Below are 144,179 nucleotides of genomic sequence, written 5' to 3'. Positions count from 1 at the left end.
TCCAAATGTAATTATGCCATAATCAATTAAAAATGAATTAATAAGTGATGCAGAATGATTAGGGAGTTGATGTTCGGATGATAGAAACATAGAATATAGGTGCAGTAGTAGGCCATTCGGCCCTTCGAGGACGCACCACTATTCAGTATGATCATGGCTAATCATCCAACTCAGAACCCTGTACCTGCTTTCTCTCCGTACCCCCGGTCCCTTTAGCCACAAGGGCTATATATAACTCCTTCTTAAATATAGGCAATGAACTGGCCTCAACTGTTTCCTGTGGGAGAGAACTCCACAGATTCACCACTCTCTGTGTGAAGAAGATTTTCCTCATCTCGGTCCCAAAATGCTTCCCCTTTATCCTTAAACTGTGACCCCTCGTTCTGGACTTCTCCTACATCGGGAACAATCTTCCTGCATCTAGCCTGTCCGATCCCTTTAGAATTTTACACGTTTCAATAAGATTCCCCCTCAATCTTCTAAATTCCAGTGAGTATAAGCCCAGTCTTTCCTCATATGAAAGTCCCGCCATCCCAGGAATCAATCTGATGAACCTTCTTTGTACTCCCTCTATGGCAAGAATGTCTTCCTCAGATTAAGGGGACCAAAACTGCACAAAATACTCCAGATGTGTTCTCACCAAGGCAACTGCAGGAGAACCTTCCTGCTCCTGTACTTGAATCCTCATGCTATGAATGCCAACATACCATTTGCCTTTTTCATCGCCTGCTGTACCTGCATGCCCACTTTCAATGACTGGTGTACAATGACACCCAGGTCTCATTGCACCTCCCCTTTTACTAATTGTCCACAATTTAGATAATAATCTGTTTTCCTGCTCTTGCCACCAAAGTGGAGAAACTCACATTTATCCACATTAAATTGCATCTGCCATGAATCTTCCCACTCACCAAACCTATCCAAGTCACCCTGCATCCTCCTCACAGCTAACACTGCCAACCAGCTTCATGTCATCTGCAAACTTGGAGATGCTGCATTTAATTCCCTTGTCTAAATCATTGATAAATATTGTAAACAACTGGGGTCTCAGCACTGAGCCTTGCAGTACCCCACTAGTCACTGCCTGCCATTCTGAAATGTTCCCATTTATTCCCACTCTTTGCTTCCTGTCTGCCAAACAATTCTCTATCTACTTCAATACCATACCCCCAACACCGTGTGCTTTAAGTTTGCACACTAATCTCCTGCATGAGACCTTGTCAAAAGCCTTTTGAAAATCCAAATATACCACATCCACTGGTTCTCCCCTATCCATTCTACTGATACATCCTCAAAAAATTCTGAAAGAGTTGTCAGACATGATTTTCCTTTCACAAATCCATGCTGACTTTGTCCGATGATTTCACCGCTTTCCAAATGTGCTGTTATCACATCTTTGATAACTGATTAGCATTTTCCCTACCACCGACGTCAGGCTAACCGGTCTATAATTCCCCGGTTTCTCTCTCCCTCCTTTTTTAAAAAGTGGGGTTACATCAGCCACCCTTCAATTCTCAGGAATTAATCCAGAATCTAAAGAGTTTTGAAAAATTATCACTTCCCTACTAACATGTATTTTCCTCAGTTCCTCCATCTCACTAGACCCTCGGTCCCTTACTATTTCCGGAAGATTATTTATGTCCTCCTTCGTGAAGACAGAACCGAAGTAGTTATTCAATTGGTCTGCCATATTCCCCATGATCAATTCACCTGTTTCTGACTGTAAGGGACCTACATTTGTCTTAACCAATCATTTTCTTTAAAAGGCTATAAAAGCTTTTACAGTCAGTTTTTATGTTCCCTGCCAGCTTTCTCTCATAATCTTTTTTCCCTTTCCTAATTAATCCCATTGTCCTCCTCTGCTGGACTCTGAATTTCTCTCAGTCCTCAGGTGTGCCACATTTTCTGGCTAATTTGTATGTTTCTTCTTTGGAATTGATACTTGTCAGAAACGAGCCACGCTCCCGAATAATGGCTTCAAGGCAAATTCAAGGAAACAAAGTTTATTAACAGTTCTGCAGAGCTGGGCCCCTTCAGAGAAGGGAACCCTGAACCTTACAGGGCAGCAGGTTTTATCCTTCTTCCTTACCACCCCTCCTCCCTGACTCGGGAGGTACATAGTCTTATCCCATTCCATATTTGGAGTTGTTTTTTTACACGTTTCTGTAAAACAATAGTCCATATCTCAGGACTTCAATGATTCCACAAACAGTTAATTTTGTCAAGGCTTCTGCATTCATAATTAGATCACACTTGTTTACAGACTTTAACCCAGACATAATTAAATCACAGTTGTCCTTTGACTTTAACCCGGACCTGTCAGAAACGCACATCTTAATTTTGAATCTTACAATACTATCCCTAATTTCCCTTGTCAGCCACGGGTGCACTACCTTCCCTGGTTTATTCTTTTGCCAACTGGGATTAACACTTGTTGTAGTTCATCCATGCGATCTTTAAATGCTTGCGATTGCATATCCACCGTCAACCCTTTAAGTATCATTTGCCAGTCTATCTTAGCTAATTCCTGTCTCATACCTTCAAAGTTACCCTTCTTTAAGTTCAGAACCTTTGTTTCTGAATTAACTACGTCACTCTCCATCTTAATGAAGAATTCCACTATATTATGGTCACTCTTACCCAAGGGGCCTCGCACGACAAGATTGCTAACTAACCCTTCCTCATCGCTCAATAATACTCAGTCTAGAATGGCTTGCTCTCTAGTTGGTTCCTCAACATTTTGGTTCAGAAAACCATCTCACGTACATTCCAAGAAATCCTCTTCCTCAGCACGCTTACCAATTTGGTGCAGCCAATCTATATGTAGATTGAACTCACCCATTATAACTGTTATTCCTTTATTGCACGTATTTCTAATTTCCTGTTTAATGCCATCCCAAACCTCACTACTACTGTTAGGGGGCATGAACACAACTCCCACCAGCGTTTTCTACCCCTTAGTGTTATGCAGCTCTACCCATATTGATTCCACATCCTCCAGGCTAATGTCCTTTCTTTCTATTGTGTTAATCCCCTCTCTAACCAGCAACACTACCCCACCTCCTTTTCTTTCCTATCTATCCCTCCTGAATATTGAATATCCCTGGATGTTGAACTCCCATCCTTGGTCACCCGGGAGCCATGTCTCTTTGATCCCAACTATATCATATTCATTAATAACTATCTGCACATTCAATTCATTCACCTTGTTACAAATGCTCCATGCATTGACCCACAAAGCCTTCAGCCTTGTATTTAAACACTCTTAGCCCTTATACAATTATGTTGAAAACTGGCCCTTTTTGATTTTTGCCCTGGATTTGCCTGCCTGCCACTTTTACTTTTCACCTTACTACTTTTTGCTTCTACCCTCAGAAGTGTGAGGCTTTGGAAGGTGAAATCTCCAAGGCAGAGTACAAAGTAAATGGTAGGATACTTGGTAGTGTGGAGGAGCAGAGGGGTCTGGGGGTACATGTCCACAGATCTCTGAAAGTTGCCTCATAGGTAGATAGGGTAGTTAAGAAAGCTTATGGGGTGTTAGCTTTCATATGTTGAGGGATAGAGTTTAAGAGTCGCAAGGTAATGATGCAGCTCTATAAAACTCTGGTTAGGCCACACTTGTGTCCAGTTCTGGTTGCCTCACTATAGGAAGGATGTGGAAACATTGGAAAGGGTACAGAGGAGATTTACCAGGATGCTGCCTGGTTTAGTCAGCATGTGTTATGATGAGAGATTAAGGGAGCTAGGACTTTACTCTCTGGAGAGGAGGATGAAAGGAGACATGATAGAGGTATAAAAAATATTAAGAGGCATAGATGGAGTGGACAGCCAGCACCTCTTCCCCAGGGCACCACTGCTCAATACAAGAGGACGTAGCTTTAAGGTAAGGGGTGGGAAGTTCAAGGGGGATATTAGAGGAAGGTTTTTTTACTCAGAGAGTGGTTGGTGTGTGGAATGCACTGCCTGAGTCTGTGGTGGAGGCAGATATAGTGAAATTCAAAAGGCTACTAGACAGGTATATGGAGAAATTTAAGGTGGCGGGGGGGGGGGGGGGATATATGGGAGGCAGGGTTTAAGGATTGGCACAACATTGTAGGCTGAAGGGCCTGTACTGTACTGTGCTGTACTATTCTATGTTCTAAAATCAGCTGCTTCATCAGCTGTCAAAGCAGAATTGGCTTTCTAAGCCTTCCCCTGAATTACACTTTGTAAGAGAATATGCCAACCCTCTCTTGGCCACTTTAAACTCTGAGCAAACTTCTCAAAATGCTGAAAGTATTTATCAACCTCTGCCTCGTCAAATGGAGGTACCAATTTAACTTCTTGACTGGCCTCAATTTATCACCAGAGTCCAACGCTAGACCCCTTTGCTGCAATCTCTATCTTTTCCAGCTCAAACAGCCTCTGTCTTTCTGCTTCCTCCCTCTGTTTTTCTGCCTCTCTAGCCTCAAACTGCCTCTGCCTTTCCGCAGCCTCCATCTTTAATTTTTCTCACTTGTACTGGAGCTCAAGCTCACTAGGTTTACTTTCAGGAAACTCCTCCAACTCCTCCACTTTAAACACACCCTCAGATACATAATGTTCAGCTATTATCCTCTGCATCTGTGCCCTCCTCATTGTCAATTTCCCCTTAGCAAGTTTTAACCTTCTGGCAGTATTCAACAACTCAATCCTTCTGGCATCTTCTGATGCCTCAGAGGTTGGCGCTTCCTGACATCTATCAACATCCATGGCTGCTGATTTTCCACACACAAATAAATCAAATGGAATTTCCCAAATGAAATCGATAATTAATCAATACACCCCCAAATCTGTTCATATTCCGGACACAGGCCCCAATTTTATTCTGAATTGTAATGCTTTAGAAACGAACCAGCAGCAATGGAGTCTGTTTCTGATGTTAAAACTATCTTTAATAGAATCTACTTATAATATAGTAACTTAAGGAAGATAAACAAAAGTTAACAGTGTCATGTGTAAATATAACTCCCAAACTATTGAGCTCGGGGTCTTGAGATGGTAAAGTATGAAAGTTCAGTTCATCCACAGAATAGGTGATGAGAGAGATATTTGTAATCCAGGGTAAATGTCGAGAGAAGGCAATTATGTTGAATTCCACAGGTTCCATGGTGGTAAAATGAGAGAACAGTCACTGTAGATTTTATCTGTCGTCATTTCAAATTCACATACGAATTATCACCGAAAGTGACTTGTCACAAGAGGTATCGTCAAGTGAATTACCACACCACACCCAGGCAAGGGTTAACACATCAGTGGTCTTCACAGGATACCCCAAATCAGATCCACTCCTACGGATCAAACAAGGTAACAACCACACATTCGATGTACGCTGAATCGATAATTAACCCACCCTTCTGGGCATAGGAAAACTCCAAACAGTGACCCTTGGCCACTAGTTCCCTGGTTTCGATCCTTCCATTTTTCCTCCTTCATGTCCGTCTGACTCTGAGAGTCTGTGTCCTCGGTTAAAAATAAACAGTCTGCGAGCGATGTAAATAAGCTGCAAGTCAGACTGATTCACCTTCTTAATCTCTCTCTCTGTCTCTTAAAATGACAGTCCACAGCAAACAAAACCTATAGGGATTCATAACAATGGCCACTCCCCATTGTGAACTGACTGGTGTGCCGGTAGTTGGGATGACTGAGTGAATCCCTTCCCACATTCTCAGCAGATGAATGGCTTCTCCCCAGTGTGAACTCGCTGATGTCTCTGTAGGTTGGAAGAGCGGGTGAATCTCCTCCCACATTCTGAGCAAGTGAATGGCCTCTCCCCAGTGTGAACTCACTGATGACTCTGTAGGCTGAATAACTCAGTGAATCCTTTCCCACATTCTGAGCAGGTGAATGGCCTCTCCCCAGTGTGAACTCGCTGATGTCTCTGTAGGCTGAATAACTCAGTGAATCCTTTCCCACATTCTGAGCAGGTGAATGGCCTCTCCCCAGTGTGAACTCGCTGATGACTCTGTAGGTGGCTTAACTGAGTGAATCCCTTCCCACATTCTGAGCAGGTGAATGGCCACTCCCCAGTGTGAACTCGCTGATGACTCTGTAGGTGGGTTAACTGAGTGAATCCCTTCCCACAGACTGAGCAGGTGAATGGCCTCTCCCCAGTGTGAACTCGCTGATGTACCAGTAGGGTGGATAACTCAGTGAATCTCTTCCCACAGATCGAGCAGATGAACGGCTTCTCCCCAGTGTGAACTCGCTGGTGTTTCCACAGGGTGGAAGAGTGAGTGAATCTCTTCTCACAGACTGAGCAGGTGAATGGCCGCTCCCTGGTGTGAACTCGCTGGTGAGCCATTAGGTCAGATGACAGAGTGAATCCTTTCCCAGAAATTCAGCAGATGACCAGCCTCTGCCCGGTGTGGTGTGAACTGACTGCTGTGTCCACAGGTGGGAAGACCGACTGAACCCCTTCTCACACACAGAACAGATGAATGGCCTTGCCGAGTGTGAACTTGCTGATGTACCTTCAATTGTGATAACCGAGTGAATCCATTCCCACTGTTTGGGCAGGTGAATGGCCTTTCTCCTGTGTAAAATGACGGGTGTGCCAGTTCGTCAAATGACCGAGTGAATCCCTCCCCACAGTCTGAGTAGGAAGGAAGATCGATTGAATCACTTGCTCCACTTCTTAAATATCTAGACAGAAACAGCAAAACTCGCGTGCCGAGTTTGAGATTCCTGGAGACAAATTCCTTCTCATTTTTAACCTGTAAAAAGATTTTCAAAATCCATCAATGGGTTTAGGACAACATTTCAGATGAGATTACTTGAGTTGCCAAGGTTTGATCTGGTATCACACTGTTACAGTGATGTACAACCGAACTTGGACAGAGAAATCATCTTCTGACTGGGCAGAGTGCTGGTATCCGGAATGACCATCAATTCCCTGATGCTCTTCCTGTCTCCATAAGAATGGGGCATTTCTGCCATCTCCAATTTGTTCCTTGGCTCAGTTTGACTCCCTCCATTGGTATTATTCCCTTCTCTTGCTGAGCTGCATGGGTGCCTGGCCCCACAGTAACTGAAACAGTCTCACGCAAATAGTCTTTCTTGACGTGCAGCTGGGATTTTCTTTTATGTATTATTAACTTAAAGTGCCACAGTTTTAACGGCATATAAAAAATTCCTGCTGAGATGAATGGTTGGTCTGCACAGCTGTTAAAAGAGCTTAGTGTGAATTTTTGTAATATTTCAGGTTCTTCTAGAAATGTACAACACAGAAACAGACTAAAATAATAGATAGGGATGGGGGTAAGGGTGGGGGGGCAGGGGTATCAATGGAGGTCAGTGAATTGGACATTCATGCCGGCAGGAAGGAGGCTACCTTGGCGGGAGATAAGGTATTGCTCCATCGACCTGCGTGTGGCCTCATCTTGACGGTAGAGGAGGCCATGGACAGACATATCAGAGTGGGAGTGGTCTGTGGAATTGAAGTGTGTGGCCACAGGGAGATCCCGCCACTGCTGGAGGACCGAGCGCCAGTGTTCCGCGAAACGGTCTCCCAGTTTGCGGCGGGTCTTCCGAATGTATAAATGGCCACATCGGGAGAACCGGATACAGTATATCACCCCAGATGACTCGCAGGTGAAGTGGTGCCTCACCTGAAAGGACTGTCTGGGGCCTTGGACTTCATTAACTTCGTCTCCAACTTTCACCCCACCCTCAAATTTACCTGGTCTATTTCCGACACCTCCCTCCCCTTTCGAAATCTTTCTGTTTCTATCTGTGGAGACACCCTATCCACCGACGTCTACTACAAACCAACTAACTCCCACAGCTACCTAGACTATTTCTCCTCCCACCCTGTCTCCTGCAAAAATGCTATCCCTTTCTCTCAATTCCTCCGCCTCCGTCGCATCTGCTCTCAGGATGAGGCCTTTCATTCTAGGACAAAGGAGATGTCTTCCTTTTTTAAAGAAAGGGGCTTCCCTTCATTCACTATCAACTCTGCCCTCCATCGCGTCTCCCGTATTTCATGCACCTCTGCACTCACCCCATCCCCCTGCCAGCCCACCAGGGATAGAGTCCCCTGGTCCTCACCCATCACCCTACCAGCCTACAGATCCAACGTATAATCCTCCACAACTTCCGCCACCTCCTACGTGATCCCACCACCAACCACATTTTCACCTTCCCCCCTCTCTCGGCTTTCCGCAGGGATTGCTCCCTACGCGACTCCCTTGTCCATTCATCTCCCCCATCCCTCCCCACAGACCTCCCTCCGGGCACTGATCCCTGCAAACGGAAGAAGTGCTACACCTGCCCCCACACTTCTTCCCTCACCACCATCCCGGTGCTCCCAATGTGGCCATTTATACATTGGGGAGACCCGCCGCAGACTGGGAGACCGTTTCGCGGAACACAGGCGCTCGGTCCTCCAGCAGTGGCGGATCTCCCTGTGGCCACACACCTTCTACCTGCCGGCATGAACATCCAAATCACTGACCGCCGTTGATACCCCTGCCCCCACCCTTACCCCCATCCCTATCTATTATTTTAGTCTGGTTCTCTTTCTCTCTCTTTTCCCCCCTCACTATAATCTCTCCCCCCAGCCCTACCTTTCTTTCTCTTTTATTTCCCATAATTCTCCACCTTCCCCCAGCCCATTTCCCTCCAGCCTATCACTTCCAAGCTCTCTACTTCATCCCTCCCTCCACTTCTTATCCCGCACCAACCATCCCACGTTACTTCACTCCTGATGAAGGGTTTCGGCCCGAAATGTCATTATTACCTCCTCCCATATATGCTGTCTGGCCTGCTGAGTTCTGCCAGCATTTTGTGTTTTTTTTATTTATTTCCAGCATCTGCAGATTCACTCACGTTGAACACAGAAACAGGCTATTTGGGCCATCTGGTTTGTGCTGAACTATTTAAACTACCCACTCCCACACCTCTACCATCCAGGTACCAACACAAACCTCTTAAATGTTGAAATTGAGCTCGCATGCACCACTTGTGCTGGCTGCTCATTCCACACCCGGATGACCGTCTGTGTGAAGAAGTTTCCCCTCATGTTCCCCTTAACATTTCACCTTTCACCCTTAACCCATGGCCTCTGGTTGTCGTTCCACCCAAACTCAGTGGAGAAAGCCAGCTTGCGTTTACACTATAGATGCCCCTCTATCACAATCAAATCTCACCTCAATCTGTAACATTCCAAGGAATAAAGTTCCTGTTCAATCTTTCCTTATAACCCAAGTCCTCCAGGCACACAATACTTCAAATTAGGCCTCACCAATGGCTTCTCCCCAGTGTGAACTCACAGATGACTCTGGAGGTTGGATGACTGAATGAATCCCTTCCCAAAGACTGAGCAGGTGAATGGCCTCTCCCCAGTGTGAACTCGCTGATGTCTCTGTAGGTGGGATGACTGAGTGAATCCCTTCCCACAGACTGAGCAGGTGAACGGCCTCTCCCCAGTGTGAACTTGCTGGTGACTCTGTAGGTGGGATGACTGAGTGAATCCCTTCCCACATTCTGAGCAGGTGAACGGCTTCTCTCCAGTGTGAACTCGCTGATGTACCAGTAGGGTAGATGACACAGTGAATCCCTTCCCACATTCTGAGCAGGTGAACGGCTTCTCCCCAGTGTGAACTCGCTGATGACTCTGTAGGTGGGATGACCGAGTGAATCTCTTCCCACAGACTGAGCAGGTGAACGGTTTCTCCCCAGTGTGAACTCGCAGATGACTCTGTAGGTAGGATGACCGAGTGAATCCTTTCCCACAGACTGAGCAGGTGAATGGCTTCTCCCCAGTGTGAACTCGCTGATGTCTCAGTAGGTGGGATGAATGAGTGAATCTCTTTCCACATTCTGAGCAGGTGAACGGCTTCTCTCCAGTGTGAACTAGCTGATGTATCAGTAGGGTAGATGACACAGTGAATCCTTTCCCACAGACTGAGCAGGTGAATGGCCGCTCCCCAGTGTGAACTCGCTGATGATTCTGTAGGTGGTATGACCGAGTGAATCCTTTCCCACAGACTGAGCAGGTGAATGACTTCTCCCCAGTGTGAACTCGCTGATGTCTCAGTAGGTGGGATGAATAAGTGAATCTCTTTCCACATTCTGAGCAGGTGAACGGCTTCTCCCCAGTGTGAAGTCGCTGATGTACCAGTACGGTAGATGACAGAGTGAATCCCTTCCCACAGACTGAGCAGGTGAACGGCTTCTCTCCAGTGTGAACTCGCTGATGTACCAGTAGGTTGGATGACTGAGTGAATCCCTTCCCACAGACTGAGCAGGTGAACGGCTTCTCCCCAGAGTGAACTCGCTGATGACTCTGTAGGGTAGATGACAGAGTGAATCCTTTCCCACAGACTGAGCAGGTGAATGGCTTCTCTCCAGTGTGAACTCGCTGATGTACCAGTAGGTTGGATGACTGAGTGAATCTCTTCCCACAGACTGAGCAGGTGAACGGCTTCTCCCCAGTGTGAATTCGCTGATGACTCTGTAGGTGGGATGACTGAGTGAATCCCTTCCCACAGACTGAGCAGGTGAATGGCTTCTCCCCAGTGTGAACTCGCTGGTGAGCCATTAGGTCAGATGACTGAGTGAATCCTTTCCCAGAAATTCAACAGATGACCAGCCTCTGCCCGGTATGGTGTGAACTGACTGGTGTGTCCACAGGTGGGAAGACCGACTGAACCCCTTCTCACACACAGAACAGATGAATGGCCTTGCCCAGTGTGAACTTGCTGATGTACCTTCAATTGTGATAACTGAGTGAATCCATTCCCACTGTTTGAGCAGGTGAAAGGCCTTTCTCCTGTGTAAATTACAGGCATGCCAGTTGGTCAAATGACCGAGTGAATCCCTCCCCACTGTCTGAGCAGGAAGGGTGGTCAATTGGATCCCTTGCTCCACTTCTTAAATATCTAGACAGAGACAACAAAACTGCTGTGCCGTGTTTGAGCTTCCTGGAGACGAATTCCTTCTCATTTTTAACCTGTAAAAAGATTTACAAAATCCATCAATGGGTGTAGGACAACATTTCAGATGAGATTACTTGAGTTGCCAAGGTTTGATCTGGTATCACACTGTTACAGTGAGGTTCAACGAAAGTTGGACAGAGAAATCATCTCCTGACTGGGCAGAGTGCTGGTATCTGGAATGACCATCAATTCCCTGATGCTCTTCCTGTCTCTATAAGAATGGGGCATTTCTGCCATCTCCAATCTGTGCCTTGGCTCAGTCTGACTCTCTCCATTGGTATTACTCCCTGTTCCTGCTGAGCTGCATGGGTGCCTGGCCACACAGTAAGTGAAACACTCTCACGCAAATAGTCTTTCTTGACGTGCAGCTGGGATCTTCTTTTATGTATTATTAACTTAAAGTGCCACAGTTGTAACGCCATATAAAAAATTCCTGCTGAAATGACTGGTTGGTTCGCACAGCTGTCAAAATGGGATAGAGTGAATTCTTGTATTATTTCAGGTTCTTGTCACGATCAAAGAAAATTTCAACACAGAAACAGGCCCTTTGGGCCATTTGATTTGTACCGAACTATTTAAATTGCCCACTCCCACACCTCTACCATCCGGGTACCTACACAAACCTCTTAAATGTTGAAATCGAGCTCGCATGCACCACTTGAGCTGGCTGCTCATTCCACACCCGGATGACTGTCTGTGTGAAGAAGTTTCCCCTCATGTTCCGCTAACATTTCACCTTTCACCCTTAACCCATGGCCTCTGGTTGTCGTCCCACCCAATCTTCGTGGAAAAAGCCAGCTTGCATTAACACTATCTGTGCCTCTCTATCACAATCAAATCACCCCTCAATCTTCTACACTCTAAGGAATAAAGTGCTGATTTGTTCAATCTTTCTTTCTAACCCAACTCCTCCAAACCTGGCAAAATCCTTGTGAATTTTCTCTGAACTCTCTGAACTTCTTTTACAGCTTTCCTGTAGGCAGGTGACCAAAACTGCACAGAATTCTCCAAATTAGGCCTCACCAATGTCTTCTACAAGTCAACATAACATCCATATATTGTCAGTATATGGTTCATGAAGGCCAATGAACTAAAATCTTTCCTTCCGTCACTATCTAACTGTGATACCACTTTCAGTGAATTAAGAACTTGTATTCTCAGGTCCCTTTCTTCCACAACACTCCTAAGTGCCCGACCAGTCACTGTGAAAGACCTCCCTTGGTAGGTCATACCAAAGTGCAACAACTCACACGTGTCTGCATTAAATTCCATTTTCCATTTTTCAAACCATTCTCCCAGTGGGTCCAGATCGCACTGCAAGCCATGATAGTCTTCCTCACTGTCCACTACACCACCAGTCTTGGTGTCACCCACAAATTTGCTGATCCAGTTAACCACACTAACATCCAGATTACTGATATAGATGACAAACAACAACAGATCCAGCACTGATCCCTGTGGCAACCACTAGTCACAGGCTTCCAGTCAGAGAGGCAACCATCTGCTACCACGCTCTGGCTTCTCCCAAAGACAGTGTCTCATCCGATATACTGTCTCATCTTGAATGCTGAGTGACTGAACCTTCTTGACCAAACTCCCTTATGAGACTTTGTCAAGTGCCTTGCTAAAGTACATGTAGACAACATCCACTGCCTTGCCTTCATCCACTTCCCTGATAACTTCCTGGAGAGACTCTATAAGATTGGCGAGAGCCATGCTGTCTATCCTTTATCAGTCCACACCTATCCAAATACTTACAGTATATATCGGGTTCCTGCACACACATTCCAATAACTTTCCCAGTACTGATGTCAAGCCCACAAACATATAATTTCCTAGTTCATTTTTACAGCCTTTCTAGAACAGCAGAACAACGTTGTCTGTCCTCCAATCCTCCAGTACCTCACCTGTCACTAAGGATGATTTAAATATCTGTGCTAAGGCTCCAATAATTTCTGCACTTGTCTTCTGCAGGGTCCTAGTGAACAACTTGTCAGGCCCTGGGGATTGATCCACATTAATTTGCCTCAAGACAGTAAACCCCTCCACCTCTGTAATCCATTACACTCCCCAATGCCATTAGGCTTTACAATTCAACCGCCAGGGCTTAAGAACTTTTCAAAAGCTATTATTAATGCTTTTTGAGAGAGTGATTTAGATGCATATCATATTTTTACTGAGTTAAGTATTGTATGTAATTAGTTTTGCTACAACAAGTGTATGGGACATTGGAAAAAAAAATGTTGAATTTCCCCATGGGGATGAATAAAGTATCTATCTATCTATCTATCTGTACAGGGTCCATGAAGTTGATGTGGCTTTGCCTCACTTCTACAGACTCTGTGTTCATCTCTTGAGTAAATACGGATGCAAAAAAAATCTCCACAATCTATGTTATCCCTTCATATGGATTACCATTCTGATCTTCCAGAGAATTATTTTTTTCCCTTGCAATCTTTTTGCTCTTAACATGTCTGCAGAATCCCTGAGGATTCTCCTTCACCTTGTCTGCTGGGGCAACCTCATGCCTTCTTTTATTTCTTTCATAAGTGTTCACTTGAATTTCCTGTATTTCATAAGTACCTCATTTGTTCCTATCTGCCTGTACCTGGTATGCACCTCCTTTTTATTGATCTGGGAGAGGAAAGCCAAAGGGGTGATAGATCTGCATGATGGGAGGTTGGGGTAAGGAGGGTTAAACTAAAGTTGCAGGGGGAATGGGAGCCTGAATAACAGAACAGAGAGTGGAGAGGTTGTGGAGACAGATGTTGTTCAGGCCTCAGACAAAGTCAGGAATGAAAAAGTTGAGCATGGTGCAGTGAATATGCTGAGCCCTGTATATTTCAATACAAAGTGCAGTGTAGGAAAGGTGGATGCGTTCAGGACATGGATCAACACCTGGAATCAACACTAGGATCTGGCAACTGTGGATTGGGACAGGCTGCTTTATGGCAAAGGTGTGCTTGGTAAATGGGAGGCCTTCAAAGCAAAATTTTGAAAGTAGTAAGCGGGTATGTCAGAATAAAAGGTAAAGATAGAAACTGTAGGGAAACTTGGATTGCCAGAGATATTGAGACCCTGGTAAAGCACAAAATGGAATTGCATAACAGGGATAGGCAGTCAGTTTCTTATGGATATCAGAAATGCAAGAGAACACATAAGAAATAAATCAGGATGGCTAAAAGATGGCATGAGGTCGCTGTCACAGAAAAGGTGAAGGATAATCCTCAGGGATTCTAGTGATAGATTAAGAGCAAAAGGATTGCAAGGCACAAAGTTGGTCCTCTGGAAGACCAGAATGGTAATCCACGTGTGGAAACAAAGCAGATGGTGGAGATCTTAAATATTTTTCCATCTCTATTTACTCAGGAGATGGACAAAGGGTCTATGGGAGTGTGGAAAAGCGGCATTAACCATTTCAACCCTGGGGAAAAAAAAACACTCCTCTGGCCACTCACACGCTCAATACCCCTCATCATTTTATACACCAAAAAATGTCTCTAAATATAAACAATTATACATTGCACAATGTACTTTCCACGATTCAGTACATTTACACGGACAGGTGTGTAAAAAGGGCCCAACAAATATCGGGGACAAACTGGCCTAATTCACCAGAACCACAAACTGTTCCTGCTGCTACCATCCAGGAAACGGTATCACAGCAAAAGGACCCACAGGCCTCGGGACATCATCTTCCACCAGGCCATCAGATTGAATAATTCATGCTGATACAGTGGCATTTCAATGTTATATTGACTGTCCTATGTGGAAACTATCTATTATAAATTACTATAAATTACACATTGCACATTTAGATGATGTAAGGTAAATATTTCTACTCCTCATGTTTATGAAATATGTATTTAATAAAGACAATTCAATTCACCCTCTCCACTATCTGTTCTGTCATTCTGGCTCCCATTCCCCCTACAACTTATTTTAACCACATCACCCCCTCCCCTGCTCACTACCACTAGCAAGCCTTACCACTAGGATATTCGTCCCCTCTTGTTCTGTTCCAAGATGTGCACAGTGAATTTTATATAGAGAGGTTTTCATTTTAACATCTAGCAAATCACTCTCAATAGGAACTTTGATCTCCTCTGGGTTTGATCGAGTTCATCTGCACTCTCACACAACCTATGGAGCAGGCCTGTAACAGAAATGGAGAATTTTCTCACCAAAGCTTTTTCACATTGCCCATATGTGGTTTTCTTGCTAAATTACACTTTAAAAAGTCAGATTTCCAAATATTACTCCACTTCTTCCCACTTGCAAATTCTCCAGCAACTTTTGCATCACCCAAATGCAAACAGGCATCACTAGTTTCTGTATTCTACATAAATATTCCCCTTGAACCCTCCGCCAATGACTGACGGTGGTGAACTCAGTGAATGCAATGCCAATGAATATGAAGGGAAGGGCAGTTCTCTGTCTCACTGGAGTCTGGCACATTTGTGATGCAAAAGCTACTTGTTGCCCAGGGCAAAGGTGTTTGATATCATTACGTACCCAGCGAGAATGGGACAAAACATGTCCTCACCGGTAGAAAAGTCCAGAGCAAGAGGAGGTAGAGGAAGCAACAAACACAAAATACTGGAGGAGCTCAGCAGGCCAGGCAGCATCTATGGAAAAGAGTACTAATGCCGATTTTCTCAACTGCTGATGTAAAAGATTTTGTTCCCTTTCTCCGAGTTCCTAATCCTTGCATTTAGATAGCTGGAGCTCAGCTCTGTCTGAGAGATCCATCGGTTCCCATTCCCTCATCAGCCGGAAGCACCCCGGGGCCCGTGTACGGATAGTGGGGCTGAGAGAGAGGTAAGAGGGCAGGACTGTCCCGGGATTGCTGGCCACGGTGTCCGAAATTCAAAGGAATTATCCCGAAGTCGGTGTTTAAGATAAAAACACAGAGAATCGCTCTTACCTGCAACCGACATTTTGAAAATCTTCTGTGTACTGCGCGCATGCGTGATACCTGGGGACGTCCTCAGCCTGACGTATGCGCATTTCATCGGCGCTTCAGCACCGGCGAAATTCGTAACGCATGGCCCTATGGGTAATCACGGTGCCATTAAACATTTCTGCAAGCACCGGTTCAATGTCCATACCTCATTTTTTTTAATCATGTGTATAGAAAAATCTGCAGCTGTTTTAACGCAGAAAGCGGCTCCCATAAGCAATATACTCGATATCAACGTGTATCTAATGCCAAAGTAAAATGCAGATATAAAACACTGGAGATTCTGCAGTTGCTGGAAATACAGAGACGCACACACACAAAACGCTGGAGGAACTCTGCAATTCAGAGAGCAACTAAACAGCGGAGTGCACAGGCTAAGCATGCTGAAGGGGCTCTGTCTAAACGTTTTCTATTTATTCCTCTCCAAAATTTCTGCCTGATCTGTTTATTTCCACCTGTGTTTTGCAGAAATTAACCACCTTCTTTTCGATCAACCAGTTTCCAAATGCTTTTAATCTTTCACTTTTGACCACATCCTGCTGGTCTACACAGGTTGCTATCGATGCAATGCTCCTCAGACAGGATGAAGAGATCACTACTCCCCAATGCCATTCGGCTTTACAATTCAACCGCCAGGAGTAGGATATGTTAAAGTGCGGGGATTAGGACTGAGCTTCAGTTACCATTCAATGTATTTAAATAGTTAAGTATTGTATGTAATTAGCTTTGCTACAATAAGTGTATGGGACATTGGAAAAAATGTTGAATTTCCCCATGTGGATGAATAAAGTATCTATCTATCTATCTATCTATCTATCTATCTATCTATCTATCTATCTATCTATCTATCTATCTATCTATCTATCTATCTTATTCTTCCTCCTGCTCTGAACCCCATCTCTCTCTGGAACCCCTGACTCAGGCTGGCAAATCTTCGGTTTCTGACTCTGCACCATCGAAGATTCACTCGCTAGTCTGCTGTCAGACTTTAGAGGTGCATTGTGTTACGAGACCGCAGGGCCGTTCACTGTGAGTGTCGCTTTAAGTGCCTGAGTGAGGCGGGGCTGTGACGTCAGACACAAGCTGCGGCAGCCTGAGGGAGCGGGAGCGGGAGAGGGAGAGGGAGACAAGCTGTTGGAACTTCAGCGTGTGACTGCTATAGGCTGCAACTCTTCCATGCCCAAAAGGTTGGGTTGATCTGATCATCGGCACGCAGTGCACAACGGATGTGTGACTGTCACTTCGTATCATCCATATGTGTGGATTTGCTGGAGTATCCTGTGATATCACTTTTGTTGGCCCTTACCTGGAATCGGGGTGTTCTGTGGTAACCACTTGAAGACGATATTCCTGTGACTGTCACCTGGTAATATTTCTAAGTGGATTTCGGAACTAATCGACGGATAAGATCTTCGGCGACTGTTATTTCGTTTACCCAGCGTGGAATGTGTGTGGAATTCTTCGTAATTGCCTTCTCTCTACTTGTTCGTGTGGATTTACAAATCTCTCCTCTCACTCACTTATTCCGTGGATTACTGAACTTTTCCACTTTACCATCTGAAGACTTTAAGCATTGTTTCCCAGGCTTGATAGTTTGGGAGCTATATATACGCATTACACTGTTAACTTCTGTTTATTTCCTTTAATCTTTTATATTTGGAGTAGATACTGTTACGTACCCCGTGACGGGTCAAAGAACCAGCAGAAATAGAAAACACCCTGGAGTCTGGTATTGCTATAAACTAATGCTATTTATTAGTAACTACGCGATACAGCAATATAAATGCAGATATATCAAACAGGTTAGCAATGATTGTGTGTGTGTGTGTGTGTGTGTGTGTGTGTGTGTGTGTGTGTGTGTGTGTGTGTGTGTGTGTGTGTGTGCGTGCCTGCGTGTGTGAGTGTGTGTGTGTGTGTGTGTGTGTGTGTGTGTGTGTGTGTGTGTGTGTGTGTGTGTGTGGAAATAGGAAAGCCAAGCTTCTTCACGCCTCGGGGTGAATGGATGCCGTCTTACGGTGATGAGTGAAGTTCAGTTCAGTTCGTGGGATTGAGTCGAGTAGTGATGGAGAGAGAGAGAGAGGGAGAGTTTTGAGTCTTCAGGTAAGCTGACGCCGTCGATAGTCCCATCGTCCTCCGAAATCCTTTGGAAGTAACCGACTGTGACCACTACAAACGGGACCGTTCTTCTGTGGTGGAGTTATTAACCCAGGCGAGGGATGGGCACACGAATAACTCCCCACCGGTCACAGCCTTTTCACACTGCGAGAGCCACTGATCGATGCTCCTGATCGATCTTCCAAAACCCATCTTTTTCTGTGGACACAACAAAGCTCATTCAGTGTCCAAAACCATGTGTCTGGAGGTCTATCAGCGGACCTCCTACTTATCTCACCGTGCTGAGCCCCAGCTGTCCATCAAACAGTTCCTCCCTTCTCTCTCTGTAAGAACACAGAAGCTGACAGTGTCCTTGTAAAAGTGTAAACAAGCTTGCAGAGAAACCATAACTCTCTCTCTCTCTCTCTCTCTCTCTCTCTCTCTCTCTCTCTCTCCCCCTCCCCCCCACCTCTCCCTCTCTCCAACAAGGTGTTCGGTGTTGAACAACAACTCCCTCTCTCTTTTCAAAAACACACTTCAAAGGGGTAATTCAGGACCCCGTTACAATACGAATGAAGATAGCGGTTTTAACATCGAAACCAGACTCCGTTAGTGATCTATTGCTGCTGGTCCGTAACAATTGCAACAACCCAGCTGTCTGAGGCACAATCCTTTATAATTGGTGAAAATGACCCAAAACGTTGAAAAGAGCAGGGAAGAAGGAGTTTAACCAAATTCGTCCAGAGCCCTGAAGAACGTCACAACCACAGAGAGCTCATCGTCTTATTCAACCTGGAGAAAATCATGCAGGAAATTCATGCAGGTGTATAAGATGATGAGAGGCATTGGTCGTGTGGATAGTCAGAGGGTTTTTCCCCAGGGCTGAAACGGCTAACACGAGGGGGAATAGGTTTAAGCTGCTTGGAAGTAGGCACAGAGGAGATGTCAGAGCTAAGATTTTATAAGCAAAGAGTGGTGTGTGTGTGTGGAATGCACCGCCAGCGACGGTGGTAGAGGCGGATACAATAGGGTCTTTTAAGAGACTCTTAGATAGGTACATGGAGCTTAGGAAAATAGGTGGGTATGCGGTAGGGTAATTCTAAGCAGTTTCTAGAGTAAGTTACATGGTCGGTACAACATTGTGGGCCAAAGCATCGGTAATATGTTGTAGATTTCTGTGATTCTATGAAATTCAAGAGAAATCTCCTATCCGACGGAGTGCTGACTAGTTGCAACCTGTCATCTCAGGGAGGGGGAGAGGGGAACGGCAGGGGTAGATTTTCATATACTGATATGGAACAGAAACATGGGCAGGAACCAGCTGGGCCGAGCGGCCTCTCAAGCGAGACACGGGATTTGATACAAACTGATTTATCTTTCACAGATCCACAATATTAAACACCAGTCCAGTTTAAGGCTAACATCAGCAGAACAGACTCCTCCAATGCTCAGTGACCAGGGTTCAGTCCTGGGTGCGATGAGCAGCCGCAAGAACTGCAGAATCTGGCAGTAACCGTCCCTCATGAACCTGCAGCTGCCTTCAGTCACCGTGATGGTTAAACATTTAACACAGAGCTGATTTGAACTTCCTCCCTGATGTGAAGTTGCTGGTGTTGCAGCAGCTGGGATGATTGAGTAAAACTCTTTGCTCACTCCGGACAGAAATGTGGCCTCTATTTATTGTGAACTCACCGGAGCATCACAAGGTGGGTTAACTGAATGAGTCTCTTCACACACACGGAGCAGGTGAACGGCCGCTTCCCAGTGCGAAGCTGTTGGTGTATCTGCGATGGCCGACTGAATCCCTTCCAAAATGAGAGCCAGTGAATAAAGTCCCACTGCTAGAACGTCAGGGCGATGTATCCAATCAGGTCACGGACATGGACACGTGCTCGGGCTCTCCCTGTTGCGAGTGGGGCGCTGTCTTCTCCAACATCTCCGCCTCCACATGAAAGGATCGGCGGCATTCAAGCGCTGGTGAACTGACAGATACAGTGGAACTAACGTGCTGTTGTGTTTGTGATTCCCATACACAAATCCTTTGACTTTCCTACACTGCTAAACGTTTACAAAGCAAGTCAGTAGGTGAAGGACAACAATTCAACTGAAATAATTTCAGTCTCCATGGTGCCTTCTGATTAAAACACTGTAACATCTCAAAACAATTTAGAGGAACAAGATTTCATCTTCTAACTGGCCGCAGTTCCGGCATCAGGCACAATATCAAACTCTCTGCTTCCCTCTCTGTGTCAAAATGGATCATTCCTCCCAAGTCTGTGACTTGGCTCAGTTTGTCTGTCTCCTTCGCATTCTGAGCATGCGCCACACACCTACTGAGATCACATTTTATTTACACGGCTGTGACTAGAGACTTTCTGATTATTATGTCCCTCCCGGCATTTGACGGTGGTAAACTCAGAGTCAACAATGGTATTGAAGCTCAGGAGTAGGTGATTAGGCTTTTTCGTTGGAGATCGATAAACTGCCGGTAGTGTGTGTCTGGATGAGTGGGTTGTTTTCAGACTGGAAGGAGGTAGCGTTTGGAGTACCCCAGAGATCAGTCCCTGACCACAGTTGTTCACAGTTTAATGTCCTGGCGGAGGCAGCGAGATGTGAGATGTCCCAGTCTGCTGGTGACGCAGAAAGAGTGGAGTTGGGGGAGGGGAGGCTATTCACATGCAATTTCGTAGCTTTGCAATCAGTACATAGTGCACTGTGGGGCTGCAGTGGCGGGTTCCAATCTGCTAATTAGATTTGCTGACGACACTACATTGATCCGCCGGATCCCAAATAATAACGAGGCAGCGTACAGAGAAGAAGTCATCACCCCGACACTGTTGTGTCAAGAAAACAACCTCTCCCTCATTGTGACAAAAACAAAGGAGCTGGTTGTGGATTACAGGAGGAATGGAGACAGGGACCAAATTCAACATTTCCAAGACTGTTATTGACACAAAATGCACATTTTAATATTGATCATGACACAATGTATTTTATATATCGTTATTAACATAAAACATATGTATAGATTGTTACTGACAGAGAATCGTACAATTTGTGTTCCGTGTGTTATCTGAATGTACTTGCCTGTGATGCTGCCACAAGTCAGTGTTTCTCTGTACCTGTACGTTCCCGTACTTGTGCACTTGGCAATAAATTCAACAGGACCTGAGAAATCTCACTGAGATTTGATTAGTGATGATCATCTTGGCAGCTCGGTAGGTCGAATGTATGAGACAGTACACTGTTAAATGCAAAACCCTGAACAGTGTCGATGATCAGAGGGATCTTAGACTCCAAGTTCATCGCTCCCTGAGAGAGACTGCACAGATTGATCGGGTGGTTAAGAAGGCAAATGGCATGGTTGTCTTTATTAGTTGAAGCATTGAGTTCAAAAGTCGGGAAGTTGTGTTGCGGCTGTTACGAGCCTGCGGTCGTACTGTGACTGTTTCTTTAAGAGCGCCGGCGTGAGGAGGCGGGGCTATGACGTCAGTCACAGACTGACAGCGCTGACGGTGGACTGAACCTTAAGAGAGAGAGAGAGCGATCTGCAGACAGCCAGTCAGCCAGTCTAAAGAGAGAGAGAGGCTGGAAACGCTGATCGCTTCAGTTAGTCGCAGCTGAGGCTTGGAACTCTCCTATGCCCACAAGAGTGGGTTGATCATCGGGACACGGAACCACAACGAATGAGTGTGGCTGCCACTTCGTATAATCCATAGGAGTGGATTTTGGAATATCTTGTGTTAACCCTTGCCTGGGTATGTTGTGCAGTAACCCCTGGAAGACGGTATTCCTGTGACAGGTCAATTTCGCTGTTAACTCGTATGTGGACGGATTCAACGGATAAGAACTTCGTCGACATTATTTTGATGTAACGGCCTTTTCTCTACGTTTCACCCTGGATTACAAATATCTCTCTCCCATCATTTATTCCGTGGATTACTGAACTTTCCTACTTTACTATCTCAAGATTCTGAGCTTTGTTCCCTCAGGCTCGATAGTCTGGGAGCAATATTTACACATATATACACTTAACACTGCTAACTTTCCTTTATTTCGTTAAGTTACTATGTTATAAGTAGAGACCAATAAAGAGAGTGGTATTAACATCAAAACCAGACTCCAGTGTGAACTCTATTGCTGCTGGTTCGTTTCTAAAACGTTACGGTTCGTAACACAGCTTTATAAAACTAGTTAGACCACATCTGGAGTGTTTCATACAGTTCTGGTCGCCCCATTCTCGGAAGGATGTCGGGGCTTTGGAGAGGGCGGGGAAGAGGTTTACCAGGAGGCAAGAGCTATAACGAGAGGTTGGACGAACACAAAGTACACTGCTGATGCTGTGGTCAAATCAACACGTACACACACGCTGGAGGAAGTCAGGACTGACTAAGGGTCTCGGCCCGAAACGTTGACTGCTCGTTTCGACGGATGCTGCCCGTCCTGGTTGGACAAACTTGTGTTGTTTTCTCCAGAGCGGCGCAGGCTGGGGTGAGACTGGATGGACGTTTAGACCGAGTGGACAGACGATATATTTTTCCTGGGGGTTGAAATGTCTAATACATTTAAGGTGAGAGGAGATCTGAGCGGCAAGTTTGCTTCTTTCCACAGAGTGGTGGGTAACTGGACATCTGTCTGGGGGTCACATGATGCAGTTTACCCCCCCCCCCCTATTAAACCGCAGGAGGGCAACATTGCGCATCCGTTTCTGAGGCCCCGCCCTCTTGGTGACGTACCACACACTTCGCGCATGCTCACTGTCTCCGGGTATGTGGTGTTTTCCCTAACGCTCAGTGCTGAAGTCTGCGGGATCGAGAAAGGCTTCGCGTCTCCTATCTCGGGGAGCTGGGGATCCGGATTACTGTCTCCAGGCTGAAGATATCACTTTTCTATTTGTGAGTATTGATACCGATCCCGAGCGGGGAGATCCGATGTTGGCCGTGAGCCCCGAACTGAGGGCCAGTTACTCATTTATTTTCCAGTTAAATGGGCTCGGCAAAAATGTGCCGACTTCACTTAATCTGCATTGAACGATTCAAACCAGGAGTCCAGGCTGTCTATTTCCGCAGGGTTGAAATGGGAGACCCACGAACAGGTCACGTAAGGCTGTGTGCCGGAGATCTCCCCCGCCCTCCGCTTTGTGACGCAAGATCACGTGGCGTGTTGATAACAAGGTTGACATGAATAATATCAGGAACGATCGGCTTTATGTATGAGGAGCATTTGATGGCTCCGGACCTGTGCTCGATGGAGTTCAGAGGGACGGTGGGGGGATGTGGGGCGGATGTATGGTTAGGTAAGCCTACCGAATGCTGAAAAGCCTGGAAACAGTGGACATGGAGAGGTGTTTCTATTAAACGGAGAGTCTGTGATCTAACAGCATGGTCTCAGAATACAAATGCTTCCTGTTAAAATTCAGTTGAGAAAAATCTTTTGGCCAAAAGGTGTCTGAAGTGTGGAATTTGTTGCCGCAGAGTTTGGTTGAGGCTGCCGTTTGGATATATTTATGACGGAGATTAATATATTCAAGATTGCTAAGTAGCTACAGGGTTACAGGAGGAAGGCAGGAATATGGTGTCGGAATAAAAATCAACCATGGTTGAATGGTGGAGCAGATCAGATGGATTGAATCATCTGATTCTGTTGCTTATGTCTTACCATGACTGAATGATGGCTCCTTCTTATCCCGTATCGTTTTGTGACGTGTGTGGGACAATAAACGATTGTCCATTGAGATCATTACTGTATATTTGCCTTCAATATTTAAATTTCAGTGAGTTTTGTTCTTAATAACATTAAGCAGAAATGTTTGGTTCTCTTTTTTGTTGTTAATTTGCGTCATTATCTTTCAATTTAAAGTTAGACCTGCAGTGAGAGATTTATTGGAAGAAAAACCCCAACTGGAAGCAAACCACGAGTGAAGACGAGGGAACAGCAACAAGTGAACCAACCCGTGGATTGTGAGCATCAACTGGAGAGAACCCAACTGGCTTGGAGATTCCAGTGATTCAGTCAGGAGAAAGTTTGGTGAGTCTCATTTACTGTTCTTTAGACATTACATACCTGTACAAAGGAAGGTAGGAAATAGCTGGGGTGAGACTGAACATGCCCAGAAGAACCAGTTATGCCTCTGTCAGACCCAGTTGCAATCACTCCAGGTCTGGTAATGTGCATCCAGCAGCCCAGCCCTTTGAAACCACTCCCATTATGTGGAAGTCGAATCCGGATAAAGTCACTGAGAGACTGTATAAGTACAAACTCTTTATTCCAAGCATCGGGCTTACTCAGTTAGTCGCTCAAAAAGGAACAGTTGATGACTGTTTCCGCCCAATCCACTAACTGACTAACAATTCCCCTTACACCACAGATATATCCGTCCAGATACTCCCCACACAAGACAGGCTGGAGCCAAAGTTATTTACTACATGACAAGCTGGAGCCCCTAAAGACAGATTACAAAACAGTCATAATGGCTTACACACACAGAACAGACCGAAGCTATCCTATCTCTGGATGTGAATGCGCAAGGAGATAAGCATCTTGAAACCCTAGCTAGCTACCCGCAAGAAGAAATATGGCTCAGCATGGCTTAGAACATCTGTTGATTATCAGCAGTTTCTTTCAGAAAAACAGGCTGCTATTTTTTAACAAAGTGTTAACCCTTTTACACATTTTATCATTCCCTCCTTTTGATCATTACATGATCAACAAAGCAGTAATTTTTTGCAGGGAAAGCAAACGAGTACTACATTGACTTAACAGTGGGGAAAAAACAGCGTACAACAGTATTTATAACAATGATATGGACAATTATTAGGCCATAATGCAATATCCTGCTCCATGTATTACTGAACTGACCTACAAAGACCACCATTTTAACCCTTCAGTGAACCGGTGTAAATCCTGCCTTACTTTCTAGATGCTGTCAATCTCCTAGGCAGTGTGCTTGGAGAGGGATGTAATGTTAGTAGATTCATCAGGGATATAGGTGCAGCATTCTGTGTCAATAATACCACAGGTTCCCCCTTTCTCAGCTAGGATAAAATCTAAAGCCATACAATTCTGCATGACTGTTTGCCAGATTGCAATCATTTCAGTAGATATTTCTGTTACTTGGGCCTGTGTTTCTGTCAGGGCCCCTGCAGTATTGTGCCCAGCTCCTCAAGTGCTGTAGGTAACTTGGTTATCTCTCATGAATTCCTGGCTACTCCATAGGAGAGAAAAGCGATTATCCAAAAGCACTCAATCTGTTATTCCTCTCCGCTGCTGGGCACCTTGCAAGTAAGACCAGGATGCATGTTTCCCAGTGTAGGAAGTTCCATTTGATGGGAACTTGAGATACCATCCCTCAAAACACTGACAGTCACAGTCATCTCTGACTGGACCACAGTTACTCACCTCACTTCCCCGAGTGTCATTTGAGAAAGCCCAGGCTGAGAGTTCCTCACGCTGGTTGAGCGGGATTACTGACATTGGAATCATAGTTTTATCATGCTGTGGAATTGCAGCACAAACCCAGCAGGCCCCTAGTTCTGCCTGTTTGGCATAGGTGTGACAGAGAGACAGAAAGGTGTTAACATGGGGGCCCACGGATGTTGTTTGAGCAATAAGACAAAACACAAAGACCACTATCAACGAATACATTTTCCTTAAGTCCAAGAGAGCCCTTCTACTCAGTTCCTTCTGTAACACATTTTCAGTCTGTTCAATGTATCCATCGAGATTGCCCCTTCGGTTTCACAGCTGTGAGAGTGGTCAGTAACACCTGATATGTTCCTCTCCACTGAGGTCAGAGTTTCCCTCAATCCCAGTTCTGGATTAGGACAAAATTCCCATGTTTTGTGGTGGGATAGTCACTCCTCTCTGTGGGGTAGTTCTCTTCCTTGTAAGCCTGTCGTACCTGTGAATGTAATGCTTGGAAATTTTTGGTTAGTTGGCATACATATTTCCCAATCTCTTCCCTTCGGGTATGCATATCCAATTTTGCTGGTAGACTTTCTGGGAGCAATGGTACACAAGGTCTTAGTCCCCAGGGTGTCTTCATGGGCCGTCCAGAAATGATTTCAGCTGGTGACAACCCTGTTTTCCCCTGTGGGGTAACCCTCATGTGGAATCAGGCCAATGGTCGGACCTTCAACCAAGTGAGTCCAGTCTCCACTGTTAGTCTGGCCAGTTTACTCTTCAGAATGCCATTGACTCTTTCCACTCTGCCAGCGGCCCGTGGGTGGTGTACACAATGGAATTGTTGCTTGATAGCTAGTTTGTTACGTACCCCTTTGTTTACTTTCACCACAAAGTGTGGGCCATTGTGAGAGCTCAGCTTCTTTGGCAGGCCGTACATGGGAAATATTTCCCATAATAATAACTTCACAACAGACATAGCAGTATTATTTGTAGTTGCAATAGCTTCAATCCATCTACTAAACACATCGATAATAACTAAGCAGTATCTATAGCAATGTACTCTAGGCAATTCAATAAAATCAACTTGTAGACACAAAAAGGGTCCACCTGGCAAGGAGTCTTACCCGATGTGCAGGGTACAGGTTACCAACTACTCCCTCCTTTCCCAGGTGTGTTAAATCATGTATATGATTGACCAATATTGGTAAAAACTGTGTAGGAACACAAACCTGTCCCGGTGGATAATCCAAAAAGCTAGGTTGGGTTCTTTCTGGCACCCCATCTGGGACCACAATTTGCGCTCCTCCTCAGAGACGTCCCCCTGAAAAGTACGTACCTCCCTCATGTCTGGCAAACCTGTTCTGCATAAGTCACGGAGGGTTGCTTGACGGGAACCCGAGGGGACTACAACTACTGAGGATTGTGATGCACTTTTTGCTGTCTCATCCACTAAAGCATTGCATTTAGTGACTCAGTCGACATGTGGGTGTGGGCTACTCATTTAATAATAGCCAAAACTCGATGAGGCTGTAGAGCGCTGTGTAGGTTGTTTACAAAGGTGGCATTACTAATGGGGTGGCCAGAAGAAGTCAGGAATCCCCATGTTCCCAGAGAGCCCTGTAGTCATGTACAATTCCAAATGCATAACTGGAGTCTGTGTAAATGTTCCCACTTTAGTCTGTTGCTGGGATACAGGCACGAGTCAGAGCAAACAGCTCAGCCTTCTGGGCGGAGACAGCTGCTTCAAAAGAGGCCTGTTCAATTACTTCACTGTCCGTCACTATCGCATAGTCAGAATGTCGTTTTCCTGATGGATCCACAAAAGAGCTTCCATCCTCAAGAAACGTTACCTCGGGCTAGAGTGGGTATTGCGGAATGGATGGGAGAGTCTGTCCTCCTTTCATGGTGATCTGGATGGGGGGCAGTTGGTGCAGTCAACTTCATTGCCTGAAATTGAGCAGAGATTGTGTGCAATGTCTTGGGTTCAGTCAATATTAAAAGAGAGTCTTACCAGATGTCCTGTCTTCACCTCAAAGTCCTTCCAGTATCGGAGTTGGCCCACGGCCAAGTCTTGCCAGTCTCCCTCGGTGCTGGAGGCTTGTTTCCTCAGGGTGTAGGCAATGAACTCTAGGCTCTTTGACTTGAACCCAGGGCAAACCCTAATGATGGTATGGGGAGCCACCAGTCCTGTCTGTCACCAAAGGAAATCCGGAACTTCGGCCAGTAATGCACTGCCCTCTTTTCCTTAATCTTGTCCAATCACCATGACTGGGAACTTCTCTCGCTCGAGGGGTGCATAATATTGGCTTTCCTCAATGAGCACCCCGTAGGGTCATAGCACAGAGTCACATGAGGGTTGGCTGCTGGCGGAAGGGGTTCAAAAGTGGTGGAGTCCACATTAAGTGCCCACCACTGGGGATTCGGAAACTGGGGAAGCTGTCGGTTGTTCACTAGTCCCAGGGTGATGCCCTTATCTGTGTCTCCATTCCTCCTGTCCTCCACAATCAACTCCTTTGTTTTTGTGATAATGAGGGAGAGTTTGTTTTCTTGATACCAGTCAGATATTGTTCAGACCTCAGACAGAGTCAGCAATCAAATGGTTGAGCATGGTGCGATGAATGTGCTGAGCTGTGTATATCACAATGCAAGAAGCATCGTAGGAAAGCCAGATGAGCTCAGGAAAGGGAATTATGATGTTGTAGCCATTATAGGGGCTTGGTTGCAGCCAACAGTCTGAGGGATTTAGAGGAACAAATTTGCAGAGCGGTCACGGACCATGCCAAGAAACAAAGGTTGAGATTATTCAGTAAGCGATTTTAACTTTCCATATATTGACTGGGACTCCCATACTGTAAAAGGACTAGATGGGGCAGAGTTTGTCAAATGTGCCCTTAATTGGTACGTAAAATTCCCGATGTAGAAGTGTGCAATAAGCTGTTAGGCAATGTTCAGGGCTGGTGACAGAAATTAGTGATCATAATGCCATGAAATTCAAAATAAAGATGAAAAAAGAGAGGTCTGGACCACGGGTTGAGATTCTATATTGGAGAAAGGTCAATTTTGATGGTTTCAGAAAGGATCTGACAAGTGTGGATTGGGACAGGCTGTTTTCTGACAAAGGAGTACTTTGTAAGTGGGAGGCCTTCAGAAGTGAAATTTTGAGGGTGTAGAGTTTATATGTGCCTAACAATGTAAAAGTTGAAACGTAACTGGTGCAAGGAATCTTGGCTTTCTGGAGATATTGAAGCCCCGGATATTTTGTTCCTTTAAATGCCTCAGACTTTTGGGTGCTACCAAGACTCATTAATCATCATCCATGCCCTGAGCTCATCTGAACATTTTCTTTCATCGTCTTCTGTTGGTTTCTAGCTTCCCAATAGCTTTTGCTCTTTTGTTTGCCCTCTCTTTGGCTTTTATGTTGGCTTTAGCTTCTCAATTCAACCATGGTTGTGTCCTCCCGCCTTTCCAATGCTTTCACTTCTTTGGGATGTGTCGATCACTCAGCTCCCGAATTGCTCCCAGAAACTCCAGCCATTGCTGCTCCGTTGTCACTCCAACCTTTTCCCTTCCAAACAAGTTTGTCCAGCTTCTCTGTCATAGAATCATGGAGATGTTCAATATGGAAACAGGCTGTTTGGCCCATCTAGTCAATGCCAAAAAAAAACATTTAAGCTGTCTATTGCAAATACCTGCACCGAGACCATCGCCCTCCATACACCTCCCATCCAGGCTTCCATCAAAACCTCTTTGAAATGGTGAAACAGAGCTCATATTCACCACTTGTGCTGACATGTCATTCCACACTCTCACGACCATTTCAGTAAAGAGCTTTTCCAAATGTTCCCATTAAATTTTCATCTTCCCCACTTACCCATGACCTCTGGTTGTCATCCCACCCAACCTCAGTGGAAAAAGCTGCTTGCATTTACCCTATCTATACCCTCATAATCTTGTATACTTCTAACAATTTCCCAAAGCTATGTATAATTTCCTTGTTTATGTTTAGAGCCTTTTTTAGGTGTATAGGATGATGAGGGGCATTGATCATGTGGATATCCAGAGGTTTATTCCCAGGGCTGAAATGGCTAACATGAGGGGGCATAGTTTTATGGTGCTTGGAAATAGATACTGAGGGGATGTCAGGGGTAAGAATTTTACCCAGAGAGTGGTGGGTGCATGGAATGCACTGCAGGCTATTTGTGTGAGAGTATTTCAGTTACTGTGGGGCCAGGAGCCCGTGCTGCTCAGTGGGAAGAGGGACCAATACCAATGGCGAGAGTCAAACTGAGCCAGGTCACAGATTGGAGATGGCAGAGATGCCCCATTCTTATAGAGACAGGAAGAGCATCAGAGAGTTTGATGGTCATTCCAGATACCAGCACTGTGCCCAGTTAGATGATTTCTCTCTCCAACTTGGGATGAACTTCAAGGTAAGAGTGTGTTGCCAGATCACACCTTGACAACTCAAGTGATCTCATATGAAAAGTTGCCCTACACATATTGATGGATTTTGTAAATCTTTTTACAGGCTAAAAACAAGGAATTTATCTACGGGAATCTCGAGCACAACACGCCAATTTTGCTGTCTCTGTCCAGATATTTAATAAGTGGAGCAAGGGATTCACGATCATCCTTCCTGCTCAGACTGTGGGGAGGGATTCACTTGGTCATCTGACCCACTGGCACAGCAGTCATTTTACACAGGGGAGAGGCCGTTCATCTGCTGTGACTGTGAGAATGGATTCAGTGGGTCTTCTCAACTGAATGTACATCAGCAAGTTCACACTGGACAAGGCCATTCACCTGTTCTGTGGGTGAGAAGGGATTCAGTTGTCTTCCCACCTGTGGACACACCAGTCAGTTCATACTGGGCAGAGGCTGGTCATCTGCTGAAGTTGTGGGGCAGGATTCACTTGGTCTTCTGACCTAATGGCTCACCAGCAAGTTCACACTGGGCAGAGGCCATTCACCTGTTCGGAATGTGGGAAGGGATTCACCTACTCATCCCAACTGAAGATACATCAGCGAGTTCACACTGGAGAGAGGCCATTCACCTGCTCAGACTGTGGGAAGGGATTCACACAATTAGCTGGCCTACAAGCACACCAGTCAGTTCACACTGGGGAGAGGCCGTTCACTTGCTCAGACTGTGGGAAGGGATTCACTTCGTCATCTCAACTGAAGGTACATCAGCGAGTTCACACTGGGGAGAGGCCGTTCAACTGCTCAGACTGTGGGAAGGGATTCACAGAGTTAGCCAACCTACAAGCACACCAGTCAGTTCACACTGGGGAGAGGCCGTTCACTTGCTCAGACTGTGGGAAGGGATTCACTTCATCATCTAAACTGAAGGTACATCAGCGAGTTCACACTGGGGAGAGGCCGTTCAACTGCTCAGACTGTGGGAAGGGATTCACACAGTTAGCTAACCTACGAGAACACCAGTCATTTCACACTGGAGAGTGTCCATTCACCTGCTCAGAATGTGGGAAGCGGTTCATTCGGTCATCTCAACTGAAGGTACACCGGTCAGTTCACTCTGGGGAGAGGCCATTCACCTGCTCAGACTGTGGGAAGGGATTCACTTTGTCATCTCAACTGAAGGTACATCAGCGAGTTCACACCGGAGAGAGGCCATTCACCTGCTCAGACTGTGGGAAGGGATTCACACAGTTCTCTGGCCTGCAAGCACACCAGTCAGTTCACACTGGGGAGAGGCCGTTCAACTGCTCAGTCTGTGGGAAGGGATTCACACAGTTATCTAGCCTGCAAGCACACCAGTCAGTTCACTCTGGCAAGAGGCCGTTCACCTGCTCAGACTGTGGGAAGGGATTCACTCTGTCATCTTGCCTACTGACACACCAGTCAGTTCACACTGGAGAGTGGCCATTCACCTGCTCGGAGTGTGAGAAGGGATTCACTCGGTCATCTCAACTGAAGGTACATCAGCGAGTTCACACTGGGGAGAGGCCATTCACCTGCTCGGACTGTGGGAAGGGATTCACTTCGTCATCTCAACTGAAGGTACATCAGCGAGTTCACACTGGGGAGAGGCCGTTCATCTGCTCAGACTGTGGGAAGGGATTCACACAGTTAGCTACCCTACAAGCACACCATTTAGTTCACACTGGGGAGAGGCCGTTCAACTGCTCAGACTGTGGGAAGGGATTCACTCGGTCATCTCAACTGAAGGTACATCAGCGAGTTCACACTGGGGAGCGGCCGTTCACCTGCTCATACTGTGGGAAGGGATTCACACAGTTAGCTGGCCTACAAGCACACCAGTCAGTTCACACTGGGGAGAGGCCGTTCACCTGCACATTCTGTGGGAAGGGATTCACTCAATCATCTCAATTGAAGGTACATGAGCGAATTCACACAGGGGAGAGGCCATTCACCTGCTCAGACTGTGGGAAGGGATTCACGCGGTCATCTCGCCTACTGACACACCAGTCAGTTCACACTGGGGAGAGGCCGTTCTCCTCCTGTTAATGTGGGAATGTATTCACTCAGTCATCTAACCTTATGTAACTCTCACTCCGGCTAGCAGCTTAATTTAGGGGGTGATAGCCCCCTGGCTCGGCCAAATGTGGGTGGATGCTGTGCCGTGTCCCCTGTTACAAATCAGTACCACAAAATAACAAACAGTACACAATATGTGATTGATAATTCTTACTTTGACTACAGGGTTAGTGAAGTAAAAAAAAACAGGGCCCACTCTCCCCATTTGTGGCTTCTCATCTCTCCCCAGAAAAAGCCCATGAAATTCTCCCATCCAGACTCACAGGAAAGAACATTTCAGTCATTGGATAGCCCAGCACTCCAAAACCCTGTTATCTCTAGTTGTAACCTCGACATTGCTGCTACAGAGAAACCACTACCTCAGCAGTGAAACATTACAGAGAGGCCATTACATTAGCAGTGAAACCTTACAGTGTGTTACACTTACGACACACTACCGGGTTCACACTGGGGAGAAAGTTTCAATAAGCTGCATGCTGGATATTTGTCCATCACCGTTGCTGAATGCAATTTCGAGAGTGATTGTCGGTGCTGAACTCTGCAATTATTGCTGCTGCTCACCAGGCATGGGAGGAGTTTCTTCTGCTGCATATTCACCTTTAATGGGACTAGATCTGTGACAACTGAATCAGCTCTATTTTAATCACTGTCTGCGGTACTTAGTGAATTTATAACACACCTAGTATACAGTAGAGAGTCAACTCAGGCTGGCTGAACCCTGCCAGTGATTCTGTTACACAACAGATCTTTCAAATCCTCCCCTGTTGTTCACCTTTCACTCTCCCTGGGATGAGGTCCAAACAGTCACCACTCTGTGGGCGAAGAGGTTTCCCTTGAATTTTCTGCAGACTGAAGAAGTGGAGCTGACTGCACATTGTCTGAGATGTTCTTCGCCCCTCAAATCTCTGGGCTGAGGAAGAATGACATTGGTAGTTAACCTCCTCAATCATGACTCATGTCCACATTATGGGTCACTTTCCCCACTTCTAAAGTGTTGTTAGCGAACATCACTGTCCTCTAAAGACTGAAAGCAGAGTGGGAAACCATCAATTGGATTTTCAACGAAGCTGGTTCAGAAACCAGAGGCGAGTCTGCACAGAGCAGAGTTTGGGGCTCTAAACGATGGTCGAGGTAAGAACGTATGATGAGGAGAAGGGATTCAGCAGCAGGGCATGGCAACGAATGACATTTGGAAGCAGATTGACGGAGAAAGTAACTAGGTTATCTGACTGATGACACAAACACTACCTGTGGTGAGGTGCTCCACTGGTTGAGGAACACGTGTGTTGGGAATGGTTTTATCTATTGGGGGAGATGCTCCTGCTTGTTTATCCTGTAATATAACCAGATGGATTGACCTATCTGAAATAATGTATTGATGATCACATAATTTGTAAGATTTTGACTCTAAAACTGGATCAGGCTTGAATTTATGGTGCCTTCATGAGGTGATGGAGGGCATTCGTGAGTTTGTGTTTTAAAGCAAGATTTTGGTGAATAATATTTGCCACTTGATTGTACCTTTGTAAGTAATCAGATTGAGTTAAACTGCTGCAGGATCCTGGAAAGTGTTGGATTTTGTCTGGTTTCACTTGGCCTTTTCTGCACTTACTGCCTTGTTTGTTTGTATTTCAAGTATTCTGATTTTTTTTTTCTTTTGTTAACTACTTTGTCCTGTATTTGGACGCTAATTGGCAGACGAAATAATTTGGTTATCTGACTGACAAACAATGCCTGTGGTGGAGGCACATGTGTGTGCTGAGAATGGTTATACCTATTGAGGGAGTTATTCCTGCTTGTTTATCCTGTAATATTATATCCAAATGGTTATTTGAGATGATCCTATCTGAAATAATGTATTGATTATCATATAAATTGTGAGATTATGTCCTTAACTGAATCAGGCTTGAATTTATGGTGCCTTAATGAAGTTACCGTGGACATTCATCCGTTTGTATTTTAAAGCAAGATTTTGGTGAATGATATTTGCCACTTGATTGTACCTGCGTAAGTAATCAGATTGAGTTAAACTGCCGCAGGATCCTGGAATGTGTTGGACTGTGACTGGTTTCTCTTGGCCTTTTCTGCACTTACTGCCTTGTTTGTTTGTATTTCATGAAGTTTCGATTTGTTTTACTTTTGTTACCCACCTCATCCTGTATTTCCGCAAGGAACTCCTCTGTTTTTGGGGAGAGGTCTCCAACTCTCAGTTAGGTGCTCGATGCTTCCTTGTCACCATCTCGTCAGCTCAGATCATTGGGATGTCTCCCATGGAGGGTCATACTCATTTCACTGGTTAATGTTTTCTTCCAGAGTGATGATTTATTTTTCTGAGCCAGCTTCTCATTTAAGTTTTCTGGTCTGTATTTCTCATCATAATTGCATATACACACATGGTGTCAGTTCAGTTCCTCCGCCATATCCTTATCTCCATTTACAATTTCTCCAGCATCATTTTCTTTCGGTCCTATAGCTACTCTCACCTGTCTTTTACTCTTTATATACTTGAAAAAGCTTTTAGTATCCTTTTTGATATTATTTGCTATCATTCTTTCATAGTTCTTCTTTTCTCTATTAATGACCTTCATACTTTACTTTTGTAAGTTTTTAAAAAACTTCCCAATCCTGTCTTCACACTAATTTTTGCTTCCTTGTATGCCCTCTGCTTTGCTTTTACTTTGGCTTTGACTTCTCTTGTCAGCCACGGTTACATCCTTTATCCATTGGAAAACTTCTTTTTCTTTGGAATATATCTGTCTTGCACTTTCCTCACTTCTCGCATAAACTCCAGCCACTGCTGCTCTGCCGTCCTTCCTGCTAGTGTCCCTTTCCAGTCAACCTTGGCCAGTTCCTCTCTCATGCCACTGTAATTTCCTTTACTCCACTGAAATACCGACACATCTGATTTCGGCTTCTCTTTCTCAAATTTCACAGTGAACTCAATGCCTCCTAAGGGTTCCTTCACTTCCATCTCTCTAATTACCTCTGGTTCATTACACAATACCCAATCCAGTACAGACAATCCCCTAGTGGGCTCAACAACAAGCTGTTCTAAAAAGCCATCTCATAGACATTCTACAAATTCTCTCTCTTGAGATCCAGTGCCGACCTGATTTTCCCAATCCACTCTTCCAGTAGCGATCTGATTTTCCCAATGATTTTCCTTGATTTTGACCCCTTGTCAAAATTTCTGCTACTGTGAATAGATCAGCGAGTAAAAGACGACCTGATTTCCAAAAGGCATAAAGTTAGAGATGACACATTTCTTTAATATTTAAGGAAGATTACATTTTTATTTCAATCTATTACAGTTTGAAAATAACAAAAAAAGGAAAAGGGCCAGAAGCAAATGTCTGGGTGCCCTACATGTTCAGTAGCACCCCCTTTGGCAAGTATCACAGCTTGTAGACACTTTTTGTAGCCAGCCAAGAGTCTTTCAGTTCCTGTTTGGGCAAATTTCTGGGTTCAGACATTAGTAGCAATGTACTTACTGTGGAAATTACAAATCACAATATTATTAGAATCACAGAGCCAAGCAGCAATGAAACAGGCCTATCAGCCCTTCTAGTCAATGCCGACCTGTTTTTGTTGTTACTGACCATTTCCAGCTACCTGCACCAGAGCCCCCATACACCTCCCATCCAAGTCCTCACCCAAATTCCTCTTTAGTGTCTAAACCAAACCCACATCGTCCACTTCCACTGGCAGCTCATTCCACCCTCTCACCAACCTCCCAGTGAAGAATTCCCCTTCAGATTCCCTGAAAATAATTCACTTTCACCCTGAACTTTTGTCCAATGGTAGGGTGAGAGGGAGGATGGGGCAGAGAGGGAAGACAGTAAAGGGAGGGGTGGTCGAGTGTGGAGAGGGAAACAGAGCAGAGAGATTATACATAATATTTTTGAGAAAAACTAATTGTTTGAACTTGCTGCAAACCTACTCTCCATATCCTGTATATTCTTAACCAGATTATTGATCGAGATGTCAAGTAGCAATGGTTGATGTTCAAAGTAAATTTTATTATCAGAGTACAGAAATTTTATATAGTCACATACCACATAAAACCCTGACATAGTTTTTCCTACAGGAACACTTAGCAAATCTTTAGAATAATAACAGGATCAATGAAAGATCAAGTAGAGCACAGAATTCAACCAACTGTGCAAATGCAAATATATTTAAATATCAATGAATAATGAGAGCAATGGGGTGTAACCCTGGGGAACCTCACTAGGCCCAGGCCTCGAATCCAATAAACAGCCTCCCACCATCACTCTCTGCTTCCTACCATCAAGACAACTGTGCATCCAGTGAGCCAGCTCTCCCTGGATCCCTTGTGATCTGACTTTCCACAGCAACTTACCATGTGAACCTTATCAAAGGCCTCACTGATGCCCATATCGGCCCCGATCCTGGGACAGAGGTGTCACCGATCAGAGGGCATAGATTTAAGCAGAGGATGAAGAGGGTTAGAGGGATCTGAGGAGGAGATTTGTCACTCAGAGGGTAGTTGAAACCTGGAACACACTGCCCGAGGTGGTGGTGGAGGCTGGTCCCTTCACAACATTTACGAAGAGGATGAGCATTGAAACTGCCGAGATACAGTCGGCTATGAACCAAGTGCTGATAAATGGGACCAGTGTAGACAGTGAGTGGATGGTCAGAACAGGTATGGCCGGCCAAAGGCCTGTTTCTGTGCTGTGTGATCCACCACTTCGGACATGCTAAATTAACGATGGTGGCACCGCAAGGCATTGATTTCAAAACTCCACACCCTTCTCCAACCTGAAGTAAACCCCTTTGTCACCACTGGGAATATTTGTTTCTGTCAAGGTAACATACAAATTGATCACTTTTGCTAAACAACTGGCAATTGATGGTTTCTGTGTCTTCTTCCATTAATGTTGCTGCCTTACAGCAAAACTAACCCTCTCACTGTGTCAGAATCAGTGATTAAATCAGACCCCAAACACTGTGCTTTCACCCCTGCACGTTATAACTGGAACCATCTCACTGAGGGTCTGATGGAGACATGGGATCACATCTGCCCTGCTTCTGACATTTCAAATACCCTCAGAATGGTTTTCTGATTCAGTCTGAAGGTTATGGTACATTCAGCTCGTCGTCAGACCTGACAAACTATGTCTTCCCGCAGCTGGTTCCACCTGTTGGTGTGTCCTCTTTCCTCTACCTCCAGGGAAGCTGCATCTCCACACAAACTCCTCACTGGAGACGACTGTCTGTACCCGTGACACAGGAAATCACATCACTGTCACTCTCCTGATACCGTGTCTGGCCTGCTCACCCCCGGGTCTGCTCCCTCAACAAGCTTCTTCCTCAGTCACCATCTGTGAGATTATAAAAAAATACAATTACTGTAGAACGATCTGTCAGGCAGCTCCTGTACCCCTCCACCTCTGACCATGCTTCGCTGGTTAAAACTCTCTCTCCCTTTGTAAACACCGGATGTCCCACTAGATCCGAACCATCAGTGCAACCCCGTGTCCTCCTCTGATGCAAAGGTCACTGACCTCCCCCCCACATCCCTTCCCAATCTGCAGTCGCAGCCCATGGGCTCCCAGACTCTGGGGCTTTGTAACAAACACAATGTTAACAGCAAGATGACACAGTAATTAATATGAACAGAGAATTGCTGTTTCCTGGAAGGACTCGCCAACTGGCTCATCCAATTGCCCAGATTCTCCCTAGTTAACAACTTATTTTGTCCCGGGACCTCTCTTCCCCGGGTTACGGAACGTCCGATCACCACTCTGCTCCCACATCTCTCATCCGCTCACTCACCCCACACCTATACATCCACCTATCAGCTCTATCCACACAAACAGACAGATCCCCTTCGTTCCAAGCATCCTTCCGGCTCGGAGAAGCACAACCTACCGATCCCACAGGGTTCGGGCGCAAAGCTAAAACCGGGTTTGCAGAACTGGAGAGCCCGGAGCTTCCAGCCGTCTGGCCGAGCTCGATCCCAGGCCTTTCCCTCTGCAGTCGGCCCCGATTTACACAACCCCGGGATCAGCCCTTTACTCACCGCTGCCCGAATAGGAGAAACGCCGCGCCTGCGTTTAGCAGGAGGTACTCCGAAGCAAGACCGGTGGACAGAGGTCTGCACAGCCCCACCAGTGGACGGAGGCCAGAGGGACAACGGAGAGGGAAATCACAAACACGACGAAGTCCGCAGATGCTGGAAATTCAGAGCAACACAAACAAAATGCTGGCGGAACTCAGCAGGCCGGGCAGCATCTATCGTAAAGAGTCAACAGTCGACGTTTCCAGTTGAACCCTCCTTCAGGAAATATCTGAATAAAATCGGGGCGGGCGAGGAAATGTCTCGCTGGAAGGTGATAGGTGAAGCCAGGTAGGTGGGAAAGCTCCAGAGCAGAAGAAAATAGAGTCTAATAGGAGAGGAGAGTGGAGAATAGGAGAAAGGGATGGAGCAGCGGACCCAGAGAGAAGTGATAACCAGGTGAGAGGACGTGAAAAGTCAGAGAGGGAGGGAGGGGTGTGAGGGAAATTTGTTCACCGGAAGGAGAAATCTATATTCATGCCATCAGGTTCGAAGGCGGGGGGGGGGGGGGTACCTAGACGGAACATAAGGTTCTGATCTTGGACACTGACGGTGGCCTCATCTTGGCACAAGATGGGCTGACACGTCGGAACGGGAATGGGAATGGGAATTGAAATGTTTGGACACCGGGAAGTCCCGCTCGGAGTGGATAGTTCAAAGGTTAATTTATTATCAAAGCAGGTATTCATAAAGAACGCTGAGTTTTTTTTTTCTCCAGAGAACCACGAAACAAAGAAAGAGCATGAAAGTCGATCAGAGAGAAAAAAAATGAAACACCCACCCCAACCCCCCGCATAAAAAAAGAACGGCATCCCGATCATCAACCCCCAAAACCCACCCCTCCGCACAAAAGGAAGAAAAATATCCACACCCGGTAAAAAAACACCCCTAGTCCGCACAACTGCGGAGGAGCCGGTGTCACCAGTGCGGAGGCGGCCGCATCGGGAGCAGCGGACACAACGGGCGACCCGGAAGTTTCACAGGTGAAGTGTCACCTCACCTGGAAGGATGTTTGGACAACGGAGAGAGTTCGGCCGTCCGGCCCTTTCACTGTGACACCCCGCACTCCACATCAAATCCGTCCAAACGAATCTGGGCGAACTTTAATGACCAATAAATATAATTCCTCTCAGCGATCAGCTGTCTGAGTGATTCCCTGACTCTGAGAGGAAGGGGTATCTATGGTCCACACTGTCAGGGTGTTGAGTTTACCAGGAGACAAAGACTGCAGGGACGAGAGGTTTTCTGTTGATTAATACACTGTGTGTGGACCCCACTGGCAATTCTGGTGTTGTGACCCGAATCGAGACAAACACCACGCTGCCCACTCCACCAACAACACGGCACAGCCGGACACAAAACAGGGGACCTTACATCCCACAACACTGGATTCCGTGATTAATGTTGTTGTCCCACCGAAATCATAAGAAACTTCCATTTACGTGGTTTTTTTTTTTGTGTTACTAAGGTTTATTTTATCCCATTTGATGAATGGAGGAGGATACAGTCCAGTGTGGACACTAAAATACGTAATAATTCTCTTTGTAGTCTCAATAATCCTCCGTACAAAATACAATGTTAACTTACCATGGATGTAAAAATAGCCGATGGCTACGGGAAAGAGTGCCTCAATAATATACTTACTTAAACCAATGACAGCTTCCACAGTGACTAGTGATAGTTGCACAAAGTAAACTGCTGAGCTGCTGCTTATTAGTGGAATTTATTCACAATTAGTAAAAGTGAAGGCAGCGTCTTCATCAGCACCACGGAGAGTGATACAGGAAAAGGCACTGTGATGATCTTTGCAGAGTGGAGCACATTGAACTTCCAGGTGACACAGGAGAATTCAGCTTCGCTGAAAAATATGGTGGCACTGTATAAGACTACTCCTGATCTCCAGCAGGGATAATTCCTTCTGTCAGAAATAAAATCAACTGTCTCTTCCTCCCAATCATCCAGCTCATCAGTGTCAACAGCTCCACGGGGCTCTAAACGTTGGAGGAGTTGGAGGAGCAAGAGGAAGGTTTCAGTGATCCCGAAGGCTTCGTGGATGATGCTATCTCCGACGAGGAATTGCGGGGTGATGTTTTAAACGATCAACCTCTAGAAGCTGATGGAATAGATTCTGTTATTGTTGTGGATAATGTACCACAAGTTGGACCAGATCGGCTAGAGAAACGTCGAAATGTTATCCAGAAGATCTTTTCAAAGTTTGGGGATATTACAAATGAATTTTACTCAGAAACAGTTCACCAGCTTTTGCTGTGGATGCGGTAAAAATAAATGCAAATTGATGCAAATTAGACAAACAGCATACCTTTCGTGTCAATTTCTTCACAGACTTTGATAAGCACATGGATATTAGTGATGATTGGGGAATTCCAGAGAAACAGCCTTTCAAAGATTTTGGGAATCTTCGATACTGGATAGAGGATCCAGACTGCAGAGATCAATGCAGTATTATCTATGAATCCGGAGAGAGAACAGCTATCTTGTGGAATGATATAAAATAACCAGTCATCATTGAAGAGCGTGCACGCTGGGCAGAAAAGCAACATTTCATTTACGTGTTTTTAAATAGGAGTGCTCCCCCACAAGTGACGTCACACAGGCTCACTCACGCGCTTGGCGTCACACATGGGCTCCCCACACCGGGATCTGTCCTCACGTGCGCGGTGTCTTACGTCACCCACGCGCTGGTGAGCTCCAGCATTATCGGTTTAACGGCTGAACTACTATTCGCGTGACCAGCCCTTCCCCCACCGCCGACTGCCCACGCTGCAGGAGCTGCCCTATTGCCAATGGTGCGCAGGAATGTTAGTCACTGGTTACACCCAATAGAGGAGGCGGACCAGCGGAGAGGGCGTTATCCCGGCTGAGTTCGTCTCCCGCTGTGGAGCCGAACTCCCGTCAGAGCGGAAAAAAATCCCAAATAAATTAACTGTTTTTTCATTTATTTCCATTTCCCTCCGAGGGAAGCTGGGGCGTTTGTGAAGCGTCTCCTGAGGCCGGAGGCTGATGTATCGCTGAGAGGTAGGAGGAGACCGCTCGGCCCGTCGGTTTGATGCCGGTTCCCCGGGGAGGGAGAGGCAAGATTTTATTGAAAGGATGAAGATGGTGTGAGAGGGGGCGGACAGGATGCTTGTCCCGGTGGGGACAGGAGGGGCTCATCTGTGGAAATGTATGAGCCCACGGGGTTGTCAAGCAGAGGGATTCACCACATTGGGGGCAAACACCGGCAGACTGTTGCCCTGCAAGCGGGGCCAATGGTCCGGGCAAAGTGACAATTATTTGTGTTTTATTGAGATTGTACCTGGAATATGGTGTAAAATCCCGCTCCCCATACTAACACGGGTTACACAGACCAAAGGACAAACTGCCGGAGGAACTCAGTTGGTCAGGCAGCATCTGTGGAAACATTTCGGGCCGAGACCCTTCCTCTGGACAGAGAGTGGACAGGAAATAGTAAGAGAGAAGAGGTGAGGGTTGGAGATGGGGCAAGAGCTGGGGAATGAGAAGTGGATCCAGGTGAGGGGGAGGTGGGAAGGTGGAAATATCGACAGGGGTGGGAGGTGAGTAGTTAGGGCAACACGGGGCTGCAGAAGATGGAAATTAATTCCATAGAGGATTGACAAAGATGTTAGAGAGTATTTGTTATAGAGAGTGCAATGAAGATTCACCAGACTGATCCCTGGAGTGGTGAGATCATCATATGAAGAAAGATCAAATGTGATAACTCTTTCATTTGGAGAATCGAGGACTGAGAGGTGAACACATTGAAATGCACAACATCATTACCGGTTGAACCAGGGATTTCAGTCTCTGAAAAAGGGGGTGGACTGTCCGGGACTGAGATGAGGGGAAATGTCTCCACTCCGAGGGTGGTGAATGTTCAGAATCCGGCAGATGTGTGGAGACCGAAGTGATCGAGGAAATGAGGATCATGCAGAAACATGTGGATGAGATGGGAGAGCATCCGCCATCTTGCTGATGGTTAGAGGGGCTGAATGGCCACCTCCTGCTGTTTCAGTGTTCCTGTCCGGTGATCCCGGAGGAATGTGAAGAGGAATGAGTGTTTATAATCATAGACTGATTTAAATGAAACCTGCACATTTCCTGTGTGGGTCTGAAATGTGTGTCGGGATGGGATGGGAATCGAAACTCTAACGCTGTGACCTGGGGATGGAGGGAAAAGGATTGAGGAAGATATGGAGGGAAAAACTAAATACGTATCTGTTGTAAATAGGGAAATAATTAAATAATGTGAGAAATGCGGCGGTGGGTACGGCAGTATATGAAGGGCGAGGAACAGTCACCGGATCACGTGGGACCCTTCAGCGTCATGTGATCCCGTTTACCTCAGATCGGCAGCAACAACTGCGGGTTTGATTCCGAGGCCCCGCCCACCGCTGTTCATCAACAAGCACATTGCGCATGCTCACAGTCCCGGGAAAGGCAGTGTTTTTTTCGTTCCGTGTGGAAGCGGGTTGATAGAGGGATCGGGATCGGGATCGGGAGGGAGTTCTCGCCCCCTTGGACGGGGAGCCGGAGACGGATTATTCTCGGCGGGTCAACACCAACAATTTTCCTTCGGTGAGTATTGAAGCCTGTCCCGAGCGGGGAGTTCTGACGTTGGATAGTGAGTTAACTTTCCCGAACTCAAACAAAGAAAATCTGCAGATGCTGGAAATGCGAGCAACGCGCACAAAATGCTGGAGGAACTCAGCAGGCCGGGCAGAATCCAGGAAAAGAATACAGTCGACATTAGCGGCCGAAACCCTTCGGCAGGACTGGAGAATAAAAGGTAGGGGTGGGGAGGGAGAGAGAAACACAAGGTGATCGGTGAAACCTGAAGGGGGAGGGGATGAACTTTCCCGAACTGGCGGCCTCGCCTCGCTTCCTTCACAGAATCTGCCGGGGTCGGTCCGGGTTGTGAGACCTTCACACCGAACCGTCTGAGATGAGCCGCCGCTCAGCCCCTGTTGTTCTGGTCCTATTAGCAGGATGAAGTGAAACATGTTTCCATATTGTTACTGACAGAGAATTGTACAATTTGTGTCCCGTGTGTTAACGGAATGTACTTGCCTGTGATGCTGCCACAAGTCAGTGTTTCTCTGTCCCTCTACCTTCCCGTACTTGTGCACTTGGCAATAAATTCAACAGGACCTGAGAAATCTCAGTGAGATTTGATTAGTGATGATCATCTTGGCAGCTCGGTAGGTCGAATGTATGAGACAGTACACTGTTAAATGCAAAACCCTGAACAGTGTCGATGATCAGAGGGATCTTAGACTCGAAGTTCATCGCTCCCTGAAAGAGACTGCACAGATTGATCGGGTGGTTAAGAAGACAAATGACGTGGTTGTCTTTATTAGTCGAGACATTTTCAAAAGTCGGGAATTTATGTTGGAGTTTTATAAAACTAGATGACCACATCTGGAGTGTTTCATACAGTTCTGGTCGCTCCCATTCTCGGAAGGATATCAGGGCTTTGGAGAGGGCGCAGAAGAGGTTTACCAGGACACTGCCCGGATTAGAGGGCATGAGCTATAACGAGAGGCTGGACAAACTTGTGTTGTTTTCTCCAGAGCGGCGCAGGCTGGGGTGAGACTGGATGGACGTTTATACGACTACGAGAGGGATAGAGTGGATAGACGATATATTTTTCCCAGGGTTGAAATATTTTAGATAAGAGGCCATCCATTTGAGGTGAGAGGGGGTAGGTTAATGGAGATATGAGGGGCGTTTATGTTCTTCCTCACCGAGTCTGCTGGGTCGGTCGCTGGACTTTGCTCCCTGGGGCGACCCTCCGCTCTGACGCAGTAATCACCCTGCGCATGCTCACAGCCCCCGGATGGGGGGTGGTTTATTTTTATCCCGTTCGTTGCTGAAGCGGATCGTCTGGGGGATCGGGAGTGGCAGGGTGAGGGTCCCCGCCCCCTCCCCCCCCCCCGGGGGAGAAATCAGATTCCCATCGGTGAGTACTGAGGCCAGTGTCGAGTCGGCAGCTCTGATGTTGGGCAGAGAGTCTCGTTAACTTCCCGAACTGTCGGCCATTTACTCATTTTCCATCTATCTGCGCTCCTCAAAGACAGACACACTTCACTGATCTCTCCCTGCGAACCAACAACCCAGGCGGTCAATCTCCCAACAATTAAAATGGCAAATCAGCCTCAGGGCAAAGGGGCGCCTGTTTAAAACAGAGATGCGGAGAAATTTCTGTAGCCAAAGTGTGGTGAATGTGTGGAATTAGCAGAGGGAGCCGTGGGGTCCGGTTGGGGGTATTTACTAGGTTCTTGAGTGGTTACGATGAGAAAGTCGTGGAGTGGGGCTGAGGAGGGGGAAAAGGGTCACCCTGATTGAACGCCGGAGCAGAGTCGATGGGCCAAACGGCCTAATTCTGCTCCTATGTCCTATGGAGCCGGTTTATTGTCGGGGAGACGCGCCCACCGATCACGGTATCCTGTTTTCCGCTCGTATTCTGCCGCAGATTTGCAGGAGGCGGGTTTTTCCCGAGGCCCCGTCCCCCGGCTCTGTCGATGTGAAAGTCGCATTGCGCATACTCACAGTCGGCGGAATGCAGTGATTTTTGGCCGGAAGAGTCCAGTCACCGTTTTGTGCTGTGACGTGGATTTGTTGGAGAAATCTAATATTGGCCAATGAGTCCCGTTAACTTCCCGAACTGTCGATTTCGCCTCGCTTCCTGGAACTTCTCAAAAACTTTTTTCACTTCAGATAAGCCGCTTTTAAGACTGTGATATGTGTCTTCTCCCTAATGGGGGTGGGTGAGAAAGGAGAATGTCCCAGGTTGTGGGGATCTTTGATTTTACCGAGGGAGTGGGAAGTCCAGAAGGAGTTCACGTAGGGAAGACTGGTTTCTGTGATGAGCTGATCTGTGTCCGTAACTCTGCAGTTTCTTGCAGCCATGGGCAAAGCAGTCGCCATACCAATGCGTGGGGTATCCGGATGGGAAACTTTTTATGATGCATTGATAAAATTTGGTGATGGGCAAAGCGCATATTCCAAAGTTCTTATGGTTTGTTCTAGCTTTGTTATTTTCAGATCTTTTATACAGTAGTATTGTGGTGAACATTTGGTCCATAATGACAGATGAGGCAGCTCATTAAACTCAATAACAGTTTTATCGTGATAAACATAAAATAGACCGGCCAGCACGACCCCGAGAGTGAACCCAACCAGTCTCATACAGACGGGAGGCGACCATCAGACACCCTGGTTACAGTTAGTGTGACCCAGAAATACACAAGCAAGTAACTGTATAATCCAAGCTAAAAGGTAACAATAAATGAACTGGAACATCCCATCGTAATCCCACAAAAGCATTTTAACACAAGAACAATAAACAGTTCTGCTCATTAGAAATGTAGGGTCCTCCTCCTGAGGACCATCAGTGATTGTCCTTGATCCCTTCTCCCAGCTGATCCCATCTACTCATTCCCCGCCCACTTTGTTCAATCTCTGTCCAGTCTGTATCCCACCACCTCAATAATATATATCAACCATCTTGTTCAACCTCTGTTCAGTCTGTGTCCCACCACCTCAATGATATATATCAACCAATTTGTTTAACCTCTGTCCAGCCTGTATCCCACCACCTCAATGATAGATATCAACCATCTTGTTCAACCTCTGTCCAGCCTGTATCCCACCACCTCAATGATATGTATCAACCATCTTGTTCAACCTCTGTCCAGTCTGTATCCCATCACCTCAATGATATATATCAACCATCTTGTTCAACCTCTGTCCAGCCTGTATCCCACCACCTCAATGATAGATATCAACCATCTTGTTCAACCTCTGTCCAGCCTGTATCCCACCACCTCAATGATAGATATCAACCATCTTGTTCAACCTCTGTCCAGCCTGTATCCCACCACCTCAATGATGTATATCAACCATCTTGTTCAACCTCTGTCCAGTCTCTGCTGCCTGGGTAATGGTAGTGGCAGATACATTGGGACTTTTAAGAGATATTTAGATCAGCACACAAATGTGAGGAAAATGGAAGGATATGGACATTGTTCTGGCAGATGGGATCAATTTAGTTGGCCACTTCATTAACTGAATAGACTGAGCACTGTGCTGTACTGTTCTATGTTCTGTGTCTCTTGTTGAGAGGTTTTGGGATGATGGAGGCAAAAGGAGTGAGTGGGAACAACAGGTCACTGGAGTTCAGTGTGGGAAATGTGAGATCACCCACTTCTGTAGGAGAAACTGAAATCCTGAGTGTGTTAAAATGGAGAGTTTAAGTGCAGTGGGTAGAGAGGGAGGTGAAAGGTACATTGTATTTATTGTAAGAGTTATTGGGTGTAAGAGTGAAATGACATTAACAATTACTTGCGTTTTGTTGAGATTGTACCTGGAATATGGTGTAAAATCCTGCTCCCCATACTAACATGGGTTATATGTTGAAGAAACATATGCTGTTGAAGAAAGGCGGAAAAAAAATAAACCAGCATACTATAGACCAGTGCTTCTGACATCAGTATTAGAAGCACTACATATGTAAGTATTTGAAAAGACAAGACTGACTTGGAACAGTCAGCATGGCTTTGTTTGCTCTTGGCAACACACAGAATTTTTTTTTGATGAGGTTATGGGGTATGTTACCAGGAACGTAGATAAAGGCAATGAAGCGAATGTTGTTTACATGGTCTTTTGCAAGCATTTAACAATCCCGCGTGGGAGGTTGGTCAAGAAAATTCATTTGGATCACGTTCAACGTAAGGAAGTAAATTGGAGTGGACAATGGCATTTTGGGAGAAGGTGGACTGTGATGGTAGATGATTGTCTCCATTAATCGGGTCTTATGACCAGTGGAGAGCCGCAGAAATGTAGTTGGGTCCGTTGCTGTTTGTCATCTATATCAATGATTGGGATGGTAATGTTTTTAACTTGATAGGCACATTTACATGTGACACCAAGGTTAGGTGTGTAGTTGACAGAGAGGCAAATTATCTATCATAGGTTACAGGGATCTGGAACAGCTGGAAATACTGACCTGAAAATGGCAGATGGAATTTAATGCAGGCAAGTGCGAAGTGTTGTGCTATGGTAGGTCTTACACAGTAAACAGTAGAGCACTAACGTTGCGGTGGAACAAAAGGATCTGGGAATAGAGGTCCATAATTCATTGAAAGCAGCGCCCCAGGTAGATAGGGTGGTTAATAAATGCTTTTGGCATAGTGACCTTCATCAATTAAATTATTGACTGCAGGAGATGGGATTTATTTTGAAGTTGTATAAGACGTCGGTGAGTCTGAATTTGGAGTATTGTGTGTAGTTTTGGTCACCTACCCACAGGAAAGATGTAAGTAAGTTTGAAAGAGTACCGGGAAAAATTTCAAGAATGTTTCCGGAGGACCTGGGTGATAAGGAAAGGATGAATAGTTACGGACTTTAATCCTTGAAATGCTAAAAATTGAGAGGAAACTTGATAGAGCAGTACAACATGAAGATGGGTGGAGATAGGTAAATGCAAGCAGGCCTTTTCCACTGAAGTCAGGTGGAACGACAACCAGAGATCATGCATTGTGGGTGAAAGATGAACAGTTTTAGGGGGACATGAGTGGATAAGTCTTCAATCAGAGGGTTGAGAGAATGTTGAATGAGCTGCCAACAGAACATAAGAGATAGGAGCAGGAGTAGGCCAATCGGCCCCTCAAGCCTGCTCCGCCATTCAACAAGATCATGGCTGATCCAATCTTAACTGTAGTTTTCACCGAATCCCACAAGGCAACAGTGCCAACCAACAGGGCACCATGCTGCCCATTTTATTTTATTATTCATCCCGCCCAAACCCATGTGATCACCCGGGGGAAAAAAACCGAGTTGCCAATTGAGGAGAAAAAATCTGGAAAATTCCTCTCCGACCCATCCAGGCTATCAAAAATTGGTCCAGGAGATCACATGGCTGATCTAAACCTAGCCTCATGTCCACTTACCTGCTTGCTCACCGTATCCCCTAATGCCATTTTTATCCAGGAAAATGTCTATCTCCGTTTTGAATTTATTGAGTGTAGTAGCTTCCACAGCTCTCTGGGGCAGTAAATTCCACAGCCCCACTACCCCACTAGAAGTGGTACATGCGAGCATGATTTTGCCTTTGAAAATATGGATGGGTGAATATGGCTACTGTGCAGGTGGGTGGGAACAAGTGGTTCAAATGACTGAGACAAAGCGCCTGTACTGTGTTCTGTTTTGATATGACTATCTAACTATGACTCTGACTGCTTGATCACAGACAAAGGTTTGATTGAGTAAAAATCCAAAATTAATATCAGACTTGAATGATTCACACCTTAATTCCCCAAGAATATTCAACAGCGTGGATATGTTTTGATATGATGTCAAACTGCCCACACACTCCCAGTCGCGGATCTTTCGTAACCAGGGAAAGACAAAATGCTGGAGTAACGCAGCAGGTCCGGGCAGTGTGTATGGAACTGAATACAAAGGGAGCGTTTCGGGCCGAGACCCTTCAGAGGAACTGGAAAGGAAGAGGGAAGAGGCAATACCATTGATTGATTTGGATTGTGCAGGTTGCTTTTCTGTGAGACTCGGAGCTCAGGGTTTGTGTTTAAGCAGCTGCCTGCACATTCCTCAGAACAGGGAGCGGCATTTCTGCTGAAACTGGTTCGACATTTCACTCTCAATCCTGTAAACAAAGTCACTTCAGTATTCTATTTAACTATTTCTGCATATGCAAATATGCTAAGCTGTTAATAGTTTGCAATGAACCTGTAGCATGTCGTAAATGACACTGCTGATGGGTTCGAACCAGCTGTGTTACCAATTACAGCTGTGAGTTTGCAGTTTTTAATTATTTTTACTTCAGACTCACATTATCTGCAGTTATTTTTAAACTTTTTTTCCCAATACCTTTTTTTAAAAAATGGATCCATGACATTCCCAACTGTGACATTCCTTAATATAAAGACATTACACAGTGTATGAAACATGCATCTTTCTCAGTCAAAGTTGCCAATAACCCTTGAAATATTGTTGATGTAAGGGTAAAGGTGAGGGGTGGAATGAGGTTGAGCAGGGAGAAGGGAAACGGTCAGGGCGAGGGTCTGCAAGGTGGACAGAGAGCAGCTAAGATGAGGGTGAGTCAGTGGAGTAGGTAGATGGGGGGTAGACCTTGGGACAGAATGGGTAGACAGCGGGAGGAGATATAATTAGAGAGAAAGGGACAGAGAGGGCGGAGGGTGAGAGAGTGTGTGAGTGAGGGGTTTGAAAGATGGGTAGAAAGGGGAGAGAGATCTGGAGAGACGGGGAGTGAGAGGTGGGAAGGGAAAGAAGAGTGAGAAAGGGTAAGAGGGAGTAGAAGGTACAGGGTGAGAGAGGGAGGGACTGTGAGAAAGGGAGTGAGGGAGATAGTGAGAAGAGTAGGGTGTTGGTGGAATGGGAGAGAAAGGTGGAGAGGTTGATGGACAGTGGAGTGAGTAATATGTAGAGAGGATGAGGGAGTAGAGCGGAAATGGTAGTGTGAGTGGGGTTTCGGGAGTGGAGGATGGAGATGAGGAAGGAGAGGTGTGGATGAGGGGGCGAGGAGGATGGGTGAGCGAGAGCAGCTGCAAGCAAGCAGGGGTGAGTGACGAGTGAGATAGGCCATGAGGAGGGACGGAGCTGGATGTTCAGTGAGGAGCGAGGGGTGACTGAGTTGTCGTGGCAGGTATATTTAAATTATACTTGCTGACATGTGAGGTAATGGAGGGTTGGAGGATAGCTAACGTTGTTCTGTTTAAGAAATGCTGAAAAATTAAACCAGAAAACTATAGGCCAGTGATTCTTCATACTTAATACTTTATTGTCACTGTTACGAACCCCGTAACTGGGTTACTTAACAGCAAAGACAGACGCGTCCGTTGAAGCCTGATGGTACTATTTTTAACAGTATTTATTAGTAAAAATACACATAAATAATATCAATGCAAATATACAGGTAATATACGTCGTCAATACTAAACCTAAAAGTGCGGGTACAATAATAATAAGAAATAAGCTCTATCATTGTCTAGGGGATAATGCATTGTCCGATGGAAATATAAAGTTCGTTTCAGTTCACACAGGCTCCATTGTTTGTTTGTCGCTGTGTTGCAATTGTTGGAGAGAGAGAGAGAGATAGAAGAATGGGAACAGTTACCGCTATTGTTTTTGCCAACCTTCCTTTATGATTTCGATCCGTCAGTGTCTCGTTGTTGTGGCTGTTCTCCTTTAGCTAAACCGTTCTTCCGTGATGAGCCCGCCACCCAGGCAAGGGAGGACGCACACGAGCTCTCACCGGCTTTCGCTATAAAACGCTGTCACTGGATTTCTAGCATTTCTCCTGGTGCGTCTGAGGGGTGTTCCCCAGACCCTCTTATCCTCACTCACGGGGTCTCAGATGTCAATCAGGTTGGGATGATGCAATCCCTCAACCAGACCATTCTGGTTGTCCCTGAGGGGTTTCAATGAATAGTACAGTACTCAATACACCATTCCTTCTCCAAGACACAATAGCAGTAATCAGTGGTTCCATTCCGCTTTTGTTAGGAGACATTCCAACTTGTTGTGTATTCTGCGTTGTCTATAACAACTGCCTTTGCTGTGATCCTGCGTCTTTCTCTCTCTCATTTCTGACATGCTGTGTATCTCTCATTTCCTGGATCTGAGATCCGAAATAATAGCGATCTTGCGATTCTCAAAAAGAAGGGGGGGGGGGGCGACTTTGCTCCCTTCATTCGTAACATCACCAAACAATTAATACTAGAGCGTACAATCGTTACAGCGATATTTGATTCTGTGCTTCGCACTCCCTAAAGTACAAATCGAATTAAGTATAATAAAAATTGAAATTATAAATCATAATTAGAAAATAGAAAAGGGAAAGTAAGGTAGTGCAAGTTAGGTTCGGTTATTTGGAAGGTACGGCCCAGATCCGGGTCAGGATCCATTCAACAGATTCTGACACCAGTAGTGTGAATGGTATTGAAAGCACCACATTATATAACTATTTGAAAAGACAGGACTGATTTGGCATGATCAGCATGACTTCCTCTGTGCTCGGCAATGACAGAATTTTTTTCGATGAGGTTAGGGGGAATGTTACTAGGGAAGTAAGTAAAGTCAATGCAGTGGATGTTGGCAACATGAACTTTTGCAAGGCATTTAACTATCCCGTGTGGGGGTTTGGTAAAGAAAATTCATTTGCTCCAAGTTCAATGTAAGGAAGTAAATTAGAGTAGACAGTGGTGTTTTGGATGAAGGCCGACAGTGATGATAGATGGTTGTCTCCCTGATTGGGGGTTTATGACCGGTGGAGGGCCACAGAAATGGTAGTTGGGCCGTTGCTGTTTGTCATCTATGATAACGTGTTTAACTTGATAAGCGCATTTGCATATGTCAGCAATATCAGGGGTGTAGTTGGCAGAGAGGCAGGTTACAGTGGGATCTGGCGCAGCTGCAAATTCTGAGCTGAAAATGGCAGATGGAATTTAATGTACCGTAGATTCCGGATTTTAAGCCGCTACTTTTTTCCCACATTTTGAACAGCTTTGAACTTTGCGGCCTTTAAAACGGAGCGGCTAATACATGATTTTTTCCATGCCGCCTCATAAACATTTTGCCTCATAACAGTAGACCAATAAAATTGATGAGTAGTTCACAGAGGTCCAATGAAATTGTACCATAAATCAAGCGCACTTTCACAATTAAATTATTGTAAATCAGTCATTTGTACTCACCCTCATCAACATGGAAAACACTCGAAGAAAAGCATTGTGCTGCCTTTATGGCAGTTATTTAGTTTATAATATTTTCGCTTAGTAATTCATTTTCTAGTTAAAGTTAGAAGAGTTTTAACTATATTTGTTTTCTGTACTACATCGCGGGATGCTATGACGTCACACCCGGTTTCGCCGCGTCTTGTGGGAAAAATGCCGTTTGCGATAAACGGAAAGGAGGGGGGGAGCGCATTACGCGAGCGGTATTGGATCTGAGCGAACGCTGCTTTTAAATGCCGTTTGCGATAAACAGGAAGGAGGGGGCGAGCGGCATTACGCGAGCGGCGTTAGATCTGAGCGAACGCTGCTTTTAAGTTAAAGGCGATCAATAACTTTTCCTGGTAGGCTGCAGTATATATATTTTTTACCAGTCGTTAGGAGATATTGGAATGTTGTTCAGTAAAGAAGTATACGCAACGTATATTTAAAAGTAGCCGCGTTACGGGCACGGTTCGAAAAAAAGCATTTGCAATATGTATTTGTTTTTGTTACCATATGGATTTAATTAAAAGTTAAAAAATCCTCACGTGTAATATCTTTCTGTGTAAATATCTCATATTACAACGTGGGACACCTGCGGCCAAAAATCCGATGCGGCCTTTACAAGTAAAAAATTGATTTTATTTCTAAAATTAGAGCCAGCGGCTTTTAATCAGGTGCGCTCTGTAGTCCGGAATCTACGGTAGACAAGTGCAAAGTGTTGCACTATGTAGGTCTTACACAGTAAACGATTGTGCACTAAAGAGTGCAGTGGAATAAAGGGATCTGGGCATACAGGTCCATAATTCATTGAAAGTAGCGCCACAGGTAGATTGGGTCATAAAAAAGAGCCTTTTCCAGATTGCCTGTGTAAATTAATGTACTGAATCCTGGAGATGGGATGTTGTTTTGAGGTTGTAAAAGACATTGTTGAGTTCGAATTTGGAGTATTGACTGCAGTTTTGGTCATCTATCTATAGAAGACAAGTAAATAAATTTGAAAGAGTACTGGGAAAATGTTTTTCTGTGAGATTCTGAGCTTAGGGTCTGATGTAAGCAGCTGTCTGGCCCTGCATATTCCACAGAACTACAGGCAGTTCTTCTTAAAGCATAACTTTAGGCCATTCTGCTAAAACCATATCCAACTCTCATTCGGGTGTTAAAACATTCACATTATTAGTCTGTTTGACTATTTCTGCTGCAGGGAGGGTCAATGAATGTGAAAACTGATATAAAGAACACTACCGATGATTTCAAAACCACAACATTACCAATTACAGTTGATGCTCTGCTTGCTGCGAGTTTCTGGAATTTTATAATTTTTTCCTTCAGACTCACATTGTCTATATTTGTTTCTAAAACATTCTTTTCATGATTCCTTAAAAAATCAGTCTGTGACAGTCACCGGACCATGAGACACAGGAGCAGAATTCAGCCTATCGATTCAGCTCCGACATTCCATCATGACTGATCCCCGATCCCACTCAACCCCGTACATCTGCCTTCTCACCATATCCTTTGATGTTCTGAATGATCAGGAGACAATCAACTTTTGCCTTAAATACACCCACGGATTGTCCTCCACTACAGTCTGTGACAGATTCACTACTCTCTGGCTAAAACAAATCCTTCTTTAATCTTTTCTAAACGGTCGCCCCTCAATTTTAAGGCTGCAACCCCCAGATTTGGATACCTTCACCACAGGGCACATCCGCTCCACATTCGCCACAGCCAGTCCTTCTAACAGTCAGTAGGTGTCAATGAGATTCCCCAGCATTTTTCTAAATTCCAGTCAGTACAGGCCCAAAGCTGCCACATGCTCCTCATATGTGAACCCCTTCATTGCTGGAATCATCCTCATGAACCTCCTGTGGTCACTCAACAATGACAACACATGCTTTCTGAGATATTGGGCCCAAAGCTGTTGATGACACTTGAAATATGGCCTGATTAACATCTCATAAAGACTCAAAATTTTCTCCTTGCTTTTATATTCTATTCCCCTTGAAATAAATGACAACATTGCACTTGCCTTCTTTATCACAGACTCAACCTATAAATTAACCTTCCAGGAGTCAGACCCGAGTACACCTGATTCCCTCTGCACCTCTGATGTTTGAACATTCTCCCATGCAGATGACAGTCTACATTATTAGACAGGGATAGACAGGCGGTAGCTGGGCAGGAAAAAGAAGGAGAGATGGAGAGGGATGAAGGCATGAGAGAGCGGGGAAGGGTGTGGGGAAAGAGGAAGGAGAGTTGAGCATGGGATGAGTGGAGCACGGGAGGGGGAAGCAGAGAGCTCGGGGTAGGTGGGGAAGGAGAGGGTGGGAGGTAAAGTGGACAGGGGTGGGAGAAGAGCGCAGCGGTGAAGGGGGCAAGTGGGAGGACAGCGCGGGAAGGATAGTGAGTGTTTTGTAATGAGCGACAGACACTATATAACCGAATAACCTCGGGTGTAGCGGCTCAGACTGACATCTCTGTGTATGGTGAGCACACCGCTCACCCAGCATCTTACTGAACTCCGTCCGGTTTCAAAATCACAGTAAGTGTTGTCTCCGATTCTTCAGAACCAGGGAGCGTTTACAGTGGGGTTTGGCTTTTGTCGGGCTCAGGAGGGAAGTCAGTGGGAGAAGGGAACGCTGAAATCTTCAAATTATCAAATTAATTATTGACCAAATGGATTAAAAGAAACAATTACCTTCAACTACAAACATTCTCCACTTGGTTTCTCCTGAGACGCTGTAGAAAAACCTTTCTGCAGTGATATGCGAAATATCCCCACGGGGCAGTGAAAGAGTCTCTCTCCCTCTTCTCCCCCCCCCCCCCCCCCCCCGAGACACACTCACTCACATACACAGGAAAAACTATTGAGAATACAGAGCTACTGTAAGATATTGGCATTCGGAACATCGTCGTGGACTATGCCACAGATCGATTCATTTAATTAAATAGCAAATATATATATATTAAAACTACATATATTGGGTGTTTGAAGTAAAATGAACTACTGGAAACTCTCAACGTCTAATAGCAATTGTAATAAGTAGACATTCAGATTGCAGACTCTGGTGAACTTTCTTTTCTATATCATTGGTGTTTTAATGTTTTTTCCTTTTACAGAAATATTTAAATTCAGTGTTAAATTAGATTTGTTCACAGTTGAAGGTGAGCGCGAAATGTTGAAGTAGTTTGTTCGTTTTCAGCAGAGAAGCCGCTCCCTGCTCCGAGGAATGTCTGCGTGTCAGAATTTGCCCTGCAGACAGGCAGCAGCTTGCACACAGAAAATTGCACTGTGAGTCTCACAGAGCAGCAACATCGGCCCCTCCCCAATAGTTACTAAATGACCCTCGTCTGATGGTCTGGTGTAAAGTTAGAAGGAAACGACTTGAAAATATACCCACAGGGAGACTGAACATTCTTAGTGAATTAAGGTGAATTCAGCTTCTGTTCTTTATTTCTGATCTTTACTTCCAGTTCACACGTTACCCGTGTTTTGGATCAGTGATCAAGAAGTTACTTGCAAACAAGAGAACATTTGCAGATGCTGGAGCAACACACACAAAATGTTGCAGAAACTCAGCAGGCCAGACAGCATCTAGGGAAAGAGTGAACAGATGACATTTTGGGCTGAAACCCTTCGGCAAGACTCCTTTCCCAGATGCTGCCTGGCCTGCTGACCTCTTCCGGCATTTTGTGTGTATTAGAAGAAGTTATTTGCACTATTTTGTCTCTTCTGGCGGTCGTGGTATTTGTGTTCTTGCATTATCCTGTCTGCAAGGTTGAGATTCTCCACAATTCATGTCAAGGTTAAAAACAGTTCCTGAATCAGGGGTTACAATTCCAAAGCAAGTGTGCAAAAAGATGTTTAGTCGTTTTTCTCGTGACTGTGTTTATTGTTGGTGTTTCGAGCTGATTTCCTCAACGTCCTTTAAAAGAAAAAGACGTTGATTCTGTTCCAGGTCTCGATACATAACAAACAGTGGGGGTGGGGTGACCAGTTACAGAAAGCGATAGGCGGCATTTCGGAGCGAACACCGTGATTTCACAGGCTCGATGGGCTGAGTGGCCAATTTCTGCCTGGTCTGTGAACAAGAAAAGCTCTGACTACAGAGTTACTGTAAACTAAGTTAATAAGTACGGACCACGGCAAATAACCTACTGTTGAACAAAAAACAACTATTGCAGTAATTAAATCATCCAGAACGTTGACCGAGATGATAAGCAACAATGAACCTAGCACCGAACCCCACTGCACCCCACGAGTCACTGGTCTCCAGTCAGAGAGTCAAACCATCTTCCACCACTTACTGGCTTCTCCCGCAAAACCAATGTCCAAACCAATTTACCACCTCATTCTGAATGCCAAACCTTCTTGTCTAATCTCCCAGGTGGGGACTCTGCCAAATGTCTTGCTACATTGTACTGAACTATATATTTTTAATTCAGTAAATTAACTGTTCTCTCTCCCAGAGCAGTAAGTGTCACGTTGTTCTAGTTTGATAACTGACCGACAACATTCTTGCACAGCAGACTTTCACTGCTCTGGGGAGAAACTAACCATGAAAGTTATGGGGGAGACTTTGCAGAGCTCTGCTGTTGCCCAAAGCCCAGTGTCTGAGTCCAGGACCTGATGACCCCGGGGCTGCTGCAGGACCGTCCACACTGCAAGTGTCCTCTCAGGGCAGTGGGAATGAGTCTGTTTCAAAAAGCCTCGGGTATCCCTGTGAACACAGCCCCAAATCGGCAATGCTCAGAGTCTGGCTCTCTGGAAAGTGATATGAGAAAGATGGTTTCCCATCACTGACAAGTGGAGCAGTGGCATTTCTGCCCCACGACGGCTGTGATTGAGACCCAGGGATGAGGATGTGATCCGTCTGTCTGCACAGTTTGTTATTGGGAAACAGAGAAGAACACAGGAAGTGGATCTTCAGCCTGATAGGCCCAATCGGGATTAATCCCCGTAGAGTCATCAGGAGGATGTGTCATATCACAGGCATACGTAGTGAATGTTGTTGGCTTTGTGGCAGCAGTACAATGCAATATATAATAGTAGAGAAAAAACTGTATTACAATAAGTATCTGTTACTGAAAGTTAAATAAGTATTGCAACAATGAATTCAGTGAAGTAGGTTCATGGGTTCCATGTCAATTCAGAAATCGGATGGCAGCGGAAAGGAAGCGGTTCCTGACTTATTGAGTGTGTGTCCTCAATCTCCTGTACCACCTTCCTGGTGATACCAATGAGAAGAGGGCATCTCCTTGGTGAAGCAGATCCCTAATGACTGATGCCGCCGTTTTGAGGCATCGCTCCATGACGATGGCTTGGATGCTACGTTGGCTACTGCCCATGATGGAGCTGACTGAATTGACAACTTTCCTCAGAGTATTTCGATCCTGTGCAGTAGCTTCACCACTTCCCCTATCCTGCCATATCAAGTGATGTGCAGCCAGTTAGAACAGTTTTTACGGTACATCTGTATCAATCTGTGAGTCTTTGGTCACATACCAAATCTCGTCAAACTCCTGATGAAATATAACGGCTGCCATGCATTCTTGGTAACTGCATCGATATGCTGGGCCCTGGATAGATCCTCAGAGATGCTGACACACAGGAACATGAAGTTGCTCACTCTTTCCACTGCTGACTGATCAATGACGATTGGTGTGTGTGTGTGACCTCATCTTACCCGTTCATAAGTCCACAATTAGACCATTGGTCTTACCGATGATGAGTGCAAGTTTGTTGCTGTAACACAACTCATCCAGGTGATATATCTCGCTCCTGTTTGCCTTCTCTTCACCACCTGAAAATCTGCCAACAGTAGCCGTGTCGCTGGTGATGTGCAGGCGTTATATCCAATCCGCACCAATTGTGGTTTTCCGGTGAGGAAATCAAGGATCCAGTTGCAGAGGGAGGTAGAAAGGCCAGCGGTTTGAGCCTTTTGATCAGAACTGTAGGAATAATTGCATTACACGCTGAGCTATGGTCAAGAAACAGCATTCTGATGTAAGTATTCGTATTGTCAAGGTAATCCAAAGCCGCGTGAGGAGCCGATGAGATTGCATTGTGAGCTATTGTGGATACAGGTAAATTACAGTGGGCCCAGGTCCTTGCTGAGAGAAAAGCTAATTCTAGCCATCGCAAACCCCTCAATCATTTCATCACAGTAACTGTTATTGCGATGGACGATAGTCATTAATGCAACTCACACTGCTCTTCTTGGGCACTGGTATAATTGTTAGCCTTTTAAGGGATGTGGAAACTTCCAACTGCAGCAAAAATGACCCCATCTCTGAAGCATTCTCAGAATACAACTCGTGTTTTTCTGGGGTGGCTGAAATCCCTCATAACTCTGTGTGACGACTGCACCCACCACTTCCTCACTCTCCCAAAATCGATGGAAACACAAACATTTTCCCACAATGCCCCAGGATTAGTCTCAGTAAGGGTCTCTATCAATGCCATCAGCATTCCAAGATGGGGTGCAGAATGGTGCACCGTCATGCTATTCAAAGACCCAAGTGGGGCTCGGTCTCAGACACCAGTCATGCCATCAGTATCCCAGGATAGGGCACAGAATGGGACCCCAGTAATCAGATTCATTATCTCAGGGATGAGGTTATGTGGGGGGAAATCCCGTTTGGCTGTGTTATGAGGTCGGTGGAGCTGGACTGTTTACTCCTGTGCCTGTTGCAGCCTGTCTGTTTAATGTTGATTTGATAAATATCTCAGCAGTTGACTCTGGATCTGCAGACATGCTCGGACACGCTGCTGCACTGTCGTTTTATATCAATGCAGAATGACGGTGATAATTGCGGACAGTTTAACTCATTGGTGTTAATTTGTTAATGACGGTGGATTTAAAGTCTGGAAGAAAATGTCAAAGTCGAATGGGTCAAGGACAGTGGAGTCACACAGATCAATTGTCTTTGCTCCTGCCATGTGCTTGGAGATGGAAGCTGCCATTTTGTGGAACTGTTTTACATCCTCCATTTTGTGAGACAAAGTTGTTGTGCTTTTTGTGTTTTAAAACAGACACAGTGGGTTTTACTAAAACCAGGTCATTTACTAAACTAGAGATCCTTTCCAAAGAAGTTCTTTGATATAATATAACATGCAGTTTTGTGAATGCTGGGGATGGTGCCTGCCTGATGTGGTTCTAGCCGATTACTGAAGAGAACGCATTAGGGTTCTCTTCCTAGTCATCCTCCTCCTCTTGATGAATGTATTGAATGCCATAGGATTCACCTTAATCTGACTTGCCAAGAATTTTTCATGACACCTCTTGCCTTTCGCAATTCCCTTTTTTAGTTATTTTCTGGTCTCTTTGTACTCCTCATGAGTTTTCTTTGATCCTAACTTCTGAAGCTTTACATACGTTTCCATTTCCTTCTTGACCAAATTTATCACCTCCCTGGCCATCTAACGTCCTCGTGTCTTTTCATCCGTCCTTTCTTTTAAGGAACTTTTGGTAAATATCAAAAGTTGAATGATTCACACAGTAATTCCCCAAGAATAGTCCCACAGCGTTTTGATGTCATTGTAAACTGCCACAGCCACTTTCCTCAGAAATGCTGTAATCAAATGGAACCGGTTCGACAAATCACTCTCATTCGGGTTTGAACAAAGTCACTTTAGTATTGTATTTAACCATTTCTGCTGCAGTGTAGTGATAGAGCCTTTGACATGACATAAAGAACATGACTTCGGGTCTCAAACCCATTACATTACCGGTTTCATTTGCTGCCTTGTTTGCTGTGAGTTTACAAAATTTTATTTTTACCTCAACTCTCATCATCTGCAGTTGTGTTTTTTCCATGATTCCTTCAAATAAACCAGTTCATGCCATTCCCAAATGTCACAATATTTAAATTAAAGAATATTACCCCAGGGTATGGAACCCACTAAACTTTTAACTGCTGTTGATGTCAGGGTGAGTGACTGAGGGTAAGGAGGGGAGTGTTGGGGTGAGCAGGGTCAGGGCAAGGGCAGGGTGAGTGTGTGGAAGGTGGAGAGGGGGAAGTAGAGGAAGTAGAGAGAGTGGGGAGCGTGGGAGTGAGAGATGGGGAATGAGGGGAGAGGGCAAGAGTGAGGGAAGGGAGAGGGCCAGAGAAAGGGGGAGTAAGAGAGTGATACATGGGGAGGGAAAGAAGGGGGAGAGGGACAAAGGGGGAGTGAGAAGAGGAAAAGCAGGGTGAGAGAGGTCTAGAAAGAGGAGAGGGGGACAGATGGGGAGAGGGTCAGAGAGAGAAAGAAGGGGCAGAGAGAGGGAGGAATAAAGGGGGGAAAGTGTGGGGAGTGTGACTGAGAGGCTGAGAGAGAGGGAGTGAGAGGGTAATGGGAGGCATAGAGAGACGGGAATGGAATAGGAGAGAGGGTGAAGGAAAAGAGGCAGAGAAAGAGAGGAGCCAGAGCGCCGAAGGATAAATGGTGGGGAGAGTGAGGGAGTGACAGGGAGTAGGAGGGGAAGGTAGAATAAATAGTGTCGAGGAGGGGTTGAGTGAGTGGGATGTCGGAGGGGTGTGCAGGAGGCGGCGAGGAATGGGTGAGCAAGAGGGGCAAGTAGGTTAGCAAGGAGAGAGGGATAAGAGATGGGTGGTGAGGAGGGAGGGGTGGGATGTACAGTGAGGAAGGAAGAGTGACCGAGTTGGGTGGTGAAGAATGATGGGCGAGTGAAAATGACATCAGTGGCAGAGCAGTGAGGGAAATAGGATTGAGGCAGAAGGAATAAAGGTGTGGGGTAGGAGGGTGAGGACTGGGGTGATGATGAGAAAGGAGTGTGAGGTTGACGGGTAGCGAATAGTTGGTGCTAGTTGGGAAGAGTGAGGGAGAGGGATAGAGAAGTGAGCAGGGTGAAGAGTGGTGGTGAGGAGGCAAGGATGAGTGAGGGAGGCCAGAATTATTGGACAAAATATTTATTCATCCACAATGACAGGATGTTCGTCATGGCTGATCACAAGTCACTGAACAACTCCACCATGAGGTTGTTGTTCCCGGTCTTGATATTCCACAGCAGGGGTGTTTACCACACATGTTTCCCGGTCTCCAATTCCACACGAGAATTTCTCTGCAAACAATTCCCGGTCTTTGGATCGTATTGCCCACCATTCCCAATCGCCATACCCCACACCGGCTGCTTTACTGCGAATGATTCCTCTTCTCCCTTTCCCACACTGGGAGTTTTACTGTGCACGGTTCCCGGTCTCCCTGTCGAACTGTTACTACGACGTGACCTTTTGACCTAACCTCCACCCCTCCCATCCATGTACCTATCCAAGTATCTCAAACAGATGTTGTTAAGACCTCAGACAAAGTCAGGAATCGAAGGTTAACCATGTTGTGATTAATATTCTGAGCTGCGTATATTTCAATGGAACAAGTATTGAAGGAAAGGCAGATGAGCTCAGGTCATGGATCAACACATGGCATTATGATACTGTCACCGTTATTGAGGCTGGCTTGCAGAGAACTGGCAGCTCAATATTCTGGTGTTCTGTTGCTTTAAATACAACAGAGCGTGAGGGATTAAAGGGGTAGGGATGGTTTCACTACTCAGGAAAACTGTCACAGCAGTGTGCAATAAGGACAGATGGGAGAACTCATCCAGTGAGGCTTTATGGGTAGACTGGAGAAATTAATTAGTACACTGAAGTCCTAAAGACTCAAATGTGATACTTGATCTCCTATTAGTGACTGAGACAGAACAGACGTAACAGATGTCTGTGTGGGAAACTGTTTGCATCTGGTGATCACAATACCATCAGATTCAAAGGAAGTATGGAGAACGACAGCTCTGCTCCGTGGTATTGAGGCTCTGCTATAGAAGAAAAAAATAGATGTATAACAGGTGTAGGCAGGTAGGGGAAAAAATCAGGTACTTATGAATTCGAGGAAATCAGGCTTTGGCGAGAACAGGCAGAGGCGAGCTTTGAACGGGGCACAACTGCGCAAGTGAGTGAAAGTCGGCCTGTGAGGCAGCGGGAGAATTTAAATAGCGAGCAGAGGCTGAGTACGAGCTTCACTCCAGGTGAGGTAAGGCCGGGTAAGCTCCTTTAATTAATCTAATTAGCTTAGGAGTAGGTAATGGAGACAGCAGTTAGGGCAGTTGAGTGCTCTGTTTGCAGTATGTTGGAAGTTAGGGCGAGCACAGCTGTCCCTGATGACTACACCTGTAAAAGGTGCATCCAGCTGCAGCTCCTGACAAACCGTGTTAGGGAACTGGAACTGGAGCTGGATGAACTTCGGATCATTCGGGAGACAGAGGCAGAAATAGAGAGGGGTTTCAGGGCGATAGTCACACGTAGGAGTCAGGAGACAGGTAGTTGGGTGACTGTCAGGAGAGGGAAGGGGAATAGACAGGAAGAGCAGAGCACCCCTGTGGCTGTTCCCATCAACAATAAATATATGATTTTGGATACTGTGGGGATGACCTACCAGGGACAAGTTGCAGTGGTTGTGTCTCTGGCGACGAGACTGGACCCTCAGCTCAGAAGGGAAGGAGGGAAAAGAGGAGAGCAGTAAGTGATAGAGGATTCGATAGTTAAGGGGACAGATAGTAGGTTCTGTAGAAGAGATCGAGAATTCCGGATGGTCTGTTGCCTCCTTGGTGCCAGGGTCCGCGTTATCTGGGATTGAGTTCTCATTATTCTCAAGAGGGAGGGTGAGCAGCCGGATGTCGTGGTCCATGTAAGGACTCATGACGTGGGTAGGAAGAGTGAGGAGGTCCTGAAAGGTGAGTTTAGGGAGCTACGTGCCAAGTTAAAGGACAGGACCTCCAGGATAGCGATCTCAGGCTTGCTACCAGTGCCCACCTGCAGGTGGGTTCAGAAATAGTAAGATAGTGCAGATCAACACATGGCTGAAGACATGGTACAGGAGGGAGAGCTTCAGATTTATAGATAATTGGGCAGTTTTCCAGGGAAGGTGGGACCTTGTCCGGCGGGACTGTTTACAGGTGAACTGGAGGGGGGACAAATATTCTTTTAGGCAGGTTTGCTAGAGAGGCTCCAGTGAATTCAAACTAGATATTAGGCAGGAGGGGAACCAGAGTGTAGAAACAGATGTATGGCAGAAGGAAGAAAAAGAAGACAGTAAAGTTCTGTGTACTGTTAGAGATAAACAGAGAGGAAGAGGTGGAGAATTTCTTAAATGCACTTATTTTATTGCTAGGAGCATTGTAAGAAAGGTGGATGAGCTTAGAGCATGGATTGATATCTGGAAATATGATGTTGTAGATATTAGTGAAACATGGTTGCAGGACAGGTTTGATTGGCAACTAAATATTCCTAGATTTTGTTGCTTCAGGTGTGATAGTATCGGAGGGACAAGAGGGGGAGGTGTTGCATTGCTTGTCAGAGAAAATATTGCAGCGCTGATCTGGCAGGACAGATTAGAGGTCTCATCTAGGGAGACTATTTGGGTGGAATTGAGGAATTGGAAAGGTGTAGTAATACTAATAGGGGTGCATTATAGACCACCTAATGGGGAGTGAGTATTGGAGGAGCAAATTTGGAAGGAGATAGCAGATATTTGTAGTAAGCACGGGGTTGTGATTGTGGGAGATTTTAATTTCCACACATAGACTGGGGAGCCCATACTGTAAAAGGGATGGATGGTTTGGAGTTTGTAAAATGTGTGCAGGATAGTTTTTTGCAGCAATACATAGAGGTACCAACTACAGAAGGGGCAGTGTTGGATCTTCTGTTAGGGAATGAAATAGGTCAGGTGATGGAGGTATGTGTTGGGGAGCACTTTGGGTCCAGTGATCACAATGCCATTAGTTTCAATATAATTATGGAAAAGGATAAGACTGGACCCAGGATTGAGATTTATCTGTATGGACTTCAGTAAGGCCTTTGAAGGTTAGTTAGGAAGGTTCAATCGTTAGATATTAATATTGAAGTAGTAAAATGGATTCTACAGTGGCTGGGTGGAAGATGCCACAGAGTAGTGTCAGATTGGACCCCGGTGACTAGCGATGTGCCACAGGGATCAAAGGCCTTACTGAAGTCCATATAGATAACATCCACTGCTTTACCCTCATCAACTTTCCTAAGAACTTCTTCAAAATATTCAATAAGATTTGTCAAACATGACCTTCCACGCACAAATCCATGTTGACTGTTCCTAATCAGACCCTGTCTATCCAGATAATTATATATACCATCTTTAAGAATACTTTCCATTAATTTACCCATCACTGGTACTGTGTCCAATGTTGTTTGTCATATACATTAATGATCTGGATGATGTGGTGGTAAATTGGATTAGTAGGTATGCAGATGATAATAAGGTAGGTGGTGTTGTGGATAATGAAGTAGGTTTTCAAAGCTTGCAGAGAGATTTAGGACAGTTAGAAGAGTGGGCTAAGTGATGGCAGATGGAGTTTAATGCTGATAAGTGTGAGGTGCTACATTTTGGTAGGAACAATCCAAATAAGACATGCATGGTAAATGGTAGGGCGTTGAAGAATGCAGTAGAACAGAGTGATCTAGGAATAATGGTGCATAGTTCCCTGAAGGTGGAATCTCATATGGATAGGGTGGTGAAGAAAACTTTTGGTATACTGGCCTTTATAAATCAGAGCATTGAGTATAGGAGTTGGGATGTAATGTTAAAATTGTACAAGGCATTGGTACGGCCAAATTAGGAGTATTGTGTACAGTTCTGGTCACTGAATTATAGGAAAGATGTCAAAAAATGGAGAGAGTACAGAGAAGATTTACTAGAATGTTACCTCGGTTTCAGCACCTAAGTTAGAGGGAAAGATTGAACAAGTTAGGTCTTTATTCTTTGAAGCGTAGAAGGTTGAGGGGGGACTTGATAGAGGTATTTAAAATCATGAGGGGGATAGATAGAGTTGATGTGGATAGGCTTTTTCCATTGAGAGTAGTGGAGAATCAAACAAGAGGACATGAGTTGAGACTTAGGGGGCAAAAGTTTAAGGGTAACATGAGGGGGAATTTCTTTACTCAGAGAGTGGTAGCTGTGTGGAATGAGCTTCCAGTAGAAGTGGTAGGGGCAGGTTCTGTATTGTAATTTAAAGCAAAATTGGATAGGTATATGGACAGGAAAGGAATGGAGGGTTTTGGGCTGAGTGCGGGTCAGTGGGACTAGGTGAGCGCAAGTGTTCGGCACAGACTAGAAGGGCCGAGATGGCCTGTTTACGTGTTGTAATTGTTATATGATTACATGTAAATGCAAGATAAGATAGATAGATAGATAGATAGATACTTCATTCATCCCCATGGGGAAATTCAACTTTTTTTCCAATGTCCCATTGGAAAGAAACCAGGAAGGCTATAGGGTGGCATAAGGTTGTCCTAACAGACAAGGTGAGGGATTATACAGATGTTTTAAAAGCAAAAAGATTGGAGGAGACACAATTGATTGATTGGATTATCAGAATGGCAATGTCCACATGGAGCCAAAAAGCGTAGAGGAGTTCTTAAGTGGGTTTTTGCTTCTGTGTTCACTCGGGAAAAGACTCTATTGAAGTGAGGCCATGGATGTTATACAAATTACGGATGAGTAAGTGTTATGGGCAAATTGGACAACTTTGAGTGTATAAATCCCCAGCGACTGAGAAATTCAGTCCTCGGACCCCGATGGAGGTGGATGCAGAAATTGCAGGGACGTAACCTAATTTGGAATATTGTGTGCAGTTTACGTCACCTAAATGGGAAAGATGTTAATAAGGTTGACAGAGTACAACAAAAATGTACAAGGATGTTGTTGCGATTGGAGGACCTGAGTTATAAGGGAAGATTGAATAAGTTACGAATTTGTTCCTTGGAACGCAGAAGATTTGGGGGAGATTTGATGGAGGTCTACAAAATCATGAGGATAGATGGGGTAGAGGGATGAAGATAGTGAGGGTTAGGTCAGGGGATAGAGAGGAGTGAGGCTCCCACTTTTAATCGGCACACAATTCCCCCTCCTCCCATACTCATTTCAATCAGTGCGTCATTCCCTCTCTGTCGGCCATTTTAACGAATGTGACAATTTTCAGTGAGTGCGTTACTCCCTCTCTCGGTAAAACTTCAGGCCATTTGGAATAAATGACTTTTAAAAGAAATAAATTTAACAAGTATTTCAGGCGGGGTGTCAATCAACAACCTCCGCTTGTGAAATGAAACCCGCTGTTATCTGTGGGCGAGGCGGTTTCTTGTGACAGTAGTTGTCCGAATGGAAATGCAATAATCTCTCTAGTTTTTTTTAGTTAGTGGAAATATATAGTCGAACGTGTTTGGTTTAATTTCAGCAGAAAAGCAGCTCTCTGTACCTGAACAGGTGAGGGACGTTTGAGCTGAAACTCTATACATGCCAGTCAGTCTTTCTTACACAGAGCTCAGACCCTCCCAGAACCCGGACTGGATCAAATTCGCAGCCTGGGACTCGCTGAGTTAAGCAGAGAAACTCCGCCCCATTGGTTGCGGTGAAAGAAAAAGGAGAGATCTACACGGAAATCCGGACAGAAAGGTTAACGCAGCCTGTTTGTTTTCCTCTTTAGGGTTGCTACATTGACCCCACTCCCGCCTCCTCCCGCTGTCAGACCCGTCCTGAGCCGGTGAGAGTTGGTGTGACCCGGACTGCGGCAGTCCCGCTCTACCCCGGCTCACCTGGCCCTGTCCATCTGTAATGAGCGACGGACACATCACAGCCGAGTGGCCTCGGGAGCAGCAGCTCAGACTCAACTCTCCGTACAGGGTGAGCACACCGGTGTAGGACCATTGTCGATCACCCGGGAAGTAAGACTGAGATTTCCCCGGACCACATTGAACGCCATCCGGTTAAACATCAGAGGTAAGTGTTGTCTGTGATTCTGCACAACTATTCAGCGTTTACAGCGAGACTCGGCTTTGGTCGGGATCGGGAGTGAATTTAGTGGGAGAAGGGAGTCCTGACATGTTCATGTTAACGAGTCAATTACAGTCCAAATGGATTAAGAGAAACGAGAGTGGTTTCTACTGAGAACGAGCAGAAGAAATATTTCACCCCGGTAGTAACATATGAAATACCCACGGGGCAGTGATCCGCCATTGATCTCTCTCGAACAAGAGAAAATCAGCAGATAAATGCTGGGAATCCGAGCAACACACACAAAATGCTGGAGGAACTCTGCAGGCCAGGCAGCATCAATGGAAAAAAGAATAGTCAAACTTCCAAGAGTCCAGCTCATGTATGTTACATCACCTCATTGGTTCTATTGCTCCTCCTTGTAGTGCAAAGGGTTAAACTTTCTTCACGCTTGAATGACAGTGTTTTGTCGAACCGGTTTGGATTTGAATTCAGCGGAACGGCCGCTCCCTGTTCTGAGGAATGTGACGGACAGGCAGCTACTTGCTCGCAGACCCTGAGCACCGAGTCTCTGAGAACAACAAGCCGCACCTTCCAAATCAGTCAATCATCTACCCTCTTCCCCTTTCCAGTCCAGTCCTGATGAAGGGACTCGGACCATAACGTCGACTGTTTATTCCCATCCATAAATACTGCCTGACCTGCTGAGTTCCTCCAACATTGTGTGTGTTGCCATGGTTTCCAGAGATCTATTTGGGGCAGTGGGCGGGGTTATTTGTAAGAAAAGATACACAGTATCCTCACTATCAGAGTATTCGTGGCGAATTAAGATGAGAATAACTCAGCCTCTGATATTTATTTCAGAGATTTATTTCCCAACAACCAGTTGTCTGTGCGTTAAATCAGCGATCAAGGAGATATTTGTTTTTTTGAAGCCACTTCTGGCTCTGGTGCCTTTTGTGTTCCAACTGTTTCCTGCTGGCATGATTTACATTTCCACAGGTTTGGTAAAGATTAAGATCTGCTCTAGAACAATGGCCACCTGTTTCAAAGCAAGGGTACGGGAGCTGTACAGCAAACACCTGTTCTGTTTTCAAAGTTTCTTATTGCAGGCAAATACATTGATTGTTCCTGTGTTCCTGTGTTGATTGTGATAAATTTGAATTCCTCAATCGCCAGTGGAAGCAAAGACTGTAATTCTGTTTAAGCACGGGATTCCTGATGAACAGTGGGTTAGAAGTGTTACAGGGATGGACACAGAGGAATACGTAGTGAAATTTTAGATTCGACCAGTCATGATTTCTTGATCTACAGCAGTTTCGAGGGGCTGTGTGGTCCAGTTATGCATGTTGGTATGTTGACTGGAAAATCTCTGACAATTTAATTGATGTAAGCTGGTATAATGACTGCATGCAAAGGGAGATAGGATTTAATTTATGCATTTGTACTGAAATCAAACATTAATTATTTGCATGCAGCTTTGTGCGTTATTTATGTACCCCAGCTGCGAGAGGGGATCGAGCTTATGTCAAACTCGGAGTGCTGGAGAGCACAGTATTGGACCAAGAGACACTCTCCCCGTTTCCTCCTACTCCCGCTGCAGACTCCCTGGGGCTCTCACGCACCAGCTCACTGTCCCGTCCCGCCCACTGCCTGACATGCGTGATGTCATGGAGCTCGTTACCCTCCGCTCCCGGGCTCACACTGAGAGGATTTGAGAAACCTTGCGCAGCCGTCAGGAGACATGCGAGTTATTTAACTCCCATTGGTGCCAGAAAATGTCAATACAGGCCACATCGCAGACTGAAGTCTCCACGCAGGTTAAGCACTCTAGTCCAGGTCCACTGCCGCTCACCCAGGAAATCAGACTGTGGTTACCCGGGACCCCACCGAACGCCGTCGGGTTACAGCATCAGATGTAAGTGGTGTCTTCCATATCAGGGTATAGGTTTTATCGGTTTCCCAGCAGGAGAAAGAGTTAAAGTGACTTTGCTCATTCCCTAATAAGAGTGAATTGTCGGATAAATTGGATCTAATTTCATCAGAAAGGCCACTCCAGTGTGAGGAATGAGCACAGACAGGCAGCTGCTGACCCACAGACCCGGGTCCCTCAGAAGAACAACCCACGCATCCCTAATCAATCAATCATCTGGTCCTTCCCCTTTCATTTCCAGTACCGACGAAGTGTTTCAGCCCAATAGATCAACTGTTCATTTGCCTCCACGGATGTTGCCAGGACTGCTGAGTTCTTCTTGCAATTTATGCATTGTCATGGCTACAAAAGATCGGTGAGGGACCGCTTGTGGGCCAGAGTGTGGAATCGGTTGAAATTAATTGAAATTAGTTGAAAGGAACGATGGATATTGAAATCATACCCACACTGTCAGAATATTCCTAGGGAATTGAGAAGAGATCTCAGTGGAGCCCCCCAGTGGCCGGAGGTCCCCACATCACCACCATTGTTTGGAAGCTGGAGGGACAACAGAGAGGTTTCGGCTGTCCGGCCGTTTCTCTGTGACACTCCCGACCTCTACATCAACTCCATCCATCCGACTGTGGCAAACTTTTACAAACAACAAACATAATTCCTCTCAGCCACCGTCTGTCTGCATGATCCCCTGGCTTTGAGGATATGAGGGTATCAATGGTCCGCACTGTCAGGGTTTCAGTCTACCAGGGGACAAAGACTGCAGGGACTAGAGATCTTCTGTTGTCTAATACACTGCATGTAGATCCCACTGGCAACTCTGGTTTACATTAGTGAAACAGTTGTTTTTCAAAATACTGAACAGCGTGACACTGCACTGATGAAACAATCCGAAACCAGATCAGCCTAGAAAGTCCTCCCCAAAAATTAGGGTTTTGTGATCCAACTCGAGACAAACAGCACGCTGTCCACTCCACCAGTGCGTTATTCGCAGCCGGGCGAATCCCATGATTGATTTTGTTGTCCCCCTGAAAACAAATTAAATGTCCATTCAGGTATTTCAAAATACAAGCGCTCCCCCACACCGGGGATCTGACGTCACGAGTGCGGTACTTGACATCATACATGCACGGCCTGGCTTGCGTTGAGATTGGTTAACGGCTCAAGTACTAATCATGTCAGCCCACACCACTTGGTGCAGTCAACAGAGTATTTACAAGCCGTGTTAATTCTCATTGATGCGAAGAGATGTCAGTCACTGGTTACACCCAACAGCGCAGGCGGACCGATGAGGAGGGTGTTACCTCCAGTCCGATCTCCTGGTCAAAGCGGAACAAACGAAGTAAATGACCTGCTTTGTGATTTATTCCCATTTCTCTCCAAGGGAAGTTGGGGCGTTTGTGAAGCGTCTCCTGCGGCCAGAATCTGATGTATCGCTGAGAGGTAAAAGGTGACCGCTCGTTCATCAACTTGATGCTGGTCCGCCGGGGAGGGACCCTGGCAGAAGACGGAGGGAGAGGGGGATTTTATTATCAGGATAAAGATGCTGTGAGAGGGAGTGGACAGGATTGGTGTCCCACTGGGTCAAGAGGAGCTCATCTGTGGAAATGTCTGAACCCATGGTGGTGGCGAGCAGAGAGATTCACCACATTAGGGGGCAAACACGGGCAGACTGTTGACCAGCAGTGGGGCCAATAGTCTGGGGAAAGTAGGGGGCAAGAGTGGTGTTGGCGGGGTAAAGATGCACCAGCCCAGCGTCTTGTTGAATGACAGGACAGTTTGGAGGGGCCGGGTGGCCTGCTCCTTTTCCTGTTTGTGTGTTTAAATAGAAGGACCCTCGTGGACCTTCAGGATGTTCCAGTGTGTGTTGTAGGGACTGGTGCCTGGAGCCCAGCTTTTCACAAACTGGCAACAAGTGGGCTGAGGGGGCAAATTCAACAATTCCAAGTGTGCTCTCGATACAAAATGTGTATTTCTATATCTTTAATGACATAAAACCGATATTTCCATATTGTTACTGACAGAGAATCGTATAATTTATGTTCCATGTGTTATCTGAATGTACTTGCCTGTGATGCTGCCACAAGTCAGTGTTTCTCTGTACCTGTACCTTCCCGTACTTGCTCACTTGGAAATAAATTCAATGTGATTCGAAAAGCTCAGTGAGATTTTATTAGTGATGATCATCTTGGCTCCTCGGTAGGTCAAATGTAAATGTAAGACCCTTAGCAGTGTCGATGAGCACAGGGAACTTGGAATCCATCGCTCTCAGAAAGTGACTACACAGATTGATAGGGTGGTTACGAAGGCAAACAGTATCCTTAACTTTATTATTCGAGGCATTGAGTTCAAAAATCGGGAAGTTGTGTTGCAGCTTTTTAAAACTCTAGTTAGACCACATCTGGAATGTTTCATACAGTTATGGTCGCCTCATTCCAGGAACGATGTCAGGGCTTTGGAGAGGGTGCAGAAGAGGTTTGCCAGGAAATTGCCTGGATTAGAGGGCATGAGCTATAACAGGAGGTTGAACTGCTTGGGTTGTTTTCTCTGGAGCCCTGCAGGCTGGGGTGAGACTTGATAGACGTTTATAAGATTATGAGAGACATAGGTAGAGTAGATAGAAAATGTATTTTTACTATGGTAGGAATGTCTAAAACCAGAGGCCATGCATTTAAGGTGAGGGGGGAATTTTAAAGGAGATGTGAGGGGGCAAGTGTTTTTACACAGAGAGTGCTGGGTCGCTAGAAATTGCTGCCTGGGGTGCTGGTAGATCAGACACATTGGGGACTTTCCAGAGACATTTCAATAGGCCACGAATGTGAGGAAAATAGAGGAATATGGACATTTTGTAAACAGAAGGGATTTGATTCGTTAACATTCTGATAACAAATTTAATTGGTTGAGCACAACACTATGGGTCGAAGGGCCTGTTCCTGTGCTGTACTGTTCTTTGTTCTGTGTCTCTTGTCGAGAGATTTCAGCGTAACAGAGGCAAAAGGAATGAGTGGGAGCAACAGGTCAGCTGGTCCAATGTGGGAAATGTGAGATTACCCATTTCTGTAGGAGAAACAGAAACACTGGGTGTGTGTGTGGAGAGGGACTGAGGTGTAGTGGGCAGGGAAGGAAGTCAAAAGTACATTGTATTGATGGTAAGACTCATTGGTATAAGACGGAGAATTACTTTAACAATTATTTGGGCTTTGTTGAGATTGTACCTGGAATATGGAGTAAAATCCCGCTCCCCATACTAACACGGGTTATACAGACCAAAGAACAGACTGCCGGAGGAACTCAGTGGGTCGGGCAGCATCTGTGGAGGGAAATGGACCATCAACATTTCGGGCCGAGACCATCCCTCTGGACTGAGAGTGGACGGGAAATAGTCAGAGAAAAGAGGTGAGGGGTGGGGATGGGGCAAGAGCTGGGGAGTGAGAGGTGCAAAGGTGGAAATAGTGACAGAGGTCAGCAGATATGTGGAGACTGAAGTGATCAAGGAGATGAGGATTGGGATGAAACGTGGCTGAGATGGGAGAGCAGCCATAATCTTGTTGATGGTTCGAGGTGCTGAATGGCCACCTCCTGCTGTTTCTCACTTGATGTTTCAGTGTTCCTGACCACTGAACCCAGGAGAATGTGATAGAAATTAGTGTCTGTTCACATAGAAGTGGCTTGAATGCACAATTCCTTTTTGGGTCTGAATTGTCTGTTGGACAGTGATTTCTTGTGGATGGATGTGGCGGATCGTGTGTGGGGCTGGGATCAGGAGAGTGACCACTCCCCCTGGGGCGAGGAGCCGGGGAAGAGATCATTCTCTACGGGGCGAGATCAACGGGATTCCGTAGGTGAGAACTGAGGCCGGTCCCGAGCGATGTTGGGCAGTGATTCTCTGTTACTTCCCTGAACAGCCGGCCTCCCACCGTTTCCTGGACAGAACCTGCTGGGTCGGTCCGGGTTGTGGGACTTTCACACTGAACATCCTGAGATGAGCTGCCGCTCGGCCCCTCTTGCCCTGGTCCTGGGAGCGTGATGGGGTGGTGATACCGAGACCACACTCATCCATTGAGGTTTATCCCGGGAACTTTACCTTCGTCATCCAGCCCTGTATCGGGTCCAAGCTTCACCTAGATCGATAGCCGATCTCTACAATTGTTTTACCTCATTCCAGGGTGCAGGAAGCAGCCCTTCCACCTGTTGTGTTCTTGTAGACGAGAAGGTTAAACCGAGTAATCGCACCTTCGGGACACTGCTCCATCTGTCTGAGTAGATCCATCTTTCGCCCGTTCAGACAAGGCAGTGAGATCCAGATCTCTCACGGCCTCTCGTTTTTGGTGGCCATCATTGTGTTTATTTTTGCTGAATCCATGCCACTGTTCCAACTTGCCGAAGCACAGCCAATGTTTCCGGTTGTATAACCCCATTAAATGCGAGAAATAAGCCTTTTCCATTTACCCGGGCTGCTCAAAAGTGTACAGTATACATTAAGTTAGACTGTGGGATCAAGAGTCCAACTTATCACGCGGGAAAGATTCAATGTGCTTACAACAGCAACCTGGAATGTTTCCTGGAGCCTGGTGCTATGTGTTTTTAATGTCATTTTAAATCTTCGACCCGGCTGAGAAGAGAGAATAGCGAGGGTTATGAGGATCTTTGATGCTGCCTGCTTTACTGATGCAATGGGAAGTGCCGTCACAGTCCAGGGAGGGGAGTCTGGTTCCTGTCATGTCCTCAGCGGTGCCCACAGTTTTCTACAGTTCCTTGCAGTCAAGGGTAGAGTGGTAGCCTTATGAAGGCGTTATGTATCCGGATGGGATACTTTCTGTGGCGCTTTGATAAGGTTTGGGGAGGGGCAATGTGCCTAAGCCAAAGTTATTGTTGTTTGATCTAGGTTTGTCATTTTAGGATCTTTTTCTATGGTATTATTCAGTGCCCGTGTATTGCTGAATGACCACCAGTGACTGTCCTTGATCCCTCACCCACATGGTTCCATCTCCTCATTCACTCACATCTTGTGCAACATCTCTTCTATCTCATTGAGATTTCCAGGAATCGGTTTTTGTTAGCTAGAACGACGAGGTTTAACTTAATGCAGCACCTGGTAAGTTAAGAGTTACAAGCTATGATCCTAGGGTATGACAGAGAAGATTCCAGCATGTATAGAGCAGTAGTTGATAGGCAGGAGACGAGGAGTGGGAATAAAGCAAGCCATTACTGTTCGGCTGCCGGTGACTAGAGGTTCCACAGGGGTCTGTGACGGGATCCATTTTTTTTACCTTATATCTCGATGATTTGGATGCTGGAATTGATGGTTGTTGCAGTTGTTGCATTGATAGCAGAGGATATGAAGGATGGCGGAAGGGCAGGTAGTTTTCTGGAGAAGGATTTAGGACAGATTAGGAGGATGCGCAAAGATGTGGCAAATGAAATAAAGTTTCGGGAAGGGTTTGGGCATTTACCTTGGTAGAAGAAATGAAATGGTTTATTTTTTTAATGGACAGAAAATACAAACAACTGAGACACAAAGGGACTTGGGAGATATTGTATAGGATTCCATAGGGGTTAATTTGCAGATTGGGTCAGTGGTCAGGAAGGCAAATGCAATGTTAACATTCATTTCAAGAGGACTAGAATATAAAAACAAGAAAGTAATGTTGAGATTTCATAAAGCACTGGTGAGGCCTCACGTAGAATATTGTGAACCGTTCTGGACCGCGTATCTTTGATCGGATGTGCTGAAACAGGTGATGGTTCAAAGGAAGTTCACGAAAATGGTTCAGGATTCAGCGGCTTGTCAGATACATAACGTTTGATGACTCTGGGTCAATTAATCACTGGCATTCAGAAGACTGAGCGGTGCCCTAATGGATCACATCAAATGGTGAAAGCCTTGATAGAGTGGATGTGGAAAGTGCGCTTCCTCTGGTGGAAGAGCTTAATACTAGAAGTCACAGCTTCAGAATAGAGGTGCGCCATTTTAGAACGGAGATGAGCTGGAATCTCTTTAATCAGAGTGGTGAATCTGTGGATTTCCTTGCCGCAGGCAGCTGCGGAGGTCTTTTTTTTATGTAGATTTAAAGTAGAGGTAATGGGGTAAGACAGAAGATTGGGGAAAGGCAGAAGATTGGGGCAGAAGAAAAATGTATCAGTCACGATAAAATGGCGGAGCAAACTCGATGGTCCAAATGGCCTAATTCTCCTCCTATATCTATGGTCTTAAAGGGTAAAAGTAGCCATTACAGTTTTTAGTTTCACCATTACAAAATGGTTACAGCATTAATATTTGTCACAATGAAGCTCACAGCATGTGATGTTGTTTGTTATTTCCTTTTCCGGTTATTTTAGGTTCATTAGCTTGAAAATGTTTCTTGCGTTTGTAGTTTTTAAAAAACATTACCTTGGAATGAGTTGTGTTTTCTGGGAAATGGACCCGTAGAACGCTTAGTTAAGAGTGATTCCCCTACAGCGCAGAAACAGTCCTTTCAGCCCTTCTAGTCGGTTACATTCCCTGCCTGAACTCATCCCCTGCACACAAACTGCAGCCTCAATACTTCTCTCAACGATGTACCCACGCAAACTTCTCTGAGACACTGCAATTGAACCCGCATCTACCAGTTCCGCTGGAAGCCGATTCCACATTCGCCCCTCACTCTGAGTGAAATAGTTCCCGCTCAGATTCCCCTTAAATATTTCACTTGTCACCCTAAATTCATGACCTTACCAAAACTAAGGGGCAAATACCTACATGTATTCCATAGAACCATAGAACATTACAGCACAGAAACAGGCATTTTTGCCCTTCTTGGCTGTGCCGAACCATTTTTCTGCCTAGTCCCACTGACCCGCACCTGGGCCATATTGCCCGAAGTCCCTCTCAACCAAGTTTTTCTTAAATGTCAAAAGTGAGCCCGCATTCACCACTTCATCTGGCAGTTCATTCCACATTCCCACTGCTCTCTGCGTGAAGAAGCCCCTCATAATGTTCCCTTTAAACTTTTCCCCTTTCACCCTTAACCCATGTCCTCTGTTTTTTCTTCTCCCCTAGCCTCAGTGGAAACAGCCTGCTTGCATTCACTCTATCTATACCCATCATAATTTTATAACCTCTATCAAATCACCCCTCATTTTCCTACGCTCCAGGGAATAAAGTCCTAACCTATTCGACCTTTCTCTATAACTCAGTTTCCCAAGTCCCGGCAACATCCTCGTAAACAATCTCTGCACTCTTTCAACCTTATTAATATCCTTCCTGTAATTCGGTGACAAAAACTGCACACAATACACCAAATTCGGTCTCACCAAATGTCTTATACAACCTCACCATTACATTCCAACTTTTATACTCAATTCTTTGTAAAATAAGGCCAATATACCAAAAGCCCTCATTACAACCCTATCTACTTGTGACACCACTTTAAGGGAATTATGTATCTGTACTCCCAGATCCCTCTGTTCTACTGCACTCCTCAGTGCCCTACCATTTACCTTGTATGTTCTACCTTCGTTTGACCTTCCGAAGTGCAACACCTCACACCTGTACGCATTAAACTCCATCTGCCATTTTTCTGCCCATTCCTTCTTCAACCTATATTCACCCTGTATCCAGTCTGTATCCCACCACCTCAATGATATATATCAACCATCTTGTTCAACCTCTGTCCAGTATGTATCCCATCACCTCAGTGATATATATCAACCATCTTGTTAACCTCTGTCAAGCCTGTATCCCACCACCTCAATGATATATATCAACCATCTTGTTCAACCTCTGTCCAGTCCGTATGCCACCTCCTCAATGATATATATCAGCCATCTTGTTCAACCTCTATCCAGTCTGTATTCCACCACCTCAATGATATATATCAAACATCTTGTTCAACCTCTATCCAGTCCGTATGCCACCACCTCAGTGATATATATCAGCCATCTTGTTCAACCTCTATCCAGTCTGTATTCCACCACCTCAATGATATATATCAAACATCTTGTTCAACCTCTGTCCAGTCTGTATGCCACTACCTCAATGATATATATCAAACATCTTGTTCAACCCCGTTTCAGACTGTATCCCATTGCCGCAATGATATCTTTAAGCAATCTTTCTTCTAAACTTTGTCCTCATTGTGAAGTTTTGTTTTGCCCTTTTTTTGTGTGTGAAAATAATAGAAACACCAGAGGTTTAGTTGGACACAGCACGTGGCAGAGAAAAAGCAACCATTTCAATTTTAGATTCACCGTTACAAAATGGTTGCAGTGTTAATCTTCATCATAATGGAACTCATAGGATCTGATGTTGAGTTTATTATTTCCTTTTTTGGTTATTTTCGGTGAGCCACTTCCTCTGTTTCCAGGGTAACGGCCCGTCAGAGCTGCAGCAAGTGTTGCAGTTTTTATCGCTCTGTGGTCACCGCCTCTCAGCGTAGAGACAGTGGCCTCGGGAGCAAATGTAACAGAGTGATAGTGGGAGGAAAGGATGCTGTGAGTATTGACTGTATGGGATGTGTTACACAAGGGTCAGAATGAACTCAGAACTAATAAATTGTTTGGGGTGGGGTGGCATTTACAGTTCAGGGTGGCAATCGGTAACTATCTGTGCATTAAAATAAGGAGAAATACTACAGTTGCAGGAAATTTAAAGTGAGGAGGGGAAAATACTGGAAACGCTCAGCAGATCGGCAGCATCTTGGACAGTCTCAGTTCTGGAACTGGATATTCCACCATTTCTCTTTTCAGAGATGTAGTCTGATGTACTGAGTTCCCAGCATTTTCTATTTTATAATTTTCCATTTTGTTCCTGCTACACTGCAGGAAAAATGGCAGCCCGCTCTGCTGGGCAATATCCCACACAGCAGGAAGATTGTGATCAAATGTGCTCGGTTTTGCTGCTGGGGTCAGGCTGAAGTGTATCCGCATCCTCTATACAGACCGGGGAGCCAGCCTGAGCACCGGCCACAGCAGAGGGTCATTAGGTTCCAATTCCACCTGAGTTTGTGAATCGGAAATGGCAGGAACACCACGGAAAATCGCCGGCACCAAAGCGTCTTTGTATGGGTGATGATATTGGGCTGGTGACTCTGAGGATATGGAACCGGCAGTATACGGACTTCAGTCCAGGTTGGTAATTCGACAGCTGGGATCGGAATTTTCTCAGTCTGCAGTGATGCTGAAGTCTTGGGCGGTTGGGCGTTGGTTATGGGGAAATCACAGTCAACACTGCCCAATAGAACATCACATCTGTCAAGTATTTTGGAGATTATTAAAGAGTTAACTAGAGAGTTGGGTGAAGTTGGGCAGTGATGTTGTTCATCTGAACTTTGGTAAAGTCTGTAACAAGATCCCGCATGGCAGCTGATCGGGAAGGTTCGGTCATGTGGGATTCACGGGGAGCTGGCGAGGTGGATTCACACCGGGCTCAAGAACAAGAAGCAGATGGAAATGGCAGGAGGATGGGAACCGGAATGATTGAGCAGAGAAGGGGGAGAATAAATCTGAGATAGTGAGCAGTAAAGATGTCAGGAAGGACAGGCAGGCGATGGGGCAAATTGCAGACATTGGGATGAGTTGTGGTGCAATCAAGTTGCAGTGCAGTCAAAGAAAAAATTAACAAATACTGGACTTAAGGTGTTATTCTTAAATGCACACAGCATAAGGAATACAGTGGATGATCTTGTCATAGAGCTACAGATTAGCAGGTATGATATTGTGGCCATCACTGAGACAATGCTAAAGATGCATGCCTCTGGGAGCTGAACGTCCAAGGATACACGGTGTATCGGAAGGATAGGCAGGTAGGCAGAGGGGTTGGCGTGGCTTTATTGGTAATAAATTATATTAAATCATTAGAAGGAGGTGAACTAGGATCGGAAAGTGCAGTATCTTTATAGGTTGGCCTAATAAATCGCAGGGGTAAAAGGACCCTAATGGCAGATATATACAGGCCTCCTAACAGCTGCGGTGATACGGACTACAAATTTCAATAGGAAATAGAAAAGGCTTGCCAGAAGGGCAGTGTTATGATAATTGTTTTGGAGTTAAACATGCGAGTGGATTGGGAAAATCAAGTCGGCACTGGTTCTCAAGAGAGACAATTTGCACAATGTCTACGAGATGGCTTTTTAGAACAGCTTGTTGTTGAGCCCACTGGGGCATCGGCTGTACTGGATTGGGTATTGTGTGATGAACCAGAGGTGATTAGAGAGATTAAGGTGAAGGAACCCTTACGAGGCCGTCATCACAACATGACTGAGTTCACTGTGAAATTTAAGAAAGGAAAGCCTAAATCTGATGTGTCGGTATTTCAGTGGAGTAAAATAAATTACAGTGACATGAGAGAGGATCTGGTCAAGGTTGACTGGAATGGGACACTAGCGTGAATAACGGCAGAGCAGCAGTGGCTGGAGTTTATGCGAGAAGTGAGGAAGGTGAAAGACAGATATATTCCAAAAAAGAAGAAATTTTCGAGTGGAAAAAGGATGAAACTGTGGCTGACAAGAGAAGTCAAAGTCAAAGTAAAAGCAAAGCAGAGGGCATACAAGGAAGCAAAAATTAGTGGGAAGACAGAGGATTAGGAAGATTTTAAAAGCTTACAAAAGGAAAGTAAGAAGGTCATTAAGAGAGAAAAGAACAACTATGAAAGGAAGCTAGCAAATAATATCAAAGAGGATACTAAAACCTTTTTCAAGTATATAAAGTGTAAAAGACAGGTGACAGTAGATATAGGACTGATAGAAAATGATGCTGGAGAAATTGTAATGGGAGATAAGGAGATGGCAGAGGAACTGAATGAGTATTTTGCATCAGTCTTCACTGAGATAGATAGATAGATAGATACTTTATTCATCCCCATGGGGAAATTCAACATTTTTTCCAATGTCCCATACACTTGTTGTAGCAAAAACTAATTACATACAATACTTAACTCAGTAATAATATGATATGCATCTAAATCACTAACTCAAAAAGCATTAATAATAGCTTTAAAAAAAGTTCTTAAGTCCTGGCAGTTGAATTGTAGAGCCTAATGGCATTGGGGAGTATTGACCTCTTCATCCTGTCTGAGGAGCATTGCATCGATAGTAACCTGTCGCTGAAACTGCTTCTCTGTCTCTGGATGGTGCTATGTAGAGGATGTTCAGGGTTTTCCATAATTGACCGTAGCCTACTCAGCGCCCTTCGCTCAGCTACCGATGTTAAACTCTCCAGTACTTTGCCCATGACAGAGCCCACCTTCCTTACCAGCTTATTAAGACGTGAGGCGTCCTTCTTCTTAATGCTTCCTCCCCAACACGCCACCACAAAGAAGAGGGCGCTCTCAACAACTGACCTATAGAACATCTTCAGCATCTCACTGCAGACATTGAATGACGCCAACCTTCTAAGGAAGTACAGTCGACTCTGTGCCTTCCTGCACAAGGCATCTGTGTTGGCAGTCCAGTCTAGCTTCTCATCTAACTGTACTCCCAGATACTTGTAGGTCTTAACCTGCTCCACACATTCTCCATTAATGATCACTGGCTCCATATGCCTAGATCTCCTAAAGTCCACCACCATCTCCTTGGTCTTGGTGATATTGAGACGCAGGTAGTTTGAGTTGCACCATATCACAAAGTCCTGTATCAGTTTCCTATACTCCTCCTCCTGTCCATTCCTGACACACCCCACTATGGCCATGTCATCAGCGAACTTCTGCACATGGCAGGACTCCGAGTTATATTGGAAGTCTGATGTGTACAGGGTGAACAGGACCGGAGAGAGTATGGTTCCCTGTGGCGCTCCTGTGCCAAGACTTCAGCAATATACTGGACATTCAAGGGTGTCGGGGAAGAGAAATATGCACAGTCACAATTACGACAGAGAAAGTACTCAGGAAGCAGAATAGTCTAAGAGTAGATAAATCTCCTGTACCAGATGGAATGCACCCTCATGTTCTGAAGGAAGTAGCAGTGGAGATTGCGGAGGCATTAGCAATGATCTTTCAGAAGTGAATAGATTCTGGCATGGTTCCAGAGGACTGGAAGATTGCAAATGTCACTCCGCTATTTAAGAAGGGGGCAAGGAAGCAAAAAGGAAATTATAGACCTGTTAGCTTGACATCTGTGGTTGGGAAGTTTTTGGAGTCGATTATCAAGGATGAGGTTACGGAGTACCTGGAGGCATATGACAAGATAGGCAGAACTCAGCATGGTTTCCTTGAAGGAAAATCCTACCCGACAATCGTATTGCAATTTTTTGAGGAAATTACAAGCAGGCTAGACAAGGGAGATGCAGTGGATGTTGTGTATTTGGATTTTCAGAAGGCCTTTGACAAGGTGCCGCACATGAGGCTGCTAAACAAGATAAGAGCCTATGGAATTATGGGAAAGTTACATACGTGGATAGAGCGTTGGTTGATTGGCAGAAAATAGAGAGTGGGAATAAAGGGATCCCATACTGGTTGGCTGCCGGTTACCAGTGGTGTTCCACAGGGTTCTATGTTGGAGCCATTTCTTTTTACGTTGTATATCAATGATTTGGATTATAGAATAGATGGCTTTGTGGCTAAGTTTGCTGCTGATACAAAGATAGGTGGAGGGGCCCATAGTGTTGAGGAAACAGAGTGTCTGCAGAGAGACTTGGATAGATTGGGGTAATGGGCAAAGAAGTGGCAATTGAATTACAATGTCGGAAAGTGTATGATCATGCACTTTGGTAGAAGAAATAAACGGACAGTCTACTATTTGAATGGGGAGAGAATTCAAAGTTCTGCGATGCAACGGGACTTGGGAGTCCTCATGCAGGATACCCTTAAGGTTAACCTCCAGGTTGAGTCGGTGGTGAAGAAGGCGAATGCAATGTTGGCATTCATTTCTAGAGGAATAGAGTATAGGAGTAGGGATGTGATGTTGAGGCTCTATAAGGCACTGGTAAGACGTCACTTGGAATACTGTGTGCAGTTTTATGCTCCTTTAAGAAAGGATGTGCTGACTTTGGAGAGGGTTCAGAGAAGATTCACTGGAATGATTCCGGGAATGAGAGGGTTAACATATGAGGAACGTTTGACCGCTCTTGGACTGTACTCCTTGGAGTTTAGAAGAATGAGGGGGGACCTCGCAGAAACATTTCGAATGTTGAAAGTCATGGACAGAGTGGATGTGGCAAAGTTGTTTCCCATGGTGGGGGAGTCTAGTACGAGAGGACGTGACGTGAGGATTGCAGAACGTCCATTCAGTACAGAGATGCAAAGAATTTTTTTTTAGCCAGAGGATCTGTGGAATTTGTTTTCACGGGCCGCAGTGGAGGTCAAGTCATTGGGTGCATTTAAGACAGAGATTTATAGGTATGTGAGTAGCCAGGGCATCAAAGGTTATGGTGAGAAGGTGGGGGAGTGGGACTAAATGGAAGAATGGATCAGCTCATGATGAAATGGTGGAGAGAACTCGATGGGCCAAATGGCCGACTTCTGCTCCTTTGTCTTATGGTCTTATGGTGTTGGGCAGGATCCCTAATCACAGCAGGAAGATAGTGTTCAAGTGCGCTTGGTTCAGCTGCTGGGGTCAGGCTGAAGTGTATCCGCATCCTCTATACAGACCGGGGAACCAGCCTGAGCACCGGCCCCGGCAGAGGGTCATTAGCTTCCAATTCCACCTTAGTTTGTGAATCGCAAATGGCAGGAACACCACGGCAGATCACCGGCACCAAAGCGTCTTTGCATGGGTGATAGTATTGGGCTGGCGACTCTGAGGATATGGAACTGGCAGTATACGGGCTTCAGTCCAGGTTGGTAATTTGACAGCTGGGATCGGAATTTTCTCAGTCTGCAGTGAAGCTGAAATCCCAGGCGTTTGGGCATTGGTTTTGGGGAAATCACCATCTACACTGCCCAATAGGACATCATATCTGTCAAGTGTTTTGGAGATTATTTAAGAGTTAACTAGGGAGTTAGGTGAAGTTGGGCAGTGATGTTGTTCATCTGAACTTTGGTAAAGTCTATAACAAGATCCCGCATGGCAGCTGATCGGGAAGGTTCGGTCACGTGGGATTCACGGGGAGCTGGTGAGGTGGATTCACACCGGGCTCGAGAACAAGAAGCAGAGGGAGATGATTGATGATGGTTTTAGCAAATGGAGCCCTGTGGCGAGTGGGATGTGTGTGTCAGTGTCGAGACCTCTGTAATTCACTATTCATGTCACTGGTTTGTATGTGAATGTACATGGCACAGTTAGCAAGCTTGAATTTAATTGAATTAAATTGAATTGATTTCTTACATCCTTCACCCACATGAGGAGTAAAAATCATTACGTTACGTCTCGGTCTAAATGTGCAATGTGCAATCAAACTATTTTATAATAATTTATAATGAATTGAACAGTCAATATAATATCAAATCAGCGTGAGCTAATCAGCTCTCCCGGAACCTGTTGGTCCTGGCTTTTATGCTGCGGTACCGTTTCATGGATGGTAGCAGCTGGAGCAGTTTGTGTTTGAGGTGACTCTGGTCCCCAAGGATCCTTCGGGCCCATGTTACACACTGTCCTTGTAAGTGTCCTGAAACATAGGAAGTTCACAACTACAGATGTGCTGGGCTGTCCGCACCACTCTCTGTAGAGTCCTGCGATTGAGGGAGTTACACTTCCCACACCAGGCAGTGATGCAGCCAGTCAGGATGCTCTGAATTGTGCCCCTATAAAAAGTTTTTAGGATTTGTGGTTGATACTGAACTTCCACAATCGTCTGTGGTGAAAGAGACTCTTTTGTGCCTTTTTCACCGCACAGCTGGTGTGAACAGACCACATGGGATCCTCGGTGATGTGGATGCCGAGGAACATAAAGCTATTCACCCTCTCAACCCCAGATTCATTGATGTTAATAGGGGTTAGCCCGTCTCCATTCCTCCTGTAATCCACAACCAGCTCCTTTGTTTTTGCGACATTGGGGGAAAGGTTATTTTGCCACCACTGTGTCAGAGAGATGACTTCTTCCCTGTAGGCCACCTCATTATTGCTTGAGAGCAGTCTAATCAATGTAGTGCCATCGTCAGATTTAATTAGCAGATTAGAGCTGTGGATAGCAGCATTGTCATGGATATACAGGGAGACTAAATTCGGGAGATTGGTTGATAAGGCAACAGGTGACAATGAATTTCAAAGACATCTTGGTCAGTTATGTAGATGGGCTGAGGAATGGTAAATGGTTTACAACGTGGACAAGTGAAAGATGGTGCATTTTGGACAGTCACACCAGGGTGGGACTGGTATAGTGAATGGGAGGGCACCGAGTGTTGTGGAACAGAGTGACCTGGGAGTACAAGAATACAGTTCAGTGAAAATGGACGGGCAAGTATAGAGGGTGAAAAAGAAGGCTTTACGCATGCTGGCCTTAGGGCATGAGGTCCGGATTATGGGCATTATATTGTAGTTATATAAATTGTTGGCTCGGCTACACAGAGTATTATGTACAGTTGTGTTCACCCTACTGTAGGAAAGATATTATCAGTCTGGAGAGGGTGCAAACGAGATTGCTGAAGATGCTGACTGGACTAGAGGGGCGAGTCACAGGGAGAGATCGGCTGAGCTGGATCTTTATTTCAGAGGAGGGTGACACATAATCAAGAGGGAGGTTAGATAATGTGGTTGGTCATGGTATTTTCCCCAAGGTTCAAGATTCAAAATTGTTTAATGTTATTCCAGTACATAAGTGTAAAGTGTGATCTGGCCAGCACGGTACGGGTCCGAGGGACACGCTCCCCGTTCCCTGTTACTGACTCTCACCATCTTCTGCGCGCACCAGCTCCCCACCCCACCCACTGCCCACGCGCACCCTCTCACGGATCTTCGACACCCTTGCGCTTCCGGGCTGATGTTGAGCCGATATTAGCATGTTGCGTGTACCCGGTATCTCTCGTGAAGTGGCATGATATTTACTTGTTTCTCATTGGTGAGAGCAAATGCCAATTTAGCATACTAACCAACGGGGATATGGGTTTTGTCATTAAGGTGTTCCCTCCTTCGATCCCCACCACGTGTTTCCCAAACTGATTCCCGGGAAAGATCCAATAAGCTTGTTTCTTTAATGTCACATGGAGAGCGGAGAGGGGTAGAGAGGGAATTAGTGTGGGATCCTGTTGAAGGTGTCGGAAGTTGTGGAGGATAATGTGCTGGATCCGGAGGCTGTTGGGGTGGTAGGAATAGGGAATAGCATTTTTGATTTGGCAGGGTGGGAAGAGGTATAGTCGAGATAATTATGAGAGTCAGCTTCCAATTAGTTTCCATTTATTACCACGGAGTTAATAGGTCTGGCTGGTTTTCTTAGTATTAAACAATAAGCCAGCTTTCCACTTTCTTCTTTCACTTTCATTAGAAGCTTCCTCAGATCCTCCTCACTTTCAGCCATTAGAATAGTATCGTCTGCATATCCGAAGTTGTTATTATTTTGTCTGGTAATTTTGATTCCAGCACTTTGAGTCCTCGAGACCAGCATTCCTCATGATATGTTCAGCATATAGATTAAATAAGTAGGGTGACAGTATGCAGCCTTGTCGTACTCCTTTCCCAATCTTAAAACAGTTTGTTGTTGCGTGGTCAGTTCTAACTGTTGCTTCTTGATCTTTGTACAAGTTTCTGATAAGGCAGATCAGATGTCCTGGTATCCCCATTTCTTTGCCATAGTTTATTCTGGTCCACACTGTTGAAGGCTTTTGAGGTAATTAAAACATAGATAAATATTTCTCTGGAATTCTCTTGATTTCTCTATTATCCAGCATAAGTTAACAATTTGGTGCCTGATGCCTCTGCCTCTTCCAAAACCAGCTTGTACATCCGGCTATTCTCATTTGGTATATTGCTTGGAGTCTTGCTTGCATGATCGTTGGTAATACCTTGCTACCATGTGGAAATTGTTTGGTAATTTGAACATTCCTTTACATTTCCCTTTTTGGAAATTGGGATATAATTTTTTTTTCATTTTAAATGTCATTGTTAGGTTTACCAGATCTGCTGGAAAATTGCATGCAACACTTTTACAGCAACACATTTTAAAGTTTGAAACAATTCAACTGGACTCCAGTCACATCGTGCAGCCTTATTATTGGCGATATTTTCTATTGCCCATTCGAATTCACTTTCCAGAATTTCCGGCTCTAGATCGAGAAGGGAGTCATTGCAAGTGTCTTGGCTGTTGGGATATTTCCTGTACTTTGTTGGGATATTTCCACTTCTTTGTATGCCTGCCATCACTTTTTGATGTATTTGCTTCTGTAAGGGCCTCCCCTCATTTCTCTTTTGCTGTACTTAATTTTGCATGAAATGATCCTTTCATTTGAATAGGTTTCTTGTTTTTTCCAATTCTGTTGTTTACTTCACCTTCTTTGCATCGCTCCTTTAAGTAAGCTTCCTTACGTCTCCTTGCTGTCTTCTTGAACGTTGTGTTCATTTGGAGGTATTTGTTCCAATCTCCATTGGCCTTCACTTCTCTTCACTGTTCAGCTTCCGCAGAAATCCATTTTGCTTTCCTGGTCTTTTTGTTTGCAATACTTTTTGTTGGTACCTCTTGTATAATGCTCCTTATTGTTATCCATAGTTCTTCTGGCATTGCTCTCCACCAGCTTGAATCCATGAATCTGTTCTTCACCTCAACGGCATATTCTAGAGGGATGCTCTCAACATCAACCTTTCCCGGCACGTTGGTTTTCCTGGTGCTCTTCAGTCTCATTCTGAATATTGTCACAAGCAGCTCATGGTCTGAGATTGTCAGAGACCAGAGGGACCGAGGAGTTAAAGTGCAGAGTTCACTCAATGCGGCGACACGGGGTGGTGAAGGTGTGTTTATTACTCCGACCTTCAACAGTCAGGGTGCTGAGTGCAGGAGTTGGGAAATAATTATTTTATTTTTTTTTATTGAGATACAGCGAGCCACGCTGTCCATTAAGTCCCCCACTTTGATCCTAGTCTTGTCACAGGACAATTTACAATGACCAGTCCACCGGTACTTCTTAAGACTGTGGGAGGGGGGCAGCCGGACCACCTAGAGGAAATGCATGCGATCATGGTGAGAACCTGCAAACTGTTACTGGGAGCAGCGGGAATTGCAAACGCGTCGAACTGTAAAGAGTTGTGTTAACTACTATGGTGCCGTTGTACAAGGCGTTGGTGATATTGTGTTTGGAAAGGCTTGGTTAAAGTGGAAGGAGTGCAGAGATTTGTGAGTCTGTTGTCAGGGCCAGAAGGCCTCAGTTCTGGGGAGAGAATGACCACTTTATACCTTTACTCCCTGAGCAGCGACCTTACAAAAATGTTTGAAATTTGAAGAGCAGAGTAACTGACTCTGACGCAAACGTTTTAATTTGTGTAATTCAGATCATCGCCAGCAGGAGGTGCTTTCCCGGACGGCATACAAGAAGACGATAATCAACCAGCCTCAGTCAGAGTCAAGAATGGACACAGGTATGTTCACTGGGCTCTTTCTCATTAAAACTCTGTCCTTATGGTACACGTGTAGTCAAATCATCAATAGTTCAGAGGAATAGACTTGGGAGATAAAGGGGCAGAGAGAAACTATCATCATTGATCCTACTGGTAAGGCAACCTTGAGCACTGCAACAATACACCAGGTTCAGCGCAGGGACCTAACAACGGGAATGGTCGAATCACTCCGCTCACCAGGCAAATCTTCACCTGAATGAAAGGAGAAGGAGCTCCTGAATAAGGTGGGTGTGGGCGAAACTCAGACAGGAATACAACAGCAGGCAATGTAACTGTCCAGGGAACAGATCAAATTTATGTCAGTATTTGGACCATCCTGATGTGGGAAATGCCTTCAACAGCCAGTGAGAGAAACACATCAAACACGAGGAAATCTGTAGATGCTGGAAATTCAAACAACACACACAAAATGCTGGTGGAACACAGCAGGCCAGGCAGCATCTATAGGAGAAGCACTGTCGACGTTTCGGGCCGAGTACCATAAGCACCCGCATGGGTACCAGTTATGCCTGCCTTTTTGTTGGCTTTGTGGAACAGTCCATGTTCCAAGTCTATACGGGTATCCGTCCCCCTCTTTTCCTTCGCTGCATCGGCGACTGCATTGGCGCTGCCTCCTGCACGCATGCTGAGCTCGTTGACTTCATTAACTTTGCCTCCAACTTTCACCCTGCCCTCAAATTTACCTGGTCCATTTCTGACACCTCCCTCCCCTTTCTTGATCTTTCTGTCTCCATCTCTGGAGACGGCTTATCTACTGATATCTACTATAAGCCTACAGACTCTCACAGCTACCTGGACTATTCCTCTTCCCACCCTGTCTCTTGCAAAAATGCTATCCCCTTCTCGAAATACCTCCGTCTCCGCCGCATCTGCTCTCAGGATGAGGCTTTTCATTCCAGGACGAAGGAGATGTCTTCCTTTTTTAAACAAAGGGGCTTCCCTTCTTCCACCATCAACTCTGCTCTCAAACACATCTCTCCCACTTCCCGCACACCTGCCCTCATCCCAACCGCCCGCCACCCGACTCGGGATAGGGTTCCCCTTGTCCTCACCTACCACCCCACCAGCCTCCAGGTCCAACGTATAATTCTCCGTAACTTCCGCCACCATCAACGGGATCCCACTACCAAACACATACTTCTCCCCCCCCCACTTGCTGCTTTCCGCAGGGATCGCTCCCTGCGCGACTTCCTTTTCTATTCGCCCCCCCACCAACCCTTCCCACCGATCTCCCTCCTGGCACTTACCCGTGTAAGTAGAACAACTGCTACACCTGCCCTTACACTTCCTCCCTCACCATCATTCAGGGCCCCAGACAGTCCTTCCAGGTTAGGCGACACTTCACCTGTGAGTCGGCTGGTGTGGTTTACTGCGTCCGCTGCTCCCGGTGTGGCCTTTGGTGAGACCCAATGCAGACTGGGAGACCATTTCGCTGAACACCTACTCTCTGTCTGCAAGAGAAGGCAGGATCTCCCAGTGGCCACACATTTTAATTCCACGTCCCATTCCCATTCTGATATGTCTATCCATGGCCTTCTCTGCTGTCAAGATGAAACCGCATTCAGGTTGGAGGAACAACACCTTATATACTGGCTGGGTAGCCTCCAACCTGATGGCATGAACATTGACTTCTTTAACTTCCGTTAATGCCCCTCCTCCCCTTCTTACCCCATCTTTGACGGATTTAGTTGGTATTTTTTCTCTCTCTCTCTGCCCATCACTCTGCCTGTTCTCCATCTCCCTCTGGTGCACCCATCCTTTCTTTCTCCCTAAGCCTCCCGTCCCATGATCCTTTCCCTTCTCCAGCTCTGTATCCCTTTTGCCAATCACCTTTCCAGCTCTTAGCTTCATCCCACCCCTCCGGTCTTCTCCTATCATTTCGCATTTCCCCCTCCCCCTCCTACTTTCAAATCTCTTACTATCTTTCCTTTCAGTTAGTCTTGACGAAGAGTGTCGGCCCGAAACGTCAACAGTGCTTCTGCTATAGATGCTGCCTGGCCTGCTGTGTTCCACCAGCATTTTGCGTGTGTTGAGAGAAATAGATGTTGTTTTCTGTTTGGAAGCGCAATAGTGAATTCTCCTCCGATTTTTGGGTTGTTGCATAATGGAGGTGAAGGAAGTTCCCGGTGTCTGTTTTCTGTGGTCGAGTTGAAGAATGTTATATTGTGGGAGAACGGGATGGGTGCGGGAGACAGTGAACAACAGAAATTGTTAAAAGGCAATCTGGGGGGGGGGCTAGGGAAACAAGGAAATGTCCTTGGCAAATAGGATTAAAGTAAAACAAAATGATAAGTAGGGAGAGCACTGCACAAAATGCTGGAGGAACTCAGCAGGTCAAGTAGCAACTATAGACAGAAATTAACTATTGACGTTTCGGGTTAAGGAATCTCAATCAGAGTATTTGTAAATTGATTTTAGTGTTGCCTTGGGCACATAAAATGGAGTCAGGACTGGAGGAGTGTTGTTCTGGCTGAAAACCTGTGACCAGCGGTGTCCGCAAAGATCACTGTTTGGCCATGTGTCGTGTGTGATGTAAATAAATTAATAATAAAATATGTATTACTCAAAATAATATACCAGGTGCACAGTTAATCCTGGAACGGTTAATACAATTGATGTACGGACTGGTCTTGTGATAGATATGCATAGTTTCCTGAAAGTAGCAACACATTTGGTAGCGTGCTAACGATGAGTTGAGGTATTTGTTGAAGTTGGCCTGTAACTGGATACGCGTTGGTTAAGAGACAATTTCATTATTGTGCTCAGATCTGGTAACCACATCACGAAAGTGATGTGGAGGGTCTGGAGGGGGTGCAGACGAGTTTCACCATAAATACCAGAGGGAATTGGCTTTATGTTAGAGGGTAAAGTTTGAAGGGAATTTAGGATGCAGGTTTTCCACAGAGAGTGATCGGTATCTGGAATGAGCTGCTGAGGGAGGGACTGGAAACAGATACTCAGCAGCATCTGAGAGGCGTTTGAACTCATGAGTAGGCCGGGAACGGAGGGATATTGATCATGTTCCTAAAGATGGGATTGGGTTAAGTTGGCATCGTGTCCGCAGACGCAGAGTACACTCTACCATTTTATGTTCTATGACCAACTACAGATCTGAACTCCGCAATCTCTGCCTTCCTGTCAAATTGTGAGGATCACCAACTGTTCCAGTTGACGAGATTCTACATGGAGCGACTGGAGCAGGCGATTGAGCAGGGTGTGGAGGGAGTTGGCTTTATGCTAATGGGCGATGATCACTTCACCGGGCAGGAGTATCACGTAAGTGGGAGGAACATAGATTGACTGTAGATTCTACTGAATCAATCACAGGCCGACACAACCGGTGTAACGGCACCTCTGGGCAGTGAAAATCCTGTAATGTTTGTGGTCAACATCAAGAAAAGAGATTTCACCTGAGGAAACCCTGAACCTTCATTCACTCATACCAGCCTCTCTGCAGTTTTCTGACCACGTTCATTTTTAGACAGGTTAGGATACAGACAATGACTGAGAGGTGAATTTAGTGATATGACACTTGACGGACATTGCAAGTGGACAGGGAACCTCTTTACACCACTCCGTTTGATAACACATCATGTTCCCAATGCTCGACCTTAATGGCTATTCACCAGTCTGTGTTCTTCTGATGACCCATGGGATTCCCACAAATCAAATATATAGTGACGTATTTCTCAGCTCATTTCTCGAGTCTACCTTCAACCCCACCGTCAGTTGAACAGGCGGTACTGAATATTGTCTCTCTTTTCAATTTCAATATCCCAGCATGCCTCATGGTTCTGTTACCTTCTGTTCTTTGTGACTGTTCCAATTTGAGTTTGTAATTACCACAGCATATACTGTTAACACTGGGAAATGCAACATTTGTATCACTGAAAATATTCCAAGAATCTACAGCTAACAGAGAATTACAAAGAAACATCTTTCCAATGGCCCTTGTGCTCCGGGAGTGCATTCACCTAACTCCACCCAGATTGAATTTTAATGAAGAGCCACACACTATACCGAACACTACATTCCACATGAGGCAGCTGACAATTTCAGTCCAAACTTCTTACTCAACATTCCCACCAGCTGGTTTTGGTCTGTCACACATGCACAATAGTCCTGAATTTGCTGTCTGCTCCTCACTGCCAGTGTCCGGCTGTCGGCTGACACTGGACCCCTCATGGAGCCTGGCAGTGAAGTGTGAACCTGTTGTGGTTTACCAGGGATTACCCCAGGGAAAATCAACAGTAACCCTGTCATAGCTTGATCTACCCACAGTCATCAAACCCTACAGTACAGCAACAAACTCTTCTGCCCATCTAGTCCACACCGGCCTATTATCTGCTTAGTCCCATTGATCTGCACCCGGACTGGAGACGTCCATACCTCTCCCATTGAATGAACTTATCCAAATTGATCTTGAATGTTCAAATCTAATGTACATCGACTAATTCCGATGGCAGCACGTTGCACGCTCTCAGCAACCTCTGAGTGAACAAGTTCACCCTCATATTGCCTTTGACCTGTCATCGTTACCCCATGATCTCTAATTCCAGTCCCACCCAACCTCAGTAGTAAATGTCTTTTCACACTTACTCTATCTATACCTTTCATAAGCTTGTATACCTCTGTCACATCTCTATTGGTCCTCCTACACTCTATTGAAATAACATCCTAGCCTATTCACACGTTCTCTATATCTCAGGTCCTCAAGTCCTGGCAACAATCTGTATTTTTTTCTGCACTCGTTCAATCTTATTGATATCCTTCCGAGAGGTAGGTGCACACATTGCTTCTTTAGTCTCTGCCACATCAATTTTGACATAATATTCCAACTTTTGTATTCAATATTTTGATTTATGAAGGCTCATGTCCGAAAAGCTTTACAACGCCATCTACCTTCGACAACACTTTCAAGAAATTTTGGATCTGTATCACTTTGCAGGATCTCATCACACTTCCTACTCTTGTCATTGGTACCAACGTGGACAACGACCTCTGGCAGCTAATCCTGCCCTTAAGAAAGTTTCAGAGTCGATACGAGATATAAATGACGTTGGCAAGACACCATCCAAAATTCCTGTTCTTGTAAATAGAATCTCCAGTCTGTTCTCCTAACCATTGAATTCCCCCTGTCAGTGCAGATCAGCACTTCTCATCCCTTCCGAGTCACAAAGCCAAACTCAGAGCCAGAGGCATAATCACCGTGGCTTTCCTCTGCTAGGCCATACCCCGAAACAGAAATCCGTACACCTGTTACAGAGGAGTTTCCTGCAGTGGCTGCCTGTTCCCTTCCCTCTCCTGACAGTCACCCAGTTCCCTGTGTCCTGCCCCTTGTGTATAGCTCCCTCCCTGTATAGCCTGTCAGTCAATCTCTCAGCCTCCGGAATGATCCTGAGTTCACCCAGCTCCAGCTCCAATTCCTCAGCACAGTCTGTATTAAGCTGCAGCTGGATGAAATTCCTGAAGGTGTAGTTATCGGGGACACTGAATGTCTCCCTGTCTTGCCGCACCCTGTAGGAAGAGCATCCCACTATCCTGCCTGGCGTTCCCACTGCTCTAACAGTGAAAAAGAGAAGGGAAATGTTACCCAAGATCTACCTAAAGCCTCCGCCTCTCCTCACTGAACCCTCTCTAACACAAACCTACTCTATCCCTGGCTCACTCACACTATGTCTGCTCTGTTTAAACCTTGCCAAGTGGATAAGTACCCCGCAATCTGTGGCGTTCAGAAAGTCATCACAGGCCACACTAACTTCTTTTAAGTTCTTTTTCCTGCTACGAACAATTGCTGTCAGTGATCTGTGATGAGCAGAGTGTGCTGGGTCAGTCCATGTTCAGGGTAGATTTGCACCCATCCCTCCGTTCCTCAATATATTCCTCATTGTTCATTACAGAGTGTGACTGAGCTCGCGGAGAAGGGAAACCGAGCGGGCGCTTCCAAACTCCTCCTGGATCTGGTGATGGAGAGGGGCTCCGGGGCCCGGAGGGTGATGTGGGAATCCTTTGTGAAACTACATCACCATTTACCGAAGTTGAGCAGAATATTGGAGGAAATACGGGAACGAGGTATGGTGAACAATATACTGTGTTACAGATGTGAATGCTGATGAATTTACAGTATTATACAGAACAGACTTCATGCAGGTTAATCTGTTTGAACAGGTGACGGCCAGTTCGCCTACATGGACACTGAGCGGGGTTTATCTGAAGTGCCCGCGCATCTGAAAGGTAAGAGATGGAACAGAAATCCTAAAGTCTGTATTTCACACTGAGAGTCTGAATACCTGTCTTTAGAGGCCTGTTTAGAGACCGTCAGAGTCTGGGAGACAGGTTTTTGTTGTTATTTCACACTGAGAGTCTGAATAAGTCTCTTTAGAGGCCTGTTTAGAGACTGTCAGAGTCTGGGAGACAGGTTTTTGTTGTTATTTCACACTGAGAGTCTGAATACGTCTCTTTAGAGGCCTGTTTAGAGACTGTCAGAGTCTGGGAGACAGGTTTTTGTTGTTATTTCACACTGAGAGTCTGAATACGTCTCTTTAGAGGCCTGTTTAGAGACTGTAAGAGTCTGGGATACAGGTTTTGTTGTTGTGGCTGGAGGACATGAAGCAATTTGCATTTGTCACAACACCTTTTCTGTAGGGCCGAATATCTGGAGATTTGACAAAACTGAAGCCAAACCATTTCAATTGGAACATCCAACTCTAGCACGGGAAATCTCACACCTCTGATCCAAACTGGAGCCGAGATTTGTTGTTATTCCTCCATAAGAACATGACATGGGAGCAGAATTAGGCCATTCAGCCCATCAGTCTGCTCCGCCATTCCATCATGGCTGATCCCCGATTCCACTCAACACCATACACCTGCCTTTTCGCCATATCCTTTGATGCCCTGTCCAATCAGGAACTTCTGCCTTCATTACACCCATGGACTCGGCCTCCACTGCAGTCTGAGGCAGAGCCTTACAGAGAGTCATCACTCCCTGGCTCAAAGAATCCTCCTTACCTGTTGTAAAGGATCGCCCCTCAATTTTGAGGCTCTGGCCCCTAGTTCTGGATGCACCTACCACAGGAAACATCCTTTCAACATCTGGTCCTTTCAACATTCTGCAGGTTTAAAAGAGATTCCCTTGCATTCCTTAAAATTTCAGTAAGTACAGGCCCAAAGTTGCCAAAACACGCCTCATATGTTAATCCCTTCATTCCTGGAATCATCCTCTTGAATCTCCTCTGGACTCTCTCTAATGACCACACATCTTTTCAGAGGTACGGGGCGCAAAGCTGTTGACAACACTCCTGTAGTGCAGCCTGACTACAGTCTTGTAAAGGCTCAGCATTTATATGCTATTCTCTTTTTTGCTGCCTTTACCACAGACTTGACCTTTAAATTAATCTTCTGTGAGTTTTGCTCGAGGCTCCGAGGTCCCTCTGAAGTCGCTCTGCATCTCTGATTCTTGGACCTTCTACCCGTTTAGATAATAGTCCTCTCCTTTCACCAAAATGCATTATCATACATTTCCAACACTGTATTCCATCTGCCACCTTTTTGCCCATTTTTCCAATTTGCCTCAGCACTACCGGCCCCTCCACCTATCTTCGTATTATCCGCAAACTTTGCCACAAATCCATTCATTCCATCATCTAAATCACTGACAATCAATCTGAAAGTCAGTGGTCCCAATACTGATCCCTGCGGAACACCACCAATCACTGGCAGCCAACCAGAAAAGGCCCCTTTTATTCCCACTCGCTGCCTGCTGCCTGTCTGCCATTCCACTACACGTGCCAGTATCTTTCCTGTGACGCCATAGATTTCTATCTGGTTAAGCAGACATATGTGTGGCAGCTTATCAAATGCCTTCTGAAAATCCAAGTAAATGGCACCCACTGACTCCTTTGTCCAGACTGCTTCTTACTTCCACCGTGAAATCTAACAGAACCATTGCAAACTTATATTGTCATTAGTCTCCAAGTACCTCAAAACCTCAACCTTAATAAGAGACTCCAACTCTTTCCCAGTCGCTGAGGTTTGGATAACTGGCCTATAATGTTCCTTCTTTTGCCTTCCTCCCTTCTTAAAGACTAGAGTGACAATTGCAATCTTCCAGTCCTCCAGGACCATGCCAGAATAAAGTGATTCTTCAAAGATCATGATCAATCCATCTGTCATCACTTCAGCAACCTCTCTCGGATCTCTGGGATGCAGTCCATCTGGCCCAGGTGACTTTGCACCTTAAGAGCTTTCAGTATGCCGAGATGTTTTACTTTTGTAATAGCAATGGCACTCACTCCTACTGCCTGTCACTCGCAGACCACTGCATGCTGCTAGCGTCTGGAACAGTGAAGATATATGCAGAGAGCACATTATCCAGTGTTCCAGCATGGACTCTCACCTCCCTTTTAATCTTTATATAACTGAAAAAAAGTGTTTATTATCCTGCTTTATATTATTGGCTTTTCTGCCCTCATATTTCATCTTTTCCCTACTTATAGCTTTTTTAGTAGACTATTGTTGTATGCCCTTTCCTTGGCTTTTATGCAATCCTTATCTTCCATGGTTGCCTACACGTGTCACTTGAGAACTTTTTCCTCCGTGGGCCGTATCCATCCTGCAACTTGAGACCTATTCCCAGAAGCTTCAGCCATCTCCGCTAGTATCCTTCTCCAATCTACCTGGGAAAGCTTCTCTCTCGTGCCTCTGTAATTCGCTTTATTCCATTGCGACCATCTCCGCTAGTATCCTTCTCCAATCTACCTGGGAAAGCTTCTCTCTCGTGCCTCTGTAATTCGCTTTATTCCATTGCGATCATCTCCGCTAGTATCCTTCTCCAATCTACCTGGGAAAGCTTCTCTCTCGTGCCTCTGTAATTCACTTTATTCCATTGCGACCATCTCCGCTAGTATCCTTCTCCAATCTACCTGGGAAAGCTTCTCTCTCGTGCCTCTGTAATTCACTTTATTCCATTGCGACCATCTCCGCTAGTATCCTTCTCCAATCTACCTGGGAAAGCTTCTCTCTCGTGCCTCTGTAATTCGCTTTATTCCATTGTGATCATCTCCGCTAGTATCCTTCTCCAATCTACCTGGGAAAGCTTCTCTCTCGTGCCTCTGTAATTCGCTTTATTCCATTGCGACCATCTCCGCTAGTATCCTTCTCCAATCTACCTGGGAAAGCTTCTCTCTCGTGCCTCTGTAATTCACTTTATTCCATTGCGATCATCTCCACTAGTATCCTTCTCCAATCTACCTGGGAAAGCCTCTCTCTCGTGTCTCTGTAATTCGCTTTATTCCATTGCGATCATCTCCGCTAGTATCCTTCTCCAATCTACCTGGGAAAGCTTCTCTCTCGTGCCTCTGTAATTCGCTTTATTCCATTGCGATCATCTCCGCTAGTATCCTTCTCCAATCTACCTGGGAAAGCTTCTCTCTCGTGCCTCTGTAATTCGCTTTATTCCATTGCGATCATCTCCGCTAGTATCCTTCTCCAATCTACCTGGGAAAGCTTCTCTCTCGTGCCTCTGTAATTCGCTTTATTCCATTGCGATCATCTCCGCTAGTATCCTTCTCCAATCTACCGGGGAAAGCTTCTCTCTCGTGTCTCTGTAATTTGCTTTATTCCATTGTGATCATCTCCGCTAGTATCCTCCTCCAATCTACCTGGGAAAGCTTCTCTCTCGTGCCTCTGTAATTCGCTTTATTCCATTGCGATCATCTCCGCTAGTATCCTTCTCCAATCTACCTGGGAAAGCTTCTCTCTCGTGCCTCTGTAATTCGCTTTATTCCATTGCGATCATCTCCGCTAGTATCCTTCTCCAATCTACCGGGGAAAGCTTCTCTCTCGTGTCTCTGTAATTCGCTTTATTCCATTGCGATCATCTCCGCTAGTATCCTTCTCCAATCTACCTGGGAAAGCTTCTCCCTCGTGCCTCTGTAATTCGCTTTATTCCATTGTGATCATCTCCGCTAGTATCCTTCTCCAATCTACCTGGGAAAGCTTCTCTCTCGTGCCTCTGTAATTCGCTTTATTCCATTGCGGCCATCTCCGCTAGTATCCTTCTCCAATCTACCTGGGAAAGCTTCTCTCTCGTGCCTCTGTAATTCGCTTTATTCCATTGTGACCATCTCCGCTGGTATCCTTCTCCAATCAACCTGGGAAAGCTTCTCACTCGTGCCTCTGTAATTCGCTTTATTCCATTGCTATCATCTCCGCTAGTATCCTTCTCCAATCTGCCTGGGAAAGCCTCTCTCTCGTGTCTCTGTAATTCGCTTTATTCCATTGCGATCATCTCCGCTAGTATCCTTCTCCAATCAACCTGGGAAAGCTTCTCATTCGTGCCTCTGTAATTCGCTTTATTCCATTGCGATCATCTCCGCTGGTTTCCTCCTCCAATCTACCTGGGAAAGCTTCTCTCTCGTGCCTCTGTAATTCGCTTTATTCCATTGCGATCATCTCCGCTAGTATCCTTCTCCAATCTACCTGGGAAAGCTTCTCTCTCGTGCCTCTGTAATTCGCTTTATTCCATTGCGATCATCTCCGCTAGTATCCTTCTCCAATCTACCTGGGAAAGCTTCTCTCTCGTGCCTCTGTAATTCGCTTTATTCCATTGCGATCATCTCCGCTAGTATCCTTCTCCAATCTACCTGGGAAAGCTTCTCTCTCGTGCCTCTGTAATTCGCTTTATTCCATTGCGATCATCTCCGCTAGTATCCTTCTCCAATCTACCGGGGAAAGCTTCTCTCTCGTGTCTCTGTAATTCGCTTTATTCCATTGTGATCATCTCCGCTAGTATCCTCCTCCAATCTACCTGGGAAAGCTTCTCTCTCGTGCCTCTGTAATTCGCTTTATTCCATTGCGATCATCTCCGCTAGTATCCTTCTCCAATCTACCGGGGAAAGCTTCTCTCTCGTGTCTCTGTAATTCGCTTTATTCCATTGCGATCATCTCCGCTAGTATCCTCCTCCAATCTACCTGGGAAAGCTTCTCTCTCGTGTCTCTGTAATTCGCTTTATTCCATTGCGATCATCTCCGCTAGTATCCTCCTCCAATCTACCTGGGAAAGCTTCTCTCTCGTGCCTCTGTAATTCGCTTTATTCCATTGCGATCATCTCCGCTAGTATCCTTCTCCAATCTACCTGGGAAAGCTTCTCTCTCGTGCCTCTGTAATTCGCTTTATTCCATTGCGATCATCTCCGCTAGTATCCTTCTCCAATCTACCTGGGAAAGCTTCTCTCTCGTGCCTCTGTAATTCGCTTTATTCCATTGCGATCATCTCCGCTAGTATCCTTCTCCAATCTACCTGAGAAAGCTTCTATCTCGTGCCGCTGTAATTCGCTTTATTCCATTGCGATCATCTCCGCTAGTATCCTTCTCCAATCTACCTGAGAAAGCTTCTCTCTCGTGCCTCTGTAATTCGCTTTATTCCATTGAGATAATCTCCGCTAGTATCCTTCTCCAATCTACCTGGTAAAGCTTCTCTCTCGTGCCTCTGTAATTCGCTTTATTCCATTGCGATCATCTCCGCTAGTATCCTTCTCCAATCTACCTGGGAAAGCTTCTCTCTCGTGCCTCTGTAATTCGCTTTATTCCATTGCGACCATCTCCGCTAGTATCCTTCTCCAATCTGCCTGGGAAAGCTTCTCTCTCGTGCCTCTGTAATTCGCTTTATTCCATTGCGATCATCTCCGCTAGTATCCTTCTCCAATCTACCTGGGAAAGCTTCTCTCTCGTGCCTCTGTAATTCGCTTTATTCCATTGCGATCATCTCCGCTAGTATCCTTCTCCAATCTACCTGGGAAAGCTTCTCTCTCGTGCCTCTGTAATTCGCTTTATTCCATTGTGATCATCTCCGCTAGTATCCTTCTCCAATCTACCTGGGAAAGCTTCTCTCTCGTGCCTCTGTAATTCGCTTTATTCCATTGCGACCATCTCCGCTAGTATCCTTCTCCAATCTACCTGGGAAAGCTTCTCTCTCGTGCCTCTGTAATTCACTTTATTCCATTGCGATCATCTCCACTAGTATCCTTCTCCAATCTACCTGGGAAAGCCTCTCTCTCGTGTCTCTGTAATTCGCTTTATTCCATTGCGATCATCTCCGCTAGTATCCTTCTCCAATCTACCTGGGAAAGCTTCTCTCTCGTGCCTCTGTAATTCGCTTTATTCCATTGCGATCATCTCCGCTAGTATCCTTCTCCAATCTACCTGGGAAAGCTTCTCTCTCGTGCCTCTGTAATTCGCTTTATTCCATTGCGATCATCTCCGCTAGTATCCTTCTCCAATCTACCTGGGAAAGCTTCTCTCTCGTGCCTCTGTAATTCGCTTTATTCCATTGCGATCATCTCCGCTAGTATCCTTCTCCAATCTACCGGGGAAAGCTTCTCTCTCGTGTCTCTGTAATTTGCTTTATTCCATTGTGATCATCTCCGCTAGTATCCTCCTCCAATCTACCTGGGAAAGCTTCTCTCTCGTGCCTCTGTAATTCGCTTTATTCCATTGCGATCATCTCCGCTAGTATCCTTCTCCAATCTACCTGGGAAAGCTTCTCTCTCGTGCCTCTGTAATTCGCTTTATTCCATTGCGATCATCTCCGCTAGTATCCTTCTCCAATCTACCGGGGAAAGCTTCTCTCTCGTGTCTCTGTAATTCGCTTTATTCCATTGCGATCATCTCCGCTAGTATCCTTCTCCAATCTACCTGGGAAAGCTTCTCTCTCGTGCCTCTGTAATTCGCTTTATTCCATTGCGACCATCTCCGCTAGTATCCTTCTCCAATCTACCTGGGAAAGCTTCTCTCTCGTGCCTCTGTAATTCGCTTTATTCCATTGCGATCATCTCCGCTAGTATCCTTCTCCAATCTACCGGGGAAAGCTTCTCTCTCGTGTCTCTGTAATTTGCTTTATTCCATTGTGATCATCTCCGCTAGTATCCTCCTCCAATCTACCTGGGAAAGCTTCTCTCTCGTGCCTCTGTAATTCGCTTTATTCCATTGCGATCATCTCCGCTAGTATCCTTCTCCAATCTACCTGGGAAAGCTTCTCTCTCGTGCCTCTGTAATTCGCTTTATTCCATTGCGATCATCTCCGCTAGTATCCTCCTCCAATCTACCTGGGAAAGCTTCTCTCTCGTGCCTCTGTAATTCGCTTTATTCCATTGCGATCATCTCCGCTAGTATCCTTCTCCAATCTACCTGGGAAAGCTTCTCTCTCGTGCCTCTGTAATTCACTTTATTCCATTGCGATCATCTCCACTAGTATCCTTCTCCAATCTACCTGGGAAAGCCTCTCTCTCGTGTCTCTGTAATTCGCTTTATTCCATTGCGATCATCTCCGCTAGTATCCTTCTCCAATCTACATGGGAAAGCTTCTCTCTCGTGCCTCTGTAATTCGCTTTATTCCATTGCGATCATCTCCGCTAGTATCCTTCTCCAATCTACCTGGGAAAGCTTCTCTCTCGTGCCTCTGTAATTCGCTTTATTCCATTGCGATCATCTCCGCTAGTATCCTTCTCCAATCTACCTGGGAAAGCTTCTCTCTCGTGCCTCTGTAATTCGCTTTATTCCATTGCGATCATCTCCGCTAGTATCCTTCTCCAATCTACCGGGGAAAGCTTCTCTCTCGTGTCTCTGTAATTTGCTTTATTCCATTGTGATCATCTCCGCTAGTATCCTCCTCCAATCTACCTGGGAAAGCTTCTCTCTCGTGCCTCTGTAATTCGCTTTATTCCATTGCGATCATCTCCGCTAGTATCCTTCTCCAATCTACCTGGGAAAGCTTCTCTCTCGTGCCTCTGTAATTCGCTTTATTCCATTGCGATCATCTCCGCTAGTATCCTTCTCCAATCTACCGGGGAAAGCTTCTCTCTCGTGTCTCTGTAATTCGCTTTATTCCATTGCGATCATCTCCGCTAGTATCCTTCTCCAATCTACCTGGGAAAGCTTCTCTCTCGTGCCTCTGTAATTCGCTTTATTCCATTGCGACCATCTCCGCTAGTATCCTTCTCCAATCTACCTGGGAAAGCTTCTCTCTCGTGCCTCTGTAATTCGCTTTATTCCATTGCGATCATCTCCGCTAGTATCCTTCTCCAATCTACCGGGGAAAGCTTCTCTCTCGTGTCTCTGTAATTTGCTTTATTCCATTGTGATCATCTCCGCTAGTATCCTCCTCCAATCTACCTGGGAAAGCTTCTCTCTCGTGCCTCTGTAATTCGCTTTATTCCATTGCGATCATCTCCGCTAGTATCCTTCTCCAATCTACCTGGGAAAGCTTCTCTCTCGTGCCTCTGTAATTCGCTTTATTCCATTGCGATCATCTCCGCTAGTATCCTTCTCCAATCTACCGGGTAAAGCTTCTCTCTCGTGCCTCTGTAATTCGCTTTATTCCATTGCGATCATCTCTGCTAGTATCCTTCTCCAATCTACCTGGGAAAGCTTCTCTCTCGTGCCTCTGTAATTCGCTTTATTCCATTGCGACCATCTCCGCTAGTATCCTTCTCCAATCTGCCTGGGAAAGCTTCTCTCTCGTGCCTCTGTAATTCGCTTTATTCCATTGCGATCATCTCCGCTAGTATCCTTCTCCAATCTACCTGGGAAAGCTTCTCTCTCGTGCCTCTGTAATTCGCTTTATTCCATTGCGATCATCTCCGCTAGTATCATTCTCCAATCTGCCTGGGAAAGCTTCTCTCTCGTGCCTCTGTAATTCGCTTTATTCCATTGCGACCATCTCCGCTAGTATCCTTCTCCAATCTACCTGGGAAAGCTTCTCTCTCGTGCCTCCGTAATTTGCTTTATTCCATTGCGACCATCTCCGCTAGTATCCTTCTCCAGTCTACCTGGGAAAGCTTCTCTCTCGTGCCTCTGTAATTCGCTTTATTCCATTGCGATCATCTCCGCTAGTATCCTTCTCCAATCTACCTGGGAAAGCTTCTCTCTCGTGCCTCTGTAATTCACTTTATTCCATTGCGATCATCTCCGCTAGTATCCTTCTCCAATCTACCTGGGAAAGCCTCTCTCTCGTGCCTCTGTAATTCGCTTTATTCCATTGCGATCATCTCCGCTAGTATCCTTCTCCAATCTGCCTGGAAAATCTTCTCTCTCGTGTCTCTGTAATTCGCTTTATTCCATTGCGATCATCTCCGCTAGTATCCTTCTCCAATCTACCTGGGAAAGCTTCTCTCTCGTGCCTCTGTAATTCGCTTTATTCCATTGCGATCATCTCCGCTAGTATCCTTCTCCAATCTACCTGGGAAAACTTCTCTCTCGTGCCTCTGTAATTCGCTTTATTCCATTGCGATCATCTCCGCTCGTATCCTTCTCCAATCTACCTGGGAAATCTTCTCTCTCGTGCCTCTGTAATTCGCTTTATTCCATTGCGATCATCTCCACTAGTATCCTTCTCCAATCTACCTGGGAAAGCTTCTCTCTCGTGCCTCTGTAATTCACTTTATTCCATTGCGATACTGATACTGTAAATTATGCTTCTCCTTCTCAGACTGTATTATGAATTCTCTCATATTATGATCACTACCTCTTAATGGTTCTTTTACATTAAGCTCCCTCATAAGATCAGGGCTATTACACAACACCCAATCAAAGACAGCCTTTCACTGAGTCGTCTCAAGCACAAGCTGCTCTAAAACGCTATCTCGTGGGAATTCAATAAATTCCCTCTCTTGCGATCAGACTCCTGACGTTTGTTCGATTTTCTTATTTCCCGTGCACATTGAAGTCCTTCATTACAACTGCGTCATTGGCTTTAACACACGCCTTTTCCAACTCCCTTTGCAATCTCAATCCCACACAGTCGCTATTTTCAGGCCAATATAGGGTCCCTATAAAGCTTTTTTTTTTAACACTTACAGTTTCCTATCTCCACCCACAAAGCTTCAACATTCTCTAACCCTATGTCACCTCTTTCTACAGATGTGATTCCACCTCGAACCAGCACAGCCACATCACCAACGCCTATGCCTTCTTGCCCGTCCTTTCAATAAGACGTAAATATTTTAACGTTAAGCTCCCAGCTATGGTCTTCTTTCAGCCAGGACTCGGTGATGCCGACAACATCATACCGACCAATCTCTAATTGCGCCAAAAGTTCGTCCACCTTATTCTGAATGTTGCGTGCATTTAAATACAATGCGTTTAGTCCAGCATCTCCGCCCTTTTGAATGTTTTCTATGCAGTACAATTTAACACTTTGCTCTGTCTGTATTTGAACCCAGTCATTGGCTTGTCCTTCCTTACATTCATGTTAAACCCATCATCTACTTGTAAAACTGCTGGTTCATCCACAGCTCTATCGTCCTAGTTCCAGTCCCCCAGTCATTTCAGGTTAAAACACTCCCAACAGCTCCAGTTAATCTGCCCAAAAGAATATTGGTCCTCATCGGATTCACGTGCAACCCGTGCCTTTTGTACAGGTCCTACCTACCCCGGAAGTGGTCCCAATTATCCAGAATTCTGAATTCCTGCCCCCTGCTCCAAATGCTCCGCCATACCTTTCTCTGCCACCTCATTCTATTCCTATTGCCACTGTCGGGTGGCACAGGCAGCAATCCTGAGATCACTACTTTTGAGGTCCTGCTCCTCAGCTTTTTTCCTAACCCCCTGTGTTCGGTTTTCCAGACCTCCTCCGTTTTCTCTTCCTATGTCATTGTTACCAACGTTTGTCACGACTTCTGGCTGCTCAACCTCCCTTCTTAGGATATTGTGGACGCGTCCAGAAACATTTCGGACAATGGCACCTGAGAGGCAAAGTACCATCGGTGTCCACAGAATCGCCTACCTGTCCTCCTGACTTTAGAGTTCCCTATTACCGCTGCCATCCTCTTCAGCTTCCTGCTCTTCTGCACATCATCGGGGAATTGCCTGGGTTCATGTACCGGCTCCTCGGAGAATAAGAGACTGTAGACCAGTGCGGGGTGTGTTACATTGTGACTGGTTCAGCCTGGAAAAGGAAACTGAAATTATGTTCCTTTTCTGTGGCTCAGTACTGACAGCTTCATCCGAAAGGAGTGTCAAGAACATGGGGTCCATTGTCAGAAAAGTAAAAGTCAGTAGAGCCAGTAAATGCCCCCCCCCCCCCACTGTTACCCTCTGCAGGGTTGCACAGTTCAGCAGAAGCTGAGCAGTGAAAGCAGTGAAACCACCCGCTCCACACAACACTCTCCTCTCCAGAATCACGTGTGCACTTGGTGCTCGCGGGAACACCGGGGAATCTGCAAACTACCAACAGAGGGGAGAGTGGAGCCTTTAACAGCGGATCTGAATCTGATCAGAACTGTTTCTGGGCCATCGTCCATTTTCAGACACTGTAATCTCTGATCACCCGATTTCACCCAAACAGTGTCTTTAACGAGTATTTTTTTTATTAAAGAAAATATGTTGTGAGCTCCATGTTCATCAGATCAGGCATTGACAACCTATTTCTGTCCGTCATAAGATGTTCGAAGGAAACACATGGAGACTCTGCGGGTACAGACTGAAACACTGAGAGTGAACACGATCCTGATGAGGGAGAAGGTGAAGGTTTTCCAGCTGGTTGATCGATACGCTGAGCTCACGGTCATTTCTACTGTTCGAGATCGGAGACTGGTGGAACATGAGCTGCTGGCAAGAGGCAGAGACCACGAGGAGTGGAGAGAAAAAGATCTCCGTGGTAAGCTGGAAAAAATCCGGACTGATCAGTTATTCAAGAAGAGCTTTGTTCAAAAATTGAAAAGATCTGTCTTTAGAAACAAATCCGGGATGTCCGCAGCAGTGGCTGGAGTCCCAGGGATCGGGAAAACAACAATGGTACAAAAGATTGTTTATGACTGGGCCACGGGGAAGATATACCAACAATTCCAGTTTGTCTTCAGTTTCAAATTCCGGGATTTAAACAGCATTAGCTGCAGAATAAACCTGAAAGAACTGATTCTGCATCATTACCCCTACTTTGGGAATATCCTGGGAGAGGTCTGGAAACACACAGAGGGACTGCTGTTTATATTCGATGGATTGGATGAAATCAAGGACAAAATCAACTTTGTTGATGGTCGGAGAGACACAGAATCACAGTACAGAGATCCTGAATTCAAGTGCAACGTGTCTGAAATTGTGTACAGTTTAATCCAGGGCAAGCTGCTCCCAGGGTGTTCAGTGCTGGTGACCACCCGCCCCACTGCGTTACATTTATTGGAAAAGGCTGAGATCGGTGTCTGGGCTGAAATCCTGGGATTTGTTGGTGAGGAACGGATGGAATACTTCATCAGGTATTTTGAAGATCAGACGGTGGCAGAAGCTGTTTTCAAACACGTGGAGGAGAACGAGATCCTGTACACCATGAGCTACAACCCATCCTACTGCTGGATCCTCGCTCTGGCACTGGGCCCCTTTTTCACACAAAGAGTCAGGGACCCGCAGCGAGTTCCCAAGACCATCACCCAACTGTACTCCTACTATATTTACAACATCCTGAAAAACCACGGCCGTGAGATTGAGAAACCCCGTGATGTGTTACTCAGGGTTGGTCAGATGGCCTTCAGAGGATTGTCCGAGAGGAAGATTGTGTTTACAGATGGAGATTTGATCAACTACAATCTGAAGCCTTCCCCGTTCCTGTCCGGGTTCCTTATGGAGCTTTTGGAGAGAGAGGATTCTGCCCGGAGCGTGGTGTACACATTCCCACACCTCACCATCCAAGAGTTTGTAGCTGCAGTCGCACAATTCCTGACTCAACATCCCAGGAAAATCCTGAAATTCCTCACTGAAGCCCACAACACGACAGATGGGCGATTTGAGGTATTTCTCCGTTTTGTTGCTGGTCTCTCCTCCCCAATGACAGCTCGGGGCCTGGAGGAGTTTCTGGGTCCATTTCCTCATCAAACAACCTGCCGGGTGATTGACTGGGTGAAGGAGGAAGTTCAACACCAGAGTAGAAACACGAGGAGTGAAGCTGGTAAAAGGAGCCTCCTGAACACATTGCACTACCTGTTTGAGTCACAGAATCATGGACTGGCTCAGGCTGCACTGGGATCTGTGGAAACACTTTCATTCAGTAGAATGACACTGACCCCGGTTGACTGTGCGGTCCTGTCTCATGTCATCGGATTCTGTGACACAATAAAACACCTCAACCTGCTGGACTGCCACATTCAGAGTGAAGGAATCCAGCGGCTGGGACCCGGGCTGCACAAGTGCCAGGAGTTGAGGTAACTTGGTTTATCTCTCACTCTGAACTGTGAAACTGTTCCATTGTGTTGTTTCAATGTAAAGGAATTTGGGTAAATCTGTGGTAAATCGGATTGTGAAGAATTGTGGCAAATGCCCTCGGAGATCGGTCAGTAATTCCCCAAGGACGGGAGGGTTCTGTGGTTCCTTGTGAAGGGATGTTGGAGACTTCATCAGATCAGTGAACAACGGCCATTGGTTTAATGGTAGTAAATCACAGGAATGGCCGTGTTTCTCGCTGCCAGTGACACGTCCACTGACAATGTTCCTTCTCACTGTTACTGACACCCAGACTGACACTCACTGCAGCAGGTGGGTCAGAGATTCACACCCCCTTCCCGGTGAAGGACAGGAGACTGTCAGCAGACTGTCCCAGTGAGAAGGAAAGAAATACCATTGTGAGATTGTCCTCCCCTGCCCTTCCTCATGTGTGACTGTCACCATCAGTCCACCTGTGTGACTTTGTTCACTTCCAGATACGCAAAGAGCGAGTGCGCATCTCCTCTTGGCCTCTGTTCAGACCCAACACACACGTACAAAAAATTTCTGCATCCTCTCGTCTTGTACGATTATTGTTTACCCTTGGAATCCTCCTGTGGGACCTCTTATCCCAATCCCCCTTCCATTCTTTGGAATCTCGCCCCATCCCATTTCCTCCTGTCGGCTCTCTATCACTCTTTCCTCATCCTCCTGTGGGATGTCTTTTCTACACAACCCCCCCCCTTCCTGTGAGATCTCTCCTCCCCATCCCCCTTCCTCTTGTGAGATCTCTCCTCCTCATCGCTCTTCCTCCTGTGAGATCTCTCTTCCCCATCTCCCTTTCACCTATGGGATCGCTCTTCCCCATCCCCCTTCCTTCTATGGATTTCTCTTCCCCATCCCTTCCCTCTGTTGGAACCCTCTTCCCCATAACATTTCCTCCTGTGGGATCTCTCTTCCCCATCGACTTCTTCCTGTCGGATCTCTCTTTGGCATGCTCCACTGTCCTGTGGAATTTTTCTTCCCCAACCCCCTTCCTCCTGTGAGATTTCTCTTCCCAATCCTACATCCTCCTGTGGGAACTCTCTTCCATATCCCTCTTCCTCCTGGCCTATCTCTCAACCCCTTCCCACTTCATCCTGTTTAATCTCTCTCTCTCTATCCCGCTTCCTCCTGTGGGATCTCTCTTCCACACTCCCATGCCGCCTGTGGGATCTCCCATCCCCATCCCCTTCTTCCTGTGGGATCCCTTCCTCCTGTGGGTTCTCTCTTCCTCATCCCACTTCCTCCTGTGGGTTCTCTCTTCCCCATCCCCCTTCCTCCTGTGGGTGCTCTCTTCCCAATCCCCCTTCTTCCTGTGGGATCTATCTTCCCCATCCCCCTTCCTCCTGTGGGAACTCTCCTCCCCATAGAATCATAAAATCATAGAACACTACAGCACAGAAAACAAGCCATTCGGTCCTTCTAGTCTGTACCAAAACCTTATTCCGCTAGTCCCATTGACCTGCACCCAGTCCATAACCCTCCAGACCTCTCCCATCCATGTATCTATCCAATTTATTCTTAAAGCTTAAGAGTGAGTCCACATTTTCCACATCAGATGGCAGCTCGTTCCACACTCTCACCACCCTCTGAGTGAAGAAGTTCCTCCTAATGCTCTCCGAAACCTTTCCCCTTTCACGCTGAAGCCATGTCTTCTCATATTTATCTCTCCTAATCTATGTGGAAAGATCCTATTCGCATTTACCCTGTCTGTAGCCTCATAATTTTGTAAACCTCTATCAAATCTCCCCTCATTCTTCTACGCTCCAAGGAATAAAGTCCTAACCTGTTCAATCTTTCCTTGTAGCTCAACTCTTGAAGACCCAGCAACATCCTAGTAAATCTTCTCTGCACTTTTTCAAACTTACTGATATCCTTCCTATAGTTAGGTGATCAGAACTGCACACAATACTCCAAATTTGACCTCATCAATGTCTTATACAACCTCACCATAATATTCCATCTCCTACACTCAGTACTTTGATTTATGAATGCCAGGATGCCAAAAGCCTTCTTTACAACCCTGTCCACCTGTGACGCCTCTTTCAGGGAATTATGTATCTGAACTCCCAGATCCCTTTGTTCCTCCACACTCCTCAGTGCCCTACCGTTTATCGTGTATGTCGTACCTTGATTTGTCCTTCCAAAATGGAACACCTCACACGTCTGCGTTAAATTCTATCTGCCATTTTCTGGCCCATTCTTTCAGTTGGTCCAGATCCCTCTGCAAGCTTTGAAAGCTTTCCTCGCTGTCCACAACGCCTCCATCTTAGCGTCAGCCACAAACCTGCTGATCCAATTTATCACATTATCATCTAGATCATTGATATAGACAACAAACAACAATGATCCCAGCACAGATCCCTGAGACACACCACTAGTCACAGGCCTCCAGTCTGAGAAGCAATGATCCACTGCCACTCTCTGTCTTCTCCCACACAGCCAATTCGAATCCAGTTTACAACCTCTCCATGGATACCTACTGTCTGGACCTTTGGAAATAACCTCCTATGTGGGACCTTGTCAAAGGCCTTACAAAAGTCAATGTAGACTACATCCACAGCCTTTCCTTCATATGCATTCTTGGTAACCTCCTCGAAAAACACTACAATTCATTAAACATGATCTACCTCATACAAAGCCATGCTGACTATCTTTAACCAGCCCTTGGCTGTCCAAATCCTTGTATATCCGATCTCTCAGAACACCTTCTGATAATTTACCTACTACTGATGTCAGGCTCACTAGCCTGTAATTACCTGGTGTACTTTTGGAGCCGTTTTCAAACAACGGAACAACATGAGCTACCCTCCAATCCTCCAGCACCGCACCCGTGGCTGAGGACATTTTAAATATTTCTGCCAGGGCCCCTGCAATTTCTACTCTAGTCTCTCTCGAGGTCCGAGGAGATATCATGTCAGGCCCGGGGGATTTATCTACCTTTATTCACTGTAGGGCAGTAAGCAGCTCCTCCTCTTTAATCTCTATATGTTCCATGACACTACTGTTTGTTTGCCTTAATTCCATATTCGCTATGCCAGTTTCCTGAGTAAACACTGATGCAAATAAACTGTTTAAGACCTCCCCCATCTCGTGAGGCTCCACACATAGACGACCACTCTGATCTTCTAGGGGACCAATTTTGTCCTTTACTATCCTTTTACTCTCAATATACTTGTAGAAACCCTTTGGGTTTACCTTCACATTATCTGCCAAAGCAACCTCATGTCTTTTTGCCTTCCTGATTTCCTTCTTTAGTATTCCCTTACATTTTCTACACCCTTCAAGTACCTCATTTGTTCCTTGTTGCCTATACCTGCTAAACACCTACTTAACCAGATCACCAATATCACTTGTAAACCAAGGTTCCCTATGCCTGTTAACTTTGCCTTTAATCCTGGCAGGAACATGCAAACTCTGCACTCTCAAAATTTCACCCTTGAAGGCGTTCCACTTACTGAACACATCCTTGCCAGAAAACAACTTATCCCAATCCACTCTTCCCAGATCCTCTCTCATTTCCACAAAATTGGAAATCCCTTCTCCAATTCAGAACCTTAACTGTTGGACCAGTCCTATCCTTATCCATAATTATCTTGAAACTAATGACATTATGGTCACTGGACCCAAAATGTTTGCTTACACATACTTCTGTCACCTGACCTGTCTGGTTCCCTAATAGGGGATCAGGTACTGCACCCTCTCTCGTTGGTACCTCAATATATTGATTCAGAAAACTTTCCTGAACACATTTGACAAGCTCCACGCAATCTAACCCTTTCTCAGAGTGGGAGTCCCAGTCAATATGTGGAAAGTTAAAATCCCCTACGATTACAACTTTCTGTTTCTTACATTGGTCTGCTACCTCTCTACAGATTTGCTCCTCCAATTATCTCTGCCTATTGGGTGGTCAATAATACAACCCTATTCGTGTGGTCGCACCTTTCCCATTACTCAGCTCCACAGATATGGCTTCTATAGACGGGCTCTCTGGGCTGTCCCGTCTACGCACAGCTGTGATATTCTCCCTGACTGGTAATGCCACTCCTCCCCTTTTCTTCCCTCCCCCCTATCATGTCTGAAACAATGGAAACCCGGAACATGAAGCTGCCAGTCCTGCCCCTCCTCAACCAAGTCTTACTAATAGCAATAATGTCGATATCATCGTGCCAATCCACGCCCTAAACTCATCTGCCTTACCTACAATACTCCTTGCATGGAAATAGATGCACCTGAGAACATTTCTATCACGTACAAACCTTTGATATCTGTCCATACAAGCAGTCCTCGCATGACCCTTATCCTCCTCCACCTCACTATCTGCTCTAACACTCTGCCCCCTGCCCCTGCAATCTAGTTTAAAACCCCCGGAGCAGAACTTGCTAACTTACCGGCAAGGATGTTAGTCCCCTCCAGTTCAGGTGCAAACCGTCCAATTCGAACGGGTCCCACCTTCCCTGGAAGAAAGCCCAATTGTCCAGAAACATGAACCCCTCCCTCATGCACCATCACCTCAGCCACGTATTTAGCTGCATTATCTTCCTATTTCGAGCCTCACTAGCACGTGGCACAGGAAGCAATCCACCTGTGAGATCTTGCTTTCCCATCCCTCTTTTACCCTTTTATCCTCTGGCCTCTCTGTTCCCACTCCCCCTTCTTTCCAACTGCTGGATCTCTCCTCAACAACACCTTCCCCCTGTGGGATCTCTCATCCCCATCCCTTCCTCCTGTGGGATCTCTCATCGCCAGTTCCCGTCCTCCTGATGAATCTCTCTTCCACATCCCCATTCCTACAGTGGAATCTCTCCTCCACCCCCCATGCTCCTGTGGGATCTCTCTTCCGCATCCCCTTTCACCCTCTGGGGCATCTGTTCCCATCCCACTTCCATCTGTTGGATCTCTCTTCCGCATCCCCCTTCCTCCTGTGGGATTTAAACTCCCCACCCCTTTCTTCCTGTGGAATCTCTCTTCCCTATCCCATTTCCTACTGTGGGATCTCTCTTCCCCATCCACCTGACCACCCTGGGGGCTCTGTTCCCGTCCATCCACTTCCTATGGGATCTTGGTTCCCCATTTCCCATCCTCCTGTAGCATCTCTCTTCCCCATTACCCATCCTCTTGTGGGATCTCTCTTCCCCAAACCCCTTCCTCCCGAGGGATCTCTCTTCCCATCCCCATCCCTCCTGTGCCATCTCTCTTCCCCATCACCCTTCCTCCTGTGGGGCCTCTGTTCCAATCCCCCAATTCCCGTGGGATCTCTCCTACTCATCCCCATTCCTCCTGTTGGATCTCTCTACCCTATCACCCTTCCTTCTGTCGGATCCCTTTTCCCCATTCCCCCTTCCTCCTGTGAGATCTCTCTTCCCCAAACCCCTTCCTCCCGAGGGATCTCTCTTCCCATCCCCCTTCCTCCTGTGGAACTTCTTTTCCCATGCCCCTCTTCCTGTGGGATCTCTCTTTCCCATCCCCATTACTCATGAGATATCTCTTCTACTCATCCTACATCTCTCTTCCGCATGCTCCTTCCCCCTATGTGATCTCTCCTTCAATCCCACTTCATCCTGTGTGATCTCTCTTCCACATCCTCCTTGTGGGATCTCACTTGCCCATTACCTTCCTGCTATTGGATATCTCTTCTCATCCACTTGCCTGCTCTGGCATCTCTTTACCTGATCGCACTTCCAACTGTGGGATCTCACTTCCCCATCCCCTTCTTCCTGTGGGATCTCTCTTCCCCATGCCCTTCCTTCTGCGGGATTTGTCTTCCCCACCAGCTTTCTTGCTATGGGATCTCTCTTTCCTATCCTCTTCCTTCTGTTGGACCTCTCTTCCACATTCCACTTCCTCCTCTGGGCTCTCTTTCCCAACCCCCTTCCACAGGTGGGATCTCTCTTCCCCATCCCCTTCCTCCTGTGGGATCTCTCTTCCCCATCACACTTCCTCTGGTGGGATCGCTCTTCCCCACCTCTTCCTCCTGTGGTTCTTCTGTTCCATGTCCCCACTTCCTGTGGGATCTCTCTTTCCCATCCCCAATCCTCCTGAGGTATCTCTCCTACTCATCTGCCATCCTCCTACGGGATCTCTCTTCCGCATGCTCCTTCCTCCTATGTGATCTCTCTTCACAATCCCACTTCCTCCTGTGGGATCTCACGTCCCCATCCCCATTCCCACTGTGGAATCTCTTTTCCCCATCCCCCATGCTCCTATGGGCTCTCCCTTCACCATCCCCCTTCCTGAATTTGGGCCTCTGTTCCAATTCCCCTCTTCCTGCGGCATCTATCTTTCTCATCTCCCTTCCTCCTGAGTGATCCCTCTTTCCCATCCCCTTTCTTACTATGAGATCTCTCTTCCCCATTCCACTTCCTCCTCTGGGATCACCCTTCCCCATCCCCCTACCTCCGGTGGGATATCTCATCCCCATCCACATTCCTATTTGGGATCTCTACTCCATCCAAAATCCTCCTGTGGGCTCTACCTTCCATATCCCCCTTCCTCTCATGGAATTTCTCCTACTCATCCCTCATCCTCCTGTCTGATCTCTCTTCACCATACCCCTTCCTTCATTTGGGCCTCTGTTCCCACTCTCCTCCTGTGGTATCTCTCTCTCCCATCCCGCTTTCTCCTGTGGGATCTCTCTTCCCCATCCCGCTTCCCATTGTGGGATCTCTCTTCCCCATCCCATTTCCTCCTGTGGGATCTCTCTTCCCCATCCCGTTCCTAAGATGGGATCTCTTCACCATCCCCCTTCAATCTGTGGGATCTCTCTTCCTCATCCCACTTCCTCCTGTGGGATCTCTCTTCCCCATCCCACTTCCTCCTGTGGGATCTCTCTTCCCCATCCCACTTCCTCCTGTGGGATCTCTCTTCCCCATCCCAATTCCTCCTGTGGGATCTCTCTTCCCCATCCCAATTCCTCCTGTGGGATCTCTCTTCCCCATCAACCTTCCTCCTGTGCGATCTCACTTCCCCATCCCACTTCCTCCTGTGGGATCTCTCTTCCCCATCCCAATTCCTCCTGTGGGATCTCTCTTCCCCATCCCAATTCCTCCTGTGGGATCTCTCTTCCCCATCCCAATTCCTCCTGTGGGATCTCTCTTCCCCATCAACCTTCCTCCTGTGCGATCTCACTTCCCCATCCCACTCCCTCCTGTGGGATCTCTCTTCCCCATCAACCTTCCTCCTGTGCAATCTCACTTCCCAACCCCCTTCCTCCTGTGGGATCTCTCTTCCCCATCCCACTCCCTCCAGTGGGATCACTCTTCCCCATCTGCCTTCTTCCTCTGGGATCTCTTTCGCCATCCACTTTCGCCTATGGTGCCTCTGTTCCCATCCCCCCACTCTTCTTGTGGGATCTCCCTTCCACATACCCCTTCCTGGTTTTAGATCGCTCATCCATCCGACCTCCTCCTGTGGGCGCTCTCTCCACAATCCCCCTTCCTGCTGTTGGGCCTCTGTTCGAATTCCCCTCTTCCTATGGCATCTGTCTTTCTCATCTCCTTTCCTCCTGTGGGATCTCTCTTCCCCAACAACTTCCTGCTGTTGGAACTCTCTTCCCCATCCCGTTCCTAATATGGGATCTCTTCACCATCCCCCTTCAATCTGTGGGCTCTCTGTTCACCATCCCCCTTCCTGCTGTTGGGCCTCTGTTCTCATTCCCCTCTTCCTGTGGCATCTGTCTTTCTCATCTCCCTTCCTCCAGTGGGATCTCTCCTCCCCATCTCCCTTCCTCCTGTGGGACCTCTCTTCCCCATCCCATTTCCTCCAGTGGGATCACTCTTCCCCATCCGCCTTCCTCCTCTGGGATCTCTTTTCCCCATCCACCTTCTGCCCGTGGGGACTGTTTCCATCCCCCCACTTCCTGTGGGATCTCTCTTCCCCATCCCCCTTCCTCCTGTGGGAACACTTCCCCATCCCCCTGTCACCTGTGGGAACTCTTCCCCATCCCCCTTTCTCCTGTGGGAACTCTTCCCCATTCCCCTTCCTCCTGTGGGATCTCTCTTCCCCATCTCCCATCCTCCTGTGGGATCTCTCATCCCCATCCCCTTCCTCCTGTGGGATCTCTATTAACCATCTCTCTTTCTCGTGTGGGGCCTCATTTCCCATCACACACTCTTCTTGTGGGATCTCTCTTTCCCATCCCTTTAGCTCGGTTGGGTCTATTTCACTGTGTCCCATTGACATTTCTGCATTTCGGTCAAGAACATTTTGTTTAGACGTCTGGAAATGAGAGAGAATATGTAGAGTTTACAGGGTCACACCGACAGACTAAATTACTGACATTTGGTGAATACGCTGGAGCTGGTCAGTGAGGGACATTGACAGTGATGGGAACTCCGATCAGTGATTTACAGAAGGGTTTAATGTTTCCTGAAATATCTAAGTGAGAGAAATTCCCCCAGACCCACGGTTTGAATCACTTTGTTCATCAATCTGTCTGTTTGTGTTTAGGCTTGGGTGGAATGAACTGGGAGATTCAGGAGTGAAACTGGTGTCTGCGGCTCTGAGGAACCCGGAGTGTAAAATACAGAAACTGGGGTAAGTACCAGACTGTGGGAGATTGTGTTTACAGTCACTGGGTGTCTGACACTGAACATTAATGTGATCAGTAGAAACAAAGAAACATAGAAAACATACAGGACAATACAGGCCCTTCGGCCCACAACGCTGTGCCGAACATGTTTCTACTTTAGAATTACCTCGGTTTTACCCATAGCCCTCCATGTTTCTAAGCTCCATGTAGCCTTCCTGGAGTTAAAAGATCCGATCGTTTCCGTCTCCACCACCGCCGCCAGCAGCCCATTCCACGCACTCACCACTCTCTGTGTAAAAAAACTTACCCCTGACATCTCCTCTGTACCTACTTCCAAGCATCTTAAAACTATGCCCTCTCATGTTAGCCATTTCAGCCCTGGGGGAAAGCCTCTGACTGTCTACATGATCAATGATCTCATTATCGTGTACACCTCTATCAAATCACCTCTCATCCTCCGTCACTCCAAGAGAAAAGGCCGTGTTCACTCAACCTATTCTCATAAGGCATGCTCCCCAATCCAGGCAACATCCTTGGAAATCTCCTTTGCACCGTTTCTATGGTTTCCATGTCCTTTCTATAGTGAGGCGACCAGAATTGAGCACAATACTCCAAGTGGGGTCTGATCAGGGTCCTATATAGCTGCAACATATAACCATAACAGCAAGGAAATAGGCCATCTTGGCCCTTGTCCATGCCGAACGCTTACTCTCACCTAGTCCCACCGACCTGCACTCAGCCCATAACCCTCCATTCCTTTCCTGTCCATATTCCGATGCAATTTTACTTTAAATGACAATACCGAACCTGTCTCTACCACTTCTACTGGAAGCTCGTTCCACACAGCTACCACTCTCTGAGTAAAGTAATTTCTCCTCTTGTTTCCCTTAAACTTTTGCCCACTAACTCTCAACTCATGTCCTCTTGTTTGAAGCTCCCTTACTCTCAATGTATAAAGCTTATCCACGTCAACTCGATCTATCCCCCTCATAACCTCTCAACTCTTAAACATTACCTCTCGACTCTTAAACTCAATCCCATGACTGATGAAGCCCACTACACCGTACGCCTTTTTAACTACAGAGTCAACCTGCATAGCAGCTTTGAGTGTCCTATGTACTCGGACCCCAAGATCCCTCTGATCCTCCACACTGCTAAGAGTCTTACCATTAACACTATATTCTACCAGCATATTTGACCTACCAAAATGAACCACTTCACACTTACCTGGGTTGAACTCCATTTGCAACTTCTCAGCCCAGTTTTGCATCCTTTCGGTGTCCCGCTGTGACATCTGACAACCCTCCACACTATCCACAACACCCCTAACCTTTGTGTCATCAGCAAACTTACTAACACTACCCTCCACTTCCTCATCCAGGTCATTTATAAAAATCACAAAGACTAGGGGTCCCAGAACAGCTCCCTGAGGCACACCACTGGTCACCAACATCCATGCAGAATATGACCCATCTACAACCACTCTTTGTCTTCTGTGAGCAAGCCAGTTCTGGATCCACAAAGCAATGTCCCCTTGGATCCCATGCCTCCTTACTTTCTCAATAAGCCTTGCATGGGGTACCTTATCAAATGCCTTGCTGAAATCCATATACACTACATCTGCTGCTCTACCTTCCAGTCCCGGTAACTTATTCAACTTGATGCTTTCCAAAAGCTCCACCACATCCTCTTCCTTAATATTTACATTCTCAAGCTTTTCAGTCCACTGCAATTCATCCCTACAATCGCCAAGATCCTTTCCCGTCATGAATACTGAAGCAAATGGTTTATTAAATACCTCTGCTATTTCCTCCGGTTCCATACACAATTTTCCATTGTCACACCAGTTTGATCCTATTTCACATTTCATCCTCTTGCTCTTCACATACTTGCAGAATGCTTTGGGGTTTCCCTTAATCCTGTCCGCCAAGGCCTTCTCATGGCCACTTCTAGCTCTCCTGATTTCATTCTTAAGCTCCTTCCTGCTAGCCTTATAATCTTCCAGATTCATATCATTACCTCGTTTTTTGAACCTTTCATAAGCTCTTCTTTTCTTCTTGACTAGATTTACAACAGTCTTTGTGCACCACGGATCTTGTACCCTACCATCCTTTCCATGTCTCATTGGAACGTACCTACTCAGAACCCCATGCAAATATCCCCTGAACATTTTCTACATTTTTTCGGTATGTTTCCCTGAGAACATCAGTTTCCAATTTATGTTTACAAGTTCCAGCCTGATAGCCTCATAGTTTCCCTTACTCCAATTAAAGGTTTCCCTAGCTTGCCTGTTCCTATCCCTCTCTAAGGCTATTGTAAAAGAGATAGAATTGTGATCACTATCTCCAAAATGCTCTCCCACTGAGAGACCTGACACCAGGCCAGGTTCATTTCCCAATAGCAGATCAAGTACAACCTCTCCTCTTGTAGGCTTATCTACATATTGTGTCAGAAAACCTTCCTGAACACACCTAACAGACTCCACTCCATCTAAACCCCTCAATCTAGAGAGCTGTCAATCAATACTTGGGAAGTTAAAATCTCACACCTCAACAACCCTGTTATTGTTACTCCTTTCCAGAATCTGTCTCCCTATCTGCTCCTCGATGTCCCTGTTACTGTTGAGTGGTCTATACAAAACACCCAGTAGAGTTATTGACCCCCCTTCCTGTTCCTAACTTTCACCCACAGAGACGCCGTAGACAACCCCTCCATGACGTCCTCCTTTTCTGCAGCAGTGACACTATTTCTGATCAACAGTGCCACGTCCCCACCTCTTTTGACTCCCTCTCTGTCCTTTCTGAAGCAATTAAATCCTGACACTTGAAGTAGCCATTCCTGCTCCTGCACCATCCAAGACTCTGTAATGGCCATAACATCATAGCTCCGAGAGCTGATCCACGCTCTAAGCTCATCCATTTTATTCATCATACTCCTTGCATTAAAGCAAGGCGGCTGGACCGGATGGAGTTTCCCCACGATTACTGAGGGCCTGTGCGACTGAACTGGGAGAACCACTACAGCGCATCTTCAACATGAGTCTAGATCAGAGAAGAGTACCCAGACAGTGGAAAACATCCTGTATTGTCCCGGTACCGAAGAAACCACAACCAAAGGAGTTGAATGACTTCAGACCTGTTGCCTTGACGTCGCACGTGATGAAGACCATGGAGCGGCTGATAATACAGAATCTGAGGCCACAAACCAGGCACGCCCGGGATCCGCTTCAGTTTGCGTATAAGGAGAAGGTGGGAGTGGAGGATGCTATCACGTATTTGCTGCACAAATCACTCTCTCACCTAGATGGGGTCAGTTGTGCTGTGAGGATTACATTCCTTGACTTCTCTAGTGCCTTTAACACCATCCAGCCCAAGATCTTAAAGCACAAACTAACGGAGATGGGAGTAGACTCTCACATGGTGGATTGGATAGTGGACTACTTGACAGATAGACCTCAGTATGTGCGGTTGGGAGACTGTAGGTCTGACACGGTGGTCAGCAGCACAGGAGCGCCACAGGGAACCGTACTCTCTCCGGTCCTGTTCACCCTGTACACATCAGACTTCCAATATAACTCGGAGTCCTGCCATGTGCAGAAGTTCGCTGATGACACGGCCATAGTGGGGTGTGTCAGGAATGGACAGGAGGAGGAGTATAGGAAACTGATACAGGACTTTGTGATATGGTGCAACTCAAACTACCTGCGTCTCAATATCACCAAGACCAAGGAGATGGTGGTGGACATTAGGAGATCTAGGCCTCATATGGAGCCAGTGATCATTAATGGAGAATGTGTGGAGCAGGTTAAGACCTACAAGTATCTGGGAGTACAGTTAGATGAGAAGCTAGACTGGACTGCCAACACAGATGCCTTGTGCAGGAAGGCACAGAGTCGACTGTACTTCCTTAGAAGGTTGGCGTCATTCAATGTCTGCAGTGAGATGCTGAAGATGTTCTATAGGTCAGTTGTTGAGAGCGCCCTCTTCTTTGTGGTGGCGTGTTGGGGAGGAAGCATTAAGAAGAAGGACGCCTCACGTCTTAATAAGCTGGTAAGGAAGGCGGGCTCTGTCGTGGGCAAAGTACTGGAGAGTTTAACATCGGTAGCTGAGTAGGCTACGGTCAATTATGGAAAACCCTGAACATCCTCTACATAGCACCATCCAGAGACAGAGAAGCAGTTTCAGCGACAGGTTACTATCGATGCAATGCTCCTCAGACAGGATGAAGAGGTCAATACTCCCCAATGCCATTAGGCTTTACAATTCAACTGCCAGGACTTAAGAACTTTTTTTAAAGCTATTATTAATGCTTTTTGAGTTAGTGATTTAGATGCATATCATATTATTACTGAGTTAAGTATTGTATGTAATGAGTTTTTGCTACAACAAGTGTATGGGACATTGGAAAAAATGTTGAATTTCCCCATGGGGATGAATAAAGTATCTATCTATCTATCTATCTATCTATCTATCTATCTATCTATCTATCTATCTATCTATCTCAAACCATCAGACTGAGTGCCTCCCTTCTCTATCACCTGCGTATCCTCCCTTTCACACTGTCTCCAAATTCTCTCTATTTGTGAGCCAACCTTCCTCTCCTCCGTCACATCAATTTGGTTCCCTCCCCCCAGTAATTCTGAGATCACTACCTCTGAGGTCCTGCTTCTCAACTTCCTTCCTAACTCCCTGTAGTCTACTTTCAGGACCTCTTCCCTTTTCCTACCTATGTCACTGGTACCAATATGTACCACGACCTCTGGCTGTTCTCCATCCCACAGCACGATATCTTGGACGAAATCAGAAACATCCTGGACCCTGGAACCTGGGAGGCAAACTACCATCCGAGTTTCTTTCCTCCATCCACAGAATCGTCTGTCTGACCCCCTAACTATAGAGTCCCCTATCTCTGCTGCCATCCTCTTCCTTTCCCCACCCTTCTGAACCACAGGGCCAGACTCTATGTCAGACGCGTAGCTGTTGTTGCTTCCCCTCCAGCAGTCAAACAGGAGTACTTATTGTCAAGGGGTACAGCCACAGGGGTACTCTCTAGTACCTGCTTCTTGCCCTTCCCTCTCCAACTGTGACCCACTTCTTCAGTCTCCCATGGCCCCGGTGTGACCACCTGCCTGTAACTCCTCTCTATCACCTCCTCGCTCTCCCTGACCAGACGAGGGTCATCGAACTGCATCTCCAGTTCCCTAACTCAGTCCCGAAGGAGCTTCAGCTCGATACACCAAGTGCAGATGTTGCCGTCCAGGAGGCTGGGAGTCTCCAGGATCTCCCACATCTAACACCGAGCACAGAAAACCAGCCTCACACACATACTCTCTGTCTGTATTGTAAACAGATAACCCACCTCGCCTCGACCCTTTATCGCCGAAGCCCCGTTGAGCCAAAGCCTTCCTACTCTGTCTCCCGCTCCTCTAATGCTCGCTCTGTAAATCTGTCATCCATTTAAACTCTTCTCGCTGTTCTCACTGGCCGACTTGCGCAGTCGTGCTGAAGAAAAAAATCAGTAATTGTGTTACTGATAAACACTGGGGATTTGGGGATTTGTACCGTCTCCTGTCTCTCTGTGTCCTTCACCCTCACTCCCTCTCATCTCCAGGCTGATCGGTGTCGGTCTCACAGATTCTGGTGTCGAGGATCTCGTCTCCGCTCTCAGTACAAACCCATCACTGACGGAACTGGTCCTGAGTTATAATAATCTGGAAGATTCAGGAGTGAGACTGGTGTCTGCGGCTCTGAGGAACCCGGTGTGTAAAATACAGAAACTGGAGTAAGTACCAGACTATGGGAGATTGTGTTTACAGTCACTGGGTGTCTGACACTGAAAATTAATGTGATCAGTGATTGTGTTACTGATAAACACTGGGGATTTGTACCATCTCCTGTCTCTCTCTGTCCTTCACCCTCACTCTCTCTCATCTCCAGGCTGAGGGATGTCGGTCTCACAGATTCTGGTGTCGAGGATCTCGTCTCCGCTCTCTGTACAAACCCATCACTGACGGAGCTGGACGTGAGATACAACTCACTGACAGACCGATCTGTCCCCGCTCTCCGCCGCCTCATACTGACCCTCCCAAGTCTGGAGTGGATCCGGTGAGTGTTTGTGTTAATGTTCAATGTGATAAAATATCAGCAGACTCGCGGGTTTTCTGGTGATATTTGTCTGTGAGTGTTGTTGAAACATTAACCCCGGTCCCCTGTTACTGACACTGTTGTGTAATCTGTTTATTTCATCTTTATTCTCCCATCTGTTTCAGGCTGGAGAGGAATGAGTTCAGTGAGACCGGGAGGAAGGAACGGAGATCTCTGCATGGAGTCAGACCCAGACTTAGAGTGATCGTGGATCTGTGAACATCTGAATGGTGAACAGACCCACCCGCGGGATGGGGACATTTTGGCCGATTCCCCGCCCTCCCCTTTAATTCCCGCCCTTACCTTTAATGGCCGCGCGCCGGGGCTGATTCCCAACGGTTTTAACGGAACCGGCTCAGGCCCCGGGCTGTGTGTCGCTCAGAGCGGTCCCGCAGTGACGTGTTTCCGCCTGTTGTCCGCCGGATGTGCGTGTTCGAGACTCCCTACGTGACACCCCGGAAAAATGACCCGTCTGCACCATTCCATCACTCAATTAATCCCACGCTGCAAAATCTCATTTCAGCGAAGCAGGCACCATCAATTTGCGGGAGACTCCCGGAACTCCCGGGAGACGTGGGATGTCTGCAATAGACTAGCTCCTTACCGGCTAGCCAGCTAGTTTAAATAGCGTTAGCTATGCTAATGAATGAATGACACCCGTTAAACTTACCTCAACAGTGATTTAACCCTCCACGGGCAATAGAAAACTCAATGTTGCAAACAGTGCAGCGAGCAACACTGTCATTATTCCTGACCCCTAGTAGGCAGGGGAACACTTCAGTGTAGTCTGGGGTGCAGTACGTTTTATATTTTTTTACTCTGCCGTGGGAGAGTATTCAATTCTCTGTCTCTCTCGTTCTAAAAAAAACGATTTCCGGGATATTGTATACAATTTGGGGGCGCCAGGGAGCCACTATCAATATGCAGGAGAGGTGGGATGTCCGACGCTTCACTTGAAATGGCCGCTGGGGAGGGAGTGACGGCTTTGGGAGAAGTGACGCGCTGATTTAAAATGGACGAATCCTTGGTTAATGTGGCCGCCAGGGATGGAGTGAGACACTGACTTACAATGGCCACTGTCAGACACAGAATCTATGGCGAAGGAACATGCGGTGTCCATGGATACAATCCCGGGATCGAGTGTGTTATTGATTGTAATAACAGCATTTTAATTTGTGTTTTATATTGTCTTCCATATTGTGTATGTGTTTTAATTCTAATTATTTTGTCATTGAATAAACTGAAGTATATATCTCAGATATTCACACATACACATATACATGTGGGTTTTGGGGAGGAGGGGTGAGGGGTTTGGGAGGAAGAGGAGTGATGGGACGAGGAGTGGAATGATGAGACGGTGAGCGTGGCAAAGTCACTGACTCAATAGGGGACGGAAAGGGGAGGGGTGGAAGCTCCTGTCACAAACTGGGGCCGACATGGAGATGATAAAGACGGGGTGAGGAGGAGTGAAACGACTGGAAGGGGGCGGGAGTGATGGGACGGGGAGGGAGCAGGAGTGATGAGACGGGGAGAGAGGGGGAGTGATGGGATGGGGAGGGAGGGGGAGTGATGGGACGGGAGGGAGTGGTCTGATTGGACAGGATGGGGTGTGTGGGGGAGTGAATTTTTCAATAGTGAATGAATGAGTGGTGACATTTCCTTCGCAAATAAGACGAGCTGCAAAAAAGTGGGGCGGGGGTCAGGGACGCGGTCAGGGCTGATGGGTCGGGGAGTTCATTGTCTCAATGAGGGAGAGGGGAGCGACTCACTCAACGAACGGGGGAGAAGGGATTGGGTGAGGGAGCGAAATTTCCCATCAGAAAATGTCCATCACCCAGGATGTGGTGGATAGTGGGAGAAAGGGCAAGGGGCCAGAGAGGGGAAAGGGTGTCAGGAGTGACGGGGTGAGTAGGAGAGTGACTCACCAGGTAACAGAGAGAGAGAAAGAGGGCAATGAGGAGAGGCGAATATTGACATTGCAAAATGGCAGCCAACCAGCTTACGATGCAGAGCATCGAGATGGCGGGGAGAGGAGAGCGAGGGGAGGGAGGGAAGGGGTTTGCGAGTGATGGGATGGGAAGGAGGGTGACAAGATGGTGAGTGGGAAGGAGGGTCTGACTGTCACACAATGGCTGTCGGCAGAAGCTTTAATGGAGAGATGTGAGAGCGGGCACCGAGGGGAAGGAGAGGAGGGATGAGGAGTTGAGATTGAATTAACAGGGAGGGAAGTGAGTGGAAGGTGAGGAAAAGGGTGTGCCCCATTCTATGATGCGGGGAGAGCGGTTGTCAATGGTAACCATCACAAAATGGCCGCCAGCCAGGGTGAGATGGGCGGTGATAGAGGGGAGAGCAGGGGACAACAGCGGAGTGTTTCAGGAGTGACGGGAGCCGAGGGTGGGAGAGGGCGACTCGTAACAAGGGAGATGGAACTGGGGGGTTCCCACGGGGGTGGAATGTGACTACGGGAAGAGGCTAGCACCGTTACCCTCCCCTCCTCTCCTCAGTCTCTAAAGTCCTGCTTTGACTTTTCTTCCGGGCTGAGCCTCAGATTGTTCGGCCCGAATCCTTCAGGCTGTCCCGTGGAGTACGTGGACGTGTCATCACTGGGGCCCGTCAAAGGCAGGAGTGGGCGCCGGCTTGCCGGAGAAGATGGAGGCGAGGTCTGCAGGTGCGGGCTGGTTGGCGTGGATCACCACCATTTTCTGCAGGGTGGGGGAGAGGGAGGGGACAGATTGAGGAGGGGAGAAAGAGAAGGTGAAGAGAGGAGATGAGACCCACAACACACACCCTCAGACTCTCGCTCCCACAGTCCCCATCTCCATCTCTTCCCCCACCTCTCTCTCACCACCCTATCATCCTCTCTCCACTCTCCCCACTCTATCGTCCCCTCTCCACCTTCCCCACCCTCTCCTCCTCTCTCCCGACCCTATCCACGCTCCACCCCTCTCCACAGCCTATCCTCCTCTCTTCACCCCTCTCCCCACCCTATCCTCTCTTCACCCCTCTCGCCACACTATCCTCTCCTTACCCCTCTCCCCACCGTATACTCTCTCCACTCCTCTCCCTACACTATCATTCTCGCTCCACCGCTCTCCTTACGCTATCATCCTCTCCCCACCCTATCCTCCTCCCTCCACCCCTCTCCCTACACTATCAACTGGAGCGGCTGATAATACAGAATCTGAGGCCACAAACCAGGCACGCCCGGAATCCGCTTCAGTTTGCATATAAGGAGAAGGTGGGAGTGGAGGATGCTATCATGTATTTGCTGCACAAATCACTCTCTCACCTAGATGGGGTTAGTTGTGCTGTGAGGATTACATTCCTTGACTTCTCTAGTGCCTTTAACACCATCCAGCCCAAGGTCTTAAAGCACAAACTAACGGAGATGGGAGTAGACTCTCACATGGTGGATTGGATAGTGGACTACTTGACAGATAGACCTCAGTATGTGCGGTTGGGAGACTGTAGGTCTGACACGGTCGTCAGCAGCACAGGAGCGCCACAGGGAACCGTACTCTCTCCGGTCCTGTTCACCCTGTACACATCAGACTTCCAATATAACTCGGAGTCCTGCCATGTGCAGAAGTTCGCTGATGACACGGCCATAGTGGGGTGTGTCAGAAATGGACAGGAGGAGGAGTATAGGAAACAGATACAGGACTTTGTGATATGGTGCAACTCAAACTATCTGCGTCTCAATATCACCAAGACCAAGGAGATGGTGGTGGACTTTAGGAGATCTAGGCCTCATATGGAGCCAGTGATCATTAATGGAGAATGTGTGGAGCAGGTTAAGACCTACAAGTATCTGGGAGTACAGTTAGATGAGAAGCTAGACTGGACTGCCAACACAGATGCATTGTGCAGGAAGGCACAGAGTCGACTGTACTTCCTTAGAAGGTTGGCGTCATTCAATGTCTGCAGTGAGATGCTGAAGATGTTCTATAGGTCAGTTGTTGAGAGCGCCCTCTTCTTTGTGGTGGCGTGTTGGGGAGGAAGCATTAAGAAGAAGGACGCCTCACGTCTTAATAAGCTGGTAAGGAAGGCGGGCTCTGTCGTGGGCAAAGTACTGGAGAGTTTAACATCGGTAGCTGAGCGAAGGGCGCTGAGTAGGCTACGGTCAATTATGGAAAACCCTGAACATCCTCTACATAGCACCATCCAGAGACAGAGAAGCAGTTTCAGCGACAGGTTATTATCGATGCAATGCTCCTCAGACAGGATGAAGAGGTCAATACTCCCCAATGCCATTAGGCTTTACAATTCAACTGCCAGGACTTAAGAACTTTTCTTTTTAAAGCTATTATTAATGCTTTTTGAGTTAGTGATTTAGATGCATATCATATTATTACTGAGTTAAGTATGTATGTAAGCAGTTTTTGCTACAACAAGTGTATGGGACATTGGAAAAAATGTTGAATTTCCCCATGGGGATGAATAAAGTATCTATCTATCTATCTATCTATCTATCATCCTCCCTCCACCCCTCTCCCAAACCTATCCTTCTCTCCTGAAGCCCGCTTCCCACCCCATCATCCTCACTCCACCCCTCACCCAACCCTATCCTCCTCTCTCCACAACTCTCCCCACCCTATCCTCCTCTCCTTAACCCTCTCGCCACCCTATCCTCTCTCCACCCCTCTCCGCAGCCTATCCTCCTCTGTTCACCCCTCTCCCCACCCTATTCTCTCTTCACCCCTCTCGCACACACTATCCTCCTCTCCTTACCCCTCTCCCCACCCTATGCTCTCTCCACTCCTCTCCCTACACTATCATTCTCGCTCCACCGCTCTCCTCACGCTATAATTCTCTCCCCACCTTATCCTCCTCCCTCCACCCCTCTCCCTACACTATCATCCTCTCCCAAACCTATCCTTCTCTCCCGAACCCCTCTTCCCACCCCATCATCCTCACTCCACCCCTCACCCACCCTATACTCCTCTCTCCACAACTCTCCCCACCCTATCCTCCTATCTCCACCCCTCTCCCCACCCTATCCTCTCCCTAACCTATCCTGCTCTCCCCACCCTATCTTCCTCTCCTTAACCCTCTCGCCACCCTATCCTCCTCTCTCCACCCCTCTCCGCAGCCTATCCTCCTCTGTTCACCCCCCTCCCCACCCCATCCTCCTCCCTCCACCCCTCTCCCCACCCTATCCTCCTCTCTCCACCTTCCCCACCATATCCTACACTCTCCACCCCACTCCCCAACCTATCCTCCTCTCCCCACCCTATCCTCCTCTCTCCGCTCCTCTCCCCACCCTATCCTCCTCTCTTCACCCCTCTCCCCCCCCCTATCCTCCTCTCTACACAACTCTCCGCACCCTATTCTCCTCTCCTTACCCTTCTCCCCACGCTATCCTCCTGGCACCAACCCTCTCCCCACGCTATCCTCCTCTCTCCACCCCTCTCTACTCCCTATCCTCCTCTCTCCACCCCTCTCACCACCCTATCCTTCTCTCCCCATCACTCGTCCCACACTATCCTCCTCTCCCCACCCTATCCTCTTCTCTCTACACCTCACCCCACGCTATCCTCCTCTACTCACCTCTCTCCCCAACCCATCCTCCTCTCTCCACCACTCTTCCCACCATATCGTCCTCTCTCCACCTTCCCCAACCTATCCTGCTCACTCCACCCCACTCCCCACCCTATCCTCCTCTCCTTACCCCTCTCCCCACCCTATCCTCCTCTCCTTACCCCTCTCCCCACCCTATCCTTCACTCCCCACCCCACTCCCCCACCCTATCCTCCTCTCCCCACCCCTCTCCCCACCCTATCCTCCTCTCCTTACCACTCTCGCCACCCTATCCTCCTCTCTCCAGCCCTCTCCGCACGCTATCCTCCTCTCTCCACCCACTCCCCACCCTATCCTCCTCTCCTTACCCCTCTCCCCACCCTATCCTTCTCTCCCCACCCCTCTCCCCACCCTATCCTCCTCTCCTTACCCCTCTCGCCACCCTATGCTCCTCTCTCCACCCCTCTCCCCACACTATCCTCCTCTCTCCAACCCTCTCACCACCCTATCCTCTTCTCCTTAACCCTCTCCCCACCCCATCCTCCTCTCCTTAACCCTCTCCCCACCCCATCCTCCTCTCTCCAACCCTCTCCCCACACTATCCTCCTCTCCCCACCGCTCTCCCCACACTATCCTCCTCTCCTTACACCTCTCGCCACCCGATCCTCCTATCTCCACCTCTCCCCACCCTTTCCTTCTTTCCCCATCACTCTCCCCACCACATCCTCCGCTCTCCACCCCGCTCTCTACCCCTCTCCCCCACCCAATCCCCCTCTACTCACCTCTCTCCCCACTACATCCTCCTCTCTCCGCTCCTCTCCCCACCCTATCCTCCTCTCTTCACCCCTCTCCCCCCCCCTATCCTCCTCTCTACACAACTCTCCGCACCCTATTCTCCACTCCTTACCCTTCTCCCCACGCTATCCTCCTGGCACCAACCCTCTCCCCACGCTATCCTCCTCTCTCCACCCCTCTCTACTCCCTATCCTCCTCTCTCCACCCCTCTCACCAACCTATCCTTCTCTCCCCATCACTCGTCCCACCCTATCCTCCTCTCCCCACCCTATCCTCTTCTCTCTACACCTCACCCCACGCTATCCTCCTCTACTCACCTCTCTCCCCAACCCATCCTCCTCTCTCCACCACTCTTCCCACCATATCGTCCTCTCTCCACCTTCCCCAACCTATCCTGCTCACTCCACCCCACTCCCCCACCCTATCCTCCTCTCCTTACCCCTCTCCCCACCCTATCCTCCTCTCCTTACCCCTCTCCCCACCCTATCCTCCTCTCCTTACCCCTCTCCCCACCCTATCCTCCTCTCCTTACCCCTCTCCCCACCCTATCCTTCACTCCCCACCCCACTCCCCACCCTATCCTCCTCTCCCCACCCCTCTCCCCACCCTATCCTCCTCTCCTTACCACTCTCGCCACCCTATCCTCCTCTCTCCACCCCTCTCCGCACGCTATCCTCCTCTCTCCACCCAGACCCCACCCTATCCTCCTCTCCTTACCCCTCTCCCCACCCTATCCTCCTCTCCCCACCCCTCTCCCCACCCTATCCTCCTCTCCTTACCCCTCTCACCACCCTATCCTCCTCTCTCCACCCCTCTCCCCACACTATCCTCCTCTCTCCAACCCTCTCACCACCCCATCCTCCTCTCCTTAACCCTCTCCCCACCCCATCCTCCTCTCTCCAACCCTCTCCCCACACTATTCTCCTCTCCCCACCGCTCTCCCCACACTATCCTCCTCTCCTTACACCTCTCGCCACCCGATCCTCCTATCTCCACCTCTCCCCACCCTTTCCTTCTTTCCCCATCACTCTCCCCACCACATCCTCCTCTCTCCACCCCCGCTCTCTACCCCTCTCCCCACCCAATCCCCCTCTACTCACCTCTCTCCCCACTACATCCTCCTCTCTCCGCTCCTCTCCCCACCCTATCCTCCTCTCCTTACCCCTCTCGCCACCCTATCCTCCTCTCTCCACCCCTCTCCCCACACTCTCCAACCCTCTCACCACCCTATCCTCTTCTCCTTAACCCTCTCCCCACCCCATCCTCCTCTCTCCACCCACTCCCCACCCTATCCTCCTCTCCTTACCCCTCTCCCCACCCTATCCTCCTCTCCCCACCCCTCTCCCCACCCTATCTTCCTCTCCTTAACCCTCTCGCCACCCTATCCTCCTCTCTCCACCCCTCTCCGCAGCCTATCCTCCTCTGTTCACCCCCCTCCCCACCCCATCCTCCTCCCTCCACCCCTCTCCCCACCCTATCCTCCTCTCTCCACCTTCCCCACCATATCCTACTCTCTCCACCCCACTCCCCAACCTATCCTCCTCTCCCCACCCTATCCTCCTCTCTCCGCTCCTCTCCCCACCCTATCCTCCTCTCTTCACCCCTCTCCCCCCCTATCCTCCTCTCTACACAACTCTCCGCACCCTATTCTCCTCTCCTTACCCTTCTCCCCACGCTATCCTCCTGGCACCAACCCTCTCCCCACGCTATCCTCCTCTCTCCACCCCTCTCTACTCCCTATCCTCCTCTCTCCACCCCCTCTCACCACCCTATCCTTCTCTCCCCATCACTCGTCCCACCCTATCCTCCTCTCCGCACCCTATCCTCTTCTCTCTACACCTCACCCCACGCTATCCTCCTCTACTCACCTCTCTCCCCAACCCATCCTCCTCTCTCCACCACTCTTCCCACCATATCGTCCTCTCTCCACCTTCCCCAACCTATCCTGCTCACTCCACCCCACTCCCCACCCTATCCTCCTCTCCTTACCCCTCTCCCCACCCTATCCTCCTCTCCTTACCCCTCTCCCCACCCTATCCTTCACTCCCCACCCCACTCCCCACCCTATCCTCCTCTCCCCACCCCTCTCCCCACCCTACCCTCCTCTCCTTACCACTCTCGCCACCCTATCCTCCTCTCTCCACCCCTCTCCGCACGCTATCCTCCTCTCTCCACCCACTCCCCACCCTATCCTCCTCTACTTACCCCTCTCCCCACCCTATCCTCCTCTCCCCACCCCTCTCCCCACCCCATCCTCCTCTCCTTAACCCTCTCCCTACCCCATCCTCCTCTCTCCAACCCTCTCCCCACACTATCCTCCTCTCCCCACCGCTCTCCCCACACTATCCTCCTCTCCTTACACCTCTCGCCACCCGATCCTCCTATCTCCACCTCTCCCCACCCTTTCCTTCTTTCCCCATCACTCTCCCCCACCACATCCTCCTCTCTCCACCCCGCTCTCTACCCCTCTCCCCACCCAATCCCCCTCTACTCACCTCTCCCCCCACTACATCCTCCTCTCTCCACCCCTCTCTCCACCCCACTCCCCACCCTATCCTGCTCTATCTACCCCACTCTGCACCCTATGCTACTCTCCACCCCACTCCCCACCCTATCCTCCTCAACCCACTTCTCTCCCCACCCTATCCTCTCTCCACGCCTCTCCGCAGCCTATCCTCCTCTCTTCACCCCTCTCCCCAACCTATCCGCCTCTCTCTACCCCTCTCCCCACCCTATTCTCCTCTAGTCACCTCTCTTCCCACTCCATCCTCCTCTCTCCACCCCTCTCTCCACCACTCTTCCCACCATATCCACCTCTCTACACCTTCCCCAGCCTATCCTCCTCTATCTACCCCCTCTCCGCACCCTATCCTCCTCTCCACTCCTCTCCCCCACCCTATGCTCCTCTCCCCACCCTATCCCCATCTCTCCACACCTCTCCCTACACACGTCTCCCTACGCTATCATCCTCTCCCCACCCTATCCTCCTCTCTCCAACCCTCCCCGCACCCTATCATCCTCCCACCACCCCTCTCCCAAACCTATCCTTCTCTCCTGAACCACTCTTCCCACCCTATCCTCCTCTCTCCACCCTTCTCCCCACCCTCTCCTCCTCTATCCACCCCCTCTGCACCCTATCCTCCTCTCCCCACCTCTCCCCACCCTATCCTCCTCACTCCACACCTCTTCCCACCCCATCCTCCTCTCTCCACCCCACTCCCCGCCCTATCCGACACTCTCCACCTCTCTCCCAACCCTATCCTCCTCTCCTTAACCCACTCGCCACCCTATCCTCCTCTCTCCACGCCACTCGGCAGCCTATCCTCCTCTCTCCACCCCCCTCCCCACCCTATCCTCCTCTCTCCACCCCTCTCAACACTCTATCCTTCTCTCCCCATCACTCATCCCACCCTATCCTCCTCTCTCCACCCCTCTCCCCACTCTATCCTTCTCTCTCCACCCCTCTCAACACCCTATCCTTCTCTCTCCATCAGTCGCCCCACCCTATCCTCCTCTCTCCACCCCTCTCCCCACCCTATCCTCCTCTCTCAACCCCCTCTGCACCCTATCGTCCTCTCCACCCCACTCCGCACCCTATCCTCCTCTCCCCACATCTCTCCCCACCCAATCCTCCTATCTCCACACCTCTCCCCATCCTATCGTCCTCTCTCCAGCCCACGCCCCACCCTATCCTCCTTTTTCCACCCCTCTCCGCACCATATCCCCCTCACTCTACACCCTCCCCACCCTATCCTCCTCTCTCCACCCTATCCTCACCTCCTTAACCCTCTCACCACACTATCCTCTTCTTCTTAACTCTCTCACCACCCTATCCTCCTCTCTCCACCCCTCTCTGCACGCTATCCTCCTCTCTCCACCCAGCTCCGCACGCTATCCTCCTCTCTCCACCCTCACACCACTCTATCCTCCTCTCTCCAGCCCACGCCCCACCCTATCCTCCTTTTTCCACCCCTCTCCGCACCATATCCCCCTCACTCCACACCTCTCCCCACCATGTTCTCTCTCAACCCCTCTCAACACCCTATCCTTCTCTCCCCATCAGTCGTCCCACCCTATCCTCCTCTCTCCACCCCTCTCCCCACCCTATCCTCCTCTCTCCACCCCCTCTCAACTACCTGCATCTCAATATCACCAAGACCAAGGAGATGGTGGTGGACTTTAGGAGATCTAGGCCTCATATGGAGCCAGTGATCATTAATGGAGAATGTGTGGAGCAGGTTAAGACCTACAAGTATCTGGGAGTACAGTTAGACGAGAATCTAGACTGGACTGCCAACACAGATGCCTTGTGCAGGAAGGCACAGAGTCGACTGTACTTCCTTAGAAGGTTGGCGTCATTCAATGTCTGTAGTGAGATGCTGAAGATGTTCTATAGGTCAGTTGTGGAGAGCGCCCTCTTCTTTGTGGTGGCGTGTTGGGGAGGCAGCATTAAGAAGAGGGACACCTCATGTCTTAATAAGCTGGTACGGAAGGCGGGCTCTGTCGTGGGCAAAGTACTGGAGAGTTTAACATCGGTAGCTGAGCGAAGGGCGCTAAGTAGGCTACAGTCAATTATGGAAAACCCTGAACATCCTTTACATAGCACCATCCAGAGACAGAGAAGCGGTTTCAGCGAGAGGTTGCTATCGATGCAATGCTCCTCCGACAGGATGAAGAGGTCAATACTCCCCAATGCCATTAGGCTTTACAATTCAACCGCCAGGAGTAAGATATGTTAAAGTGCCGGGGTTGATTGTATTTAATGTATTTAAGTAAACTACTTAAGAACTTTTTAAAAGCTATTATTAATGCTTTTTGAGAGAGTGATTTAGATGCATATCATATTTTTACTGAGTTAATTATTGTATGTAATTAGTTTTGCTACAACAAGTGTATGGGACATTGGAAAAAATGTTGAATTTCCCCGTGGGGATGAATAAAGTATCTATCTATCTGCACCCTATCCTCCTCTCCACCCCACTCCCGCACCCTATCCTCCTATCTGAACTTCTCTCCCCACCCAATCCTCCTATCTCCACACCTCTCCCCATCCTATCGTCCTCTCTCCAGCCCACTCCCCACCCTATCCTCCTTTTTCTACCCCTCTCCGCACCGTAACCCCCTCACTCCACACCCCTCCCCACCCTATTCTCCTCTCCCCAACGCTCTCGCCACCCTATCCTCCTCCCTCCATCCCGCTCCGCACCGTATCCCCCTCACTCCACCACACTCCCCACCATATCCTCCTCTATCCACACCACTCCCCACCTTATCGTCATCTCTCCAGCCCTCTCCCCACCCTATCCTCCTTTTTCCACCCCTCTCCGCACCATATCCCCCTCACTCTACACCCCTCCCCACCCTATCCTCCTCTCTCCCCCCCTCTCTGCACGCTACCCTCCTCTCTCCACCCTGCTCTGCACGCTATCCTCCTCTCTCCACCCTCACACCACTCTATCCTCCTCTCTCCACCTCTCTCCCCACCCTATCCTCCTCTCTCCACCCCTCTCCCCACCCTATCCTCCTCTCCCCACCCCATCCTCCTCTCTCCACCCCGCTCTCCACCCGTCACCCAAAACTATCCTCCTCTCTCAACACCTCTCCCCACCCTATCCTCCTCTCCTTACCCCTCTCCCCACCCGATCCTCCTCTCCCCACCCCTCTCCCCACCCTATCCTCCTCTCCTTACCCCTCTCGCCACCCTATCCTCCTCTCTCCACCCCTCACCCCACACTATCCTCCTCTCTCCAACCCTCTCACCACCCTATCCTCCTCTCCTTAACCCTCTCCCCACCCCATCCTCCTCTCCTTAACCCTCTCCCCACCCCATCCTCCACTCTCCGACCCTCTCCCCACCCCATCCTCCTCTCCTTACACCCTCGCCACCCGATCCTCCTCTCTCCACCTCTCCCCACCGTATCCTTCTTTCCCCATCACTCTCCCCCACCACATCCTCCTCTCTCCACCCCGCTCTCCACCCCTCACCCCACCCTATCCTCCTCTCTCTACCCCTCTCCCCACCCTTTCCCCCTCTACTCACCTCTCTCCCCACTCCATCCTCCTCTCTCCACCCTTCTATCCACCACTCTTCCCACCCTTTACACCTCTCTGCACCTTCCCCACCCTATGCTCCTCTCTCCACCCCACACCCCACCCTATCCTGCTCTATCTACCCCACTCTGCACCCTATGCTACTCTCCACCCCATTCCCCACCCTATCCTCCACAACCCACTTCTCTCCCCACCCTATCCTCCTCTCTCCACTCCTCTCCCCACCCTATCATCCGCTCTCCACGCCTCTCCGCAGCCTATCCTCCTCTCTTCACGCCTCTCCCCACCCTATCCTCCTCTCTCCACCTCTCTCCCTACACTTTCTCCCTCCACCCCTCTCCCCACGATATCATCGCCTCCCCACCCTATCATCCTCCCTCCACCCCTCTCCCAAACCTATCCTCCTCTCTCCACCCCTCTCCCCATCCTATCCTCCTCTCTCTACCACTCTCCCCACCCTATTCTCCTCTAGTCACCTCTCTCCCCACTCCATCCTCCTCTCTCCACCCCTCTCTCCACCACTCTTCCCACCATATCCACCTCTCTACACCTTTCCCAGCCTATCCTCCTCTATCTACCCCTCTCGGCACCCTATCCTCCTCAATCCACCCTACTCCCCACCCTATCCCCTTCTCTCCACACCTCTCCCTAATTTCTCCCTAGACACCTCTCCCTACGCTATCATCCTATCCCCACCCTATCCTCCTCTCTCCAACCCTCCCCGCACCCTATCATCCTCCCACCACCCCTCTCCCAAACCTATCCTTCTCTCCCGAACCACTCTTCCCACCCTATCCTCTTCTCTCCACCCCTCTCCCCACCCTATCCTCCTCTATCCACCCCCTCCGCTCCCTATCCTCCTCTCCCCACCTCTCCCCACCCTATCCTCCTCTCTCCACACCACTCCCCTCCCTATCGTCCTCTCTCCACCCCTCTCCCCACCCTATCCTCCTCTCTCCACCCCTCTCTGCACGCTATCCTCCTCTCTCCACCCCGCTCCGCACGCTATCCTCCTCTCTCCACCCTCACACCACCTTATCCTCCTCTCTCCACCTCTCTCCCCACCCTATCCTCCTCTCTCCACCCCGCTCTCCACCCGTCACCCAAAACTATCCTCCTCTCTCAACACCTCTCCCCACCCTATCCTCCTCTCTCCACCCCTCACCCCACCCGATCCTCTCCCCACCCTATCCTCCTCTCTTCACCCCTCTCCCCACCCTATCCTGCTCTCCTTACCCCTCTCGACACCCTATCCTCCTCTCCCCACCCTATCCTCTCCTTAACCCTCTCGCCACCGCTCTCCCCACCCTATCCTCCTCTCTTCACCCCTCTCCCCACCCTATCCTGCTCTCCTTTTCCCTCTCCCCACCCTATCCTCCTCTCTCCACCACTCTCCCCCACCCTATCCTCCTCTCTCCACCACTCTCCCCACCCTATCCTCCTCTCTCCACCCCTCTCACCACCCTATCCTCCTCTCCCCACCCTATCCTCCTCTCCTTACCCCTCTCCCCACCCTATCCTCCTCTCTCCACCACTCTCCCTACACTTTCTCCCTCCACACCTCTCCCCACGCTGTCATCCTCTACCCACCCCTATCCTCTCCTTAGCCCTCTCCCCATCCTATTATCCTCCATCCACCCCTCTCCCAAACCTATCCTTCTCTCCCGAAACCCTCTTCCCACCCTATCCTCCTCTCTCCACCCCGCTCTCCACCCGTCACCCAAAACTATCCTCCTCTCTCAACACCTCTCCCCACCCTATCCTCCTCTCTCCACCACTCTCCCCACCCTATCCTCCTCTCTCCACCCCTCTCACCACCCTATTCTCCTCTCGCCACCCTATCCTCCTCTCTCCACCCCTCTCCGCAGCCTATCCTCCTCTGTTCACCCCCCCTCCCCACCCCATCCTCCTCCCTCCACCCCCTCTCCCCCACCCTATCCTCCTCTCTCCACCTTCCCCACCATATCCTACTCTCTCCACCCCACTCCCCAACCTATCCTCCTCTCCCCACCCTATCCTCCTCTCTCCGCTCCTCTCCCCACCCTATCCTCCTCTCTTCACCCCTCTCCCCCCCTATCCTCCTCTCTACACAACTCTCCGCACCCTATTCTCCTCTCCTTACCCTTCTCCCCACGCTATCCACCTCTCTCCACCCCTCTCTACTCCCTATCCTCCTCTCTCCACCCCTCTCACCACCCTATCCTTCTCTCCCCATCACTCGTCCCACCCTATCCTCCTCTCCGCACCCTATCCTCTTCTCTCTACACCTCACCCCACGCTATCCTCCTCTACTCACCTCTCTCCCCAACCCATCCTCCTCTCTCCACCACTCTTCCCACCATATCGTCCTCTCTCCACCTTCCCCAACCTATCCTGCTCACTCCACCCCACTCCCCACCCTATCCTCCTCTCCTTACCCCTCTCCCCACCCTATCCTCCTCTCCTTACCCCTCTCCCCACCCTATCCTTCACTCCCCACCCCACTCCCCACCCTATCCTCCTCTCCCCACCCCTCTCCCCCACCCTACCCTCCTCTCCTTACCACTCTCGCCACCCTATCCTCCTCTCTCCACCCCTCTCCGCACGCTATCCTCCTCTCTCCACCCACTCCCCACCCTATCCTCCTCTACTTACCCCTCTCCCCACCCTATCCTCCTCTCCCCCACCCCTCTCCCCATCCCATCCTCCTCTCCTTAACCCTCTCCCTACCCCATCCTCCTCTCTCCAACCCTCTCCCCACACTATCCTCCTCTCCCCACCGCTCTCCCCACACTATCCTCCTCTCCTTACACCTCTCGCCACCCGATCCTCCTATCTCCACCTCTCCCCACCCTTTCCTTCTTTCCCCATCACTCTCCCCACCACATCCTCCTCTCTCCACCCCGCTCTCTACCCCTCTCCCCACCCAATCTCCCTCTACTCACCTCTCTCCCCACTACATCCTCCTCTCTCCACCCCTCTCTCCACCACTCTTCCCACCCTATACACCTCTCTACACCTTCCCCACCCTATGCTCCTCTCTCCACCCCACTCCCCACCCTATCCTGCTCTATCTACCCCACTCTGCACCCTATGCTACTCTCCACCCCACTCCCCACCCTATCCTCCTCAACCCCACTTCTCTCCCCACCCTATCCTCTCTCCACGCCTCTCCGCAGCCTATCCTCCTCTCTTCACCCCTCTCCCCCCAACCTATCCGCCTCTCTCTACCCCTCTCCCCACCCTATTCTCCTCTAGTCACCTCTCTTCCCACTCCATCCTCCTCTCTCCACCCCTCTCTCCACCACTCTTCCCACCATATCCACCTCTCTACACCTTCCCCAGCCTATCCTCCTCTATCTACCCCTCTCCGCACCCTATCCTCCTCTCCACTCCTCTCCCCCACCCTATGCTCCTCTCCCCACCCTATCCCCATCTCTCCACACCTCTCCCTACACACGTCTCCCTACGCTATCATCCTCTCCCCACCCTATCCTCCTCTCTCCAACCCTCCCCGCACCCTATCATCCTCCCACCACCCCCTCTCCCAAACCTATCCTTCTCTCCTGAACCACTCTTCCCACCCTATCCTCCTCTCTCCACCCTTCTCCCCACCCTCTCCTCCTCTATCCACCCCCTCTGCACCCTATCCTCCTCTCCCCACCTCTCCCCACCCTATCCTCCTCACTCCACACCTCTTCCCACCCCATCCTCCTCTCTCCACCCCACTCCCCGCCCTATCCGACACTCTCCACCTCTCTCCCAACCCTATCCTCCTCTCCTTAACCCACTCGCCACCCTATCCTCCTCTCTCCACGCCACTCGGCAGCCTATCCTCCTCTCTCCACCCCCTCCCCACCCTATCCTCCTCTCTCCACCCCTCTCAACACTCTATCCTTCTCTCCCCATCACTCATCCCACCCTATCCTCTCTCCACCCCTCTCCCCACTCTATCCTTCTCTCTCCACCCCTCTCAACACCCTATCCTTCTCTCTCCATCAGTCGCCCCACCCTATCCTCCTCTCTCCACCCCTCTCCCCACCCTATCCTCCTCTCTCAACCCCCTCTGCACCCTATCGTCCTCTCCACCCCACTCCGCACCCTATCCTCCTCTCCCCACATCTCTCCCCACCCTATCCTCCTATCTCCACACCTCTCCCCATCCTATCGTCCTCTCTCCAGCCCACGCCCCACCCTATCCTCCTTTTTCCACCCCTCTCCGCACCATATCCCCCTCACTCTACACCCCTCCCCACCCTATCCTCCTCTCTCCACCCTATCCTCACCTCCTTAACCCTCTCACCACACTATCCTCTTTTTCTTAACTCTCTCACCACCCTATCCTCCTCTCTCCACCCCTCTCTGCACGCTATCCTCCTCTCTCCACCCCGCTCCGCACGCTATCCTCCTCTCTCCACCCTCACACCACTCTATCCTCCTCTCTCCAGCCCACGCCCCACCCTATCCTCCTTTTTCCACCCCTCTCCGCACCATATCCCCCTCACTCCACACCTCTCCCCACCATGTTCTCTCTCAACCCCTCTCAACACCCTATCCTTCTCTCCCCATCAGTCGTCCCACCCTATCCTCCTCTCTCCACCCCTCTCCCCACCCTATCCTCCTCTCTCCACCCCCTCTCAACTACCTGCATCTCAATATCACCAAGACCAAGGAGATGGTGGTGGACTTTAGGAGATCTAGGCCTCATATGGAGCCAGTGATCATTAATGGAGAATGTGTGGAGCAGGTTAAGACCTACAAGTATCTGGGAGTACAGTTAGACGAGAATCTAGACTGGACTGCCAACACAGATGCCTTGTGCAGGAAGGCACAGAGTCGACTGTACTTCCTTAGAAGGTTGGCGTCATTCAATGTCTGTAGTGAGATGCTGAAGATGTTCTATAGGTCAGTTGTGGAGAGCGCCCTCTTCTTTGTGGTGGCGTGTTGGGGAGGCAGCATTAAGAAGAGGGACACCTCATGTCTTAATAAGCTGGTACGGAAGGCGGGCTCTGTCGTGGGCAAAGTACTGGAGAGTTTAACATCGGTAGCTGAGCGAAGGGCGCTAAGTAGGCTACAGTCAATTATGGAAAACCCTGAACATCCTTTACATAGCACCATCCAGAGACAGAGAAGCGGTTTCAGCGAGAGGTTGCTATCGATGCAATGCTCCTCCGACAGGATGAAGAGGTCAATACTCCCCAATGCCATTAGGCTTTACAATTCAACCGCCAGGAGTAAGATATGTTAAAGTGCCGGGGTTGATTGTATTTAATGTATTTAAGTAAACTACTTAAGAACTTTTTAAAAGCTATTATTAATGCTTTTTGAGAGAGTGATTTAGATGCATATCATATTTTTACTGAGTTAATTATTGTATGTAATTAGTTTTGCTACAACAAGTGTATGGGACATTGGAAAAAATGTTGAATTTCCCCGTGGGGATGAATAAAGTATCTATCTATCTGCACCCTATCCTCCTCTCCACCCCACTCCGCACCCTATCCTCCTATCTGAACTTCTCTCCCCACCCAATCCTCCTATCTCCACACCTCTCCCCATCCTATCGTCCTCTCTCCAGCCCACTCCCCATACTATCCTCCCTTTTCTACCCCTCTCCGCACCATATCCCCCTCACTCCACACCTCTCCCCACCCTATTCTCCTCTCCCCAACGCTCTCGCCACCCTATCCTCCTCTCTCCATCCCGCTCCACACCGTATCCCCCTCACTTCACCCCACTCCCCACCCTATCCTCCTCTATCCACCCCCCTCTGCACCCTATCCTCCTCTCCACCCCTCTCCCCACTTCTCTCCCCACCCTATCCTCCTCTCTCCACACCTCTCCCCACCCTATCCTCCACCATCCCCACCCTATCCTCCTCTCTCCACCTATCTCCCCACCCTATCCTCCTCTCTCCACCCCTCTGCTCACGGTATCCCCCTCACTCCACCCCTCTCCCCACACAATCCTCCTCTCTCCTTACCCCTCTCCCCACCCTATCCTACTCTCCCCTCCCCTGTCGCCACCCTATCCTCCTCTCTCCACCCCTCTCCTCACGCTATCCTCTCTCCACCCACTCCCCACCCTATCCTCCTCTCTCCACCCCTCACCCCTCACTATCCTCCTCTCTCCAACCCTCTCACCACCCTATCCTCCTCTCCTTAACCCTCTCCCCACCCCATCCCCCTCTCCTTAACCCTCTCCCCACTCCATCCTCCTCTCTCCAACCCCTCTCCCCACCCTATCCTCTTCTCCCCACCGCTCTCCCCAACCTATCCTCCTCTGCTTACACCTCTCGCCACCCGATCCTCCTCTCTCCACCTCTCCCCACCATATCCTTCTTTCCCCATCACTCTCCCCACCTCATCCTCCTCTCTCCACCCCGCTCTCCACCCCTTACCCCACCCTATCCTCCTCTCTCTACCCCTCTTCCCACCCTTTCCCCCTCTACTCACCTCTCTCCCCACTCCATCCTCCTCTCTCCACCCTTCTATCCACCACTCTTCCCACCCTATACACCTCTCTACACCTTCCCCACCCTTTGCTCCTCTCTCCACCCCACACCCCACCCTATCCTGCTCTATCTACCCCACTCTGCACCCTATGCTACTCTCCACCCCATTCCCCACCCTATCCTCCTCAACCCACTTCTCTCCCCACCCTATCCTCCTCTCTCCACTCCTCTCCCCACCCTATCATCGGCTCTCCACCCCTCTCCCCACCCTATCCTCCTCTCTCCACCTCTCTCCCTACACTTTCTACCTCCACCCCTCTCCCCTTGATATCATCCTCTCCCCACCCTATCATCCTCCCTCCACCCCTCTCCCAAACCTATCCTCCTCTCTCCACCCCACTCCCCAACCTATCCTCCTCTCTCTACCACTCTCCCCACACTATTCTCCTCTAGTCACCTCTCTCCCCACTCCATCCTCCTCTATCCACCCCTCTCTCCACCACTCTTCCCACCATATCCACCTCTCTACACCTTCCCCAGCCTATCCTCCTCTATCTACCCCTCTCTGCACCCTATCCTCCTCTCCACCCCACTCCACACCGTATCCCCCTGTCTCCACTCCTCTCCCCACCCTATGCTCCTCTCCCCACCCTATCCCTCCTCAATCCACCCCTCTCCCCACCCTATCCCCTCTCCACACCTCTCCCTACGCTATCATCCTCTCCCCACCCTATCCTCCTCTCTCCAACCCTCCCCGCACCCTATCATCCTCCCACCACCCCTCTCCCAAACCTATCCTTCTCTCCCGAACCACTCTTCCCACCCTATCCTCCTCTCTCCACCCCTCTCCACACCCTATCCTCCTCTATCCACCCACTCCGCTCCCTATCCTCTCCCCACCTCTCCCCACCCTATTCTCCTCTCTCCACACCACTCCCCTCCCTATCGTCCTCTCTCCACCCCTCTCCCCACCCTATCCTCCTATCTCCACACCTCTCCCCATCCTATCGTCCTCTCTCCAGCCCACTCCCACCCTATCCTCCTTTTTCTACCCCTCTCCGCACCGTAACCCCCTCACTCCACACCCCTCCCCACCCTATTCTCCTCTCCCCAACGCTCTCGCCACCCTATCCTCCTCCCTCCATCCCGCTCCTCACCGTATCCCCCTCACTCCACCACACTCCCACCATATCCTCCTCTATCCACACCACTCCCCACCTTATCGTCATCTCTCCAGCCCTCTCTCCCACCCTATCCTCCTTTTTCCACCCCTCTCCGCACCATATCCCCCTCACTCTACACCCTCCCCACCCTATCCTCCTCTCTCCACCCTATCCTCACCTCCTTAACCCTCTCACCACACTATCCTCTTCTTCTTAACTCTCTCACCACCCTATCCTCCTCTCTCCCCCCCCTCTCTGCACGCTATCCTCCTCTCTCCCACCCTGCTCTGCACGCTATCCTCCTCTCTCCACCCTCACACCACTCTATCCTCCTCTCTCCACCTCTCTCCCCACCCTATCCTCCTCTCTCCACCCCTCTCCCCACCCTATCCTCCTCTCCCCACCCCATCCTCCTCTCTCCACCCCGCTCTCCACCCGTCACCCAAAACTATCCTCCTCTCTCAACACCTCTCCCCACCCTATCCTCCTCTCCTTACCCCTCTCCCCACCCGATCCTCCTCTCCCCACCCCTCTCCCCACCCTATCCTCCTCTCCTTACCCCTCTCCGCCACCCTATCCTCCTCTCTCCACCCCTCACCCCACACTATCCTCCTCTCTCCAACCCTCTCACCACCCTATCCTCCTCTCCTTAACCCTCTCCCCACCCCATCCTCCTCTCCTTAACCCTCTCCCCACCCCATCCTCCACTCTCCGACCCTCTCCCCACCCCATCCTCCTCTCCTTACACCTCGCCACCCCGATCCTCCTCTCTCCACCTCTCCCCACCGTATCCTTCTTTCCCCATCACTCTCCCCACCACACATCCTCCTCTCTCCACCCCGCTCTCCACCCCTCACCCCACCCTATCCTCCTCTCTCTACCCCTCTCCCCACCCTTTCCCCCTCTACTCACCTCTCTCCCCACTCCATCCTCCTCTCTCCACCCTTCTATCCACCACTCTTCCCACCCTATACACCTCTCTGCACCTTCCCCACACTATGCTCCTCTCTCCACCCCACACCCCACCCTATCCTGCTCTATCTACCCCACTCTGCACCCTATGCTACTCTCCACCCCATTCCCCACCCTATCCTCCACAACCCACTTCTCTCCCCACCCTATCCTCCTCTCTCCACTCCTCTCCCCACCCTATCATCCGCTCTCCACGCCTCTCCGCAGCCTATCCTCCTCTCTTCACGCCTCTCCCCACCCTATCCTCCTCTCTCCACCCTCTCTCCCTACACTTTCTCCCTCCAGCCCTCTCCCCACGATATCATCGTCTCCCCACCCTATCATCCTCCCTCCACCCCTCTCCCAAACCTATCCTCCTCTCTCCACCCCTCTCCCCATCCTATCCTCCTCTCTCTACACTCTCCCCCACCCTATTCTCCTCTAGTCACCTCTCTCCCCACTCCATCCTCCTCTCTCCACCCCTCTCTCCACCACTCTTCCCACCATATCCACCTCTCTACACCTTTCCCAGCCTATCCTCCTCTATCTACCCCTCTCGGCACCCTATCCTCCTCAATCCACCCTACTCCCCACCCTATCCCCTTCTCTCCACACCTCTCCCTAATTTCTCCCTAGACACCTCTCCCTACGCTATCATCCTATCCCCACCCTATCCTCCTCTCTCCAACCCTCCCCGCACCCTATCATCCTCCCACCACCCCCTCTCCCAAACCTATCCTTCTCTCCCGAACCACTCTTCCCACCCTATCCTCTTCTCTCCACCCTCTCCCCACCCTATCCTCCTCTATCCACCCCCCTCCGCTCCCTATCCTCCTCTCCCACCTCTCCCCACCCTATCCTCCTCTCTCACACCACTCCCCTCCCTATCGTCCTCTCTCCACCCCTCTCCCCACCCTATCCTCCTATCTCCCACACCTCTCCCCATCCTATCGTCCTCGCTCCAGCCCACTCCCCACCCTATCCTCCTCTATCCACCCGCCTCCGCACCCTATTCTCCTCTCCACCCCTCTCCCCACTTCCTCCTCCCCACCCTATCCTCCTCTCTCCACACCTCTCCCCCACCCTATCGTCGTCTCTCCAGCCCTCTCCCCACCCTATCCTCCTTTTTCCACCCCTCTCCGCACCATATCCCCTCACTCTACACCCCTCCCCACCCTATCCTCCTCTCCTCCACCCTATCCTCACCTCCTTAACCCTCTCACCACACTATCCTCTTCTTCTTAACTCTCTCACCACCCTATCCTCCTCTCTCCACCCCTCTCTGCACGCTATCCTCCTCTCTCCACCCCGCTCCGCACGCTATCCTCCTCTCTCCACCCTCACACCCACCTTATCCTCCTCTCTCCACCTCTCTCCCCACCCTATCCTCCTCTCTCCACCCCGCTCTCCACCCGTCACCCAAAACTATCCTCCTCTCTCAACACCTCTCCCCACCCTATCCCTCCTCTCCTCCACCCCTCACCCCACCCGATCCTCTCCCCACCCTATCCTCCTCTCTTCACCCTCTCCCCACCCTATCCTGCTCTCCTTACCCCTCTCGACACCCTATCCTCCTCTCCCCACCCTATCCTCCTCTCCTTAACCCTCTCGCCACCGCTCTCCCCACCCTATCCTCCTCTCTCCACCCCTCTCACCACCCTATCCTCCTCTCCCCACCCTATCCTCCTCTCCTTACCCCTCTCCCCACCCTATCCTCCTCTCTCCACCACTCTCCCTACACTTTCTCCCTCCACACCTCTCCCCACGCTGTCATCCTCTACCCACCCTATCCTCTCCTTAGCCCTCTCCCCATCCTATTATCCTCCATCCACCCCTCTCCCAAACCTATCCTTCTCTCCCGAAACCCTCTTCCCACCCTATCCTCCTCTCTCCACCCGCTCTCCACCCGTCACCCCAAAACTATCCTCCTCTCTCAACACCTCTCCCCACCCTATCCTCCTCTCTCCACCCCTCTCACCACCCTATTCTCCTCTCCCCACCCTATCCTGCTCTCCCTAACCCTCTCGCCACCCCTCTCTGCAGCCTATCCTCCTCTCCTTACCCCTCTCCCCACCCTATCCTCCTCTCTCCACCACTCTCCCTACACATTCTCCCTCCACACCTCTCCCCACGCTGTCATCCTCTACCCACCTTATCCTCTCCTTAGCCCTCTCCCCATCCTATTATCCTCCATCCACCCCTCTCCCAAACCTATCCTTCTCTCCCGAAACCCTCTTCCACCCTATCCTTCTCTCCCCATCACTCGTCCCACCCTATCCTCCTCTCTCCACCCTACTCCACACCCTATCCTCCTCTATCCATCCCTCTTTGCACCCTATCCTCCTCTCCACCCCTCTCCCCACCCTATCCTCCTCTCTCCACCCTA

General features: G+C 47.8%; 4 protein-coding genes, 1 long non-coding RNA gene and 1 pseudogene across 6 annotated transcripts in view; 4 read left to right on the top strand and 2 right to left on the bottom strand.

Moving 5' to 3' along the window:
• Positions 1-15,973, bottom strand: part of LOC140723608 (uncharacterized) — a 72,000-nt gene extending 56,027 nt beyond the window's left edge. Inside the window, 2 exon segments of the mRNA XM_073038175.1 lie at positions 9,270-10,596; positions 15,886-15,973. Coding sequence (XP_072894276.1) covers positions 9,270-10,596; positions 15,886-15,973 — 1,415 coding nt within the window.
• Positions 1-30,314, top strand: part of LOC140723596 (uncharacterized) — a 373,128-nt gene extending 342,814 nt beyond the window's left edge. Inside the window, exons 3-4 of the transcript XR_012097932.1 lie at positions 23,875-24,042; positions 29,948-30,314. The gene's annotated coding sequence lies outside the window, so the exon portion shown is untranslated. The remainder of the gene's footprint in view (positions 1-23,874; positions 24,043-29,947) is intronic.
• Positions 4,115-15,909, bottom strand: LOC140723599 (uncharacterized; annotated as a pseudogene).
• Position 30,315: 1 nt separating the features above from the next.
• On the top strand, positions 30,316-32,192 carry LOC140723607 (uncharacterized; the record flags this gene model as incomplete). Its single annotated transcript, XM_073038173.1, has 1 exon — positions 30,316-32,192. A coding segment is annotated over one exon (1,596 nt), but the record flags the coding sequence as incomplete, so codon positions are not given.
• Positions 32,193-42,531: 10,339 nt separating this feature from the next.
• Positions 42,532-90,267, top strand: LOC140723600 (uncharacterized). Of its 2 annotated transcripts, none has more exons than XR_012097934.1 (4): positions 42,532-42,622; positions 66,315-66,607; positions 86,852-86,938; positions 90,087-90,267. It is a non-coding gene; the product is annotated as an uncharacterized lncRNA (long non-coding RNA). The 2 variants fall into 2 exon arrangements; XR_012097933.1 differs by lacking the exon at positions 42,532-42,622 and adding an exon at positions 43,814-44,006.
• An 819-nt stretch (positions 90,268-91,086) lies between these two features.
• Positions 91,087-122,137, top strand: LOC140723606 (NACHT, LRR and PYD domains-containing protein 3-like). The gene is made up of 9 exons (XM_073038172.1): positions 91,087-91,227; positions 92,878-93,049; positions 93,146-93,211; positions 104,418-105,948; positions 106,018-106,167; positions 114,656-114,742; positions 120,348-120,518; positions 120,674-120,841; positions 121,006-122,137. The coding sequence occupies exons 1-9, from the start codon at positions 91,087-91,089 to the stop codon at positions 121,097-121,099; spliced, it is 2,580 nt and encodes an 859-aa protein (XP_072894273.1). The 3' UTR covers positions 121,100-122,137.
• The last annotated feature ends 22,042 nt before the right edge of the window (positions 122,138-144,179 follow it).

The sequence above is a fragment of the Hemitrygon akajei genome, unplaced genomic scaffold (assembly GCF_048418815.1).
Source record: "Hemitrygon akajei unplaced genomic scaffold, sHemAka1.3 Scf000120, whole genome shotgun sequence".
In the NCBI taxonomy this organism is placed as follows: Eukaryota; Metazoa; Chordata; class Chondrichthyes; order Myliobatiformes; family Dasyatidae; genus Hemitrygon; species Hemitrygon akajei.
This window is presented reverse-complemented; position numbering and strand designations above follow the sequence as displayed.

Excerpts from the sequence above, each read along its gene's own strand:
- LOC140723606 (XM_073038172.1), top strand. The coding sequence starts at position 91,087 with ATGCACAATAGTCCTGAATTTGCTGTCTGCTCCTCACTGCCAGTGTCC. Across the intron at positions 93,050-93,145 it reads GGAGGAAATACGGGAACGAG|GTGACGGCCAGTTCGCCTAC; the intron begins GTATGGTGAACA and ends CTGTTTGAACAG. Across the intron at positions 120,842-121,005 it reads CCAAGTCTGGAGTGGATCCG|GCTGGAGAGGAATGAGTTCA; the intron begins GTGAGTGTTTGT and ends CATCTGTTTCAG.